The 112,658-nt window shown below is 28.8% G+C and overlaps 3 protein-coding genes across 8 annotated transcripts; 2 read left to right on the forward strand and 1 right to left on the reverse strand.

Moving 5' to 3' along the window:
* The first annotated feature begins 3,109 nt into the window (after positions 1–3,109).
* Positions 3,110–25,321, forward strand: LOC129958081 (BRISC and BRCA1-A complex member 2-like). Of its 2 annotated transcripts, none has more exons than XM_056070262.1 (3): positions 3,110–3,246; positions 21,391–22,543; positions 25,108–25,321. In XM_056070262.1, coding segments are annotated over exons 1-3 (1,251 nt in total). In that variant the 5' UTR covers positions 3,110–3,150; the 3' UTR covers positions 25,110–25,321. The 2 variants fall into 2 exon arrangements, with proteins under 2 accessions (XP_055926237.1, XP_055926238.1); XM_056070263.1 differs by lacking the exon at positions 3,110–3,246 and adding an exon at positions 20,344–20,507.
* Positions 25,322–34,158: 8,837 nt separating this feature from the next.
* LOC129958082 (BRISC and BRCA1-A complex member 2-like) lies at positions 34,159–39,905 on the forward strand. Of its 4 annotated transcripts, none has more exons than XM_056070266.1 (3): positions 34,159–34,362; positions 35,891–37,043; positions 39,630–39,905. In XM_056070266.1, coding segments are annotated over exons 2-3 (1,140 nt in total). In that variant the 5' UTR covers positions 34,159–34,362; positions 35,891–35,905; the 3' UTR covers positions 39,632–39,905. The 4 variants fall into 4 exon arrangements, with proteins under 4 accessions (XP_055926241.1, XP_055926242.1, XP_055926239.1 ...); XM_056070267.1 differs by lacking the exon at positions 34,159–34,362 and adding an exon at positions 34,797–34,929; XM_056070264.1 differs by lacking the exon at positions 34,159–34,362 and adding an exon at positions 34,814–35,015.
* Positions 39,906–47,658: 7,753 nt separating this feature from the next.
* Positions 47,659–96,301, reverse strand: LOC129958078 (kinesin light chain-like). Of its 2 annotated transcripts, XM_056070258.1 has the most exons (13): positions 96,156–96,225; positions 86,965–87,049; positions 77,166–77,261; positions 76,808–77,045; positions 68,773–69,006; positions 68,557–68,638; positions 66,830–67,046; positions 64,074–64,161; positions 60,160–60,261; positions 52,575–52,748; positions 52,192–52,291; positions 50,424–50,505; positions 47,659–47,884 (listed from the first exon to the last, which is right to left on the reverse strand). In XM_056070258.1, the coding sequence occupies exons 3-13, from the start codon at positions 77,222–77,224 to the stop codon at positions 47,767–47,769; spliced, it is 1,494 nt and encodes a 497-aa protein (XP_055926233.1). In that variant the 5' UTR covers positions 77,225–77,261; positions 86,965–87,049; positions 96,156–96,225; the 3' UTR covers positions 47,659–47,766. The 2 variants fall into 2 exon arrangements, with proteins under 2 accessions (XP_055926233.1, XP_055926231.1); XM_056070256.1 differs by lacking the exon at positions 86,965–87,049 and having other exon boundaries at positions 96,156–96,301.
* Between the last annotated feature and the right edge of the window lie 16,357 nt (positions 96,302–112,658).

Below are 112,658 nucleotides of genomic sequence, written 5' to 3' on the forward strand. Positions count from 1 at the left end.
TCAATAATTAAAAGAAATATTTTTAAACAAGTAAAATTTTTTAACATTACCAAAATTGAAATAAACAGTGATGCTTCACACTATAATTTCACAGTGACTTCACCTTAAAATATATAAATGCAAAATAAATCATTTTAAATTTATCAGAATTTCAACATATCTGCAATATACAATAACATCAGCAATTTTACTTTAAAAAAAATAAAACCACCCTAAATTTCTAAATGTAAAACTTTAAACCAATACATTTAAAAAATTACCACATCAAAAAAAAAAAAAAATCAGAACAAATATATTCAAAAAGCTTAAATTAGCAACAATATTATTAAAACCTACTTTTAATCACATTTTTCTAATAAAACATAATGTGTTTGCCCATTTGTAGCAATGTCTGTTTTGTAATAGCATATTTATTTATTAAAATTTAAAAGCCTTATTTGGTAATGTGAAGTACACCTTTGGATATCTGGAAATGGACAAAAAATTGCACTATCTATTTGTAAATATTTAAATATTTTTCTCACATTTAAATATATTGTATATGCTTTAATAATCTTGCATTTGAAATGAAATTAGCAAGAAAAATGTCAAAATGTTGTTTAAAAGAAACTGATGATACACAAATAATGCAAATTATCATAATTGAATAAGATTTATAATTTGATTGTTGGATCTTATTTTTATGCCTTGTTTGAGCCCAAGTTAAATTTAAAATAGATCTAATAAAAAAGCAGAATCATTTGAGGCTAACTTTTTCAGAGGTGGAGATAATTATTTCTTTTGAAATGTGTGCAACAAGAATAATAGGCTACACAGAAAAACTTAACCTCGAAAGAATTTGATAATATTTTTATACTCCATTTACACTATTGCTAGTCCACTAGAAGATTAATAAAGGTTTCACAAAAATTTGAGATTATCAAAATTAGAACCCCCCCCCCCCCGTCCCATCAGATGGATCCAGCCTGCACTCATTCCCTGTGGAGCCGGCCATGATCTCTTATGTAATGGACTCTAACACCACTCCTGTTAACAACATACAGAGGGTTAAATATACACTCATCAGCAATGACAAGTTCCATGTAGGCATTGGAGATGGCCATCTCATGCCTTGAGATCTAGTGGGGCCTCAAAATTTATTTAACATACATTAAAGTGCTAAGACATAGAAAATTTTCTACACTGCCGCTTATTCAAAGAAATTTTCTCACTTTCCATTTTCTTTAAATAAAAAAATTTAAATGAATTTACAAAGGCAAAATAAATAAATAAATAATAAGGAGAAAAACATGTAGGAAAAAAAATTCAGATCAATAATTTCAAAAACAATAATATTTATAGAGTTCCTCAGGTAAGAAAATGATTAAAATAAAAAGATATTATAATGTCAATTAAATTTTTCAAGCTAAAAATGTAAAAAGAACCCCTATATCAGTCTCTTGTTTAGCGAATGAAAAGGATAAATTTTGAGGGCAGAATCATTTATATCACATATTAATTTTCATAATTTGTAGTGTGGCCATCTATAAAATACAGTTATCTTACAGCACAGCATCATCTCACTGTTACTCTAATGATAAATTCAAATGGAACTTTTGAAAATTGAAAGTAAACATATATTTGAAAAATCTGTCTTACTTTAAACATTTTGTTTTATTCAAGTTTTACTTTCACCCAGTCTCTAAGATACAAAATAATAATAAAATTTAAATAACCTAATTATTTTTTCTAAAATCATAAGTAGATTAAAATTTAATATTCAAAAACTAAAACACCCTTTATATAGGTTATAACAACCTGAATATCCTTTTAGAATATCTTAATACACATATTCTAAATTTCAATCGTCTCCCAATAGTCTAACAAAAGACAATATAAAATAATAAAGTACAAGTTTAAATTTATAAGACAAAAAACGTATTTGAAAAAAATACTTGAAATCAGGATCTTAAGAAGGCAAAAAGAATATTATCTCCTTGAAACTGTGAAATAAATACCATAATAGGTTGACTATATACACAATCTGTTTGGATGCATTTTAAAGAAATCCTATTGCAGATTAGTAATATTTTTTAACAGAATCTGAAAGACATAATATCAATTTAATATAAATATTGATGGATAAATATAGTTTCTTTTAAGCATATATAACAAAAGAACCAAACATTAAATTTTATAGAAACAATCTTTTGGGATACAAAATAAAATCATAATAAATATTGCCTATATTTTATTTACCTTTAGCTTTTTCTACTGAGAGGACACAGGATGGTGATACAGACATGATACTTTTGTTTTACTGCTAAAATATGAATCTTTATAATGGGTATAATAAATTGCTGGAAATACGCTACAACAGTGTTTGAAAGAGTCTTTGCATTAGAAAAATTTGGTCCCTTTTTGAGTTTTTTGTAGACGTACAATAGAATTGTTTTTCATAGGTACTCTGCATGATGTGTAAGAATATTATTTTCTTCACTATTTCCTCCTCTTCTTTATCGATCTAACTGCGTTACGTAAAAACAAAAAATTAAATTAAAATCACGCGAAATACTTATATTTTACTGCTTGCTTTTAAGATGCCGGTTGCTTTTAATATGGGTGATTTAAAAGTTATCAATTCATAATGTACTAAGTTGTTATCCCTTCTTATCAATTTTCGCTATCTGCAATCAACAACTGAATCATACTATAAAATAAATGCAAGCAACTGTCTTTTAACTAGCAAACATTATTGAAAAGGTGTGTTTTGACGGAGGGGTGAGCCGAGTTGAGCTCTCAATGTCCTTCATCTAATTTTTTTCTTTTGCTAATTTAAGTACCACAATCTGAAATGATGCAATTTTCTCTTATTCTAATTGCCAATATAAAGAATGTACTAATATTTTTCCTCTTATTTAATATTCTAAGTTTTCAAATGATTTTTTTTTTTTTTAAGCTGAAGTGATCCTTAGAAAGCACTTCCTCTTTCTCTTAACCTCAATGTATTACGGCTCTCTCATTGGTCAACCGCAATTTACCATATTGTGAACCGATTCAAAGTGAACGGAGAGCCGAACCAGAGTATATAAGTGAGTAGCAAGAAAACAGCTGATCCAGTTGTCAATTATTCACTGTCTTCTTAGCGTGGTATTGTAAACGAGCGCGAAAATGACAGAGACTGAGGAAACAAGCGAGAAATCTACTGTAAGAATGGATTGTGAAACGGAACAGGATTGGATTATGTCAATGAATCTCTTAAAATGGGTATATAATATTTTAACTATAAATATAATTGGTAATCTTATGTAATAGTACCACATGGCGAAACCGAAAGTGCTAGGCATTCGCTTGAAACCATTCATATTTCTAATTGCGCAAAACTATGTTAATTAACTCTTAATTGTTAAAGATTTTTGGAATAAATTATTTTTGTAAACGTAAAATTGCCGTAAATTTATATTTGAGCAAAAAAATTAAATAATGAAAGAATGTGTGTTTGCACTTTTAAAAAAATGAATAATTCGTTTAATTGTTTGAGTTAAAAAGGTTTGCTTCATACATTTGATGCTGTATTTGTTGGATTGTTACCACATCTAAATACTTTACAGCTGTGAATATATTTGTAGCTGACTCTTATCAATTCTGAATATTCTCATAGATGACAGCATGCTTAGTAAAATTTAACATTGTTTGGAATATACCAATTGATATGTAAATTAAAACTGAGTTTTTCTGAGATAAAATATTTATGAACTCAATAAGATTTATTTTTTAGTTATATTGAAATATAAATTTTGATCTATTATCTTATTATTGTGATGCCAAAGCTTATTATTTCAATTCAGAAGGTATTAGGTTTGAGACATTGTTATAGCAAATATTTTTCATGCAGGTAGATCTGATGATCTTTAAATTTGTTTTTATGGGTCGGATGTCATACCATGGATAAAGAAGTAGGACAATGGGATGTTGGCAAGATATTATCCTCATGTTCCGACTCTTGAAACAGTTATAATATCTGACCTCCATAACTTTTGTGTAGCTTTGAATTAATAATCCCATCATAATACCTGTTTCCATGTTACTCAGTATTTATTTCTTATTAATGTAATCAGAAATTACTTATATATATCTTTTATGAGTTACTTCAATTCTTACTAGATAAACAATAGTTTAATGGCACGTAATTAATAGTGATTGAAATTTTATTTCATAATTCGATTAATGAAATTTTTATGAGTTAAAATGTCATATTCTATCAAAAAAAAAATTGAATCAATTTAAACTATAAAGATGAATTTTAAAAAATCATAATTTCTGATGTGCAAGCAATTCTGCTTCGTATCTCATAATATTACATAATTTGAAATGGATTTATTTTTGAACAGACTGCTTCTTACTTTAATTATTAGCACATATTATCATAGTGTTATATGTATGAAAGGGATATCAGGATAAAGTTTTGCAAATTATTCTGTAAAATTAATTGTTATATCACAGTCAAATGACAAAGACAATATAAATGATTGAGCATATGTGTGCATATTACCACAATCTGAGCTGTGACCTGTTGTTTTTTTTCCTCCTGCAAGTTATTAATTGAAGACTGTAGGTAGCAAATGCAAACCCTTCCCAGTTGTTAAAAATGTGGTAACTACCCAAGTTTTCAACTTGTAAAATTATTGAAGCAGATTACTTTTACAACAACTCGCGATAGGTGTTGTCAACATGTGTTGCGCATCGTGATACACCTATGTGAAAAACACATAGGTTTATGTTGCTAATGGCACAAGTACTGTAGTTTGTAATATAGAGAATATTGCAAATTGGCAGTCCCATTTCTACTCTTTGATCGATTCTAAAATTAAAATGCCACAGTGCACTTAATGTATAAGCATAGATTCCATGGTGATTATCTTTCTCTATACTTGATAGATGGCTGAATATATAAATACTTTCTGGAAATCTATTTTAATTACTTGTAAGGTATTTAACTATAAATTAATTTACTTGATTTTTATTTTTACATACATTTTTTTTATAGATATGATTTTTCTTAATTTCATATATCTCCTTTAGTTTTTGAGGTGTTGTCATTCTTAACAGCTAAGTTTTTTAATATAAAGCTTTAAATCTAAATTAATTCTTGACATGCAAATGCTTGTTTTGCCTTATATTTCATGGCATTGCATAGTTTGAAATAGATTTATTTTCAAACAGGTTTTCTTACTTTACTGTTGCTGTTAATCATCATATTATTATATATACTTAGTTGAAATATATCTGATCTGTTTATTTTTAAATCAATTTTTTTGAGAGATTTGCTGGAGTTTTCTTTCTTTTTTTTATTAATAGTTGCAGATATTTATAAAAGAGAATGGTTTTTTTTTAATATTTTATTTTTACAAGGGTATGCAGATGTATCAATATTTCTGTGAATTATACATCATGAAAAATGCTATTCAAATATATATATAATGTTAGATGAAAGAAGAGCTGTACTTCATTTACAAAGCCAAAAATTAAACAAAATAAGCCTATGTGTTATGACTTTAGTTGAAACTGAAAGAAATTAGTAAATATAATTGAGCAGTTAAACACCTGTCAGTTAATGTTTGCTAATTTCTAAATTATGACAATTTTTCTGTTATTAATTTAAACTGTACCTTTTTTTTTTTTTTTTTGCATAAATTTTACTTCATAAAATGTCATTTTTTAAAAAAATAGTTTATTATTAATTATTCACAACCATAATAAAAATGGTAGAATTTTTCTTTCCTTTTTTATGAACTCCATTTTATCTTAGTAGAAAACATTGTATTAGCAGGAAATGGGGCATTCCATAGTTGGGGCATTTGTCTTGAGCTTTCAGATAATTTTCTTTCAGCTTGTTGGATTCAATATTGGAGAAAATATAAAGTCATTAAAATAATATTAGTTATATGACTGAATCAATCATTTATCATATGATTTAATTAAAGAATTCAACTTTACTATTATAAATCAAGATAACTGGTATTTGCATACACAGTTTTAGATTTTATACAGATTCCCAGGGACTTAGTGAGGGGAAATGCAGGGGTGACACCGCTTCCCCTAGATTTATTTTCAAGTCAGCAACATTTGAAGGGATATTCAAACATTATATTTTATTCTGCATATTGATGACATATGGATAAATACGATTACAGTTTTTAAAAAAACAGTCAGTAAAATACTCAAGTACTTCCTTCTAAAAAGTACTTCAAGTTCTTTTTTTTTTTTATGAAATATGTGTTCCAAATATTTTGAAATATTTTAATCTAAAGAACAAGATGTTACTTCTGTAATTATTAGTACATAAATGTCATTTCTATAGTCTTTAAACTATACAATTTTTCAATTTGTATAAGCTTCAATTGATGCGTCAAAATAAGAAATATTGGATAAATTTTCGATTACTAAACTTCAGTTAGATAATAATACAAATAATTGGGTTGCACAGATTCAATGCAAGTTACGAATAATATGAAATGTTAATCCTGAAATTGGGACGGATGATCGCACAGTGTTCTTGAAACCTATCTTGGACTGGGAAATGATTACTTATTTTTTATTGTCATGTCATTAAAAAAAATTTTCAACACTATCTCCCTCAGACTGTAAAAATTACTCATGTATTTTTCAGTTTCTTAAATTATTCCAAGCATTTAATTTACAGTGACATTTAGCTTAGAACGTTTTTTAAATCAAATTTATTATGTCAAAATATTGCCTATGGTTTGAATATATTTTGGTTTTTTAATGTATGAATTAAAACTTGTATTTACATCTGAAATGTTTTTATTATTTAAATATATCCACTCTCTGAGTCCTTAATGATCTTAACATAATAATTTAAAAAGTGCTAAATTCACTCAAAAGTTCGAAGAAAACTTTGCACACTGTTACCGAGAACAAATCTTCAGCAATTTAAAATGCAATTTCTGCCAAATTCCAATCTTTTTTTTTTTTTTCCTCTACACCTTCAATTTTTTGACTTCCTGGGCATGATAATTAATTTAAAATTGTTAGAAAACTGCAAATTTAATATTATGACAACATACTAAATTTCACACATTCAGATTCACAGATAAAAGGCAGAAGAAGAATCTTTATTTCTTTACATAATGAAATTCAATATTATTTAACAAGTTTTATATTAGTCGGGTGAAGTTTCATGTTACTACGTATTGGATTTCAAAGCAAATCAATTTCTTTTCAGAGATATTTTTGCCTTAATTCTATCTATAACAAAGAATTTCTAATTTGAACATTAACAATCTATAATACTGAAGCATCAGAAATATTTAAGCTTCATAAGAACTATTAATAGAGAAAGTTATATATTCTGAAAAATCAGGATGCAAATCATGCAGAAAAGAAGCCACAAAACTGATGAATGTTCCAATTTTATTGCAAAAAGTATTCAAAATATGTAAATCTAAATACTAATATAAAAAAAAACTAACATTGATGCAGGAGTTATGATTTCAACATAAAATTCTCTGAAGAATTTATGGAATTCATGATTAGTCGTATTCCTTACCAACAAGATTACTGAGGCGCCAAAAGAATGTGTGTCTATAATATTACTTTATTGTCGCTCAAAGTGGACTGACTATCAAATTCAAAATCAGATTCGGCAGAGGCAGTTGCTTCAGAATCATCCGAGTCATCAAATATAGCGAAACTAACCTTGTCAATAGTTTGCTCAACTAAATTGTCAATCACCCAATATTTCTTTTCAATATTGTCACAGAAACATTTGTTATCCCTGTATTTTTTAATGTCTCTTAAATACATGTACCTCTACTGTATGATATCGGGTCTTTCCATTACAATCTTCCTCTTATCTACGGATCACTTCCAACTAAATCCAATTTTCTGTAGAACACATCTTAGGAGGAAAACACTTTCCAGGGAAAATTGATCTTTTCCATAACAGCTGGCAGAAGAGTGCGTGGAGAATTATTTAATTTCCAACATAAAATTTGCTGATAATTTGTCTTGTAACACACAAGTCAAAATCATCTAAATTGGTAGAAGAATAAATTAATTTTCCAATATGTCTTTGTTTTGAAGGTGAATGTACATTACCAGTATTCTTCACTTCCCACTTAATACGATTAACATTTTGCTTCAAAACACCAGTCGTTGCCGCAGCTTTTTTGACCGGTTGAGAAAGTGGTATACTTAACTGGTTTTCAGAACATTCATTTTCAAAATATCTCAAAACTTTTATCACTATTTTATTTTCTTTGGAGAGGATACAATTCAAAGGCATTATGGCACTGATATTTAGATGGATGTAAATCTAAAAAGTCAGAAAAGCAACAATAAATGTAAGCCACTCACAAAATTGTAAACAATTAATGACGCTTCACGAAGAAAAGTTCTTTCGCCATCACATGATTGTAGCAACCCTGGTTCGTCTTCTTTTCAACCGGTTTTGAAGTGGACTCATCTGAAAACAAATGCCAACAACTGTGAGATGAACTATATTTATTTTTCATAATGTATTATTGTATACATATTTACTTGTTCTGGTTTTAAAGAATAATTTTTTAACAGTATGTATCAGCATTAATTTCTTGGGATGGTATTTTGCACATTTAATTGAGATATTTAATTTTAAGAAAGTTATTGTGTCAATAGTTGAAAAATTAGAAACCAGTTGTGGAGTATTTTTACTTGAATAACACCTTCTGATAATCTTATCATATTTAATTTATTTGATTTATTAAAAAAATTACTAATGATATTTAAATATAAAATTCATGCCGATTTATATAACTTAACAATTAAGAAATATGGAATTATTTGGAAAATATTAAATTTAACTCTTTAATTAATTTGATAAACTCAGAATTACACAAGAGCAATGTCTAACGTAAATCAACAAAGGGAACATTCAAACTATAGATGGTAATAATTTTTTTTGCTCAAATCGCAACAGTATTTTTTATATGTTAATTTTATACTAAACAGCTAAAAAGGTATACTTTTTCAAAGTTTATGTGATTACACTTAAATGCTCTTTAGAGGCATCTCTACTGAATCAGCTTCTTACAGAACTAAATACACAAAGAGGAAAAAAAGGAAATATTTGCACATTTGCATCTTTAATTCTTTTGCTCAGTATTTTGAAATATGAAAATTTTAATATATCATATTATAGAAATAACAAATTATAATAAAATTTAATTTTTTTTAGTGGGATTGCTGACAGGCTTATAAGTCGTGAACACCACATTTCATTTTATCACATTCATGTGAAACATAGTTTATGAATTTTGGAAAGTAAAAACAAATACATAAGCCTGTATTTATTTTAATGCTTAGAAATAAACTTGCAATGTGAAGATATTTTTATTGCTAATAATATTTTCTCATTAATCAAACATTTCGTCTTTTTTAATGTGCTATATATGATTTTCTCTTCATGAAATCTCCCTTAAAAAATTAAATACGCTTATTTCAATAAAAATGGCATGCAGCCAATGCACACTAATATATATGACTGATCGACAAGCTATCGTATCTATCAATTTCTCTTTCTTCCTTCAAAATTAAGAAAATTTTCCTTTAAATGAGAGACAAATTTGCAAAACTTTTGATCTATTTTATTAATATTAAATCCTTGGATATCTTGAAGTCATTAGAATTTTATTTCTGAATCTATAAATAAATGAAGAATTAATGATTGTGTTTTCCCTTTATGTAGGTCATGTAAACTTTGTTATAAATAATAATATACACTTTACTTTATAGTGAATTTTTTAATTACTGTTTATCAATTAAAAAATCTTTTAAGGAATAAAATGCATTTGTAGAAAATAGAAGTAATATTGATTAGGCAAAAATACATAAGTTTGAATATTTTTTTTATACATTTTTCCCTTTGTTAAGAAAGCCATGATGTGTAAAAAATTAAATTTCTTTTCTAATAAAGATTAAGAAATATACTGATAAATAAATTTTCTTCATCATATTATAAACCAGTTTCTTGATGATATGTAAAATATATATAAACTGATTTATATTTTCTACAAATATTTATGTTTTCTGCTATATATTAAAAAGTATTCAGGCTTAGATAAATTCTTATGCTTTATACAGAGAGTGTTTAAAAAGATCTGGAAGAAAATTTATCAGTGGAAATATTATATCATTTGTATTATATAAGTTTTTCTTAGTTCAAATTTTTGTTTTGTTCTGTCAGCTTTAAATTTGCAAAGTTCCATTATACATGAAATTGTTGAAAACTCTAAATTTCAGTGTTCAGATTTTTAAATAATTCATTATTGAAAAGTTTCATATGTAATAAATGGCAAATTCATAGAATTTATGGTGCAAGATTAGTTTTCAAAATCTTTCTTTAAACTACAAATAACTAACATTATTGAAAATTGACCATGCAGTAAGCATCCCCTTCCTGTAATTTTTTAAAATGGAGGATTCCATTCTGTTTTCATAAATGAAAAATCGTTCCTGATTCTGAGGAACTGGAATCCTAGTTGGGCTTAAAGAATTAAGTATATCTGTAACTTGCCTTCTAACAGATCAAAAGTAAATAATTATTTAAGGCCCTTAAATCACTCAATAATATTACTGCTACACTACAGGATTTATGAAAATAAAACTTTTCTCATTTAAAAAAGACATGCTAGATGTTAATTCTTCTGTTTATTTTTTATCATTTGTATTTTAATAAAAATTGCTTCAATATTGAACTTTTTAAAATTATTAAAAATGTTACTTTTAAATTTTGATTTTCTTCTAAATATAAATTTGAACCATTTTATTAGTGATTAATTATTCATATGGTAGTTGTGATAAAGTATTGTAAAAGTTAGCATAACTTTTTTATTAAATGAAATAGACCATTCAGAGTTTACATATTTACAGACTCTTCTTCTATGTTACGATGGGCAATCATTGGATTTTTCATACAGCAAGATATACCAAATATCAACAAGGCTATTTAACATCAACAGAAGATTACTAAATGTTTAAGGAGAGGACACCATAAAAAGCAGAAATATAGTCTTCAGGGATGAAAACTTGATGTCACTGACGATATAGTAGTTGCTGCAAAGAAGTGGGTACACCAGTGTGCATCTGAAATTTTTTCAAAGATGTTCAGGAATTACATCTGAATTTAAAAAAGCATTGCTTATGATGGAGATTATTGAAAAGTAGTATTTTTCCTTTGTCTTGAAAGAGAGTTGTTCTGCAAATATATGGAGTTTCACTTGTAAATGTTAGTTATTAGAAAAGTTATGCTAAGTTTTGCATTACTTTCAGCACAGTTCTACATTTGTAGATGTAACAGACACGGTTGTGTTAAATCTTAAGTTTTAAGGAATGAATAACCTATTTTTTCCAATATTGATACTCGTAAAGCATTTTAAATTCAATAAATACAATTTTTGAACTATATTATACATAAATATATCATATTTTAAATATTAATATTAGATGTATTTTTAAAAGTGAAAAGGCCTTTTGAATTTAACTGAATCTTTTTAATAATATTATACGTAAATGTAACATTTTATTTTAAATATAGAGATTAAGTTATCTTTTATTCTTTTATAAAATAGATCTATACCTCATTAATGATAGTTAAAGATTTATTATTTGATTTTATGTACAATTTGCCTGTTTATTTGTGCCTTAAAAATGCATGATAAAACTGCTAGCATATCTCTAGCATAGCAGGATGTATTAACAAATGCAATTTAATTTATAAATCTGCTAATCTAAAATAGAAAAAAAAGCACTTCTTTTTAACTCAATTATTTAAATTTCAGTTTTAAAATATATCAGCAGATCAGTATAAGTATTAGTATGATAAAGAAAGTCCACCTTACTCATCACTATTTCAGAATATAAATATTTTCAACTGTTGTAATCAAAATAAAAATTTAAATTTTTTTTTAATAAGAGTATTTAATTATATACTATTTTTTGAATTGTAAACTTGGATTTTTCATTATTTCAATAATTATGGTTCAAACTTATGAGGTCCTACCCAATATATCTGTTATGTTATTTCAAAATGAAACATTAATATAACTAAGCTGAATGAAATAGTTGTTTGTTTATATGATAGAAAACATATGTATTCAAAATCATGTATTTCTACATAATAATATAATTAAAGGATAATGAATAGGCTTATTGGAAAATTCATTACACTCAAGAATTTCACAGTGTAATAGAACTTGGATCTTTTGAACGTTTACTTCAAATTCATCAGAATTTCAAGTTTTTTTTTATCTTGTCCCTTGAATTTCCTACTAGCATAATGTAAACTTTTTCGATAATTCGAATTTATTTTGATTAACTCAAATTTCGGTGTTGGTTTTATTTTAAATGACTATATATTGAAACAAAAGGCAATTTAAAAAATTTCATTTTTAAAAATGTTTGTTAAATGTGAATTGTACTATTTGTTTTGAAGTTTCATTACAAAATTGTTGTTTTCAGAATACTGTACATTATTTATTTATCACTGTTATCTCCTTATTTATCAATATTACAATTTTTAAAAATTATTACATTATGATTGCAATTATCAATCATTAAATTTACTTATTTATTAAAACTTTTCAATATTACAGATAAATATTTACTGATATTTTTAGATTAAAAATTTTCGTCTGCACGAATTTTTGGACCTATTTTTTTTTTTTTTTTTTTTTTTTTTTATTCGGATAAATCCCATACCCGGTAGTTTCGAATGTATTGCGTTCCATGGTATTTCTTAAAATCACGTGAATACATTTCAACTTTTAAATGATTTAAGACATTTTGTATGATTCTTCATTTATTTAATATGACACAATAATTAATCTTTTCCACTTTATTTCAAGAACTTACCTTCACTACTTTGTTCATTAAGCATGGCTTTCAGATGTTTCTCAATTCCATACTTTCTGTAATGAATTGAAACAGTGGGCTGATGAAAAATCTCAGCGATATATTTGTTTCAAACGCCGTTTACGTTGGGATTTATTTGGTGATAGATCAATAGTCACGTGGTCTACCATACTTCCGAAGTCGAACGTGCACTCGCGATCTCATTCATGTCAGAAGAATTTTGTGTCGATTCCACCGTTGAAACTTAATGATGAAAATTAATGTAAAGTGAAAAAAAAAGAAATGATTTAAAAATATATAGAACATTTTTAAGTATATCGTTGAGATTTAATTCTTTAGAGGAAACAGTTATGTTTATGGTGACTTTTCTGAGTGGGTTGATCTTAGAAATAATAAATTAGAAACTAGATGTGCAGCAACAAATGAAATGTCTCTGTAGTGAATGTATCTATAAGAGTGTTATTGTTTGTTTATAAACGACTTTGAGAATAGGTACATCACCTACCATTGAAGCAATCGAAGGTCAATGTATATATAAAGTGAATTACCATTTGTTTTCTAGAATTTTGAGGCTAAGCGAGACCCTTGAGGCACATATGGCCAACAGTATTGTTGCAATATCTTCACCACATAATAAGCAATCGAAAAATCAAACTACATCGTACATAAAGTTGCAGTATTTTGAGCTAATGGAGTGCGAGTGAAATCACAGAGGGTAAAGAATTACCGTTAGCCGCAAAAATATTTTGATATTTCATTTAAAAAAAAATGCTTGTAATATAGAAGGAAGAAATGAAAACAAACTTGCTTTTGAGCTAAATGAAGTGCGCACTTTGCTCAAAAGTAAATTTTCTTCAGGACTGTGTCATTCTCAAGGGACACACCTTTGAAAAATGGCGCATTTGATATTCTCCCCATCTTTTTTGAAGGTTAATAATATTTTAAGCAGAGATACTACGAAAGTGAAAGTTTTTTATTACAAAAGTATTGTTTTTTTTGTAATAAAAATTTAAATAAGAGAAACGAATAACATGTAATGATACGAAATAATCACCGATATTTATAATATGATTTTATTGGACCTTTTTGAAGTTATGTTTTTTAAAAACATATTTAAAAGAATTCAAAGTAAAAATTTTAACTTTTAAAAAGCAGATTTTTTTTTCAGTAATCTAGTTACTGTTAACATTACCATATTTCATTTAAGTTTATTGAATCCTGTATATTATATGTATGTCAAATCAAAACTTAAAAGATGATTTAATAATCTGGTAAGCCTTTTATCTTTGCATAAATGAATTGATGAGAGTAACTTCGTTTTTAAAATGAAAATATACGTTTAAAAGTCCATATTTCTTTAACTTTTTTGAGAAATTTTTATTCGATATATTACATTTTTAATGTGACAAAAATAATACAAGTGTTAATTTTTAATAAAATACAACTTTAAAATGTAGCTCAATGAAAAAGGAGTTTAAGAAACGTATCATGATTTTTGTCAGTTATTAACGCCATTAGCTTATTTTTAAAAATAGCATATACTATTGATTGGTTGTTGGATTAACTTTCAATTTTGAAGCTATACGAGGACTTTTATTTTGTTTTATTGTTGTTACTTATGGCACTTTAGAAGCCCGTTGACGAACTGTCAGCGATTTAAGTCGAGTGTGCAGTGGCTTCTGAGGGCTAAGCCCCTGAGAACCCGAGGGCTGAAGTCTGACTTCTAGCTCATATGAAAATGACACACACATTCGCTTGCACAACCCTTTTTTACGGGGGGGGGGGCTCTTTCACACACCTCACAGATAAAACACAGGGTAGAGAACAACCATGGCCGATACAGGACTCGAACCCGGGAGGCCCAGATTACGGGGAAGGCGTGTTACCCCTTGGCCAGGACGACGGCACTTTTATTTTGTGATGGTTCTCATAACTTTTAAGCTTAATTAGATGACAAGGACGAAATCTGAAGTGATTATCCATTGTACAACAAATAGGAACAATGTGAGATTGTTTGACGTACAACGCAGATTTAAAATGCTTTAGGTTTTCTACTTTTGCTTGTTATCATCAATGGAGTATCAATCCGGGATCAAAGAGCGTGTGAAAGCTCCGGGTGCCAGTCTTAGAGGCTCATTTTGGATAAAATATTAGTGCGTTTATTAATATGATGTGAATTATTGTAATAAATATTAAATATTCATTATAATATTTCTTTTTAATATGAAATAACGGGAAAGTATACTAGCACCAATACCAAAAATTATATCTAGGAGGCATTTATTGTTTCTAAACTTCTGATGAAACCGGGGGGGGGGGTAAAAATCATATGACCTGGGTGCTAGTTACCTTCGTAGTAACAATAAGCCTAGAATAACCTTTTGCTAATAATGAGCCAACTGTAATATTTATAGTTCATTTCTTCATATTCTTAATTTCTTTTAAAAAATGAAAATTTAACCTACTTAGAGCTGTCGTGATCGAATATGCTTAACCTTATGTAACCTTTGGCAAGGCAAATCCGATATTGAGGCAAGCATATTTTCTCTAATTTGCTTCAAAATAACTTATTATTAATTTCATATTAAATTCAATTAATTATTAATTAGCTCTGTAGAATTCTTCAATCTCTTAATTTCCTTCTTTATTCAGATACTGGCCCTAATTTTTCTCTCAATGTTAAAAAAAATTTGCTATGATATGTATAAAAAAATGTTCTCTATTTCTTCTTCTGGCCACCAAAAGATTGTCAATATTTGAATCTATTCTTTTAGACACTTCAGATTTATTTGTATTGACATATAATTCCATAAAAAAATTATATTTCATTCTAGTTCACTTGATAAATATTCGGGATAGCATTAGCTTGTCACCTGCCTAAGAGAATTTTTAAATAATAATTGCAACAACGAGCAGAAATTCAGACAATATTTTAAGTCTGAGACGAATAAGTTCGTGTGCACGAACAAAAATTTACTTCTGTTCGAACAAGAATAATACAGAATGTGGAAAAGATATGATGGTATTGTTTTTTAAGAAGATCGGAGAAAATATTTTGTAAATTTATCGACGAACTTATTCTTTTATATAATGCTTAGTAAGTTTGTGAAAAATGAACTATTTAAATATTAAAGTCCCCATGTGATGTACAAGTGTATATTTAGATTAAAAACCAATGTATTTTAATCAAAAATGATTAGATCTTTAATTTAAACTCCCCTATCTTCAATTTTAGGCACATGTTCGTATCGTTAAGTACTCCCCTCTCCCCTCCTCCTCACAGCTGTTGCAAGTTAATAAGCCCCAAAATATGAGGAAGGGTTGGTTGCCTCTATTGCATGCTTTGTTTTTTCTTATATGTTATATATAAATATTTTATGTATATTTGTTTTAATAATCTTTTTTTAAGACTCCTTTATTGAAAGTTTATTCAAAATAATATAGAATATAGGAAAATGCTTGCAGAAATAATTGTATAATAGTTGCAGTTTTACGGTTTTTGTCGTAAAGAATTATTGAAAAAAAAAATGGAAGAAAGAAAAAAGATTGCATTCTCCGATTGCATAATTATAATATTAAATACTAATTTATTTGATAATTTTAGTATATACTTGGAAAAGCTAATATAGTTTAGCTAAACAGCTATTATATCATATATATTCTTATCGTCAGTTGCGGACGATAATATTTTATTAGTGAAATAATTGCAGCTTAATGAAATATTTATTTTACTATTAAATACGTCTAATTTACGTTTACAGAATTTACTTACTCCAATGATTTATAATGAATCCACATAATTTGGCGATAGTAAAGTAACTTTTCTTAGAATGTCAGCGTGCATATTGAAGAAGTATGTGAATAATAGTTGTCTACGTTTTATTAAATTTACTTTAACCATTAATCAGATTTTAGTCAAAGAATTATCATAATGAAATAAGCATGATAATTAAAAAAAAACTTGCAACTTCATTGCCGAGAAAGTAGCAGCTAGATAAATGAAATGACGATTCCTTTCCGAACTATTCAATGAATTCAGTATAACGGAAAACAACCTTATCGCCCTATTCATGTATAATGCAAATGTTTTAATTTTCCTTTTAATTCCGCCGGCAAGTAAACTGAACAGTGGAAGAAAATAAAAATATTTTTCATAAATCTTGCTGATTATAACCGAAAGACAAATGAAAGGCTCCAAAAGTGCGGCATTTTATCCACTTGTCAAAATGTCGGTTATTCTGCCCAAAATAGTGCAAATTATAAGCTAAATGAATTGCATTTGAATCGGATATTTGTTAATAGACTGGCGTAGCTTCATACATATCTATCGCATAGATTTCTTAATCGACTGACCAAAAATTATCAGCAAAATGCGATGTCTTATTAACTTGTCATCCTGTTGACTATTCTGCCAAATGTAGTAATTCTACCGGCTTAAACAGTTACTTAGGTATTAACTTTAAGCTAATTTTTATATTATTATATTCATTAACGCCCAGCTTTTCAAACCGTTCTGAAGCAAAGAATTTTATCTACGAAACTCCAAATTTGTCGCCGGGGGGGGCAACGCCGCCACTGATAAATATACTGAAAGTTTAATTGGTGTTCGTTTCAGCGGGAAACTTCAAGGGGCATCGTTTATCAAGAGAAATATATTTCATGGATTCAGCATTTTATTTTTATGGGAAAGGCTAATTTATTTGTATTTACTTTATAAAAATAATTCAGTAATCTGGTGTCACAATATTCCTATGATAAAAAAAGAAATGAGAATCTCGCATCAATTAAGCTTCAATTCTTTATTCGAAATAATTAAGAAATTCTTTTTTAAAACTGAAAAATTTAACTGAAACTGATGTATAAAATAAATCCAATGATGGAAAGCTTGATAAACCGATTCATTATTTTAACATTATTAGTATAGATTTTAACTCGCATAGAATGAATTTTTAAATTATGAATTGTTAAAGCCTTCATGGCTTTTAAATGTATATCTGGCTCGATGGCTGGATAAGATATGAGTAGAACTCCAATTGTAACTATCTCTTCATAATGAGTTTGGGATCATTTCATAAAAATTGTGAATATTAAAATGATCCACTCTTATCGAAATAAAATGTGTAAAATCGCTCACTTTAGAGAGGAGTCCAGCTAATATCCTATAATCTAAAATAGCACTTTGCATCTGGCTTTAGTACGATTTATCAATACAAGTTAGAAAAACCATTAAGCAAATTTTTATTCCAATTATTTGATTAAGCTCTTTATCGCACAATAGGTAATAAAGCACTTGAATAAAATTTGCTCTTCAATTTTCATCTTTTTATATTCATTTTGATAAAAATAAAAACACTTTTACTATATAGTAATAAAGGAAGTCACATTGAAGATATGCTACCACTTGATCAACAAAAATTAAATCTTGATGAAAGATTGTAATTTAAATTGATAAATACAGATTATTTTTAGGTAAGTGTTAAATTATGTGATAGGTAGTAGCAAAACAAATCAATAATGAACTATAGACAAAATTTCTATGCAATCTATATTTCTTTTATTCGCCTAAAAAAATTAATTTAGCAAAAATTAAAAACATATATTACACAAAATGTGAAAAATGGATTTATACATGCTTTAAAAGAGTTGACCCCCAAAAAATGTTTGAAATTATATCAAAGAGTTTAAACCTCATAGCTAATATCATTTTGTATAGAATTTACATCTACTGTCTTAAATATTAAAAGAATATTATCCAAATAGCTATTTCGTATTCAAAGACAATTAGAAATGGGAAGGGGTTACGCAGATTTTAAAAGAACACCATGAAGAAAGGAATTATTAAATATCAAGTTTCTCAACGAAGGTTTTTTGTATTTGTAATATAATCAATGAATTTGGATATTCTAAGCAATTAATGTCAAAATACTTCGTTGCACATGTAAATTTACTTATTTAAAAACATTGCAATGGCATAATCTTTCTCAGCTATTTAGTTTTCATTAAAATATTTAGGTGTGCTCTCCCAGAATTTCTAATTCTCGTCTTATGTCCCCTTTTTGTTTTCTCGCTACTGCATGAGGGAAGACCGAGAATTATAGGCATAGTTAATAAAATCGCAGCCAATCATAAGCGCAAATCGACAGCAGAACAGTTAACGTGTGTGATTCGTTTCATTTCAGTTTTGAAAAATGTGGCTTTCTAAGAATTCTGTTGAAATCTCATGCAACAGTCGATGCAGAGGGATTCCTTATAAAAGAATTTTAAATATCGTAATTTATTGAACTGTGTCGTAACTAGATCATTATGGTTTAATTGTTCTGATCTAATTTTATCCCACATATTTTCCAGCATTCAGGTCTAGGGTTACGGGAAGTTTATTTCTCCTGTAAGAACAAAGATATTGTGCAATATTTTTATGGTGTTGTTCGATGTTCTCAGTGCTATAGAATATTGTGGCAGTGTTGTGCAGCATCCTGGGCTATTACTATCCTATTAATAGATTGCTGGTTATTTCATTATTTAAAAAAAAAAGGAAAATAAACTAATTTTAACAGCTTTTAGAGAATCTCCGCCACAGAAATTTTTAACCTAACGTTTAACTTGATTTCAAGAGCTTTTTCTTTAAAAACTAACAAAAACTCTCCTGACTGGTAACATTCTCGAATGATATTCTTGAGAAAAGTAACTACAACTCGTTAATTTTTTTAAAAATGCTTTTTGCGTTCCAGATGACCGCGGTATATGACAGTTTTAATTTAGACAAGATCTTGCTTAGGTAGTGTATTTCTGGAGGTAGAATTTTTAGATTCGGCTTTTCATTTTTTGTTTGTGATACTTTTCTACATATCAAAGCAATTTTATCATAATCTCAAAAGTTCTATTTGGTGAAAATTTTCTTTCAGTCGGATTTCGCTGCTAACCGCCTTTCATCCCATCATTCTAAATCTGGGCTGCAGATATTAGGTAGTTATTTTTACTTGCTTATGGGACAGGATAAATTAGACTAGAAGTGTGTTTCCTATTAGTTCCAAATACCCAAAAACATTGTTACAATATCTTCGCAATACTGTTCAGCATTTAGAATATCTAAGAACATTGTGTAGATATCGAAAAATATTTTGTGCTAATTGGATTGCTAATGTAGGGTATAATGAAATAGATTTTATTCCATTCCAAAGCTTTTCCTAACACGTTTTTGATGGAAATATTTTAAATATAGGACTCTTGCAGTGGCAAACCAATTCACTGCTCCGGTAGTACAAAAGATCACAAAAGTACGGAAGAAATTGAGGCGGCGGTACATGAAATTTCCGAGGCTTTATGTTCGGTTCTTACGTTCAACGTAGACCGTGTCTTTCATCTTCTCTCGGAACACAAATAAAGACTTAGCCAATAAGCAAACGAATTCCTCTTCGATATATTGTGACATATAACTGTTGTGCGTCCCTTGGCGAAGCGTTTGTATCGAGATTTAAGCTGTATGAAAACAAGCTTTCGGATTTAAATTGCCTGTGTGTCCCCTGGCGAAGCGTTTGTATTATAAATTAAGTTGTACGAAAATAAATCAATTTCAAATGCCAAAAACAAGAGTAACTAATCGCCACCTTATTTATGGGGTATTTTTTTCCCTTGATAACTTATAAGAATTATGATATTCATACGTGTAAGATTACTTTGAAATTTGACTAATCTAATAAATCAAGCCCCATTCTTTTCATTTAGTACTAATGCGACCCGCAATTTCTTATGCGAATTGGTTTGCAGTATCACAGTTGATGCATTTTGTAACAGTGCATGAAAGGCAATTTTGTGCTTTATTGAGCTTATAATTTAAAAAAATAAATATTTGACATCTTAATGATTTATTAATTTGTGAAACTGATTGTGTGAGATGGATTAATATGTATTTCAAAAATAATCCTCAGTTTTGTGGATATATTTACGAATTTCGAATCCCCTAAACAATAAATAATGAATTAAATCAATTTGTTAGATAAATTAATGAACCATTCCAATTCATAACATCTTTTTTGTTGTTGTTGTTGTTAATTGTTGCATCGTATAATGGAACTTAAATTTATCTTGTACCACCATTATTGTGTCTACATATGGGCAGGGTCGATACTGAAGAATAAAATCTCAAAAATTTTAACTAAATATTAAAACTTGTTTGTAGATATTATAGTAATATTTTCAATAGAGCCCATGGATTGGAAGTTATTTAATTATGTAAAAATAAGAAGCTTAGAAATGCTAAATAATAAAGATTCTTGATGGCACATAGATTGTGTATTTGGATAGGAATTTTTTTTATTTTTGGTCATTGGTTTTTATATCTTAAAATTAATTTCTGCTGTTAATAAGCTTTTAAAGAAATAGTTTCTTTGTAAGTTTATATCTAGTTTAACATTATTTTTAAACTAAACATTTATTTAAAAATTTTACATAAATCACAATATTCCTAATCAAGACCTTTTTTTTTTTTGTTAAATTTTGCAGGTAGATGAATGTAACATGACTGAAGGGGAAACGAAAGAAATAGTGTTGACTACTGTTTTTGCCCCTCATATTCAAAAACATGCTCAAGTGCTTTTAACAGAGCCTAACATTGGATTATGTCGTAGACAAGTCGAAATATTTAATCCCAAGCCATCTTTTCCATCTTATGATGAAGAAGAATCTAATTGTGATAAATTCCAACTAGTGATTCCTTATGCTGGTGTGAAACTTGAATGTATGGTAATATTTCAGTCTTCAGCGCCTGACTGTCCACCTGATTTTGTATTCTCAGATGAGAGATTTTTTGCACCTCTTAATCAGGTGGAATCTTTGTGTTCGTGGGATGTGCGTAAACCAGATGCACTGTTAAAAGTCTTGAAAGAGATAATGCAATTTTATAAAAAGAAGCAAATTCAAATCTTAGACAGTTATGAGCAATTAAGTTTTGAATATTTGTGTTTATTTCAGCTTCAGAATTTTAATGAAGATGATATTGAGATCTTAGTTCCAGATGAAGAAGGAAGTCCAGTTATATTTCTCATTAAGTTGCATGTTGATTATTGCCAATTATTTCCTGATTACTATCGAGATGAATCTGATACTAGAGACTACCCTCTATTATTGGTGTTTTTTCCAAATCGTGATAGCAATAGAAGCTATCTAAGAGTGTATTTGTCAAAAAAAACCCAATCTATCGTGACCATTGATGAAAATTTCCAGTTGCCAGATGATGTTACTGATAATTATCTTACTAGATATATTATTGCTCTTGAGAACGAGCTTAAAACAAAAATCCAATTAGCAGCTTCTCGTTATGAAAGAAGAAGAATGTACTTTGTAAAATTTCTTACTCACTTTGATAAATGTATTATTAAATATGATAGTACATTGTATACTACCATGACATTATTATTAGAAGAAGGTGATTTTTATTTTATCCTTGAAATCACTTTGCCTGATGATTTTCCTATAGGAACACCAGCACTTCTGTTCCGTTCAGTTTATCACTATTACAAAAAGGATCCTTTTACAGCATCTGTTGATAATTATCCTTACTGTCCCACCTGGCCATTGCAGAAAGTCTTAGAAGAAACCATTAAGTTTATTACTGAATATGTTCCTCTTTTTCGACAAGACAGTGCAGCTTTTGCTTGTAAGTATGGTAATTAATTATTTATGCTTGTATATAGGTTCCTGATGCAGGGTAATGCCTGAAATAAACTATAAGCTAAGAAATTAAGTATGCAGTTCATTTCTGTATCCAGTCATAAGTAGGTGATAATGATTGGAAGAAACCAATGATATAGCAAAGAGAAATGGTAACCAAGACCTAGAATCCTCCCCACTCCCTTATTTGCATTTGGTTTTGAAAGCTGAAAGAGTTGTTGCAATATATTGCTTTAGGACATCCCTCCCTGTATATAGGAGGTGTTGATTACTGTGGTAAACTAACTGCTGTTTTTTTTATTAAAATGATCTGAAGAAAAAGAATTAAAATGTGTGATTTGAAAAGTATTGTTATCAAATGCATGGTTGCTAAAACCCTTTTAAACTTTCTTGGTTTTGAATGAAAGTATAATTCCCTTTGCCATATAATGCTAAGCTCGGTAAAGTGAAAATTATAAGTTGGTCCATTCTGCTTCTCAGTACCCTATATAAATGTATGTTGAATTTAAAGAGAATATAATCTAAGAAATTAAGTATGCTGTATATTTTATTTCCATTTATAAAAGCTACTGACTGAGAGAAGCCAGTGGTGTAATATTGGTAAATTTTTCTTGGGTAATTAAATTGTTTATCCTTTTAAAAGGGATTTTAAAATATGAAATAAATGGTCCGATATTTTGCTTTGCCACTTTTTCATCCATGATACATCACTTGAAAAACTTGAAATTTCAGTTAAACTCTAGGAAAATGTAGACTTTATTCTTTGAATTAGAACATATCTGTTATTTGCTATTATTGAAGAGCCAGCATTTAAGACAAATTTCCTTTGTTTATAGTAAAACACAACAGCTTTCCAGTTAGAGTACTTTTAGTATCCTGGTATGTCTTAATAAATTCCTCAACAGTATGAATATATATAACATCTGTAAGGTAAAAGATGTTCTCCATGCAAAGATAATGCTTTAAGCTTAGATTTACGTTGATGTTACGGTGATAAGTGGAAAAAAAGTGATTGTGATGTATCTCTTTTAAAAAAAGCACAACAAAAAAATTACAACAAACTTTAAAACCTGATTTCTTTTAATTTATGTTGAACATTTAAAAAAATTAATTATAAATTTTCTTCCTGGCACAAAAATGTAGATTTCACTTTTTTAGTCTGTGTAATATGTATTTGTGAAAATATTATTATTATTATTATTTTTCCTTTAGAAACATAATTATAATTTTTTTCTTCAGAAATTGCTGAGTAATAAAATAACAAACAAGTTTAATTAGATCATCATTTTATATAAAAAGTAAAAGGTATGAAAAATGCATGGCTGAAATGTGAATGAAGCTATCAGCTCCAAGTAATTGAATAAATTTTTATTTTAATACTGTGCAACAAAATGTTGTTTCTAGATATTGATATTGTTGTACAAGATTTTTAAAACATAGTGAAAATGAACAAACAAAGAATAGCATGCTTGATAATAGCAAGTATATAAATGTTTTAGTCAGCACGCTTCTTTTATATCTCAAATAATATCTTCCTACATGAATATAATTTTATAAAGAAAAATCTATAATAGCCCCAATATGAGCTGAAATCCAAAGGCAGCAGTCCATTTTAGTTATTCACACATTTTGATTTATATGTTGGTATTATCTTGTTACAATCAATATGTGCTAGTAATGGTAAAATTTCTCTTAATTTTTAAATTTATTTTCAATATAATAATTATTTTATGTATAAATATAATTATTTTATGGAATAAATATTTCATGTATAAATGACGCGGAACCTGCTAAAGATAAATATAGTAAATGTAATATTTACCAAAATATATTTGAGATACTTAAAATTCACAGTTTCAAAATCTTTTTATATTCAAAAATGATCTACAGTATAAAATCATAGTAAAAAAATTAGCATAATAAAAATTATTATAAAATTGACCCATATAATGAATTTATTTTATATTTATTGATTTTGGAACTAATTTAATTTTGGAATTACTTAATGTGATTAAAAAGTTTTATCCATAAGTCATTATATGCGAGATAATACAGTTGTAAGGATAAGACTTAAAAAGTTCTTTTTTCATTGAAAACTTTTTTATTAATCATCTAACAAAAAAATTCTGTTTTACTTGCATGAAGGCAGACAAAGACAGACTTTTAAAATTTTGATCAATTTTAAAAGTGTGTCTGATAGGCTTATGATTTCCCAGAATTTATTAAAATATTATTTACAACTCTGATTTAGAGAAACAAATGAATTTATTTTGAAAGAAAGGATTAAACCAGCAATTCATAATTGACGCAGGAGTGTAAAATCCTTCTACTGTGTTAGCTAGAAAAATAATTTCAGAAAAACATAAAAATAATAATGAGGAGATATTTTGTCTTGCAAAATTTAATGGGCTCTACAGTTATATAATTTTTTTAAAAATATGTAATATTTTCTTTCTTTGAAATATATTTTGGAATTTTATTAAATGGTATGTTTAATTTAATTACATGTGGTGACCAATAATAATTAAATTTATGACTTTTTTTTTTTAGGAAAGCTGAAGATTACCTCTTATGGAATGCTGGGCATTCGACATAGTGCACAAAATTGGCATTTTTTTTTTTAATCCCAACAATTTTATTTGTTACTGTATTGTTTAATCATCCTACATATTTTGTTCCATGTCTCAAGTCATTATTCCTTTTAATTTTTTACTTCAAAAGAACAAGTTCAATCTTATTTTATCTCAATATATTATTCACTTATGGTCATGCAGTTGCATCATTATGCATGTTATATTCCATGTTTCAAACCATTATTCATGTAATTTTTTATATCACTAATAAACTTTTATCTGTTTATATAATAAAAACATTTTTTTACTGTTTTTTTAATTTACTATTTACAGATTATTTCGATGTTAAAGGAATACAGTTTTTCAGTCATGAATTATCTTTGGCGAGGGAAGTCACTTTTGTTTTATTTAATTTCAGCCATCTCTTTGCAACCTTAATTCAAGGGTTTTTCAAACTTTTAACATTTTATACGATATAAATAAGAATTAAAAATATGTGTATTGTAAAAGTATCATTCTTTATAAAAGTATTTTTCATTTAAAAAGCAATTTTTCATCCATCAAACAATTAAATGGAATGTTTAAAATCAAATACTCTATTTAAGATGCATTGATTTTTGAACTAAATGAATAATACATTTTAAACATAGACTATTTTATTGACGAAGCTTTTACACTCTAATAAAGTGCTGATATAATATATATTGTGGTATATAGTGGGTAATAAAACTAAATAGCAAATATTAAGATTTATTTTTCATGAGGATTAATGCAATGAATAAATCTATTCTATTGCAACTATTTCCAATATGTTGGTTTTATCTTCATTTATTTTACATTAAATCAAAAATGTATTAGCTTAACTTGAATGGCTCAAGCTGGCTAAGTGCCTGGGATCTATCGTCAGGAAGTGTAAATCTCAGGAATCGTCTAGTTGCATGTGAGAAAAAATTGTTAACTGTTATTTCCCTAATTGTTAAAAATTAAAATGCTTCAATCAAATATGGCAGAATACGCTGTCTTTTTTTACAACTTGGATAACAAATCAAGTTAAATAATCCAAAGCAAAATAATTTTTTTACTAGATATTTATTTTCCATTCAAATCAAATTTTTTAAGGGAAAACTCATTCAGGCACTCTTCAAAGGTTTATGTTTTACTAAGGAAGAGAATATCTTTGAAAATCCTCGGATCTTTTTTAGAAAAAGAAAGAGAATATATCAATTAACTCCACTGGCTATCTAAGGTTTTCGCATTGAAGTTCATGACAAATGAAATTAGGAATAATTTTATAATGAGTAACTAAACTCCAAAAAATAAAAAATAAAAAAAGAGAGAGAGAGAGAAAGAAGGCAATAAAAATTGCCATCTCTAGGAATGTAAATTTTATTGAGTCATTTTTATTATGCAGAATTCTACATTTTAATCGCCATTGGAGAAGATATATATTTATAGAAAGTGTAAGAATATTATGGAACCTGTTCTTCACTGTGGTGTCCCTTTCATTATTTGAACATACACCCTTCTGATCTAGAGCCAGATCAGAAGATTGCTGCCATATTTCGCTCTGCTGTTGTATCAGGACTCGAACCCGTTACGTCCAGATTACGGGGAAGGCGTGTTACCCATTGGCCAGGACGACGGCACTTTTATTTTGTGATGGTTCTCATAACTTTTAAGCTTAATTAGATAACAAGGACGAAATCTGAAGTGATTATCCATTCTACAACAAATAGGAACAATGTGAGATTGTTTGACGTTCAACGCAGATTTAAAATTCTTTAGGTTTTCTACTTTTGCTTGTTATCATCAATGGAGTATCGATCCGGGATCAAAGAGCGTGTGAAAGCTCCTGGTGCCAGTCTTAGAGGCTCATTTTGGATAAAATATTAGGTCTATTATTAGTATGATGTGAATTATTGTAATAAATGTTAAATATTCCTTATAATATTTCTTTTTAATATGAAATATTATGAAATAACGGGAAAGTATACTAGCACCAATACTAAAAATTATATCTAGGAGGCATTTATTGTTTCTAAACTTCTGATGATAGCGGGGGGGTGGGGGTAAAAATCATATGACCTGGGTGCTAGTTACCTTCGTAGTAACAATATGCCTAGAATAACCTTTTGCTAATAATGAGCCAACTGTAATATTTATAGTTCATTTCTTCATATTCTTAATTTCTTTTAAAAAATGAAAATTTAACCTACTTATAGCTGTCGTGATCGAATATGCTTAACCTTATGTAAAAGGAAAAAATTCCGAGATATATTTTTCTGATAAACAGAATGATTAGTGAAATTAAGAAGAAATTAAAACAGGCTTTGAATTAGTTCAAATAAGGAGTGAGAATATATTACTTTTTTCTCATCTGAACCATTATCGCTTATTAAAAAAAGGGAATCTTCTGGCTAAAAATATTATTTAATATGAATTGACTAATGAATTGAATTATGTGTCTCTGAAGTGTTTCATGCAATTCGATTTTTCCAGATGTATTTTAGCCCACATAAAGTCTTTCCAAAATTTCCGAACCTTTTAAATAAGTAAATAGTTAAAAATAATAAAGCCATAATATTTTAATCCGTTATTATTCTTATCTTAAGTAGAAAAAGGAAAATCCGCTTTACAGACTTAAATATGAAAGCATATTTCATTTGTATTAAAAGCTATTTAATCTCAGATTTTGTTAAATTTAAAATAATTTATTCATTTATTAATAAAATTTTGTAGCAGTTAAAGGTTATTTCCTTACTATCAAAACATTTCCAAAATGAAAATAATTCTTCAAATACTTTCTGATTGCAAATTTAAATTTTTGGAAATTTGAAAAATATTATAAGAAATTTTCGATGTATAAAAAAATGTCTAATAATTTTCATTCTTGTTGTTTAAAATGAAAGGAGCATCTCTTATCTAGAGTGGCTTAAGCACATTAGGTGTCTCTGGCACAGAAGTTCTTGGGAGCCCTTTGAAAGCATCACAAGTACGAACTTGTAAATTTCGACGTGTCAGTTATGATGTTTCAAAATATGTTAATTTCACGTACTTTTATTCACGGCAATTATATTTTATTAAAAATAATTGTGTTTTTTTAATTGCTCTTTTGTTTAATTTTAACTGTATAATTAATTATATTTATCATTACTTGTTAACACAGCAGCTTTGCTGTATAAACTGACGGTCGTGATGGATTTGTGTCGACAGTTAGAAATTAGCATAGCATTCTTTTGATTGTCATTATTTCCCAAATTTTCATTTAATTATTCATTTATTTTCTTTTTTCTGCTCCTGTCTGACATTTAGCTATAAATTTCAGATGTGGCGGCAGAGGTTTACCGACAGGGGGTGGGGATGGGCAAGGCAAATCCGATATTGAGGCAAGCATATTTTCTCTAATTTGCTTCAAAATAACTTATCAATTTCATATTAAATCCAATTAATTATTAATTAGCTCTGTAGAATTCTTCACTCTCTTAATTTCCTTTTTTATTCAGATACTGGCCCTAATTTTTCTCTCAATGTTAAAAAAAATTGCTATGATATGTATAAAAAAAAATGTTCTCTATTTCTTCTTCTGGCCACCAAAAGATTGTCAATATTTGAATCTATTCTTTTAGACTCTTCAGATTTATTTGTATTGACATATAATTCCATAAAAAAATTATATTTCATTCTAGTTCGCTTGATAAATATTCGGAATAGCATTAGCTTGTCACCTGCCTAAGAGAATTTTTAAATAATAATTGCAACAACGAGCAGAAATTCAGACAATATTTTGAGTCTGAGACAAATAAGTTCGTGTGCACGAACAAAAATTTACTGCTGTTCGAACAAGAATAATACAGAATGTGGAAAAGATATGATGGTATTGTTTTTTAAGAAGGTCGGAGAAAATATTTTGTAAATTTATCGACGAATTTATTCTTTTATATAATGCTTAGTAAGGTTGTGAAAAATGAACTATTTAAATATTAAATTCCCCATGTGATGTACAAGTGTATATTTAGATTAAAAACCAATGTATTTTAATCAAAAAGGATTAGATCTTTAATTTAAACTCCCCTATCTTCAATTTTAGGCACATGTTCGTATCTTTAAGTACTCCCCTCCCCCCTTCTCCTCAGAGTTGTTGCAAGTTAATATTCCCCAAAATATGAGGAGGGGTTGCCTCAATTGTATGCTTTGTTTTTTCTTATACGTTATATATAAATATTTTATGAATATTTATTTTAATAATCTTTTCTTGAGACTCCTTTATTGAAAGTTTATTCAAAATAATATAGAATATAGAAAAATGCTTGCAGAAATAATTGTATAATAGTTGCAGTTTTACGGTTTTTGTCATAAAGAATTATTGAAGGAAAAATGAAAGAAAAAAATAAGACTGGATTCTCCGATTGCATAATTAAAATATTGAATACTAATTTATTTGATAATTTTAGTATATACTTGGAAAAGCTAATATAGTTTAGCTAAAAAGCTATTATATCATATATATTCTTATCGTCAGTTGCGTACGATAATATTTTATTAGTGAAATAATTGCAGCTTAATGAATTAGATTGCAAAAAATATTTATTTTACTATTAAATAAATCTAATTTACGTTTACAGAATTTACCTACCCCAATGATTTATAATGAATTCACATAATTTGGCGATAGTAAAGCAACTCTTCTTAGAATGTTAGTGTGCATATTGCAGAAGTATGTGAATAATAGTTGTCTACGTTTTATTAAATTTACTTTAACCATTAATCAAATTTTAGTCAAAGAATTATCATAATAAAATAAGCATGATAATTAAAAAAAACTTGCAACTTCATTGCCGATAAAGTAGCAGCTAGATAAATGAAATGACTATTCTTTTCCGAACTATTCAATGAATTCAGTATAACAGAAAACAACCTTATCGCCCTATTCATGTATAATGCAAATGTTTTAATTTTCCTTTTAATTCCGCCGGCAAGTGAACTGAACAGTGGAAGAAAATAAAAATATTTTTCATAAATTCTGATGATTATAACCTAAAGACAAACGAAAGGCTCCAAAAGTGCGGCATTTTATCCACTTGTCAAAATGTCGGTTATTCTGCTCAAAATAGTGCAAATTATAAGCTAAATGAATTGCATTTGAATCAGATATTTGTAAATATACTGGCGTAGCTTCATACACATCTATCGCATAGATTTCTTAATCGACTGACCAAAAATTATCAGCAAAATGCGGTGTCTTATTGACCTGTCATCCTGTTGACTATTTTGCCAAATGTAATAATTCTACCGGCTTAAACAGTTACTTAGATATTAACTTTAAACTAATTTTTAAATTATTATATTCATTAACGCCCAGCTCTTCAAACCGTTCTGAAGCAAAGAATTTTATCTACGAAACTCCAAATTTGTCGCCGGGGGGGGGGCAACGCCGCCACTGATAAATGTACTGAAAGTTTAATTGGTGTTCGTTTGAGCGGGAAACTTCAAGGTGCATCGTTTATCAAAAGAAATATATTTCATGGATTCAGCATTTTATTTGTATGGGAAATGCTAAATTATTTGTATTAACTTTATAAAAATAATTCAGTAATCTAGTGTCACAATATTCCTACGATAAAAAAAGAAATGAGAATCACGCATCAATTAAGCTTCAATTCTTTATTCCAAATAATTAAGAAATTCTTTTTTAAAACTGAAAATTTTGACTTGAATTAAAGTTAAGACAAACGAAATTATTATGCTTCAATTTATTTAATAAAATGATGAAAAGGGTGTTTTTCGATCATCTAATTCTAATAGGGCTCAAAAATTGCGTCTTTGCATTCTAATCAAAGGGAAAATTTTGAAAAGAAATTATATCTTGAATCTTCAAAAGGATCTGCAATTTGGATAAATTAACAAAAACACACCAAAATTTATTTTTACCCGAAAATTGTGCAGACAATTTTTGGTTTCTAGATGCATTTAAATACTTCATTTGCCTAATTGCTGAAAATTTATGTTTAAAAATTACACTTTACATGCTGATTTTGTTCTAAAGGCCTAAAAATTTCCAATTCAGCTTAAAAAATGAGATTTTACCATTAAAAAATATATTCAATATTTTATTAAATGGCAGGCTTGGGAAAGATAGAACTGACTTATAATAATAAAGAGAACATTGATTATTACAGGAAAGTAATGCTAAATTTCAACAAAAAATAAGGTTTAATTTAATTATATTAACGTCCCGTTTTAAAGCAACGCTAGGGCTATTTTTGGACGGACCTCGTAATTTTGAACAGCAGTCAGATGACGAGTACGACACCTGAACTAGCAGCCCCTTCTCCAAATTTTCACATCACACCAGCGGGAAGACGTTTGGCCCCTACATGTACCAGACCCGTTTATACGGCGGTTCTTCGGTAGGATCGGGTCTCGAATCCGAAACGCTCCGGTTTCGAAGCCAAGACCTTATCACCGTGGCCCTCGAAGAATAAGGAGAAAGAATAACATAGAGGTTAATTCAACGCAGTTACAGAGATTCATTTACTTGCTTCATTTCAACGAGCTACCATTTAGACATTCATGCGATTTTTCAGACAATGAAATTGGAGTCGCATTCTTGGAAATTTGGCAAAAAATTGGCTAGTTGTGAGAAAGTACTCGTTATGAATTTCAAAGAAATTTAATTTTGTAAAACTAATGTAAAAAGACTGAATGACTTTCATTACCTTACAAATATTGCTGAAATAATCTAATTTGGCAGTAAGAAGCCTGGAACTTTTATTCACTTCCAGTTGCTCGTATAAGTGAATCGAGTATTCCGATTGATCATTTCCAAAACAAACCTTAAAAACGAATTCAAGATGCTTGTAAATTAAATTAAGTCGATATTAAAAGTTATCAGTCTCTGAAATAAGATTAATTATGTTTCGGGAGTTGCTCAAGTAACCAGACATTAACTAAATAACATTAAGAAAATAATTAGTTATGTGATTTGAGCGAAACACCTTCTTTTGTCACCGGGAGAACGCATCTAAGATCTGAGATAATTGAGAGTGCTAAAGCCAAGAACTCAAAATCTGAAAGCGTTTCTCAAAAAGTCGTAATGCTGTGATCTACCTGAAACTGATGTGTAAAATAAATCCAATGATGGAAAGCTTGATAAACCGATTCATTATTTTAACATTATTAGTTTAGATTTTAACTCGCATAGAATGAATTTTTAAATTATGAATTGTTAAAGCCTTCATGGCTTTTAAATGTATATCTGGCTCGATGGCTGGATAGGATATGGGTAGAACTCCAATTGTAACTATCTCTTCATAATGAGTTTGGGATCATTTCATAAAAATTGTGAATATTAAAATGATCCACTCTTATCGAAATAAAATGTGTAAAATCGCTCACTTTAGCGAGGAGTCCAGCTAATATCCTATAATCTAAAATAGCACTTTGCATCTGGCTTTAGTACGATTTATCAATACAAGTTAGAAAAACCATTAAGCAAATTTTAATTCCAATTATTTGATTAAGCTCTTTATCGCACAATGGGTAATAAAGCACTTGAATAAAATTTGCTCTTCAATTTTCATCTTTTTATATTCCTTTTGATAAAAATAGAAAAACTATTACTATATAGTAATAAAGGAAGGCACATTGAAGATATACTACCACTTGATCAACAAAAATTAAATCTGAATGAAAGATTATTGTAATTTAAATTGATAAATACAGATTATTTGTAGGTAAGTGTTAAATTATGTGATAGGTAGTAGCAAAACAAATCAATAATGAGCTATAGCTAACATTTCTATGCAATCTATATTTCTTTTATTCGCCTAAAAAAATTAATTGAATTTAGCAAAAATTAAAAACATATATGACACAAAATGTGAAAAATGGATTTATACATGCTTTAAAAGAGTTGACCACCAAAAAATATTTGAAATTATATCAAAGAGTTTAAACCTCATAGTTAATATCATTTTGTATAGAATTTACATCTACTGTCTTAAATATTAAAAGAATATTATCCAAATAGCTATTTCGTATTCAAAGACAATTAGAAATGGAAAGGAGTTACGCTGATTTTAAAAGAACAACATGAAGAACGGAATTATTAAATATCAAGTTTCTCAACGAAGGTTTTTTTGTATTTGTAATATAATCAATGAATTTGGATAATTCTAAGCAATTAATGTCAAAATACTTCGTTGCACATGTAAATTTACTTATTTAAAAACATTGCAATGGCATAATCTTTCTCAGCTATTTAGTTTTCATTAAAATAGTTAGGTGTGCTCTCCCAAAATTTCTAATTCTCGTCTTAGGTCCCCTTTTTGTTTTCTCGCTACTGCATGAGGGAAGACCGAGAATTATTGGCATAGTTAATAAAATCGCAGCCAATCATAAGCGCAAATCGACAGCAGAGCAGTAAACGTGTGTGATTCGTTTCATTTCAGTTTTGAAAAATGTGGATTTCTAAGAATTCTGTTGAAATCTCATGCAACAGTCGATGCAGAGGGATTCCTTATAAAAGAATTTTAAATATCGTAATTTATTGAACTGTGTCGTAACTAGATCATTATGGTTTAAATGTTCTGATCTAATTTTATCCAACATATTTTCCAGCATTCAGGTCTAGGGTTACGGGAAGTTTATTTCTCCTGTAAGAACAAAGATATTGTGCAATATTTTTATGGTGTTGTTCGATGTTCTCAGTGCTATAGAATATTGTGGCAGTGTTGTGCAGCATCCTGGGCTATTACTATCCTATTAATAGATTGCTGGTTATTTCATTATTTAAAAAAAAGGAAAATAAACTAATTTTAACAGCTTTTAGAGAATCTCCGCCACAGAAATTTTTAACCTAACGTTTAACTTGATTTCAAGAGCTTTTTCTTTAAAAACTAACAAAAACCCTCCTGACTGGTAACATTCTCGAATGATATTCTTGAGAAAAGTAACTACAACTCGTTAATTTTTTTAAAAATGCTTTTTGCGTTCCAGATGACCTCGGTATATGACAGTTTTAATTTAGACAAGATCTTGCTTAGGTAGTGTATTTCTGGAGGAAGAATTTTTAGATTCGGCTTTTCATTTTTTGTTTGTGATGCTTTTCTACATATCAAAGCAATTTTATCATAATCTTAAAAGTTCTATTTGGTGAAAATTTTCTTTCAGTCGGATTTTGCTGCTAACCGCCTTTCATCCCATCATTCTAAATCTGGGCTGCAGATATTAGGTAGTTATTTTTACTTGCTTATGATACAGGATAAATTAGACTAGAAATGTGTTTTCTATTAGCTCCAAATACCCAAAAACATTGTTACAATATCTTCGCAATACTGTTCAGCATTTAGAATATCTAAGAACATTGTGTAGATATCGAAAAATATTTTGTGCTAATTGGATTGCTAATGTAGGGTATAATGAAATAGATTTTATTCCATTCCAAAGCTTTTCCTAACACGTTTTTGATGGAAATATTTTGAATATAGGACTATTGCAGTGACAAACCAATTCACTGCTCCGGGAGTACAAAAGATCACAAATGTACAGAAGAAATTGAGGCGGCGGTACTTGAAATTTCCGAGGCTTTATGTTCGGTTCTTACGTTCAACGTAGATCGTGTCTTTCACCTTCTCTCGTAACACAAATAAGGACTTAGCCAATAAGCAAACGAATTTCTCTTCGATATATTGCGACATATAACTGTTGTGCGTCCCTTGGCGAAGCGTTTGTATCGAGATTTAAGCTGTATGAAAACAAGCTTTCGGATTTAAATTGCCTGTGTGTCCCCTGGCGAAGCGTTTGTATTATAAATTAAGTTGTACGAAAATAAATCAATTTCAAATGCCAAAAACAAGAGTAACTAATCGCCACCTTATTTATGGGGTATTTTTTTCCCTTGATAACTTATAAGAATTATGATATTCATACGTGTAAGATTACTTTGAAATTTGACTAATCTAATAAATCAAGCCCCATTCTTTTCATTTAGTACTAATGCGACCCGCAATTTCTTATGCGAATTGGTTTGCAGTATCACAGTTGATGCATTTTGTAACAGTGCATGAAAGGCAATTTTGTGCTTTATTGAGCTTATAATTTAAAAAAATAAATATTTGACATCTTAATGATTTATTAATTCGTGAAACAGATTGTGTGAGATGGATTAATATGTATTTCAAAAATAATCCTCTGTTTTGTAGATATATTTACGAATTTCGAATCCCCTAAACAATAAATAATGAATTAAATCAATTTATTAGATAAAATAATAAACCATTCCAATTCATAATATCTTTTTGTTGTTGTTGTTGTTGTTGCATCGTATAATGGAACTTAAATTTATCTTGTACCACCATTATTGTGTCTACATATGGGCAGGGTCGATACTTAAGAATAAAATCTCAAAAATTTTAACTAAATATTAAAACTTGATTGTAGATATTTTAGTAATATTTTGAATAGAGCCCATGGATTGGAAGTTATTTAATTATGTAAAAATAAGAAGCTTAGAAATGCTAAATAATAAAGATTCTTGATGGCATATAGATTGTGTATTTGGATAGGAATTTTTTTTTATTTTTGGTCATTGGTTTTTATGTCTTAAATTAATTCCTGCTGTCAATAAGCTTTTAAAGAAATAGTTTTTTTGTAAGTTTATATCTAGTTTAACATTATTTTTAAACTAAACATTTATTTAAAAATTTTACATAAATCACAATATTCCTAATTAAGACTTTTTTTTTTGTTAAATTTTGCAGGTAGATGAATGTAACATGACTGAAGGGGAAACGAAAAAAATAGTGTTGACTACTGTTTTTGCCCCTCATGTTAAAAAACATGCTCAAGTGCTTTTAACAGAGCCTAACATTGGATTATGTCGTAGACAAGTGGAAATATTTAATCCCAAGCCATCTTTTCCATCTTATGATGAAGAAGAATCTAATTGTGATAAATTCCAACTAGTGATTCCTTATGCTGGTGTGAAACTTGAATGTATGGTAATATTTCAGTCTTCAGCGCCTGACTGTCCACCTGATTTTGTATTCTCAGATCATAGATTTTTTGCACCTCTTAATCAGGTGGAATCTTTGTGTTCGTGGGATGTGCGTAAACCAGATGCACTGTTAAAAGTCTTGAAAGAGATAATGCAATTTTATAAAAAAAAGCAAATTCAAATCTTAGACCGTTATGAGCAATTAAGTTTTGAATATTTGTGTTTATTTCAGCTTCAGAATTTTAATGAAGATGATATTGAGATCTTAGTTCCAAATGAACAAGAAAGTCCAGTTATATTTCTTATTAAATTGCATGTTGATTATTGCCAATTATTTCCTGATTACTATCGAGATGAATCTGATACTAGAGACTACCCTCTATTATTGGTGTTTTTTCCAAATCGTGATAGCAATAGAAGCTATCAAAGAGTGTATTTGTCAAAAAAAACCCAATCTATCGTGACCATTGATGAAAATTTCCAGTTGCCAGATGATGTTACTGATAATTATCTTACTAGATATATTATTGCTCTTGAGAACGAGCTTAAAACAAAAATCCAATTAGCAGCTTCTCGTTATGAAAGAAGAAGAATGTACTTTGTAAAATTTCTTACTCACTTTGATAAATGTATTATTGAATATGATAGTACATTGTATACTACCATGGCATTATTATTAGAAGAAGGTGATTTTTATTTCATCCTTGAAATCACTTTGCCTGATGATTTTCCTATAGGAACACCAGCACTTCTGTTCCGTTCAGTTTATCACTATTACAAAAAGGATCCTTTTACAGCATCTGTTGATAATTATCCTTACTGTCCCACCTGGCCATTGCAGAAAGTCTTAGAAGAAACCATTAAGTTTATTACTGAATATGTTCCTCTTTTTCGACAAGACAGTGCAGCTTTTGCTTGTAAGTATGGTAATTAATTATTTATGCTTGTATATAGGTTCCTGATGCAGGGTAATGCCTGAAATAAACTATAAGCTAAGAAATTAAGTATGCAGTTCATTTCTGTATCCAGTCATAAGTAGGTGATAATGATTGGAAGAAACCAATGATATAGCAAAGAGAAATGGTAACCAAGACCTAGAATCCTCCCCACTCCCTTATTTGCATTTGGTTTTGAAAGCTGAAAGAGTTTCTGCAATATATTGCTTTAGGACATCCCTCCCTGTATATAGGAGGTGTTGATTACTGTGGTAAACTAACTCCTGTTTTTTTTATTAAAATGATCTGAAGAAAAAGAATTAAAATGTGTGATTTGAAAAGTATTGTTATCAAATGCATGGTTGCTAAAACCCTTTTAAACTTTCTTGGTTTTGAATGAAAGTATAATTCCCTTTACCATATAATGCTAAGCTCGGTAAAGTGAAAATTATAAGTTGGTCCATTCTGCTTCTCAGTACCCTATATAAATATATGTTGAATTTAAAGAGAATATAAACTAAGAAATTAAGTATGCTGTATATTTTATTTCCATTTATAAAAGCTACTGACTGAGAGAAGCCAGTGGTGTAATATTGGTAAATTTTTCTTGGGTAATTAAATTGTTGATCCTTTTAAAAGGGATTTTAAAATATGAAATAAATGGTCCGATATTTTGCTTTGCCACTTTCTCATCCATGATACATGACTTGAAAAACTTGGAATTTCAGTTAAACTCTAGGAAAATGTAGACTTTATTCTTTGAATTAGAACATATCTGTTATTTGCTATTATTGAAGAGCCAGCATTTAAGACATATTTCCTTTGTTTATAGTAAAACACAACAGCTTTCCAGTTAGAGTAGTTTTAGTAACCTGGTATGTCTTAATAAATTCCTCAACAGTATGAATATATATAACATCTGTAAGGTAAAAGATGTTCTCCATGCAAAGATAATGCTTTAAGCTTAGATTTACGTTGATGTTGCTGTGGTGATAAATGGAAAAAAAGTGATTGTGATGTATCTCTTTTAAAAAAAGCACAACAAAAAAATTACAGCAAACTTTAAAACCTGATTTCTTTTAATTTATGTTGAACATTTAAAAAAATTAATTATAAATTTTCTTCCTGGCACAAAAATGTAGATTTCACTTTTTTAGTCTGTGTAATATGTATTTGTGAAATGATTATTATTATTATTATTTTTCCTTTAGAAACATAATTATAATTTTTTTCTTCAGAAATTACTGAGTAATAAAATAACAAACAAGTTTAATTAGATCATCATTTTATATAAAAAGTAAAAGGTATGAAAAATGCATGGCTGAAATGTGAATGAAGCTATCAGCTCCAAGTAATTGAATAAATTTTTATTTTAATACTGTGCAACAAAATGTTGTTTCTAGATATTGATATTGTTGTACAAGATTTTTAAAACATAGTAAAAATGAACAAACAAAGAACAGCATGCTTGATAATAGCAAGTAAATAAATGTTTTGGTCAGCATGCTTCTTTTATATCTCAAATAATATCTTCCTACATGAATATAATTTTATAAAGAAAAATCTATACTAGCCCCATTATGAGCTGAAATCCAAAGGCAGCAGTCCATTTTAGTTATTCACACATTTTGATTTATATGTTGGTATTATCTTGTTACAATCAATATGTGCTAGTAATGGTAAAATTTCTCTTAATTTTTAAATTTATTTTCAATATAATAATTATTTTATGTATAAATATAATTATTTCATGGAATAAATATTTCATGTATAAATTACGCGGAACCTGCTAAAGATAAATATAGTAAATGTAATATTTACCAAAATATATTTGAGATACTTAAAATTCACAGTTTCAAAATCTTTTTATATTCTAAAATGATCTAAAATATAAAATCATAGTAAAAAAATTAGCATAATAAAAATTATTATAAAATTGACCCATATAATGAATTTATTTTATATTTATTGATTTTGGGACTAATTTAATTTTCGAATTACTTAATGTGATTAAAAAGTTTTATACATAAGTCTTTATATGCGAGATAATACAGTTGTAAGGATAAGACTTAAAAGTTCTTTTTTCATTGAAAACTTTTTTATTAATCATCTAACAAAAAAATTCTGTTTTACTTGCATGAAGGCAGACAAAGACAGACTTTTAAAATTTTGATCAATTTTAAAAGTGTGTCTGATAGGCTTATGATTTCCCAGAATTTATTAAAATATTATTTACAACTCTGATTTAGAGAAACAAATGAATTTATTTTGAAAGAAAGGATTAAACCAGCAATTCATAATTGACTCAGGAGTGTAAAATCCTGCTAGTGTGTTAGCTAGAAAAATAATTTCACAAACACATAAAAATAATAATGAGGAGAGATTTTGTCTTGCAAAATTTAGTGGGCTCTACAGTTATATAATTTTTTTTAAATATGTAACATTTTCTTTCTTTGAAATATGTTTTGGAATTTTATTAAATGGTATGTTTAATTTAATTACATGTGGTGACCAATAATAATTAAATTTATGATTTTTTTTTTTTTTTTTTTTTTTTTTTTTTAATAGGAAAACTGAAGATTACCTCTTATGGAATGCTGGGCATTCAACATAGTGCACAAAATTGCCATTTTTTTTTTTATCTCAACAATTTTAGTTGTTACTGTATTGTTTAATCATCCTACATATTTTGTTCCATGTCTCAAGTCATTATTCCTTTTAATTTTTTACTTCAAAAGAACAAGTTCAATCTTATTTTATCTCAATATATTATTCACTTATGGTCATGCAGTTGCATCATTATGCATGTTATATTCCATGTTTCAAACCATTATTCATGTAATTTTTTATATCACTAATAAACTTTTATCTGTTTATATAATAAAAACATTTTTTTACTGTTTTTTTAATTTACTATATACAGATTATTTGGATGTTAAAGGAATACAGTTTTTCAGTCATGAATTATCTTTGACGAGGGAAGTCACTTTTGTATTATTTAATTTCAGCCATCTCTTTGCAACCTTAATTCAAGGGATTTTCAAACTTTTAACATTTTATACCATATAAATAAGAATTAAAAATATGTGTATTGTAAAAGTATCACTCTTTATAAAAGTATTTTTCATTTAAAAAGCAATTTTTCATCCATTAAACAATTAAATGGAATGTTTAAAGTCAATTACTCTATTTAAGATGCATTGATTTTTGAACTAAATGAATAATACATTTTAAACATAGAATTTTCTATTGACGAAGCTTTTACACTCTAATAAAGTGCTGATATAATATATATTGTGGTATATAGTGGGTAATAAAACTAAATAGCAAATATTAAGATTTATTTTTCATAAGGATTAATGCAATGAATAAATCTATTCTATTGCAACTATTTCCAATATGTTGGTTTTATCTTCATTTATTTTACATTAAATCAAAAATGTATTAGCTTAACTTGAATGGCTCAAGCTGGCTAAGTGCCTGGGATCTATCGTCAGGAAGTGTAAAACTCAGGAATTGTCTAGTTGCATGTGAGAAAAATTTGTTAACTGTTATTTCCCTAATTGTTAAAAATTAAAATGCTTCAATCAAATATTTCAGAATACGCTGTCTTTTTTTTCAACTTGGATAACAAATCAAGTTAAATAATCCAAAACAAAATAATTTTTTTACTAGATATTTATTTTCCATTCAAATCAAAATTTTTAAGGGAAAACTCATTCAGGCACTTTTCAAAGGTTTATGTTTTACTAAGGAAGAGAATATCTTTGAAAATCCTCAGATCTTTTTTAGAAAAAGAAAGAGAATATATCAATTAACTCCACTGGCTATCTAAGGTTTTCGCATTGAAGTTCATGACAAATGAAATTAGGGATAGTGTTATAATGAGTAACTAAACTCCAAAAAGAGAGAGAGAGAAGGCAATAAAAATTGCCATCACTAGGAATGTAAATTTTATTGAGTCATTTTTATTATGGAGAATTCTACATTTTAGTCGCCATTGGAGAAGATATATATTTATAGAAAGTGTAAGAATATTATGGAACCTGTTCTTCACAGTGGTGTCCCTTTCATAATTTGAACATGCACCCTTCTGATCTAGTGCCAGATTAGAAGATTACTGCCATATTTCGTTTAGCTGTCGTATTTTAAAATGCAGTAGAAAATACTTCTGTTTGTTTTGTAAAGTGTAAATAAAGTCTGTTCCAAGTTATCAATATTTAGAATTTCTGTAGATAAAATTAATGCATATGAATTCTGTCAATATTATAGATATTTATAAAGTGTTTTCATTAAATTAAACGATATCAATGGATTATGTAGGATGAGACAGGTGGTGCTTCTTCCCAGGGGGCCATTATCAGGAGATGCAAAATTAAGGAATCAGTTAGTTGCATTTAAGTACTTTTTTTTTCTCTTATTTTCCAAATTCAATTTTTTTTTTTTTTTTTAAAGTAAACGAGAATGTGCTGAATATAGTCATTTTTTTTCTAGCTGTTAACAGATTTCTAAAACAAAGATCTGATGATTAAAATTCCACCTTCTTTTCAAAAGGGAGTAATTGATAACGAATGTCGTCAGATCTTTTTAGAAAATAGACGATAGTAAATCGATGAATTCTTGGTTTCTAGCGATGCATATAGAAATAAAACACGCTTCTTATGAAGCTCGTGACAAAGTAGAAATAAATTATTTTTTATAATTTCAAAGAGCACGGAACAAATATTTGTAATACATAAAAAAAAGTTAATTTCATACTATTGATATTTAGAGTCCTAATGTTTCTATTTCCTTTAATTATCTTTTCATTATTATTCATTTAGTGTTTTTTTTTCAGTGGATCAAGTATGTCGTATGCATTTTATCTTGTGTGTGAGATCAAAGAAATGCGTATATTTGTTTTACATTTTTTATTTAATGAATGAAAATTATCTCGCGAAATTTATTCGAATTTCTTATTTGACTCCTTTTTTTAGGTGATTAAATATATAAAGTATCAAATTATCTGTGCATTTTATAAAATTTCGTTAACAATTTTTGAAATGATTTTATAAGCAGTAGTGGACTGGCAAGTGAGACAAAACTTGCAGTAGTGGACTGGCAAGGGAGACAAAACTTCCCATACTGCCTTACACATAAGGCAGTATGGGAAGCGAGGATGTGTGAAAGAGGGAGGGCGCGCGCTAAACAGGAAAGAACATGCTCTAACAGCGATTTTCTAGAATTTCCTTAACCTTTAAAAATTAAATAGGGGAAAAAAAAATTGCTGCAAACACGCAACCTCCTTTAAGATGTTCGATAATAACCCAATGACTTCTTAGATTTTTGTGACTGTCTGTGAGACAAAAGAGATGCTACTCCTTTTTGTTGAAAGTGAATAGTCTTTGCGAGATGTGACTAAATAACATGCTTTTTTTTAAAAAAAATCTTTTTTTACAATTGCTTTTTGTAATCATAAAACTGATGGGCAAACTTAGCCTTTCTAAAATAAAAGCAACTCTACTGCGCTAAAATCCTTTCAAGAGTACAGAAGAATGGCGCATTTGATGACGAAAGCTACATTTGGAAATGCACGCTTTTTATAAGATTTATGTATTTGAGGGCATATATTTGATCATGTTAACAGTGTTGTCGGGGAGGTGAAAGGGCTTTAATCTTACTGAATTGATTTTTGGATATTATTTTGGGACAGTTGTAGGAAGATGTGATATTCCTGTTTTTAGTGAGCAGAGTTTAATACACGCATTTATTTTTATTTTATTGAAGAGGTGAGGTGAAACTTTTGTTTCTCTGTGTTTCCTTTGCTTTTATTTTTTAAATATTATTTTTTTAAACTATTATTTGAACAAATTTTTTTTAGTTCAAATATTAGGCAGGATTATTGAAAGTTGGGGAAATACATAGCTCAATACCTAAAATGATATAAGGCTTCAAAAATAGTGCATGTTACATGTCTATCAAAATTTGAAGTTTAAAAATAATTTGCTGAGGAAATCATTAAAAGGAATCATTAAGGAAGCAATATAAGATATATAATTTAAAAAAATTTGGCAAATCATTAATTCCGACCGATTAAAGGGTCGTCAAAGATAGTAACAAAATCACCAGAGAAGATTATCTTGATGTAAGGGAAAACGCAAATTGAAAGTTTGGCTTAAAACTAAATCTATCAAAATAACATTGTTAAACTATCAAAAAAAAAAAGTAAATTCATTTGAAGAAGCAAAGAAAAAAAATTAGTGAAACAATGAAAATTAAATACATTTTATAATGACTAAAGAAAGTTTCTATCGCAAGAATTTAAAAAAAAAAAAAAAAGATTTTGCACTCATAATTTTAAAAGAAGTGCGACATTAGAATTACTTATTTGATGGAACAAATAAATTGAGTTGATTTTCATTACGGTATTGCAAAGCATTGTTAAAAATTATGCATTAAATATTTTTTCTAATTATTTAGAATCAAGCATAAAAAGCATGACAACTAAATTGATTCCATTTGAAATGAAAATTTAATGGATCCTAGCTGAAATAACTTAAAAAGTTGCCGTGTTTCTACAGTCGTGAACAAAAACAATTGGACACTTCCGTAACTTTGTTCACCTTGTCAAAACTAGTGTCAATAGAAATGGCTCAAGGGGACAAATTTGTTTAGACAGGCACATTGATTAACTGGGATAATTAACATAGTTGATTAATTAGCGTCCCATTACAACCTTTTTTTTTTTTTTTTTTTATCTTTTTGCCCAATCGATTATTTGTCATGAAGTCAGCCGCCATAAAAAAATTTGTTAGCTTGTGATGACAATTTTGAGAAAGAGGGTATAAAGTTTTGAAAAATGGCGACTGTAATGTTAATTGAATATAAAATCTTTTGGCGTTATCTCGGAAACTATAATATATTTTTCAATTTTTTTGGAGGGGTGAGGTCCCTTCAAAAAACATAATTTTACTACAAAAATAAGTGAAATAAATTTATAAATAAAAAAAATTAATAATTTTTTACAAATTTTTAAATACGACTGTTATAAAAAAGTAAATTGTATCATACCAAACTTTTTTTTTTTTTTTATGAAAGCAAATATGGGATACTAAAACATGATAATCCTAAAATTTAAGTGCATATCTGTAATAGGTTTTGAAATATTTACAAAAAACTGCAAAATTCCCACTGTCGATAGGGCTACTTGTTAGGGCTGTATATTATTTCTGATTGTTTCTATCGATATACTTTCTGTGATACATGAATTTTAACTACTGATATAAAATCGCCATTGGATAATTTCTATATAAAATGACTTTTATATAAAGTGAAATTTCTTTTCTTATCAAAAGTAAATTTAATTAGTGAATATAAAAGTTGCAGAATGTTAACAAGAATTTCTTTTTAGAAGAAAAAGTACTAATGTTGCTGGATTGCGATTTTTAATGAATCATTTGCATTTTTTTAAAACTTTCTAAGATTTAATGATCAATGACTAGCTGGATAAGTATTGCGTATTATGAATTTGTATAAAATTTAAGCATCAGTCCTATATTTTAAATATTTTCGATTTCGTTTGGCATAATGATTGCAAATAAGGGCGATAAAAACTGTCTTATTTATAAATGACAGTCAAAGATAGTTATAAATTTCTGTTTTCCAAATTGAAAAACATTATTTAGAGAGGAATTAAAAAATTTTTTATTTGATGTTTAATAAAGATATTCTATTGCCTGGAATTGCTACTTTATCTGCGCTTCAAATATGATTTTATATCTTTCCTGAAATATGTGTCTTAACTCAAAGAAATTAAGTAATAAGAAATTGAATTTAAATAAAATGAAAGTCAACCAAAAATATTGAAGTAAATAAAAAATCATCTTTACTTTTTCCGTCGCAACAATAAAAAACCCGCGCATTGGACTGAACCACATTTGTAAATAACTTGATTTTAGAAATTTGGAATACAGATACCAGAAATTGTGTCCATCAAAGCGAATATTGAATAACCGATTTTATGATAATTTTCCTCTCTTGTGACAAGAATGTAAACTTCTTTTTTTTTTCTAAGTATATTTATTTTTGTATTCCTCCTGATGCTAATTCATCCATCTATTCTTATTGAATCTCTCGTTTTATATTGCTAAAAAAGAGCCCTCTATTTTTTCCTGTTAATTTGATTATATGCGATTAGCAATGTCAACACCAATGACATTCTCATTAAAACTAGTCAATAAATCAATTGTTCTCATCGCATAACCTTATCGAAGATAATTGAAACAAAATTTTAAAAGAAAGAAAGTGATATATAGTATTAACACAAAAGTATATTTTTAATAATCCGATGATATATTTGTAGTGCATATTTAATACAATCCTACTAATCGTGTCCTCACATTTTTTTTTTTTTTTTTTTTCCCCTATGGTTTGTGGTTTCTGTAATAGGATTCGAATGGAAAGATGTAGTATTGCAAAGTTCACATGAAAATTAATTATCCTTTTTTTTTATTTCTTTCTAACTGTATTATCCCTCATGGATGTATACATGTTATTTCTGTATTGCAGATGAATACTCTTCTTGAAAATATTTTAAATTGTTGTTCATATTTTAGTTACTTCACAGTAATAAAAACACGTCTTTTGGACATTAACTGATTGAATCGAAAATTCGACACATGACTACAATTTTAGTGTATTCCAATATCGGTATTTTTTCTTAGTCTTAAATATTAGACTGATGTATACAGAAAAAAAAAAAGGGGATGAGCTTCCGTTGTTTAACATTGAGGGATGGTGTTATTTTGTTTTTGACGTTGTGGCGACTATCTTTTATCCTTGCAATGTTTAAAGAGATCGGCACTTTTTAGATAAAAATAAAAATAATAATAAAAAAAAACACCATTTCCTGCACTTTCCTGATTTTTAAGAAAAATTTTAAAATCCTTAGCATTTTCTCTGTTTTACAGATGATTTTTGTTAAGATTTTTTTCCCAAGTTATATTCATGCCTATTTCTAACAATTTACAAACTAGCTACAAGGACAGGATTAGAGTTCGTTTCTTGTATATTTAAACTTTTGATGTCTTACAGATCTGAAATGAACATCTCAGAGCTCTAGTAGTATGAATCCATTTTTCGTGAAATGATTGCGATAGGCAAGTAGAAATATTCAGCGGATAACTGTTTAGAAATAAAAAGTGCTAATGTCTAATTGTTTTTAAAATCTATTCTAATTTTTTAAAAGTACTGCAATAAATATTGCGTAACCAGCAGGCATGGTCTTCCCAAAACTTTCTCGCATACTCTCTAATAAAGGTGTATCCCAGAGAACACCTTGCATAGTATTCGGGTACGATAGTTACGAAATATTAACCTTGATGTCAATTTAGCATTTTTACTGAATCTATCGTGTCATCCTTGGCGAATTATTTGGCGATTAATCACCGGCATGCGGTCAATAGTATCGGAAAATCGTATTTGTATTTCAGACGCGTTTTCCCCAATAAAGATTTGTCACAAAATCACATATCAAATTTGATATATTTAAATCATTGCGATTTTGAATTAACGCGTTTACATATTTCCAAAATTACTGACCAACAGACAGTCGATCCTTTGTTGGATTTGGCAAAAAATTTGATAAGTATTTAGACTATAGATGTTAATGATGTGTATCGAATTTTTATGTAGTTATCTTGCTGCATTATTCGAACAACCGGCCCGACAGACTTCCTCTGTGTGGATTTTACTCAAAATTTGATATAAATCTTCAAATTTTGTATAATGACCGTATACCAAATTTCACCCGTCTGGATCAAATCCTTTCTGAGTTATCTTTGTTACAGACAGATAGACAGACGGACATTTTCCAAAAATGTGTTTTTCGAACTCAGAGAGGTCTAAAACGTGGAGATTTGTTAAAATCTGGGATTCGATTTTTTTGACGATTACTGTACTTTCTCTGTACTACATATATGAGAAAATAAAAAGAAACTGAGTAAGTGTATATGTAGTAAACAGAGTAAGATAATAAAAAGAAACAGAGTAAGTGTGTATGTAAATGAAACATGACTTGACTTGATACCTTTTATTATTATTATACATAGTAAACTTTTTTTGTCGGCACATTTTAAAAACAAAAGAATGGGAAAACTATTTAATTAAACAAATGAATAGTTTTTCCAAGTAATTTAGAAAATAAAATTTCATTTTTTTTAAAAATTTATCATTCAGCAATAATTTAGAAAGTATTTTTCAGACACCGCAAAATAAAATTGTGCATTGATTTTAATTTTTAAAATGAAAAGACTAATGACACAGAGATCAATTTCAAAGAAATGTATCTGAAATAATAAATCTTACAAAACATATTTTCCAATAACCCGTAAACTAAAATTATAGGCTAGTAATATAAAAATTTGATTTCTTTTTCTGAGATCCATTTAAATGGTATTTAAAGTATTCATAGAAAAGTCTTTAATATACTTTTTTTTAATGATGAAAGAAGTGGTAAACAGTTTTTGCATTAAGAAAGTGACAAAGTTTCTACACGATTATCTTTCGCCTTTAGTAACACAACTATTAAAAAAACAAACAAATTTAAAACAGATTCAGATTACAGAAATAAATATGTATTTTATTAAAATTTACATTCTTTATGAAGCTATCTTTGAAAGACGTTCGCAATGTTGTTGCGCTATTAAAAACCAATGCGAATCCCTGATTAAGATGAATTTAGTCCTTGATCCAGTTTGCCGTTAGAAACTTTTTTCTGTTCTTCTAACTCACCATTTTTCTCATACACATTTTGTAGATTTTTCAGAACTTCTTTGGCTGTAAAGCTACGAAAATACAATAAAATTAATTAGAGTCTAGCAGAATATTTATTACGCTTTATATAATAAAAGTTTGGTTTGAAACTGAACAATAACAGGAAATTATACTAGGTGCAACGCATTATTTTTACCTAGTCTTTATTTTCGCAGTCATCGGAAACAAACATGTACTTCCTGTTGTAAAATCCTTTCAAATGAGGCATGCTTTCAAGTTATAGTACTTTTAAAAGTTTAAGGGGAAGGAAGGGGGGAAAACCCATCAGCGTAAAGTGGTCTTTCCGAAATTTTCTCGCATACTATCAAATAAAAATGTTATACCCTTTCCCACCCCCGATAAAATTGTGGTTCTTGGACAAGGGCATGTATGGCATGAGTGCTCAGAATTTTATTTTCTATGTTCCGTCAATGAGAGTTTTGTGCTTCGTAATTTAGTAAAGAAAATTGGCAAGTACTTGTATATTATCAAACATATGCCGTTGGTATTGAAATAGCCTATTAATGTGTGATCTTTGGCGATTTGTTTTTTGACAATTATTCGCTGAGATGCGATAAAAGCACAAGTGCCAGAAAAGAGAATATATATTTTGGATGTATTTTTACCAACCGTTCGATACCAAAATTTTGCACAGAACTACAATTGTAGTTACAAGATCGCATAACAAATTTCATTTGTTTAAGTCATTTCATTTGTTTTTGAGTTAACACGTTTAAATGCATGCAAAGTACAGACCGACAGATGGTCAACTCCTTGACGGATTTGGTTCAAAATTTGATCGATTCTTTTGATGCTAACTCTGCGCTCCATATTTTTTTCTTTTAACTCTTCGCTTGGTACTTATCATGTTACTTCGTATTCGGACAGACAGATTTCCTCTAAATGAATTTCGTTCAAAATTTGATAGAAATTTGTAAATATGGCGTAAAGACCATAAACCAAATTTCATCTGTCTCCTTCAAAGCGTTTTTCAGTTATCGCGTTCATTGACGGACAGACATACTTCCAAAAATGTATTATTTACAGTCATGGAGACATGAAACGTGGAGATTTGTCAAAAGCTCGAATTCGTATTTTTGACAATTACAATACTTTCTCTCTGTATTTTTGGGTACGAGACAGTAAAAAGTATGAAATCTAAATTTTTATGCGACTTTCCATTCTCTATAGCTATATTAAATACAATAGTATACTTTTCCTAGTGAATATAACACAAATAGTTTGTTTTCTGTAGGACAAAATTTGACAGAAGTATTTCATCTTAAAATTTGAGCTGACTCAGTTTTAGAGAATTTCCATGTAAGACAGAATTTTATATACTGAATGCGTCAAATTAAGTAAAATCGATAGTCTGAAAATGAAAAATGCTTAAAAAGGCAATGAAATATAAATGACAGCGAAGTTATAGCAGGCATTAAAATCGGAATTACAAAACTCAGAATACTATAACAGCCATACGTTTGTAATTGTACCTACCGTAGTTCCACATAAACTGGGTCAACTCAAATTTTAAGATGAAATATCTCTGCAAATTTTTATTACATATGTCAAATTTTTGTTTACTATTCATTCAGATACGTGCAATATTTCACAAAGTATCACTAAGGTTTCTTTGAGGGTATAAAAAGTTAGATTTCGTAATTTTTATAAAACTGCTTTTTTTTTTTTTACTTTCAAAAATGACATAAAATAAATATATATCTAATTTGAAAGGCTTTTGTAACAGGAAGTACACGTTTACAAATGGCGATTGTGAAAATAAAGGTTGAGTAACGATAAGATGTTGTAGCATATATATAAATATAAATCGACAATTATAAAAGAATTTTTTTATGATCATAAATTCATGCTAAAGATTAGATACGAATGTACTTGGTTTGAATGAATCAAAAATATCTCGATGAATTTATTAAAAATCGTTGGTATTCTAATGATTCGTCAATTGTTAAAATTTTTTTCATTGTTTACGTTACAGTTAGACCTTCATGATGCGGTTCTGATTTAACTGAGGATTTTAGTAACTTTATTTAAATAATATCCGATTTGAAACATACCAAAAAAAGGGATTAAAATTTACTTTTATGGAAAAGTACCTCGTTGCTCTGACCACAAGGAATATCAGAATCAAAGAATATGGAATTAATCTCAACCAAAAGGATATAAATGTTGCTCTGATAAATAGAAGTGGGTAGCAACCTGGTTTCAATGTTGCTCTGATAAGTAGGAATTGGGAGCAACCTGGTTTCTAAGTCATCATTGCCATGAAATTATTTTTTACATTACAGTCTTCAAAAGGTTAAAACAGCACATTAACTAACTTTATCATTTAAGACATTCAACAAATCTTATTTCAGAATAAAACAATTATTCATGTCTTTTTTTCTCGTTATCTTGATTTTGAAGTTGTATTAAATATAATGTATGTAATTTCAATTAAAACTTTTACTATCCGGATAATTATATTATTTGGATTGTTCTACTTTAATTTAGAAATTAAAAAAAAATACAAAAAAAAAACTTATTCCTCAGATTCAAGCATATTTGGTTTACCTAGAAGGCTCTTTCTTTTGATGAACATAATTTTCTTGTTTCAATTCCTTTTTTTCAGTCTCTTCAAGAACAGGAACTTCATCTGAAAGTGTTAAATTACAAAAATAATTCCACAAATATTATTTTTATTTCAAAAATTGTTTATTATATAGAATATATAAATTTTTAATGTCTCGAAAGCATACATCTGAGTTACAGCTCTATTTCGTTGACCAGAGTCGAATTACCAAATACGCAAAGTTTAGACAAGTGTTTACGGCCTCAAGTAAAGGGGAAGGGAGTTTTTGCGATATTATCAAGATAATTTTATTTTATAATTGCACTTGTTTCACAAAGGCTGTCTACGCTGGTTTATTCAGATTAAAATCAATTCATTTCCTTTTAAATTTCGGTACATTTTTCTTCGGATTTTTCAAAGCTTGGAAATTTTTCAGTACTTTCAAAGCATTTAATAGACTTTCTAAATGCTTACAACTTAGGTTTTTTGTGGTTGGCTGGTTTATAAGTCACTAACGTTGACAAACGCTATATTACAGTGTTTAGATTCTATTTAAAATCTTTGCGATTTGTTTCTATTAATTCTTTCCAAAATGATCCGCAGTTATATATATATGTAATGATATCTTTTGATCTAATTTAAATCCTAATTAATTTCCCAATTTTTATCTTTATTTAGCCCATATTAACATCATTCTAAAATGTTCTCTTATTACCTGATTCTATTTTCACTTTTTATTTAATTACTTTTAACACGCGCTCTAGAAAAATGATGCCTTAAGCATTTTCTCACGCTCCGAGCGAAAGGATAAAAATCGTTAATGCTTACAACATTCTTTTAAAGATACATAAAATTCTCTTTTCTAAGTCTGTAAGCGTCAAAGAAATTATCAATCCCTAGTCAATTCAGTTGAAAATTTACCATAGATCTAAATGTTAGATGCTAAATATGTCTTCCAAATTTTATTTATCTAGTTCTTTACGTTTTGTGGTTATCGTGTTTATTTCCACTCAGCCGGACAGATAGACTTCCTCTAAATGTATTTCGTTCACAATATGATAGAAATCAACAAATATGATGTAAAATCCATGTATCAAATTTCATCCTCCTAACTTAAAGTGTTTTTGAGTTATCACGTTCACACACAAACATAATTCCAAATACGTATTTTTCGAACTCGGGGAGATATGAAACTAGGAGATTCGTTAAAATCTTGAGTTATCACTTTCACACACAGACATAATTCCAAATGCGTATTTTTCGAACTCGGGGAGATATGAAACTAGGAGATTCGTTAAAATCTTGAGTTATCACGTTCACACACAGACATAATTCCAAATGCGTATTTTTCGAACTCGGGGAGATATGAAAATAGGAGATTCGTTAAAATCTTGAGTTCGATTTTTTTGGCTATTACAATACTTTCTCTTCGGATAATTCGTATACGAGAAAGTAAAAAAAGAAACAAGAAAGTAATTTTTTTTAAAAAAAAACTTTTTAAATTGATTTAAAACATTGCAAGAATTTAATCGGTTGCTCATTTCTCAGCATTTCTGTCGATGCTGTAAAGATATTAGAAATCAACGGCCAATATATGACGAATGTAATCGCTTAACTATTACTGTAGATCTATCCCGATAATAATATAAAAGTTAGTTTTGACTAACGATTGCTTTCACAAGTTTCGTATACGCACACGAATAAAAGAAAAAAAAATCAATACTATATACAGCCCTTTTAGCACGAAGTATAATACAGAAAATTTCTTACTTTCAGGCTTGGCAGGTTGCTCTTGGGGCATATATGATAAAATTTCTTTGTACAGTTTCTCAGCTTCTTTGTAGTTTTCCGTTTCTACATATAGGGATGCCTGATAATAAAATAAATTATTCTTTTACTAACACTTCAATCTTTGAACTTAATAGTACTCTTTTTTAGTACTTCTTCGATAGCTTAATAATTTAGTTAAACATCAAAGCAATATAAATTTAAATAATTATTCAGAATAAAAACTGAATCATATTAATATAGATTAATTTTAAAATGTCAGTTCTTCTTTTATTTAGATATCGTAATAGCCAAGATTGAACTGTTATGGTTTTTTATAGTGTTATGAGAAAATATTAATGATAATAATAGTAAAATGAACTTACTAGATTGTTCTTCGTTTTCACCGTGTAAGAATTTTCAGCACCAAGAGTAGTAGATAAGATATCTACTGCTTCTTTGTAGCAATCGACTGCTTCTTTATATTTTTTCGTATGACAACAAATCGCTGCCAGATTACACAATTGCTTTCCAACATCCACATGGTCCTTGCCTAGGACCTAAAAATGAAACGAAAATACCAACATTTAAAAAGGTTTCGTTATATTCCGATTGTTTCAAAAATGAAAGCATTTAGAATAGAGATATATGCAATCCTTAAATATTTTATCTCACTTAAACTTTAAGGAGTGTTTAATAAATAATGGATTAAAAATTTATTGTAATTCAAAATCTTTAGAATAATTTATAAGAAATCTTCCCCAGTGTACAATAGTTTGCTCGTAAATCTACTGGAAGTTCTCTGAGAATAGTTTCTAAACTTATTCTTTCTCATAAACGTTTAACTGGAACTATCCTAAAGATTTTTTTAAAAACTTTTTATCAGACTCTGTGAAATCACAAGGATAGAGGTCTGAACTGTAGGGAAGTAAATGAAAGCATCTCACATGCCCCATATGCCCCATCATGGAGAAGAACGATGGCAGTTTTCCAGATCATTTTGACTTACTTGATTGCCAGTCACCGTGAGATTAACTTTGCTCCTCATCATTATTCCTTTTTTATTGTCAAATTCTGAGCCCATTCTATTACCCGTTGCTCAAGGCTCACTGGAAACATAATGACTAATTTGTATAGTCCACTAAATTTTACTGCCTCTCTTCTTACGTCAGTCAACTACACATGACGACCCTTTCCTATTATCTGAGTTTCTTTTTCAGATCATTAATTGATTCTCCATCACTTCGACAGCAATTTTTGATGCATCACTGTTTTGTGTAATAAATCTCATGCTCCCCACCTTTGGTCTGTTTTAAAACCCTTTAAATTTATTAATCCATTTTAAGAAAGTATTTCTTTCTATTTGAGCATTTTGTCAAATATGCCACTCTTTTCTGTTTTTTAAAATTATAGGTAAGATCACAGAGAGAGAAGAAAAAGTAACTTTCCCGGATAAATTGAGACTATTTGATTCAAAAGTATAGTCAAAAAGTACAATCAGGGGGAAAATATTGTGTCTTGAAATAAATAATTAAATAAGACGAACTAATATATATTACATCTTGAAAGTGTATAAAAATGTAACTAATCATATAATTAACCATCTCTAGCAATGGATTTTGTAAAAGAATATCTTAATGCGTTTCAGAGTTCACACAAATATTTATAAACACAATAGTACGTTTCTTCCGTAGTAACTCACTACTAACTATCACAGTCCCCCCCCCCCGCCGAGATTCACATTAAGAAGATTTTTTTGTCGATATGGAGCCAGTAAAAGAGAGATAAGATATCATAATTATCTCAATTGCATTTCTCACTATTAGAAAAGATGATATTTATTTATTTATAATTTGATATTGCATTTTTTTCTTTGCGAATTCCTGCTTTTTTTTTTTTTTTTTGCATGAATGCTAAATGAATTTTTACTTCGTTCTATTTTAAATTCAGATTTGTTGACAACATACAATAGACATTTGGAATTAAACAAGAAAATAGCGATTCTTTCAAAATTTGTCCCTGCCTATATTTTGGGGATGAATTACAAATCTCTTCTGTCAAGCATTCAGGAGAATTATTTTTCTGTGTCTCATCATTTTGAACATGCCTTGCAGTTGTTCAAGAAATTATTCGCACATTTATTGAAACTATTACATTTTTCTTTTATATTATGAACAGCCAGTCTCTGCTTATTATAAATAAGTAGAGTTTTGCCTAATGCTTGGATAATTATTTCTCTTTTTCACGTTTCAAAATTATAAAACTCGTACAGCTGCGAAGCAACGACATCGATTCTACCAATATATTACGATAAAAAAAACCATAGCTTTACATAAAAGTTATATATTTTAAAAATCGAAAAATAAATTGAAAAAATAACGAAATGTAATATTCTTTTCGAATTAAATCTTAATTTGTTTCAGAAATAAAGTTTATAAATAATAAAAATATATATAATTTGCGCAATACTTCTGCATACGAAATTGATTAATGAGTGGAAGAAAACATATGCATTGCATTCTTTTTTTTATTTCTACATTTACCTATGTTTAGCCCAGCCTTATATTTTGTCTAAAGATGGAGTATAGTATCGTATGGCATCGTATTGTCACCATTATTGGATATTTCTTGAAGCAAGATATGTTTCTGGTAATAGTAGTATTATTAATTAGTTAAAATGTTGCTGAGGCATTGTATTCTTCTCTCAACTTTTTCATATACTTCCAAAGTTTCGTTAAATTTGTCAATTAGTGAAGAAATCGAGCATGAATTGTGGAACTGTACAATATGTAATAAACTCACTGGGTCCAGAATTTGTAAGGAGCACATGTTTAAATTGATTTATCTAATAGCATTTTTGAGTTACAGCTTTCACATAGATAATAACAAACTGACCGAGAAAAAGTCAACCATTAAACAGATTTAGTTCAAAACTTAGCACCAGAATTGCAGCTTTGATGAACTTCGTGGACGGACAGACACACTTCCATTAGATGTATTTAGTCAAAATTTGATACATATCTACAAATTTGGTGTAAAGAATGCATTGAAAATTTCATTCATTGAGCTCATTCCGATTTTAAATTATCATGTTCCTGCCGCACAACCTACAAACATATATATATATATATATATGTAACATATTTTGGTTTAAGTAGAATGCAGGTTTGAAGACATAGACGAGACGTTGTATTTTTAATTCCGTTTTATTCGCTCTCGGGAGGCAAACATGATTATTTACAAAAAGGCACAACGCAGCACAAAAACAGAAGGCAAAAAGGGCCGAACAAATAATCGCTCGCCTTGTATAGCATAGGATTTCCGGCCACGCGCCGAGGCAATGACCTTTGACACCTGTTCAAGGGTATCGAAGTATCACTCTCATTTGAAACGTAGGTCTTGATGGCGCATTATTTTTACAAAGGGATTAATTAAACCGAAAGTGGAATTGGATCACGAAATAAGAGAATATTTTAGAATGAAGTTACTATGGGCTAAATTAAGATAAAATCTTGGAAATTAATTAAATTGAAATTAGAATTAAAATATATATATATTCGAATTTAGGATAATCTAAAGTGAGGAGATTCATCAAAATTTCAAGGTCGAATTTTCCGACGATTACAAAATTTTCTTTTTGAATATTTCTCGTAAAAAGATTCGTCTGTTTTTTGCTCAAATGTATTTCTGTTTCAACCTAAAATTCGGTTCACATAATGTTGATATCGAACAAAGTATATGAAAACTTTGAGAATAATGGAGAGGTTCGATAATGATGACGGACCTTTTTTGTATTTTAAAGACTTTATTGTTTCTCCGCTTTCGGGAGTTGGATTGAGCCTTGCCTTTCGGCGTTGCTGCTTCGTCGATGATGTTACAAAGACTGATCGTTTTTTACATATACCGCTAGAGGGCGTTACAAGTGAGAGGCGGGGCAACATGCTTACGTAACATACTCCCGCCTTGAAATTGCACAATTTCAATATTCAGACACTATATGAAATTCACACATAACAATAAATTCGACAGAATTATTACAAAAAATGAATAAATGTAAAAACAAATTTAAAAAATACTGAAATAATTCTTAAATATAAATTTACACAAAATAGTACTGAAATAATTCTTATATATACACATTTATACAAATGAGTTAAAGTCTCTATATATTATTTACAATCATATACACATATAAATCCAATTAATTTTTTGGAAGTAAACATATTTGACTAATACCTCTTTTAATAATACCATTCAAAACTCTTATTACAACAACTCTGACTAAACCATCTGAACCTTTTATTGATTCTTGAATTCTACCCAGTCTCCATTTATATGGAAGCAAATCTGGATCTTTGATTACAACCATATCATTAAGAGTTGCCTTATTCTTAGTTAACTGCCATTTGTTTCTAAGATGTAAATTATTCAAATAATTATGTTTCTAATTTTTCCAAACTTGTTGTACTGATTTAGTTAATTTTGCCATTTTGACAAATAATTAATTTACTCTGAAAATTCAGAAGGTTGCACCTTGCTTACCATGAAGTTGGATGCTGCTTCAATTTCCATTATTATTATCTTACCTTTTTTACATTTTAGAAGAACACTTCAAATGATTAATAAATCTGAAAAGATAACTTACAATTTTAGTATAGTTGTTACTTAAATTTAAAATATTACAAATAAAATTATTAGAAATATTAGTTAGTAAATTCAATTCACAAAAAGTTTTAACTTCCTTCATAAAGTCATTATTGATTGCACACACTCGCGATTTGCTGCACAAAGGACTTGTTTTCACTTCACTGGATTTATTTATTGAGCACTCATGGATGACTGCAGCGTAGGCCTTATTTGAGGCATCACAGAAGCAATGTAGATCTATGGTGGGTGGGTGGAAACCCATTTGTGAAGTTGCATGCCTCCTTTACTTAAAAGTTCTATTAACTGCTGTTGTAAAGCTTTGGTTTCTGGTAAGTTAATTGAACCAGTTAAAATGTCAACATAAACATCAGTAAGAAGTGCTGCAGATGCTTGAGGAAATTCACTTTTTTCTTTCTCAGCTAATGCCTTGAGTGTTCTGGAGGCTAAAAATGGAGCACATTTTGTTCCATATGTCACAGTCCGTAGTCTGTATGTTTCCACAGGAGCAAATCTATTAGGTTTACACAGAATTTTTTGCAGGTCTCTATCTGTTTCTGCGACCAAAATTTGGCGATACATTTTCTTTATATCTGTACTAAATGCAAACTGATATGTTCGGAATCTTGGAATGATGCAAAATAGTTCCTGTTGAACTGTTCCGCCGTTCAATAAAATGGAATTAAGTGAAACTCCATTGTTAGAATTTGCAGATGCATCAAAAACGACACACAAGGGCGTTGATGTGCTTTCTGGGCGAAACACGGCATGATGAGGAATATAATATTCACTATTGGCAATGTCAGGAGAATCTAAAATTCTTTCCATATGATTTAACTGGAAATATTCATCCATAAAAGCCTTGTATTGCATTGCCATTGTTTTATTTTTATTTAATCTTTTCCAAAGTAAATTTAAACGTCTTTCCGCCATTTCTTTTGAATCGCCTAGAGTAGAACGTTTTTCTTCAATTATTGGTAATTTAACATTTCTTCCGGTACTATCTTTCTTATCAGTGGAAAGAAAATGTTCCTCACAGTAAGTTTGTTCATATGTTTTTGATTCGACTGAATCATCTGTATTATCATCAGGAAAAGATTCTAAGTTAAAGAAATTTTTAACAGAATTCTCCAGATTATCATTTTCAAAAATTAATCCAGAAAAGAAATGAGAATTTCTGCTGTTGATTGTTCCCGTTACTAAATATCCGAACACACTGTTTTGTAACAAGAGTGAATTATCATATGATCTAAATTTTTCTGCCTTCAATAAATCAAAGAACAACTCGCATCCGAGTAATGCATTAATTTCACTAGGAATATGAAAAGTCTCATCCGCAAGTTTTATCTCACTTGGGAAGTTAACTTTTGAGATATCAATTTCTTTAGAAGGAGTTAAATGCGTTATTTTAGGCATAATTAAAAATGATGCAGTTCTGGAAAAATCATTGTCTTCATTAAAAATGGTAGTGGTTAATTTATTTTTAACGAAGAATTCTCCTCCGTTAATACCAGAGATGGATGCATTAACCTTTTCCCGCTTCAAATCTAAAGAATTGGCCAAATCTGCAGTTATTATGTTTACCGAACTCCCTGAATCCAACAGGGCCTTTATTTTTATTTTTTGACCAAATGCGTCTTCAATAAATAACTGCGCGGTGCATAGAAGGTTTGAAGATAGTTTCGAGTTACTTGCAAGCGCTGACTCAGCCTCAGGGGTCAGTTTTTGGGGGAACCTCGACGAGCCAGACGGTTCATTGTTTACATAAAGTTGCTCCCCCGCGTCTGGGGGCGTTACCTCTGCAAGGCGCGTACTTTTAGGATCCAGATGTATCAAAGAATTATGGCTTGATTTTTGACAGCTTCGGCAGCGGAATGTGGATTTGCAGGGTGGTTTATGCAATTTCAAACAGTTCTTACAAATGTTATATTTTTCTAAAGGCTCGATTCTTTTAGAAACACTCAATTTTAAAAATTCAGAGCATCTTTGTAAAGGATGTTCCAATTTACATAAAATACATGGCTTTGCATTACTTAGTTTATTCGCATTAAGAAGAAAGTTGTTTGGCTTATTTATTGCGCCTTGAAATTCCTTGTGGAATTTGTTACTTGTGGGGTATTTCCCTAATTGATCGAGTACCATCGCTCTTGATTCTAAAAATTGCAAGAGCTCCTTCAATGAAGGTATTTGTTTTGATTGTATGGACATTTCATATGCCTTTCTACTCTCTTTGTCAAGTCTTTCTAATATTATATTTACTAATATAGCATTTGTTAAGTCATTACAATCTAAATTCAAACTTTTTAAACCTCTCAGACTTTTATTTATTGTGTCTGTGATATTTCGTAAGCCTTTTGCAGACTCAAAATTTAATTTTTCTAGTTTTAGCATATTTCGAATGTGAATATCAACAACTGCTCGCTTATTTTCAAAGCATTCTTCGAGAGCTGCAAACAGTGACTCAAATGTATCGTCACTTGTTTCTATAAATTTAGCTTCACCACGGAGGGCAGCTTTTAAATAAAATAACTTTTGATCATTCGTTAATTCGGTATTATCGTTTATTAGACACATAAATTGATTTTTGAAATTACTGAATTCTTCCATTTTTCCGTAAAACAGCGGTAAGGGAATTTCTGGAAGTTTCGTTTTTAATTCAATATGATTGATATAGGCTTTCAAATTTGAATTTTGATCATTTATATTATGGATTACATTTTCGTTAACATTATAATTAGAGAGTAAGCATTTCAAACTTACCTCTAATTCGTTTCTTTCTTCTTCGATATCCAATATTTCTCGATCGCACTTCTGGCTAAGTGTTTCATCTTCGTCGATTTCTAAATAATCCTTGAATAAAATTTCTAATTCTTGTTTTATTTCTTCCACAATTGCCAGCTTTTGTCGACAGCTTAATATGAATTTATTTTCTTCTTCAACCGTTGAACTACTTTCAACAAACTTTTTAACACTTGTTAGTTTCGCCTTTATCCTTCCACGGATTCTATTTAACTCTTTGGCTTTTTGAGTTTTATTTTTCTCCATAGTTTCGCTAATTCGTCTCCGGATCGCTAGGACCAGAATGGAGAGGTTCGATAATGATGACGGACCTTTTTTGTATTTTAAAGACTTTATTGTTTCTCCGCTTTCGGGAGTTGGATTGAGCCTTGCCTTTCGGCGTTGCTGCTTCGTCGATGATGTTACAAAGACTGATCGTTTTTTACATATACCGCTAGAGGGCGTTACAAGTGAGAGGCGGGGCAACATGCTTACGTAACAAATAAGATATAAACTTATGGCAAAAATAATGTTTTATGAGAAACTTACTCTCTTTCTGAATTCCACTGCTTTTCTACAGAATTTTTCAGCTTCCTCAACTTTTCTTGTTTTCCCATATAAGGCACTCAGAGTATTGAGGGTGGAGGCAATCTATACACAAGAACAAAAACAATGAATGTGAAGTACTAAAAAAATTGTCATTGGCACTAGTTTCACGCAAATAAAATTAATTATAGTATTACAGGTAATTGCCGGTTAGCATGCGGCGGATTAAATGCAAAGTGGGATTATCTAGAAAACCATCATAAAAAAAAATCTTGTATTTTTAAATTAATGGTTAAATTGTTGCGGAAAATGATTAAATCGTGTATTCAATCTTGAAGACTTTAAAAGGCATAGATAAATGTGAAAAGGTTGTTTAGAAAGCAGTGTGTGATTGCAGTGGTGGAATTTCGGCTAAGTAGAGCAAGACAACTGCCTACCTACGGCCGCGTGTCTGAGCGGACTGTAGGTAGGTTGATTAAAAAGATATTAATAGATTACTTACCAAATAAATAAATTTAAACAAGAATTCTATTAATTATAAAGTATTAGGATAATATTAACACTTTTGTAAGTGTAATTGGACAAGTTTGTTATCAGCTTTTTTGCGTTCATTTCGTTAGTATCGCAATTATAAATACAGAGTATCTGCTTAAATAATGTTGTGTTCAAACGAAGATGCCGCGCAGTCGTGAGTTATCATAAATAAATAAAAACATATACATTTTTACAAAGTTTCTAAAATAAAAAGAATCATTTAAATAAGCATTAACATGTAGTTCTAGTTAGAACTATGTTCAAATGGAAAACTAAGTCGACCAGAATATTTTTTTTAAAAAATGCGATGCTTGCCTAAAGCTACAAAATTTCTGTATCTGCCACTGCGTGATTGGTAAAGCAAAAACAATAATTTAGCCGGTCAAGAAATAAAGAATGACTATGACGAGATAAATGAATGAAAGAAAGAATGACAAAATAAAGAATGCAATAAGTAAAATGTAATGCATTCCAAGGCAGTGGCGAACTGGCCTGGTTGCCAGTCTTACCCGACGGCAAGAAGACCTCTAGCGCATATGTATATCTGCATAAAATGGCGCTCAGGCAAATACCAAGACAGCATTCCATTCTAATTTTTTAAACTACAATTCTCACCTCCCCACCAAAAAAAAAAAGAGGATTATGTCGATGTGGGAGTTAAAGTTAAGCCTAAATAATTTATATATTTATATATATATGATCTAATACCACTAACTAGTCAATATGTCTTAATTATTCAAACAGATAAATTAAACTATTTATAAAAAATAATACAGCAATTATTAAAAATGTATAGTTAAGATGTGTAAAAGTATTTGAATTTATATTTTAGTATTTTAAAACAAAATGACGGATAAATAAAAATATGTATGTGGACGGACAAATGTTATATGTAATTATTTCAGGGCCCCTTCCCAGGAAAAACATTAGTGCCATTGGTCCTCAGCAAGCTTATTCCGAGCCTGACGAGATCAATTGAATGCACATTAATTATATATTTTTATAATTTATCAAAATATTCATACATATAATTATTCGAATTTCGTATTTAAATCTTTAAGAGGTTTAAACTATTAATATATCAAACATTTCCTGAGCAAATTCTAATAAAATTTCATAAAAAACTTTTCGAAATGATTTAAAATTTTTTGAACAACATTTTTATTCTATTCATTACGATGTCTTTCATATGAAATAGCCGTTTGTATTTACTGGCATTTATACAGTTATATCTATTAATAGTAAAAGAGGAAATATGTATCTTGTGTTTCGACTCGTTGGCGCATTACAGGCTTAATTGTTAGCAAACTTGACACAGATATACTTCGGAAGATGGGGATGTCACCTCATAGTGATTTTTTGGCACTTGAGTTAATTTTAATCAATCAAAAGTGAAGCGAAATTTCGATGGGTTTAGTGATAACTTCTGAAAATATTAACTGACACAAAGATAGTTACAAACCGCATCCCCTTAAAATTAAAAAACAAAAACAAAAAAATTACACCAATTTAAAATTAAAACTCTCATCTTTTCAGTGATATATTTTGTTGTGCTATTTTCTCTCCAATTCAACAAATTTTTAAAAAAACATTTCTGGTTATGATATGTAGCAGTTGTTTCATTTGCTGAAATTTTAATTAAAGATCTTTGATTTTGAATAATTAATCAAGAAACTTCTCTAATGTTACGTAATCTCATTAAATTCCAGAATAAATATAAATGTCATAAAAATTCAAAATATTTTCATTTATTAAAGTTTGGTACCGAATTATTAGTTTAATTTTTTTAAATGCAGTGAATTAATTTACCGCCGTCATTTAATATCAAAATAAGAAATAATAATTTTGAATTAAAAAAAATATTTAAGTTCAGTTAATTTCTTATAAAAGTAAAGGTTTTAATCAATATTCTATTCGTATTTTTTTCCCCAATGATTAATGCATCGACTACTCAGTTATTTTTTGAAAGAAGTAATTAGATGAAAAAAAGTTTTTTAATATTTAAAGTATATTTCCTTTAAAAACAACGTACCTCAAAACTCGGTTGAAAGATTCGTTTCCAAGAACAAGAAATATCAAGATTTCTTTTTTGGTTATTCTGATCCGAATATACAACGAAATAAATTCATCCCAGCCTCCAAACGATGCAAAAATATCCATTAATAACTCGTTACTCTATCCACACCTCATCCATCATATAAAAGTTTTTTTATTTCTTCCTTCTAATTTTTATATTTGGCTCTTTTATTATTAATAAAATTTATTCCCGGTTCTTTTCATTCACTTTAGCTCATAGCAATTCTAAACAGTCCAGATTTCACTTTTATTTATATAATTACGTTTTAAAAGCATATGTAACAGAAAATTCTTTATTAGAATCTTTTCACTCCATCGCTTGTTTTTAAAAATTTTATCTGCTTTTTTTTTGGAAACTGAAAGATAGCTGTACAGATGCGATTAAGTCCCGCTGTCTCCTGGCAACCACTATTTTTAGATCCAATCCGCCACTGCTCCCAGGGCTGTGCAAAATTAATCAGCCCCTGCAGAAGAAAATGACATCATATCGGCGCGAGCGTTCTGCGCATCATTCGGCGAAAGCTATTGAAAAGACAAAATAAGCCAGTTGCTTTCTTATTTCATCCGTTCTATATTAACTAAGAATTAATTTTTTAAATAACCATCCCTACTTTTATAATTTCGTTTATAAAATAACTTATCCGTCATTATTATTACTGATTTCCATTCTTTATGGATAATTGGTGTACTGTAAATTAAAATAGGATTCCTGTAATTATATTACAAAATAATAATTACTTAAAAATAAATGTTCGTATTTTTAGAATAATTTTTGAGTGAAAATTGTGTAACAAGGCAAAAACTAGCTTCAATTCTCCAATAGACTAATTTCTTTCGGAGTAAATTTTCAGCGAACATTTTTAATTGCTGAAATTGATTGAACTTATTTATACTAAACCAAAAATAAAAGTTACAGCAATTAAATTTTTGGGGACTCAAAAAGTTATTTAACCTTTATTTTTCACCATCTATCTACCAAAAAATTAAATTGCAACGCTTTAATGCAGGGAGAGAAAAAAAGAAGAAAAAAAAAGGAGTAGGCGGGGAAGACGCAGCCTACGTTAAGAGAAGTATATTGAAACCCACCAGCCCTCTGAAATCGTGGGGTGCACGATAAACGAAGAACAATTAACTCTCGACTCATTAACTGAAGTATTGGCAGATGAAAATGGCTAGGAATAGTGTATTTGCTTTGTTTACTTTCTGCAATAAACTTAATTTTATTATTCTTTTTTAATAATAAAAACATCAATTCATTTTTCATGCACTTGAAAGTACTATAGGTGTCAAAAAGACTTATTACTCACACTTATATCGTTTTGGTCCAATGTTTTCCTTTTAATGTCTAAAACTTCCAGCTGTATTTTTGCAGCGTCTTTATATCTTCTCATACCTCTGAAATAAATAAATAAATAAAAAGGGAATATTGTTATTTATTTTGATATAAATTGAGTTTTTTTAAATCATTTTTTTTCCAAACGTAAATAATAATAAAGATGAAAGTACTTGGAAACCAATTTTGATGACTCTGAATTAGCTGCAGATTAATCATACCTACCAGCAATTATTTACAAAATTATCAGCTTTGTCTTTTCTTATGTATGCCAATTTGTGCATATACAGGCCATAAATATTATAATAACGAGTACCTAAAAACCAAACTTCGCTCAACATTTTTTTTTTAAATCGTAAATAAAATCCTATTGTATGGCTCATTTAAAGTGAAATCAAACTGAACTGCAAACGCGGGATCGAACATGAGGAAAATGTGTGGGAATCCGAAGTCGTAACCATTACTCCATCCCTGATACGCTTAAGCCCGTCATGTACGGCCGCATGCCAATATTTGGTAATAATTTTTTTACATAAAGTTGCGGGGTTTTTCTGGGGAAGATGCCTATATAGATAAACTTAAAAAGCAAAACTTTATCTAAATATAAAATTTGATCCAAATCGTTAGAGCCGTTTCCAAGATACCCGAAATAAATTTTATATATATATATATATATTTTGATTGATTTTGATTGAAGTAGAATGCAGGTTCGAAACAGTGAAGAGACTTGGTATTTTTAATAATCTTTTTGTTCTATTCCGAGTGGCAGGCATGATTATATACAAGAAAACGCAGCGCGGAAAACACAGAAGTAAGAAAAGGGGAAAAAGGGACGAACAGATGATGACTTGCCTTATATAACATAGGATTTCCGGCCACGCGCCGAGGGAATGACCTTTGACACCTGTTCAAGGGTATCGAAGTATCACTCTCATTTGAAACGTAGTTCTTGATGGCGCATTATTTTTACAAAGGGATTAATTAAACTGAAAGTGGAATTGGATCACGGAATAAGAGAATATTTTAGAATGAAGTTACTATGGGCTAAATTAAGATAAAATCTTGGAAATTAATTAAATTGAAATTAGAATTAAAATATCATTACATATATATATATATATATATATATATATATATATATATATATATATATATATATATATATATATATAAGAATTGCTCGTTTAAAGTTTTAAGATAAGTACTGTTGACAAACAGTTAAAAGTAATCATGTCAAAAGAAAAAAAAAAAAAAAAAAAAAACTAGTTTGTGCGTTCTTGTTTTAAAATGTCACCTCCTCGGTAATTGGAAAAATAAAGCTATCAGTATATCGTCAGTAAATAATATGTGCTGCAGATATATTAATGTGTTAATTTTTTTACTATTACATAATGGCATTTTAAAGGGACAAGAATATATTAATTCATTTTTCGTTTGGCTTGGACATTTTCAGCTGTATGGCGACGATACTTATTAATCACATCTGAACTCGAAAACTGAGCATGAATATAAATAAATAAAATTATAAAAATCTAAGAAAGCCAACTGAAATGGAGAAAAAAGAAACAAAGTATTGTTCTCCGAACGATGATTATATATAAGAAGTGGGTGGGTGGGAAGATATTAAGAAGTTTACATTTCTGAAGAATATTACTTACTGCATATATCAAGATGATAGCTTTTCTGTTGAGAGCGTAGCAAGCCTATTAAGTTACAGATTAGTTCTCGACCAATAATTCTGAATTGCTTTTCTTAACTTTATTTTATTTCCTTATTTTACTTTAACGCTGATTTGTAGAAAGCAATTTCTGCTTCATACACACTATTTAAAATTTTACTTATTTAATTTTATTATGAATGAATGAAGACTTATGTAAATCATTAATTTTAAAGAAAATAAAAATAAAACCCTCAGAAAATACTTTCAGAATTAACTATATAATTTAAATTGATGAGAATAACATTGAATTATGACAATTTTCTTTTGATATTACTAGATTGAATACTCAACTGGTATTACTCATTTAATTCAGATGAAAAAGGGAAAAAGCTGACTTCTAGCACAGAATAAAAGAAAAAGAGTTAAAAAAAAAGAAAAAAAGGACACATCTTTTTATTTCTTCTAATTTTTTATGTATATCTTCCAGTTTGGTTTAGTTATATTAAAGTCTCGTTTTAAGGAAACACTAGGGCTATTTTGGGACGGACCTCCTATTTTGAGTCGCGGTCAGATGGCGAGGGCGACACCTGAACTGGTGCCCCCTTTCACAAGCTTTCACGTCACACCAGCGGGAGGACGTTTGACTCCAACGGGTTTGGCGTGCGCCAGGCCCGCTTGCACTGCGGTTCTTCTGTGGAATGTGGTCTCGAATCTGAAACCCTTACCACCGGGCCTCCGCGACCCTCTTATATCTTCCAGTATTCGAGGAATATGTTTTACAATACTACTCGGTTCAGGAATCCATCATTGCTCAAGCTACATATAATTTTTTTATACAGTCTGAAGCTTTTTATATTGTTTTTATAGAACATATGAGTAATATTGCAGTTTATAGACATTTAATATTTTTGCTTTTGTAAATGCAAAAATAATACGCTCCTTATACCGGAGCAATTAATTAAGAAGTATTTTGTGTATAACATCAAAATAAGGAATGACAAAGAAAAAAAGCTGTGAACCGTCAATTAAAAAAGGAAAAGGTTGCTTTTCATGAAATGTAATTTTGTTACCTGTAGACTATAGTTATAATGTCCATCATCGCAACTACATCAGGATGATGTGGACCGTATTTTTCCTGTAAATCTTGTAATGTTGTTTTGCACAAGGGAGCAGCAATTTCATACGATCCTTTTGCGATGTAGCCCATTACAAGGTTATAAAAGATTTTAAGCCTCGGATTTAAAGAGCAGTCAATTTCTATCAAGCATGGTAAGTTCGGGAAAGAAGCTATAACAGAAAATCGTGTATAACGAAGAATTAGTAACATTTTCATCATTTCTTTACAAGAATCTTGCATAATGATTAATTAGTAACATTTACGTCATTTCTTTACAGAAAATCATGTATAAGGAAGAGTTAGTTAAATTTTCGTCATTTCTTCGGTACCTATGCAATATTAAATATTTTTTGTTTGCTATCATTTTGGATTTCTTTAGAGCACAAATAATTTGCAAATAAGATTATTGAATAAATTTTCTTCATATTCTGTTCACAAACATAATGAATCATAAGGGAGGTTTTAATGAATATTTTTCGACAGTTAATTAAAAAAGTTATGTTTTATTAATAAAAACTATGTTTCCATACATTTAGTGTTGTAATTCCTACTGTTTGAAGATATTATATATATTTTATATAAAAGAAATATGAGAGAAAAATAAGACGTATATGCAATTTGACAATATAAAAATGATAATGTATGATTATGTGAAAAATTATGTTAATTTTGCTCTCAAAATTTCGACAACATGGAAATAAAAACAATAATTCAAATAAATAAATATGCCATTCGATCTGAATTCCGTTAAAATACAAAAGTAAAGGCTCTGTGTTTTCTGGAAGCAAAATTTGTAAATATGAGAGTAAACTCTTCTGGCACAGTGCGGTGATTAAACCATTAACTGCGTATTTTTCTCCGTTATCTAATTAAATGGCACCTTTTAGAAGGTATTGCCTTATTCCTTCAATTAAAAGTTCATAGAACCTTTGAATGCTTATGTATGATTAAGTACATAACTATTCCACTAACTAAGCCACTTTTGTATTGAATTATAATATCTGTGAAGGATTATAATGAATATTATTGAATTATAATGTCTGTGAAGGATTATAATGAATATTATTGAATTATAATGTCTTGCTATTTAGAAAAACGATTCTTTGATGCACGGGAGTCGATCAGGTACCACAGACAAAGGGTTAATTAGTATATTTAAAATAAATGTTTAAATTGCCCTACTATTTACGATTAGGTATTAATTTGTGCAATTAAATATTACATAATGATTAACAAAAAATTATTTAGCATGCAGGGGGATTCAAAATTCTAGAGTTACTTTGATAGTCAATAATTCGCAAACAAATGAGGGTAGAAAGATGGCCGCTAGCACAAGAGGAATGATCTTTTTTGTCACTAAGTCCGAATTTATTAGTTTTATTATTTAAAATTTATAAGCCACCAAATTGCTCTAATTTTTGGTTGAACAACACTAGTGGATTCAACGTCTACATGAGATCACATGATGATGTCATTGAACAATTTCTATAGCAACATGAATGCTATTAGGGACGGAATTCATAATTGTTTGGATAATGATAACTGAAAGTGAAATTACCTTTAAACTGACAAGCCCTATCAGTCATCTTCTGATGAATCTGAAATCCCGCCACCAGGCCATTGCAAACTTCTTACATTTTCAGAAACAGCATTTTATTGACCATTTACATTTACACTTACCTTCTGTTTCATCCGTTTCCTTTTCATCTATAAAACTGAGGTCAAGTGATTCTCCTTCGTCTGATGTTTCTTCTGTACACGGCTGAATCAAAAAATCGACATCTCATCAAAATGACATCACTATAGGAAATTAAAAAACGAAATAAGAAGAAAAAGACTTCTTTTTAACTGAATTAAAATATTATATATTTTTTGAACCAAAAGAATTTGACTCACTTCCTCACACAAAAGAGAATTCATGAAAGCCAAATGATCTCTCTCTACTTCCAAGGTGACTGACTGTTCTTCAGTTTCAATTAATCTTCGTTGAGTAATGGAGAGGTCACGCCGCAAGGTATTGTTTTCCAGTTTTAATGCTTTGATTCTTTCTTTAAGGTTTCCAATTTCTTCTTCGCTTTCTCGAACTTCATTCTCAATATTCTCGACAATATTGTTGAGGGTTAAAAAAATCTGCGTAGTGAAAGAAAATAATTCTCACATGATTAGAGTACCTAAATGGAAGAGTCAGTAAGATTCTCAAGAGAGTGTAAAAATATATTACGCTAGTGTTCATCATTTATGCTCGCTTTTCGGCATTGATATTTACTGTATTAAAAGCACATACTGCCTATGTCAGCCTACTAAAGTGAATATTTTATTAAAAGTGGGGACCCCTTGGGGATCTCGGACATGGGACGAGAAAATAAAAGCACATACTGCCTGTGTCAGCCTACTAAAGTGAATATCTTATTAAAAGTGAGGATTCCTTGGGGATCCTCACTTTTCACGAGAAAATGCAGAATAAGTAAACCAGTTCTCGCTTCCCCAGTGGCTTTAATAATGTGTGGGGGTCGATGCCAATGACAATTGAAAATTTCCCTTTCGTCAGTGGTGAACGTATGGACTATACACAATGAGAGCCATTTTGAGTTCATCTCAGTGCCTGATTTATTGTCTTGACAGCCTTATCTTTCAGTGACTAGGCAGAACTGATGTAACTCTTCTACGGTTATTAAAATAAGATTGCGTAATGTGCACTGCATAGAGCAACAAAATACCTAAATCTGCCTCTATGTTTAGCATAATTTTGTAATGCTAGGATCTAAAGCTTTAGTCACTGTCGTCAAAATATCAGAACGAGAAAGTCAAGAGTGAACGAATCACAGATAAATGATGCAGTATATGCTTCTGTACATCACAGTATTTTGTAAAGAGATCTCTCAAAGTAAGCATTACCGATTGGCGCAGTATACCCAAATATGGCTCTTGCGCCAATAAACCAAATCAAACCAAACCTCAAATTGAGCAAATAGTGGTTCAAAACAAGCTGACAGAAGAGAAGGTTTTAACTACAATCCAAGGGTCAAACGGCATGGGGAAAAAATCAACGGAGGATGGCGCAACGGGAAACTGTTCTTTAAAAATATTGTAAGTGCTTAAGCTTGAAAATATATTTAGAACCGAGCAGTGCTGGATATGTAAAAAACAATATATATATATATATATGAACTATATATGTAAGGATATATGAACTAAAATCATAACAAAAAAAATGTAGGAACAGACTAAATTTGATATTCCAGCAGTACTATTGTTTTCTTATTTTGTAATTTCGATTATTCTAATTTCAGATTTCGGTTATTCGCAAGTGATAATTTTAGAAATTGTTATTTGACTGATTTTTATGGCATCTTAGAACTCAAATTATTAAGTATTCAGTTATGCCAATTTTGATTCGAAATTGATGCAGTAACTAAACGAGTGGAAATGGTATCCACCGAAACTTTCCAGCATATTTATTAATAAAGGTGTTATCCCTGCGCCCAGCATAAAAATGTTAACCTTGGACAAGGACGAGGGCTCAGTTTTTAATTTTCAAAGTCCCACATATGACAATTGTGTGCTTCGCAGTAAAGAAAATGATGCATGCATATTAACTACATGCCGTTGGCTAGCAGCATTTATGGAAGACTGATCTTTGACGAGAATCTAACTTGCGATCTTTAGTGACTAGTCGCTGGCATGCGGTAAATGCACAAGATCAGAAAATCAAATGTGCATTTTGGACTCCTTTTTTTTTGCCAAAAGAATGAAACCAAAATTTGACATTGAACTATGGTTATAGTCACAAGATGTACCGAATTTTGAAAGTAATTGTGTTTATGATTTATTCTGCTTACAAAAATGGAAATGTGCAGGCAGTTTGATAGTCAACCGTTTGACAGATTTTGTTCAAATTTTTTTAAAAATCTATATTTTAGATGTGAAACATATATACCAAATTTTATCTACCTAGCTCTTCGAATTTTGTAGTTATCAAGTGCACTTGTAATCGCACAGACAAATAAACTTTCGTCCAAAATTTGATAGAAATCTACAAATTCTGTGTAAAATCCATATACTAAATATCATCCACCTAGCTCACAGTGTTTTTGAGTTATCGTGTTCACAGACAGACAGACAAAATTCCAAAAATGTCTTTTTCGGACTTACAGAAGTCTGAAATGATCTGATTCTTCAAAATCTCGAGTTCGAATTTTTTAACAATTTCAATATTTTCTCTCTTATATTTCGCTTACAAGAAAGTAAGAATGCATTTAATTCCATGCAATTTTCAAATCATGATTTTAAAATGTAAAGGAACTTTGAAATTCCACCTTTATTACTCTAAAGTTGGATAATTCTGAAAAGAATACGGAATGCAAATATTTAAGTCTAAAATATGACCAGTTATAATGCCATTCATAAAAAATGCCATAGATTTCCGTTTTTCTTTATATGCATTTATAGTATATGAAACATATTATTACATAGTTCTGGTGGATTCATTAATTTGTGTCCTCTAAGAAAAAATTAAATTCGTATAGATGATGACTATTAATCTTTAAAAATAGTAAGAATTGACCCATGATAAATATCAAACGTAATTAATTGTTTTTTTAATTTCAAGCAAATAAAAAGAAAAGACAGGAAAATATTTATTCAATTTAAAAACATGAAATATTTAAAAATTGTAATTATTAATTTTAATATGTTTGTAGTCGTCTTTTTAATTTTATTAAACCTTTATTTGCATAGCACCGTATTCTCGGTGGATTATTCTCTAGCAGCGCCACAAGCAATAAATTTAATTTAATTTGTAAATAATAATAATAATAATAATAAACCCACAAGAGAAGTGTTAACGCAGTTCTGTAGGTATTGTTTTTATTTTAGTTCAAACAATCATTTTCTTTTTCTGTTGAATACTCAAGGAAAAGTCATTGTTTTGCACATTCAATTAACAACATTTTTTTTCGGTTTTTCATTAATTTATCACAATATTGAAGGGATGTGAAAGTAGTTTTGGTAAATAAAACAATCAATCTTAGTAGACAGATAGCGAGGGTAACTGTCAAAGTGCTTGAATTACTGTCGAAAATTTTTTTATAAATTATAAATCAAATCATTATTTGTTATTTAAATATTAACCACTGTTTTCATTATTGATAATAATTATAAATATATATAGGAAGAAAAAAAAAGACGGAAGAAGTTGATTAACGTAAATTGCAAATGGCCCGCCATATCAAATTAGATTCTAATTTCTAACTATATTTGCCTCTCTTGCAGAAAAAAACCGTTAAAAGTTCCCTCATCAGTTTCGTTCGGCTGACCTTCGACCTCAGACAGGCGAATACATTTATTGAGACAGGGGAAAGGTATATCGCTCACGTAATAAATTGCAAGTATTTCTCTAATCACGTGACTGAGCACACGTGGCGAATTTTCGGTTTTTATTGAATTTAGTTGTTTTTGTTTTCTTCTCACCAAAAGAATGTTCTGTTGTTGAGTGATTAATATTAGTATTCTTCATATACATTCATTTTCTGGGAAAATAAATAAATTTATATTTCATAAAGTTTTTACCGCCAAAATCGTATCGAATGGGCGCATATGGAGGTAAGTTTTTGCTATTACGCTATCGAAATCTCATATTGGACCATTATGATTTTCAATTTTTTAAAAATTATCGAGCTTCATTTTGAAGATTTTGCCTATTTAGACAGAAATCATTTCGAATTATCTGACAAAATTTTAAATTTCAACGAGCGGTACTGTTGTTGCTAATTTTCTTTACTTCATTTAATTTATTGATATCAGCACTTCAGATGATCATCTAAAGCATACAATGGATAATAAGAAATATTGATTGCTGAATTTAAAAACTAAATGCATTTAACTAAACTCAAAACACTAAGGTCACAGATCTATTTAATTGGCCGTATACACATTGCTGTTGTCTTTCCTTTCTCTCATTTGAATTAGAAATGTTCATAGTGATGAGGTGGCAAAATTTAAAAAAATATATAGTAGTAATGCTCCTTCTGACACTAAAAAGCCAAGTAAAACCGCACTGACACGCACTTTGGGAAGAAATATTTAATTCTCGTTATAGATTTTAGAGTAAAATTAAAAATGTAACAGAAGCTTGTTGCAATTCTTAATCGAAAAATCAGTAAATTTAATAAAGTACAGTTTTTAGAAATAAACGTTTATTAGAATACTAAACAATATACTTTTTTATTTTAATTGTTTTTATTTCTTAGTTTCAAGACTAAGAAATAAAAATAATTAAAATAAAGCGATCCATTGTTTTTCAAATTTATTATAAAGTAAAACTTGTCTTAATGAATACAGATTTAATTAAATTAATTGACTAACTGATAAGTAAGTTGTGAAAGTATTAAAGTAGTGTGTTGTCATCGAGAATACGCAAGTATGCATACTTTCAAACCTCTAAGGTGATAACTGAAAAAAAAAAAAAAAATGAAAAATCAATTACAAAATGTAGTCTTTACAAATCTGAAACGAGGCAAGCTTAATAAAAGCATTTATAAGTATTCAAACAGAATATTAACAAATAATCTCCATTTAAATAATACAGCTATCCACTTGCTGTATAAATTTCAGAAATGATTTTTGTATTTGCTAGATTGTTCTTTTGTAAATTTTTTTTTATTTAGTTTGACTTTTTTCATGTTTGTAGATTTGGAATTCTATAATCGATTTTTTTTTTTAATTCTCTTCCTAATACTGTTTCTAAATTTTTGTACATATGTGGATTCTCGATAACAGTATATTATTTTACTATTTTACTTGCCAAATGTTCAATTTATCAAATTTTTAAATTAAATTTTGATCTTAGACTAATGGCACTATCTGATTGTAAACAAAAAATGCTTATTCTAAGGTTCCTTAATATGTATAATAATTAATTATCAATTTAAAATAAAAATAATAATAAAATTTATATATATATATATTGGTTTAAGTAGAATGCAGGTTTGAAGACATAGACGAGACGTTGTATTTTTAATTCCGTTTTATTCTCTCTCGGGAGGCAAACATGATTATTTACAAAAAGGTACAAAGCAGCACAAAAACAGAAGGCAAAAAGGACCGAACAAATAAATGATCGCTCGCCTTATATAGCATAGGATTTCCGGCCACGCGCCGAGGGAATGACCTTTGACACCTGTTCAAGGGTACCAAAGTATCACTCTCATTTGAAACGTAGTTCTTGATGTCGCATTATTTTTTACAAAGGAATTAATTAAACTGAAAGTGGAATTGGATCACGAAATAAGAGAATATTTTAGAATGAAGTTAGGAAGGGCTAAATTAAGGTAAAGTTTTGGAAATTAATTTGAATTAAATTAAGAGTTTAAAATATCATTACATATATATATATATATAATATATATATATATATATATATATATATATATATATATATTAAAAATCTGTTTTTTAAATTCATTAATAATAGTGTGTTTTTAATAATTATTTTTATTTTTCGAAATGAAAATGAAACCTGCACAATATGAAAGAAATCTGTAACATCGTAACTGGTGTTTATTTGAATAAAATAATCATGTCGTCTCTATTTTATAATTGTGAAAACCTCGGACAAGAAACCTTTTTAATTTTATAGTGTAGGCGAATTCTGCTCCCTACTCCCTCACGCATAAACTGATAAGTTAAAAAAAGCTATAAAAAAACGATGTTAAGAACTACGATTTCAGTTTTACTTTTAGATTGTAATTTCTTTTTATGAAGCTATAAATTTATGAAGATTAATAGTATTACGTAACACATTCTGGATAACACGTAGTTGTACTAATGTTTTTTTTTTTTTTTTTTTTTTTTTTTGTAAAATTGGAAATTTTTTTATATAATTTGAGAACTTTGAAAACTGTTATTTAAATATCTTTTAATACATTTTAAAAATATTATCCATACAATGACTCATTTCATTTTTAATCACAAGCGCAAATACAAATAAATATATATTTAGTATTTTTCTGGTTTAAATGTACTTATGCTTTTGCATAGACGCAAAGATTAAAAGTGTATACAATACCAACCGATTTTTAAAATGTAACAAAATTTTGAAACTAATCGTAATATTTGCGATGAATAAATTCTGAAAAGATGATTAAAAAAAAAAAACTATTCTATTCGGGGTTTAAAACAAGCCCGATTCAAAGCGTTTTATAAAAACGTCAGATTTTAGCTTGTCTTCTTATAATAAATATTAAGTGTTAACACGCAACTAAAATTTTATTTAACATTAATGTTATTTGTTGATACATATATATATCTTTGAAAATTGTATTAAATGAAGCTTTAAATGATAAAGATTGAGCAAATAATATTAAAAAAAAAAAAGAAAAAAGAAAGAAAGAAAGAAAGCGAAGGGGAAAAAATAGGGAAACGATGCAATGTTTCCGACTTAATTGGAAAATGATCTTGCATCTAAACTTGAAATTTTCTATCAGCAGAAAAGATCGGTGATAATAATTGCCTCTTTTTGTTATATCTATCATTAGCCCAAGCAGTTCACGGAGGCTGGTTTCGTTTTACATTGAAATCATTATACTCAGTGAACGACTCAAGTTGACAATATGATAAAAGCTATGTGGTGTGTTATTACGTCCAGTTAAGTAGCCCTGAATATGATCCCTATATACTTAAAAGATAATGATATTGTGTAATCTTGTTCACATTGCTAAAGGCGAAATTGCCTACTCTTGACAACCTCTTTTTATATGTATCAATAAATCCTGGAGTGAAAACCAAGATGAACGTCATATTCTTAAAAATTTTTTTTCTTTCTGTTTTTTTGTGTGTGGTGGAGTTTTGGCCAGCTCAATAGAGGCAACTTTATAATTTAATGCAGTTCAATTTTTTACTTGTGACTTCTACTTAATAGATATATTTAGATAGAATATTATTGATTTGATATCCATTTTTTCCTCGTGCTTTCTATATAATAGATATATTTAGATAGAATATTATTGAATCTGTATCCTGAGTAATTAAACAGCAATTCCATCGAAATTTTTCCTTTTAATTTCAAGGAATTTAGTTTGTTAGTTTTGCTGAACAGCCTTAGGAGGTGACGAAAAAAAATATGCATTACTTCATTTAACAGCGAATGTTATTGTCCTCGTCTAAATAACAGCTGTGCGACTGGACTTCGATCGATAAACGATTGAGCAAGGAAGCTCATTCATCTTGCTAAAAACACATGCTAAAAACACACGGTGAAAAACACATGGAGATGACTCATTTGGGACTTTTAAAGGTGAAAGGCAAGTGGATTGGGAGGCATCACTTTATAAAAATATCACACTCTTTCTGACATGGCATGCTTATTGACATTTTTGTTTCGCGAAATATGAAGGTCAGGCAAAGTGTCGATGACTGGATATAGAATATCCTTCTTTTCAGTGCTGCTGTTCCGATCGAAAGGTTGACGGATTAATTTACAGCGAATGATTTGCATGTTAATTATTGAACCAATACCAAAAAATTACATTATATACGTTGCCATATTGACACTCATTGTTATTTGTAAAAAAGGAAAGAAAACCACTAATGTAAAGGCTCTCATTAAAAGGTTTGTTTAATAAAGCAATAAATAAGAGAAATAGTAAGGTTCCCTCCCCTACCTCTTCTTTTCTGAGAGGAAATTTTTGTAGTTCAATTACATTAAAATATTATTATTGTTTGTACCTACCTTCTTTTAAAGTGCTGGTTCAATTAATAATTAGGTTAGAAATAATTTTATTCTCTTAATTGCAAGTTAGTTACATTTATTCATTTCGTGGTTTTATTTTACCTTTATTAATAAAAATCTAGATATTGTAAAGAGACACTACAGATACTTTGAAAATTCATAAGTTTTTGTTTGTTTGTTTAAAAAGAATCATTGCGCACTTACTTTAGAATCTTCCAGACCTCGCTCTATAACGATGAGATTTTTCTTCAAAAAGTCAACTTTTTGTTGAATGAGAGAATTTTTGTCATCTCCACATTCACTCAAAGTTGGCAGCTGCTCCAAAAGTTGATCAAGGATTCTTTTATATTCTTCATGAAGATTTTCTAAATATTTCATGGCATTTTTAGTTTCTTCAACAATCTTGTTTCGATCAAGTGTAGGTCTAGGAATTTCAGTTTTCCTGCATATTTGAAATGAAATTTGGAACTTCAATGAATACATTTTTTGACAATAACATATTTTTTGTTGTAGTGCATATATACTTTAAATGATCATTTATTTTTGCATTTGGAATACTCACCAATTCGGATGCTTTTTTTCTCGCCATTTCAGGAGCCTCATTTTTGCTCCAGAAAACATAATAGTGACGATCCCTCACCTTATCTCTAGGAACAATCTGCAAAATTTAAGAATACATTGCCTAAGTATTCGGAAATCATTCAAAAATCTTGAATCTAGTAGCAGTAGAAAGAATAAATTTTGTTCGCATTGTCAACCAACCGTAATTGCATTACGATGCTTAAAAGCCAGTAGCCAACCATGGATAGAAGGTGAAGTCATTTTCCCGGAAGACAAAAGTTACGCGAGAAAATGATGATTTATGCAATGGAAGTTATTCAAAGAAATGACTCACTGAAATTTATCTTAATCTCATTATTATCACAAGGATAATTTTATTAATCGAAACTTTTAAGATGTTTCGGCGAATTAAGAATCAGTTTTAAAAAAAGGATGCCAAAAGCTTCAATTAAAATCTGCTATCAGGTTTAACGCCCTATAAAGGAGCAAATATGATTTTTAATTTTTCTTATTATCTGTTATGCTTATTTATAAATATATTACACAATAGTTATAATAGTTATTTATAAAGACAGTTTAAGTAAGGTCTTAAATAAAAGAAGTAAATAAAGGAAAAAAAAATCAGTGCACCTATGACTCAACAATAAAATGACAAATATGTTCGCCTAAGTTTTAGCTCTGAATATAAAATCTTCATTAACTGTATTGCGTATAATATTGTTGGCTAAATTTACCAGTTTTTATGTTGGAACTGAACTGTAGTATTTTATTATCTCTAAAAAAAGGAAAGCCATTTGCTTGCGACATATATGCAAATGATAAATAAATATGTGTAATAATAATAAAAAGATCCTCAGATGTAGTTTCTTTCTGAACATTTTTACAGATATTTTTTTTATTATTTTTAAGTGTCTGTGTCATTTTTGTTCTCTTTAAGGCTTTCGAGTGCAGATTCACCAGCTGCTTAACGAGGTAACTCATTTGATTATAGATATTACTATTATTATCCAGATAAAAATACGCAGGGCACTTATTTTAGCTTTCTACTTGGTTTTATTTCTTTCATTGATGTGAATTACTCAAATCCTGTTCAAACTCCAAAACTGAATTCGTTAATTGAATCCGTGAGCCTGACTCATTCTTCAACTCGATAAAGTTGAGTCATTCCCTCATTCATGACAGCTGTTGTCTGGATCTAAGTAACATATCGTGCTGAGTTTTTCCATTTTTAATTATTTTACGGAAAAAGATGTTTTGAAACAAATATGAGCGATAAAAACTACCTCGTTTAGAAAAGTATTTCGCTGTATTGGTTCGAAATTGTATTCCTGGTGTTAGAGTTTTAGAAATTTCCTTTGCATGTATTATTACAGATCATTCTAAATGTAAATATTTTTATTTTACAACATCAATGCAATTTTTACTATGAAAAATGGATAAAGCAGAAACAGAACTTGTATTCCAATCAATAAATATTTTTTTTGTAATGAAACATAAAATGAGAAAAAGAAAATCTGTGTAGCATCTCAGACTATTTTTATTTTGTTATTTACAGGGCTATCTAAAATCATGGGAAAAATTTTGAATGGTGAGTCAGTCTTGCAGAAATTACTTATTGTGCGATTAAACATGGAGTTGGAAACGTAAAGAAGGAGTAGCTACAGGTCGCTTCGTCAGTGAATACGCGACTATGTTCGGTATTAATTTTTATATTTTAAGTGATTTTGCTTATATTTCTGAATTCTTACATGAAATACATTGAATAAACACCTATGAGACAAAAATATATTAGTTATAAGCTAAAAATGTTTTGAAAAGAGTAGAAATATGTTTTCTTGTGGAGAGGGGGGGGGAGAAGATAAAAAGAGATACAAAACAAAAACCTTCTAGTTTAGAAATTTGTCAAATGATTCCTTCAAGATTTGGCTGACAACTCAAGAAATGTTTTACCTAATTTCTGAACTAAGAGACAAGGTGCATTTATGTCTCATCTTTAAATATTGAGGTACATATGATAAACAGTATTCAATTTTCAATTTTTTCACATTTTGAAGCATTAGAGCGACTGTAAATTTTTTTTAAAGGTGCAGATTGCTTGTTTTGTAGTTCAGGTACTACTGAACATATTGAGGAATTATAATGCCAAAATTAAACAAAGTATATATAATGGCTTTTAATTTGTGAGGTTTTTCGTAATAAGAATTTACCAAAATTTAGAATTCCAGAAAATAGCTTTTAATGATGCAAACTAGCATTAAAACGAAAGCTAAGCGAATATAAAAACTGAATATAATTTCCTTAAGAATGAACGTAGAAACAAGATTCAAACAGTTTTATTGAGAAAACTGTTTAGAAATTAAAAATATCATAAAAAAGTGATATTTTCGCCGACAATTTTTTCAAACCTTAATTAAAAGAAAAGACACCAGATAAAATGTGCAACATGGTTTTAATGGAAAATAAATCTACAATAGCACATTAATCCATAAATAAAGCATTACATGCTATACGCAGTATGGCAGGTACAATAATGACAGATAAGATATATCAGCAACAAACCGGATATTTAAATTAAGTGTTCAAAGGACTTGATGTCTGAAGTGATTCACATTTCTCGTGTTGTTATTCTTAGAAATGGGTTTTTATGCTATAGTAAATTTATATTCCTCTAAAAATTTTGCTTGTGTATTTTTATTTGTAATTTATTGGGTGTATCCTTTTCTTTTACTTAATTCGAAGACAAGGAGTAACTAACTTAATTCACTGACCCCCTTCTGTATGTCTAACTTACCCTTAAAATTTGTCCCATGATTTTAGAATCACAATGTATAATTATTTCTGTTTGAACTAATAGGAATGGATGAAACCATCCGAAAACCATTAATAAAGGATGAATCTTAAGAATTTTATTTTGATGAGGGCAACACCTGAGTTAGAATCTAACTAAATAAACTTCCAATTGGAGGGGATATAATCGGATTGTAGAGCTTCAAATAATGCATCTACCAGATTTGAAACTTCTCAAAAAAAGCAATTATTTTATGTTTGGTTTATTCAGTTAGAAACAATACGATTTGATTGTTTTATGAAAAATCCAGTCAATTGCTATAACTGGATTGCGATAGAAAGGAAAAAGCAGAGTCTTAGAGTACATACAATATTTCCGAGTTTTAGTGCAGAAGGTGCTTCCAAATTAGAATGACAACAAAAGAAAAAAAATGAAGGGGAAATGATTAATAAATGTAAATATTTGGATAGGACAAACAGTAGATATAAATTAATCAAAAGTAACAACGAAATAAATAAATATGATTTTTTTCGAGAAGAGCCTTCCGTGCATAAATATTTTTGCATAAGCTCGTTGTCTGAAGTGATACACACTTAGCATGTTGTTATTCTTAGAAATGGGTTATAATGCTATAGCAGAGATGCAAGCACAGATGTCACCTTCTAAGCATGAACATTTCACTCCGTAAGGAGAAAGAAAATGATTCACTTGCTGCAATCGGAGTCGAGTTTCTCATGAGATCTTAAATGATTAACAAATACTTCAGAATAAGTCTTAAACCTTTTCTTCTTGAGGTTCATTTAAGAATATAAAAATAAAAAATCCAAACTGGTGACATGATTTTAAAATATTGAATTAAGATTTGCTGGATAAGTCTTTTAAATTCAATTTATTCTTATTGACTAGTTATAAACATTCAATTTTTTGGATATTTTATAATTTTGTTGTAGCAGAAACATCATTTAGACAAAAATGACGTCGCTAGTGGGGAAAAAAAAATTAAGAACCTGCAATAATCCTTGGACATATTTAAAGACAAAAAAAAAAAAAAATTCACCCAAGGCAATATAATATTTTTTGTAAGAATAAAGAAAAGTCAGTAAAATCAAAAATAAGAAAAATGTAATATTCCAAAACAACTATACTTGATCGGACATAAACTCTTTCTTACTTCTATTAACTGCATTCCTAACATCCGGAAACCATTAACTCATTCCTCTACCAGTCCCAAAATAGCTCTTTATATGATTGGAATGCAATGCAAACATATACTTGATATAAAAACAGATTTTTTTGATTGATAACAGAGAAAGAAAAACGTTTTGTTTTCTTATTTTCGTTTTCATATATCTATCTTGAATCTCACTTTATCATTTCGCTCGAATTCTGCATTAGTACTTCTTCAAATCATTATGCCGGAAGAATTATTTCGATATTTTTCTGAAAGTCAAAGCTCCCTGTCCATCAGCTTATCAGGCTGGAAGCATGAAATATTCAGCATTTTTATCAACAAAAATTCACAATCGATTCTCTAGAATGGCAAGTTCTACACTGAATTGCTTATAGAAACGAGTATTTGGATTTTCACGGTCCACGCATGGCTGAACACAATTCAGACAACTTGATGATCCGTAGAGCTCACAGTTCGTCTTTAGCACTCGTTGAATTAAATAGTTCTCAGATGACGAAAAAGACAGAATGGCGAAATAAATAAAAGTCAGAAATTTATTGTTGAAAGAAAGATATCGTTGAAATAAGGAAAAATATTCCAACTGATTTACTTTTGCATCCGATGAACAAAGACATTTTTGTTTATCTTGATGAATCATTTATCATGTCAAATAAAAAAAAATCTTGTGTTTGTATTCCTATTTTTGTCATATCCTCTTTTGTCAGATTTTTATATTTGTCCCGATTTTCCATATGCTTTTGTGGCATTTTATTGAAGGTTATAGAAAGCAAAACTATTGAAGACAAATGTTAGAAAAAGAAAATGAAAAATCAGTAGAAATGTTATAAATCAATAATGTATCTGTTTCACATTATCCTTTTTATCCAAAATAATTTCTTCCACGTGTATTCAGTGCAATATAGAGAAAGAATTCAAACATTTATACTGGCAATGAGCCGTTCATATTTTTTCTATGATATTGACAATCTTTCGCAAAATTTTTGTTTCTATCTGTCATTAGTACTGGTGACGTGAACAGGTAGCTGTATTTTTGGGATGGTTTATTGCACAGGTAGGACATAAATTTATTTGGCAAATGGAATGTTATGGTCAAACATGAGAGTGCACATGATGCAATGAAACACATAAAATTTATCTTTTCCACACATACTCCATTTAGCTGCCCTGCTTTACTTACAAAAAAAAAAATGCTTCATCAGTAAATCAATTCTTGTCAAATGTTTGAAATTTTTTTCGCATAAATGAAACCAAATACAAGGCAAATAATGTTTCTTTTCTGGACATTTTTCTGGTATTCTCGACAGTCACTTACATAGTGGAATGAGTATCATAAAATCACAGATAGCGTTTCGCAGCACAACGTCTTCATCGAGATGACCGAAACAAAGACTAAAAAGATATCAACATCTCACTTGGTGTAGATTTGGAATACCTAGGACCTTCTTTTTAGCAAACGTAAGAATTAATATACTATATTACAATTCTGCCTTTTGACTAATAACTTGCAATTAATATTTCGCAAAAAAAAAAAAAAAAAAAAAATGCAATTGCCTAACTGTTTATGTCCGCTGTGTACATAACTTGTATTGAGATATATCAGGAGGTTAAGATGACATAATAGCTGTTACGACCATGGAATCAGAGCATGGTGTTAATCTAACTTAATGCATGGTTTCTTAAATTGTGGATTGCTGTCCTTAGTCAGGGTAACGTAAAAAGATAGTGGATTCGCAAAAATACTTTTAGAACTTTTTTCAACATAAGTCAGTCACTAGAAGAAAATAATTTTGCCTCACATATTTTTATTAAAATTTTCTGGCAATTTTTATTTAATCGCTGTTTTATATTTTACATAATTTATGGACTCAGTAACAATTCTCTACATAAAATGACATCGCAAGATTTTTATCTCCTTTTGAAAAAGGTCGCATTCGGAAAAAGCTTAAGAAGCTCGGACTTGAAAGAGCTCTGAAAACAGAGAAAGAGATACTCTCTGTTTTCAGATAAGGAAACATTCCACGATTTTGCATATGTTCCTTTGGCTTTGATTTCATCTAAATAGGTGCGTGATGAAAGATGTTGGAATATATATAGAAGCAATGTATAGAAACATCACACAAATTTGGAATTAAAACAAAATGTTAAAGAGAAACATTTGAATTCAGGAAAAAAAAAAAAAAAAAAAAAAAAAAAAAACAATTCAGAAAATAATAGTTGAAAGAAAACACGTCAAACAAAGAACTCCAGAAAAGCGTTTATCTTACTCACTGCGTATCACCTCATGGTGGAGCATAATCATCCAAAAGTCATAAGTTAATGAAATGAACATTGCATTTGTATGTGAGCCTGCTGCATATTATATTTGCCGTAATGAGTAACCTTCATCAATTTAGAGTAGCGAGGAAGATTTGGAAATTAAGGTGGTGATACAGATATTGTAGTTTCATCGTTTAAGGCAGTCTCAAACAACCCTTGTGTGTCCTCAAAACGTGATATCAAACAGACGTCTACCTATGAAAAAATTATTACCTCTGGCTATAATCCGTTGACGACTGTATGTATAATTCGAAGTTTTATTATTTAAAAAAAAAAAAGCACTTTTTTGTATCTTTTTTTAATATAACTTCCAATTTAACGGAAATGGGACATGAATTAATTTTTTTGTTATATGAATAAACTTTGAGATAATTTTTCCGTAATCTCTTAGTTGAGCATAGAATCAGATCCGGTTCTGACCATCGTTTAAACTGGACATGTACGGTCGCCCACAATAAAATACAAGTTCGGTAAAGGCCTCTTCTTTTTCCTATCAAATGTCGGCAACTTTCTTCAAAGAAGGGTGAAAAAACGGGGGGCTCGTAATATTGAATTGCTGCAGTTCAAATAAGCAGAACATCAATCAATAGTTTTGGTTCTGAACAGTGTTTGTTTTTACTATCTTTTTACTGAAAAAAAAAGTAAAAACATAACGTATCCACTCGCATATTTTTTTTCTCTTGTGAACATGACAGATTCGTTCTATCTTATAAATGTCTGTCACATTAAGGATGAAAAGAACTAAACTTTTGCAATCTTTTGTATTTGCGAAAACATGAGACGACGTCATTTTCATAGAAAATTAAGTCTTTAAATCAGATTCGCTTTATATTCTGAATTTTACCGATGAAGTGATATTAAACTTGTCGCCGATTTGCTAAATGTGTAAGTCAAGTTTCCTACAATATACGAAGAAATTTTCTTTAACTTTTTGACATTAAAGAAATTGTGAAAAGTTTTAACTACACTAGTTTAGAAAATGCGTGAAAATACCATATGATGAGGGCGTGACTGAAATTAAATGGCACAATAGCTGTTTTGTCCTTCGAATCGGGATTTTCCGACAGTAATAACTTTTAACTATTACCTGAAATTTCGTTCTGCCATATTGACCAGTGTAAATTCAACACTGCGTGATAATTTCCTTTTAACCAAATTTTTATTTTTTTTAATATGGAATTGAAAAGAAATTAATTTTAAAAAATTTATTTTAACCAACAAAAATTCACCACGATTTAACAATTAATTATTCAAATGCTTAATAAGATAACATATCACATCAATTTTTAATGTATTGTTCTGAATAAGTACAGAATTATTTTAAATAAAATTGTAGCAAGTTACTATGATCAACTAAAAAGAACATCTAACTTAATAAATATTTTTCTTTTTAAAAATAATTAGTTTCTTGTAGCTGACTACCTTATTTTACATTAATATTTAACTGAAAATTTTAAAGCTCTTATTACTCAGAATGCTGAATTATGATTGTGCGTAACCTTGTGTTCTTCATCTGAAAAATGTAGAAACAAAACCAGTATCTGCCCTCGTTTCACCAAATGTTTAACTGGTTCAACTACTTTTGATTGTGTAAATCATTACAGGCAGCATAAAAAAACCGTACAAATGTACACGCATTCATATTTACAGGTGAATGCGAACTTACAGATGAATCATAGAAAGAATTCACTGGATTATTATTTTTAACGTTGTGGAACACAATGATTCATGTTTGCGTCACGAACATTTTTGCTGTCTTTGATTGATTTGGAACAGTTTAAATTTAAAATTATTGACGTGATATATTTTTGATTTAGAAAAGGGAACTTTCTTTTAGTGGAGGCATTTTAGCTAAATGATTAATTTTTTATTGAATTATTTTAATAGAGCAATGATGCTCAAATTTTTTTTCAACTATTTTTCCCTGCATTTCTTACACGTATATAAATTTATTATTTATATGACTTTTACTGAAAACTCATGCATTTTTAAATGTAAATGTAATGAAATAGAGTTTTTGTATTACGCACATCGTATTATTTCGATTTTTATTATATATTTCGGTTGAAATATTAAACATCTATTACAAGTATTAAATATACATTAGAGAGATTAGATATAAATATGCTAAGAACGAAGTTAAGAAGCTTTTCTAAGCAGTGGAAACCTAGCCTGTGGAATAAAAAGATATTTTATTTATTTAAAATTAAAATTCTGTTTTCCCCAATAGTATAATGACTTTAAATTATCAGAATGATAGTATAGTTAACGACATAGAATAACCCATAAAGTTTGACTGTATTGAATTCTCTTTTTGAGTCAACGCGGTGGATGTTACCGATTCGGGACAAGTCTCGTCATTTTGAACCATGGTCAGATGACGAAGACGACATCCGGATCTAAGTTTCCATGTCACACCAGCGGGAGGGTGTTTGTCCTTGGATATCTGATTTATCGTTCACCAGACTCCTACACATGGAGGGTCTTTGGAGAAACCGGGTTTCAAATTTGGAATCCTGTACATTTCTATACAAATTTATTTTCTGAGGAAAAATACACGCTACAGATGCGTTAAATAATAATATAGGAATTATCTTTAAATTAAGTAGCAAATATAAGAAAGCAAGTAGAAAGGTACAGTTAAAAACACAAGTAAGTTTAGTTCAGTTATTTTATTGTTATCAATAGTCGACCTAGGAGGAGCCTTGCAATAATTTAGCACCTGTGGTTTCATATTCTCAAAATCCGCCCCTTCTCATAACGCCACTGAGAATGGACAGTCTGGAATAACTACAGTTTAGCTACAATCAACCGAAGGACATCTTTAATATTATATAATAAGGATAACTTTAATATTATTTTCAAACCTAATGGTTGCATAAAATTTTCTTAAAATGTCAAGATGATTTACAAAAGTTACTTCAGTTCAAAGAAATCGCAAACGTATAAATCATACTAGGGAAAACATACAGAATACGTCATTCACAAAAACAATAAAAATGAAGAAGCAATAGTAATTTAATGAAAATATAATGGAAACAACGGAACAGCATGTTAAATTTACCAATTTTTCTTTACCAATTATTCTGCTCTAACCTCATGTGTTTATGGCGATAGTTTTTAACTTTTTGATCATTTGAATTTTAAGTAACATTTTAGAAAATTTTTGATTTTTTAAAAAAATTTATTAATAAATTTCCTTTATAAAGTATAGCAATTCTTTCTTTTTATTGCTATTTTTTTTTTTTTTTTTTTTTTTTGCTCAACTGAAATAAAACTCTGTAAAAATAAATGAATTTACCGAGGGAAAATAGGAAAATGACCGAATTACTTTCACCGCCATATTGCCTGCAAGATAAAGATGTCCTGCGAGATTTTAAATTAAAAAATGAAAATAAAAAAAATAAAAAAACCTTTTAAAAATTTGAAAAGCGCAGATAGCATTAATAACCAAGAATTTTTTATTCGTTCAACAATTGAAATAAGAGTGGCCGTGTTACTTACTCTCAGGTACCTTCCCAGTTCTATGATGTTATTTTACACTGCCGGAATAATCTACTTTTATATGCATTTCTGCTTTTCATCTGGGCTGGAAAAAATTTGATGGGGCTTAGATGGCAAGATGATCCGAATGAATAATTTTAATTAATGAATTTAGATGCAATGAGTTAATTAATAATATGTATAGAGAAGAAAAAAGTAAGTAATTTTATATATATTTCGGTACTCGGTCTTTTTCAAAATATGATGGTTGGGAAAAAAAATTTGTAAAAATTTTTTGCGTAATTTTCAAGATATTAATAGAGCTTTATTTAAGGTATCTAAAAGTTTCAGACTAGTTTTGAATTGCATAAAAACAATTTTTTTTAACCATCTGTTTCTTCCCGTTCTATAATACATATAACAATAATACCGTATTGTTATAGTCACTGGCTTTTTTTTTATGCTTATGAGGAATGAATGATATAATTTTGATTCTAATCTTATCATAGTGCATCAGAACAATATTATTGATGCTACCTATATAATCTATATAAATGATCCTGACACTTTTCTATTGATGAAGAATAATGGTTGCTAAATCTAAAATATGAACTTGATACGAGTTCCGGAAAGAAAGCATTATCTTAATTAGAACTTTTGCGAAGAAAAAACAAACCACAACGATACTATATTATAACTAATGAATGAAAATTCTGAGATTATATTAACTCTGAACTAGAAATTTTAATTAGAAATCAATGGAATTACTTCAACAAAAGCGAACAATTTTTGTATTTGTTGTTTTTGTATTGTACTTGTTGAAATTTGTATTATGTTAAATATGGCTCTGTCAACAAGAATGAAAGCTTACATGTAAGCATACGAATAAAAGTCGTAATCATGCTTCATCAACGTTGCAACATTCGTTTTTTCAATTAAAAAAAATGAAACAACATCATCTAAAGCCAACATCTGAACTGAGTTTCACGTTTCATTAAATAAGATTCTATCTAAAAAGAGATACCAGAAAGAAAATCCACGCTAAATGGAAAAAGAATTATGATCAAGTTTTATAAATGATACTGACTCTTCTTCTGTGGAAAGAAATGGAATTCAGGTGTAGTAAGTTGTTCGTCGTTCAATTGAGGTGAATGTGACGTGAGTCATGACTGAAGGTGGATTAACCAGACCGGATAGTATATTAACTTCGAAAGCATGGAATTCATTCTACCGTAGAGTTGCCTGAGGTTTGTTTTCGTTCTTTTGTAACATTTAGAACGAAAACTACTGAAACTAAACAAATGTGCGTTGTTTAATGTTTTTTTTTTATTATAATGATGCATAGCTAATCTATTTTTAAAAATATTTGAAAACAAATAAAATCCGCAACTTTATCTTCATGTGTTTAAACTCATCGAGGCCTAGAGTTCAAACTTTAAATTCTAAAAGGGAATGATAAGCCTACTAAAGCAACGTAAAGACTAACTTGAGAAGTCGAAACTAAATTAATGACTAGAAAATGTTATTTTGCTCTTTTGAGATAAATGTGTTTTTCATATCTTTAAGCTATTTCCATTATTGTTTGCTTCTGGTATTTGAAAGATATTTCCTTCTAGTCTTTTCATTATCATATTACAGTATGATTAGATTAGAAGTTTCCTTTTACAAAGAACTTATTTTTAAAACAACAACAACAACAACCATGGAGAAATAGTAATGCAAAATCTAAATATATATAAACAAATGACGCTAATAGAGAGACAAACAAATAAATGAATGACTAAAAGAAACAGCTGGTAAAATTGCCAGATGCCCATTTTTTGCTTTAGTATTTTTTCATAGCATTTTCTTATTTGAATTAATTAAACTGACGTTTGAGTTTTTATGGTAGTTATCAATAACTTTTGCACTCTTACACTACTTACAATTCGAATTAAATATACATTCCGAACCATGGTTAATTTATGCTTATATCAGCAATATTTCGGTTATCTTCTCGTCATTTATTCTTGGAACATTTTTACGTCATTCGTTTCTTCATATTTTAAAGTGAATACGGGAATTTATTATTCTTATGATCACGAGTTTTTGTCTACAATGTTCTGCTTTAAGTTCAACAATATTTAAAAATTTTAAACAAATTTCTCACATTTTATACAAATGAAATTTTGCTTTATTTTTTTTAAAACTGTGTGCTTTTTTTTTATTCACAAGTCAACAAAGCTTTCATTTTTTTTTTTTTTTGCAATAATACAATTTTAAGTTTATACTCCATGTATACAGATAATGTAATGCTGTTTTAAAATTACTTGAACTTTATTACCATACTAGTCGATACGCCAAACCTCATTCCGGAATAATTAATTTTATGTCTAATATTTTTTATGTAAAAACTGCTTTTGTATAAAATAATGCAATACACGAAATGTTTTTATCGTCTGAAACGTTTTTCAATTGAAGTGAGAATATCGACTGAACTAGACGATTTTTAAAAATCCCCGATCACTAATTTTCTCTTTAATAGTAAACCAAATCAATAGTTAATCTTGACATAAATTATTAATCACCTACTTTTAAACTTTTCTTTATTGTTCTTCCAGAATTCTACTAATATGTCCTGGTAGAATATTCTTTATCTTGTTTGTATTCTTGTTCTTCAACGGCAAAATATTATAACAAATAGTGCACAAATTGTTTTTAAAGTCAATAAAAATATTGTCATATATATTTTTAAAAATAAAACAGAAATATAAAAAAAAATGAGTATTTCAAAGTCTCACCGTTGTTTAGCTATGGGGTATCTACAAATTTCTTTATTTCATAATCGTTTGCACCTAATCAATTATTTATTAAACTTTAAGAAATTAATAAAAACTTAAGGAAAAATAGCACGGAAATGAAAGTTCTAAATTTTAAGACAACATAAATATATTTCTTGTGAGATAATTTGCTCCGAAGTTACTGCGGAAAAATAGCAAAATTTCAGTTAATTTTCTATTGAATATTTAAATAACTTTTGCTCTTTGAAAAGTTGACAATATTCTTTCACTTGTCTTAAGTAATAAGTCTGAAAAGATTTTTTTATAATTCTGCCTCATTGTTTAAGAGGAAATGTGGAATATATACACATACATATTTATATAGGCACAATGACTACATTTATATTAAAGTAATAAGTATTATTATTTTTTCCCATCATACATTCTATTTAGATATCATTTCAAAAGAGCAATAATAATAATAATAATTAATTAAATAAAATTTTCTGCAATTTTAAATATCTAACAAATTTGTTAAAAACTCCTTGACAGGACATTGTTACATTAACTTTAGTTATTTGCATCACATCAATTCCTTAACATCTTCCATAGTTTCATTAAGAAACCACTTTGAATTAGAAATCAGATAAAAAAAAATCTCAAGAAAAAGATATAAATTCTGAAATAAAAAGAATTAGTTACAAATGAAAAAAGGAAAATAGCCGGTTTCAACTTTATTTACTATCCCGATTTAAACTCAGTTGTAACTGCCAAGCACTCTTTAATTTTAATTTGATAATTACAGCCTTCAAAAATGCAAATACTTTAGTAGTGAACACATATGCTTGGTTATTTTAAATAATATATGAAATATTAATAAAGGATTATCTGCCCTTTTTATGCTCTAAAGAATTTTCTTTGAAATTCTGAAAGATTCAGATTATCATATTATTTACATTTAAATTATCAGTTCCAGTAAATAATGGATTTACAAATTGAAATGCAACGGTAATTCAGAAAAACAAATCTGTGATTCAATTCTTTTCAACCCGTCAGGTGAATCGTTGCTTTGAATTATTGCAACAGATTCTGCATAATTTGCGTTAAAAAAAGAACTATTTTTAATACTAACCTCTGACTCCAACCGTAGGATGTAGCGAAAGAGTTAATGTTTTCTTAATATTATTTCCCAGAAAGAAAACTGGTTCCGCGTGGAACTGTAATATGCTTTTATTTCTTCTCTGTGATCTCTTGCAATTTCACTTGTGTTAGGTTACATAATGAGTTTTAAGCAACGGAAACACAAATAAACCATTCAGCTTTGAAATTTACACAAAAGAACTATTGCAAAACAAACAAGCAAAACACGCCAGGATATGCGGAAATGAGCGATGTTTTAAAAATTAATATCCTTTATTCTTCCGCTTGACGTAAATTAGAAATTGGCACATAAAAATTCATTTTCTTATTTCTTCCATATGGCGTAATATAGATACTGTAATTGTTTAATTTTCTTCTCTGATCACGGTCTAGTACTGATTCTGCATCACTTATCTGTATCATTGAGATTTAGATTCTTCTACGGAATTAATGTATCTGTCCTCTAATTACTTTATATATATAGATATTTTTTCCCCTCTGTCCTAGCATATTCTCTTGCGGCTGATGGCTAGATTTATCGTTAATACGGCAAAATCCAATTAAATTTGTCCTTTGGTGGTTTAAAAGTACGGCAAACATTAACTTCAATTGATTGAAAAAGAAAAGGAAACAGTTTAAAATTTTTCTGTCAGAAGCTCCATTATAAAAGGAATTTTAAGATTTCATACATCCTTTAAACGATGGACTAAAATTTTAAGCATAAAAAAAGAATGTCCTTTATGCTTTATGCTGAAGGATTTTAGTCTAAAATAAAATAACTTACGGAATAAAGGAGATATGCGGAATCATCAAAATCAAACCTTCCAGAAATTTGTATAATTCTGTTTTGTTTACCTACTATTTATTGACTGAAATTCAAATGGCGAATGCCAACTTTTTTTTTAAATATAAATATTACATTCGTAAAATTAGTCAATAAAATTTTTATAGATTTTTTTAAGCGAACACAATTGATTCGAATTTATTTTAAATTTTGCGAATTAGAAACGACTGTAAGCTTTGCAATCGCAAGCTACCAATCCAAGATGATGTATTTGGATACAATAAATAAATGTTTCTGAAGCATATTAGAAATCATTTAATAAATGCTTCCAATAAATTTGAATTGCTATCAGTAGTGTCTCCAAAACATTGCAGTTAAATTGATTGCAAATATCCTGCCCAATTCAAAAACTATCATGAGAATTATTTGAATATTTTACTATCTAATGCATTGCTTCAGGATAGCGTGAAAATACTGATTTTGTTATTCATCTGTGTTTCATTCGTCATCTTGTGATTGTATTTCCTCGTGCTGCCAAGTTTAAGTTTTACCTAATTTAGAGATAATTAAAAGATTTAATTTTTTTTGTTTATTGATTTTGCATATTACTTAACAGATTAGAATTAAGCAACAATAATTTTAATTGAGCTAAGTAGACCGGGCATCGAATTCAAATTATGGAATTTTACACTAATTTATGAATAAGATATAGAAAATACTGGTCCAATTTTCATTTTAGAATATTAAAAACTAAATTTGACCTGCTGCATAAAAAAATGTAAGCAGAAAAAAAAAATTACTTGAATGCACGTTAAAATGGCAGTTAAATAAAAGAAAAGATAATAGTTGTGCATTTAATAAGGAAAAAGGATAAACCAGTTCTTTGATGAAAATTTGCAAATAAGGAATATGGTAGATTGAAACATCCGCATTTGAAACATTTAACTTTTTCTCTGCTCGTGGGTGGGCTGATATTCATACTTCCTTCTCAAAGGATATCCACTCAACGAACTCTTTATAACATGGGTCAAAACGATCCACAACCAGGAAAGAACGTTTTCGCTTTAAAAAAAATTGCGATAGTACAAATTGTGTATTTTACACGGATTAGAAACTTTAATATATATATATAATGTTTATTAGGTTAAAGTTTCTTTTTAAATTTAGATAAAAACCTTTTTTTTTGTGACGGATTTGGAAATTTCGAAGCTTGGTCGTATGATGAGAATCAGAAACGAGCCAACACATTACTCTTCTCCCTTTCACGCCATCATAAGGACTTATACTCACGAAAACATATTGAGTTATGTATGAAGGTCACAGCTGACGGATTATTGGTGGAGCTTAGTTTCTAATCCATGATCTGTTTGATCTCGGATCAGTTTGACGCCAGTCTATTATGATCCCATTTCTTGAGGGAATGAAAAGCGTAGATTGTTGAGATATAATATTGATGGTAATCATAATCAATAAAATTAGCATTTTCCTATTATTAAATTAAAAAGCAACACTTAAAGCACTAAAAATTCTTTTTGTAGAATTAGTTAGCAGCAACTGTAACGATTAATAGCTCTTCACATTACTTACTATTTTTTTCCTGTGATGAAAACTTATGAAATGCATTTTATAGATAGGATATTTTGAAATTTCTTCTGTACATGCTCATAAATGAAATGGTGTGACGGAGTATATTAGATGACTGGGAATAATTATACCTTAGGAAGAACTAAGTTTAATTAACCCTTTCTAGGGCCGTGGGAAGTATGCTTCCCACCAAATTTATCAATCTTTGTATGAATTTATGTAGGTTGGCATAAGTTCTGACAAATTTTTTTAGAAAGACAGAAACTTAGATGCTTTAATTCATTATTTCACACAGAATGATGTGTCTTGATTTGTTACTTAATTATTAATTAACCAAATTAATTAATTAATCAAATTAAATGTATCTAATAAGCTAAATGAATCCCTTTTCTTATTCTAATTTCAAGCCTAAAAATATTTTAACATAATATGACTAGAAAAAAATGGCCCTTTAAAGGGTTAAATAAGGATTGCAACAACGAGCAGGAATTCCGATGTGTTTCGAACTATAGTACGGTACTCTTAAAGTCTCAATCTCTTAAAGTCGAAAATATAAATATAATCTATAGCTCTTTTGTAATATTGGGGAATATTTATTTCGATTTTGAAATATTTAGTACCTGTATGAAACAGTTCCATTGGATTATTCTCAATTTCGGTATTTTGCAATCTCCTACCATCCAGGTTTTGAAAGCGTCTAAAAATATATCTTTTTGACAAGAATTCTCATTTTTCAATCATCCCTTCAAAAAAAGAATGGCATTGCGTGTTTTATGTGTCCTAAACCATTGCATTAAAGAATTTAGAATGACATCATCAGAGGTCAGACGAATATTCTTTCGATTTCGAAAGTTTATTTGTCTTGCATTTCTTCATCGCGTTTCTAATTTTATTTATAAAATTGTTTTTTATTTCTATTTCTTATGACTTATATTTTTGTTTCCCTCAACAATTTATTATGGAATACATAAAATATTTTTCTTGAATAAAAAAACCATGCACTGAATCATCCCTTTACTTAAATTATCAAAAAATAACTCTATTAAATAAATGAGATACATTAATATCATGTTTAATCCAATAATTATATTTTGAAAAATTTCAACAGAATGTTAAATAAGAGCTTGAAATTTTTTTTTCAATCCCAAAAAATTTTCCTTCAGAATTTTACAACTTAAATAAATATTTATCTAGAAAACCGGGCATGCAAATTATTTATTATTTTACAGTAAATGAAAAACAAGTGTTTTCACATAGTTGTTTGATAAATTTATATTAAATTAAATTACAATGAAAGCTTCCTCAACTATCTTTTGTTATCAACATTGAAGAAGCGTGCAAAACTTTATGTTACGCGATTCCACGGTCCCATTTAGGATTGGTAACCATTGTTAAAAAAAACCCTTATATGAGGAAAATAATACTTTCTTTTTTTTTCTCCTAAAGATTGGAATCGTTAGTTTTAGAGTTTATTTTTCCAGAATTAAAAGAATGAAGGATTCAGCAAAGAGGAAATAGTGTTGTGAACACTAACTTATTCTATTATTTGGGAGGCTTGCATTGTGGCCACATGTGCGAATTTTTACGGTAGACTTGAGGGGGACCGTCACCAAACTTCATACGCCAGTGTATCAACTTCTGCACATCTTGCCTCAGATCTTTCGCCAAAATATTGCATGTTAAAGATGTTTAAAGCGACTTTTTCAATGTAATACAAAATGCTGAATGAGAAAAATTGTAAGTTTAGGCTGAAAATCATGCATAACAGAAATTAAATATGCAGCATGCTTAAACAATTTAAATGAATATGCTTATAAGTCGCAAAAGTGTAGAGACTTTTTCCAGAATTTTGAAATTTTAAGATTATTGCAAAAAAAAAAAAAAAAAAAAAATTGTCAGTTCTAGACTTTGTCCTCTCGTTCAAAATATTTTTATATTAACTTTGATTAATATAAAATCAATTGTTAATTTTACTCTTAATAAACGATATATTTAGATTTTATTGGGTAAAATATATATAAATAACAATTTCTAACTGGCTGAAACATATTATTTTGTGTCAACTTTTCTTTTATTTTATGATTACTGTATTTTAAAATTAAGTATTTAATTGAAAAAATGTAATTACTATTGGTTATTATTATATATGCAGTATTCATTTTATAAACTGGGATTAGTGTATTTCTGAAATTTCATGCTTAAATAAAACTGTGAGAAATTTTTTTCAAAAATTATTTTTAATTAAATTAAAATAGTTTATACAATCACATATATACAATTTATTATGCCAAATTTTTATCTAAAAGCAATTGCAGAAAGATTTTTAATGTATCTTACATATTGTATTTAAAATTGGTATTCTTGAATATATTTATAGATAAATGAATTGCTGGAAAAAAAATACAGGCAATTTTTATGCTAACTCCAAATTCCACCACTTGTAGGACTTTGCATTGGAAGTTTTTTTTTTAATATGCTAGTTTTACGCTAAAAAAATCACTTCTTATAGACACAGTTTGTGATAATTTTTGAAACTAAACTTTCCTTTATCAGGAAAGGAAAGAATGGAAATTGCTATAGGGGAAAAAATTTTGTTGATTATTTTTTTGAATTGTATTATTACTACATTTTTTAAAATTTTCGATCTAAGTGCTAAAGTGAATGAGAGAAAAAAAAATCCAAACAGCTAGATATACATAAAATGGTTGTTGCCTTAGTAATAAGATTCTCTGGACACCAATCTGCTGATCACAGACAAAATCTGCAATTTCGTATAATTTCCAAATACTTAAAACATCCCCATGGAAAAAAGCAAAAATGCCATAAAAATTTACAAAATATCCATTACTAAAATATGATATTTTAACTTAATATTTTTAAAAATAATTTTATCAGTAAAATGGTACTACATTTAATGAACCGAAAATATTTAGATTTGAACTTACCGCTTGCATGTGAACATCCTGTATCCTCTTTTAAAACCATCTGTCTCTTCAGAAGCACAAAAAATTATGAGTGAGTGAAGAAAACTTGAGTTACGTTTGGTTCACTGCGTTTCGACGGTCAACAGGTGGCTCTGCCTGTAGTCTCTTAAGCAGTTCTTCACTTCACTGATTTAACCTTTTTTTCGAATATTTGTGGGTCAAATGCGGAAACTAAACTGGTTGTTGTTTTTTCTTTGTTATCATTATTCAGCAGAGTTCTTTCTTTCGCCTTCTGAATTTGATAGGCGTGGTAATCGTCCATTTATGAGTACAGCGAGTTTTGTATTACTGAGACCTGGTTTAAATTTTTTCCTCGATACAAGATTTCGTTCCAAAATAAGCTTCAGAATCTGAAATTTAAATTAAATGAGAATTTATTCATTCTCTCTGTTATTTTATAAAAAAAAAAAAAAAAAAGGGAGAGCACTGTGATATATTTGATTGAAAGAAAATTTGCCTTTTACTTTGATTATAAAAAGAAAAGCAATATAGTATTTATTTAAAGGTGAGAAAATTGTTACTTCAAAAGATTTTTCTAGAAAATTTAACTCTAAACATCAAATCTAAAATTATTTTGTTCAGAATATCATCCATTTTTTTTTAATTGCAGAATTGCTGACCACAGTAGTCCGATGGTAGCCTTCGAAAACATGAGGCAATACGAGATCAGATTGCATCAAAGATCCATTTTGTCGACGTATGGATCAGGATGATCTGAAATCTGGTGGAATCGGTCAAACGTCCTAATGTTAATGTGTTATGAAAGTTTGGAGAGCGATATGCCAACACAAGTGTCATCCTTGTCATCTGACCAAGGCTTAAAACTATAAGGTCGGGTTCTAAAGAGCCTTCGTGTAACCATCAGAATTGGATGTTAATTTAATTTAATTCAAAATATTATTATAGGAGTAAGGAATTTGATATAGAAATAGGACTCATTCATTGTTCGTTCATTCGTTCATTTTTTTAAAGGGGGATACAAAAAGCGGCATTTCGTGGGTAATGATTATGCTCACACCTCTATATGATTATTTGAATGTATCATGTATGTGATTTAGTTGGGAGCTGAACTAACTTTCAGTTATTGTTCTCTATATTAATTTGTTTCTACTTTAAAAATAAGAGATAAATATGTATTCACGCCGTTTTTGACTCGCCGAATATTATTTTTAATTATCAAAATCTTACTATGTTAAATGATTTCTATTTCAGACTGCAAATTAAGGTATTATTGTCTCGGATGCAATGTAATATAATGAATGTTCTGAGCGAAGCTATAATTACTTAAAAAGAAAAAGCGATATGCCAACTCAAGTGTCGTCCTTGTCATCTGACCACGGCTTAAAACTATAAGATAGGGTCCTAAAGAGCCTTCGTGTAACTTCATAATGGGATGTTAATCTAATTCAACTCAAAATATTATAATAGGAGTAAGGAATTTGATATAGAATTAGGACTCATTCATTGTTCGTTCATTTTTTTAAAGGGGGGATTCCAAAAGCGGCATTTCGTGTATAATGATTATGCTCACACCTTTATATGATTATTTGAATGTATCATGTCTGTGATTTAGTTGGGAGCTGAACTATCTCTATATTTACTTTTTTTCTACCTTAAGAAGAAGATATAAACATGCATTCACGCCGTTTTTGACTCGCCGAATATTATTTTTAACTATCAAAATCTTACTATGTTAAGTGATTTCTGTTTCAGACTGTAAATTAAGGTATTATTATCTCGGATGCAATGCAATATAATCAATGTTCTGAGCGAAGCTATAATAAAAAGAAAAAAGGAATAAATAAAAAGATGACTCGGGCGTAATCCTTGTCACTTGATTCTTGTTTAAGCTGTTAAGATCCGTCGAGAAGAAAAAAATATGTATCTTCAAAATAGAACGTCATTATAAGGGAACTACTATGCCATATTCAATCCATTTTTCATTCAGCGATATGTACAGAATCATATCAGCTTTTGTTTACGAATTTTCTTTGCTTGAATAATTTCTGACTATTTTACGATATTATTAATTGAATTCCTCCTCTCGATTTTATTATTACTTTTTTGCATTTAAAAGGTATATTAATATCTCATCTTTTATTATTATTATTAATAATAAGTCAATCCTTGTGCACCACAAAGTACAGCACAAGGCTTACAGAAGTAAGTAGAAACAACTACATACATAGATAAAAATATGTACATATAAAAACATTGATAAAAACAACAGGAAAAAATAAAAAACAAAACTAATTAAAAATTGAAGTAATATCTCATCTTTAAAAATTGTTTTAAATGCTTAATAATTTCTTTTGTATTATTAAGCAAAATCCTTTTATTTTATTCAAGTTTTTACTCGAAATCATCATTAAAGTTTGTTATCCAAGATATCTGAGAGAAAATTGTTTCTTTTTCAGCTTTTATATTTGTGTCAGAAGTTTAATTTTATTCTCGTGTTTTCTCTTTTCATTTTCAAACATTTTTGAATCTCCCCCCCCCCCCAATAGAAAATGTTTGCCACTTTTTCGAAGTTCAAAAATGAATAAGAATCATCTATTAAATGACAGCTATGATAAAGTTTACGTAAATGTATTTAACAATTTCTTAATAAATTTTTCAAGCGAATAAGATTTCCTGGATCAATTTTACTTTATAATGCTAAAAGTTGAGATATAAGAGCTTTCACTTTTCAAAATTTTTTTTTTCCCATGCTTCTTATAGAATAGCTATTAACAATTTGAGAAACCATGGATATGTATCATAAGTCTGAATAAATTTAAAATAATCTTTTTAAATAATTTAAGCATATTTTGAGATTTTGTAATAATATACTACCTTGAAAATTTTTTTCTGAAAATTACACAATTCTTTCTTAGTTTAGTTATAACCTGAAATATATATAATAAATTGTTCAATTATTCTATGATCAGCAAACGATTTCACTGACAAATATTATCTGTGCTATAAGTAAATGACACTGTTTTTTCACATGAGCTATGATACTTGTCTAGTAAATGAAAATAATAATAATAATAATTTGCAAGTTAAATTTCTCGCTTGAATGGCTTTAAATATTTTGTTTAATGATGAGGTGTATTACATGTCAACATTTAATAATCATTATCCATATGTTTGTTTTCTTACTAAACGCTTGAAATTGTAAAGAGAATGTGTTCATATATGACTTATGTTTTGTTTTCTTGTTTCTGTCTTAAAAGCAATTTTCATTTTCGAACAACAACAGCAACAACAACAACAACAAAAAAGGACCAGGAAAGTAATTTAAAATCGCACAATAGAGTACAAATTAGAAAAGTTTTCTCTTTTAAAATTTTGTTTATGCTTTGATCTCATTAAATTCTGAAAAATATTCGTCGAGCTGATATTCAAAAAAAGAAATTACTGTGCTAAAACTTGGTCAATCAGTCAATCAACACAAATTCGAATTTTAAAAAATAGCATATTTTCTTCCTAAACGTCTTACATTAATAATTTTTATTTAATTTTTAACACACTTTGAAATTGTGTCATCACGTATATCACTTTTACCTTTTATTTTCTCGAAAAGTGCATTCAACTGTATTAATAAAAAGATTTCATATTTTTATGTAAAAAGACGATTTAAAATGTTGTTATCTTTCAGGAAATTTACATTGTCCATTCGCGTATTCAATACGATCAGCAATAATATTTCCATAAAACGCTTTGTTGTTTATTTTCCTTTTTCGATTACAAAACAATTCACAGTATTAGATTATTCACCTAGGCTGTAAATAAATGAAGCATAAATTAATATAAAGCTGTAAAATATATTACTTTTATAAAATTATTATTTATTTAAAATTATTGCTTTTATAAATTTATTATGATTATTGTTGAAATTGAAAAACAACAATGTTTGAAATTTTATTTCTAAAAAATAAGATCATCTGCTGACATTAGCTTAAAAAAAAAAAAAAAAGTCATTTTTCATTGTGATGCGCAAATAATAGCAAACAATATTACAAATGTCCTGTTTGTTTCATATATTAAATGTTTATCGTCTGTAAAAGCGTCTTTTGTATTTGTTTCCATGTGGTGGAACATAGCATTTACCAGAGCATGGAATGCCAATACATTCTTTTCCATAGCAGGAATACAAATGCTGCATCAGTAGAATTTTTCTCTGTATATGGATTAGTTTAAATTTTTATTCCTCCCATAAAACTAATCTGCTTTTATCTAATTATCTTACAGATAGTTTTACTCGCTTGACTGATTGGAAAGGATCTTACTCTTATCTTCCAATGGCTTGAAAATGCAAATTATTTTGCATTTTTGCTCCTAGAATCCTTGTTTAAGGATATCGCGAGATTTCATTCTTCCGTAACTTAAAAATTACTCATTTGTTTTTGTCGGCAGTCTTCTCATAAGATAATTTTCATATGCCCTTAAGATTTGTACCTTTCACATTTATAAGTGAAATAAAGGCCTTCAAAGAAAAAGTGCTTTATTTCATTTAGATAGATGCTGATAAATGGTAGGAATTTTATTTTATAATATTGATATTGATTCTTTCCTCACTATGAATTTTTATATAAGCTATCAGTATGATATTGCCGCTTTTTCAGATATTTGCTGCTTCTTAGCCACAAACTAGAATAGTGAATATATGACTAATGCTGTATCTAATCAGTACAATAAGCTACGAATGATCGGTTTCAATCTCTACAAACGATAATTTTGTTTTAAGTATAAAGTTTTGTGAGACGGTTTGGATTACAATATTTAAAACTGAAATCTATTGCAATGCATTGAATCCTTCTAAAAATATTAGAATAATATTCAAAACTTTTAAATAATGGGTTATGGTATGTTATGTGGTTGAATAAGTTGTATTTGACAATGATTTTAGATTGTTATTCCTTATATCATAAAGTGCTGCATCTCAAATCAACTCGCTTTCTGATGGTTATCATTAAATATTCTAAACCCTTTTTTAACGTCACCGTCTATGATTCCTAAAAACTGTTTGTACCATTACTATCCTTGAACATTAGAAAGTCAAGTACTCATTCTTTCTTTCATTGAATGAAATGTATTGAACCCAATCCATCGATTCTTCTTATTCTCTATTCCTCTAAGTTCTCATAATTCAACTTGAAACGTGTGATGAAATCAGACGCAGGGGAGTGGGAAACATAAGCATTTGTCAGTAGTATTGTAACTTCTAAGATTATTCACATCTCGTGGGAATAAACAATTATTCTCTAATAAATATGATTTTGATTTTTACATTAGTGAATTGTATCGAACAGAATCATTCGCACATGCAAAACAATAGAATAGCCTAACGATAATAAATAGACACAATAGCTTTCATGACCGTAGAATTTTCTTCATGGCTTCATTAGGTGTCAACACCTTCAGTTTGCGAAATCGTGGTTTTTATTGTAAATTTAAACTGCGAAGATCTTAAAAGATAAAGACTGAAATCTTTTATACCAATTTCAGAATATTTTTAAATTTTGCATGAATGTACCTTAGAACTTTTTTCTAAAAATAGAATATTTATTTATTTAAACAAGACAAATAAGTATAGCTATTGTATTGTGAGCGAACTCACTTTAATTGAGGAAATTTCATCCTACAGTGAATTAATGCCACCGTTCTCTACTACAAGGTAAAATGTAATCCTACAAATAAAAATATTTTGGAACTGAATTTCTTCTGATATTCTTTTTTAAAAATTTAATGAAATATTTTCACACTTATGTATATCAGTTCCAAAAGCGAAAATAAAATAAATAAATAAATAAAAAACTTTGTTCTGTCATAGCAAAAAGGAAAAAAAAAATCTAAAAGATAATTTAATTTTATGAACAAAATAAATATTATTAGGCAGAATTAAGTATTGATTGGTTTTACTGAATATTAGCTAACCTGCCATTGCTCACTCAGGATTAATATAATTTTATGTCTAATATTTTTAATGAAACACGACATTTGTATAAAATATTATAATACACACAATTTGTGTATCGTCTGAAACGCTTTTTAATTAAAATGAGAATATCATTTGTATCAGACGATTTTTAAAAAATTGTTAATAGGTAATTTTGTCCATATCAAAAAATTAAAATAATATTTTTTTTCCTGATATAAATTCTTGATCTTATATTTTAGTCTTTTCTTTTAGTGTTCTAGAATTTTGCTAATGTGTTTAGGTAATAATTCTTCATTTGTATTCTTGTTCTTTTTCAGCAACAACAAGAAAAAAAGCCAGTATTACAAATAATGTACAAATTGTCTTTTAAAACCAATAAAATACGTTACAAAAAATATTTTAAAAATAAAAAGTAATATCTAAAAATAAAGGCAGTTTAGTTCTTTCTAAAGTCTCACCTTTATCTAGCAACGGGTATTTACGAATTTCATTATTTCAAAATCGTCTGCATCTAGTCAATTATTTATTAAATTTATAAAAATATATATTAAAGAAAGGACAACTGCATGGAAAGGAAATTAATGTCGCTGAAATGATAAAAAATTTTGAATTTTAAGATGTTATAAAAATATTTTTTGTGGGATAATTTGTTCTGAAGTTATTACGCATAATCGGGAAATTTATGTTAACTTCTAATTAATTGAGTAGTTAATTAACTTTTATACTTGAAAAACTGACCATTCTTTCCTCTTGTTTTAAATAATATGTACGAAAAGTTTGATTGAATTAGGCCCAGTAATTTAGCAACAAATGTGAAACTTGCATAATTTAATACATACATAGTCACAATTTCTTTGATTTATATTAAGGTTTAAATATAGTGTCCCGCAAGGATAAATAGCTTCTACAGTTTAAAATTATTTTAAAAGATGAATTAAACATATTATGACTCTTGGAGTATCATATCCCCTTCATCTCTTCTTTTAACTATGTCCAATGTAAATGCATTTGAAATATGTGTGGCTAATATTTATTTTCAATTTTCTTTTAATAAATTATCTTCTATTTTCAACTTAAAATAATTACAGCAAGCAAATAAAACAAAAAAGAACACAAGGAAAAGCAAATCATAAAGAAGTATTTTCTCTTTCGCATATATATATATATATATATATATATATATATATATGTGTGTGTGTGTGTGTGTGTGTGTGTGTGTGTGTAATGATATTTTAAACTTTTAATTTAATCCAAATTAATTTCCAAAACTTTACCTTAATTTAGCCCTTCCTAACTTCATTCTAAAATATTCTCTTATTTCGTGATCCAATTCCACTTTCGGTTTAATTAATCCCTTCATAAAAATAATACGCCATCAGTACTACGTATCAAATGAAAGTGATACTTTTGCCCTTGTCTAAGGTCACTCCAGCGGCACGTGGCCGGAAATCCTATGCTATATAAGGCGAGCGATCATTTGTTCGGCCCTTTTTTGCCTTCTGTTTTTGTGCTGCGTTGTGCCTTTTTGTAAATAATCCTGTTTGCCTCCCGAGAGAGAATAAAACGGAATTAAAAATACAACATCTCGTCTATGTCTTCGAACCTGCATTCTAAACCAAAATATGCTACATATATATATATATGTATATATATATTTGTGATTTATTGATATTAAATCCTGAAAGTTTCCACCGACTTTTCGCAAAGTAAAAATTACTGCGCTGAAAAAATATTGGAAAGCCAATAAAAACTCCTACTTTCGGAAAACGAGGTGGATATCCTCTTATGTGATCTTAAATTAACTGCTCTATTTCATTTTGTTTGTTTAAAAATAAACTTTTAAGCTATTCCTTCATGTATAACAATTTTACTATAGATTAGGCTTGAAAAGGTCTTTTTCACTCTATTTCGCAATTTTCTAAAACTCCTATACTGAGAAAATTACGTAAAGAATCTAATGTAGGGCCTCTTAAGTTGTGAGAACTTAAAAAATTTCTTCTTGAACAGTTTTAACAATATTAAAAAAATACGTAAAATTCATCTTGATTTAATAAATTTATCGCTGTAATATTGTTTAATTATATTTGTTTATGCTTATCATTAACTTATGCTTCAATTTTTAACCGTGTTCCAGCTTCGGGCTCGTTTCAAGAATTTTGTTTTTTTATTCGCAAAACAATTCCTATCGAAACAGGAGCCCGATTTAGAAAAATTTTTTAAGTGGATCTAAAATTAAATCTGTTTAATCTTTGTTAACCCTTTAAAGGGCCAATTTTTTCTAGTCATATTATGTTCAAATATTTTTGTGACTTGAAATTAGAATAAGAAAAGGGATTCATTTAGCTTATTAGATAAATTTAAATTGATTAATTAATTAATTAGGTTAATTAATAATTAAGTAACAAATCAAGATACATCATTTTGTGTAAGATAAAGAACTGAAGCCTCTAAGTTTCTGTCTTTCTAAAAAAATTAATAACTGATGCCAACCTACATAAATTCATCAGGGGTGTTTGTGCTCCGGGGAAACCCCGGAATTCCGGGGATTTTGAACTTCGATACCCGGAAATCCCGGGGATCGTCGTTCAAAAGGAAGTAGGAATAATAATGAATTATTTATTTTGATCTGGGTAATTTTGTTTGCTTTGAAAGCAGAAAACGCAAGGTCAGTTTGTGTGGTGAAAATTTTTCCTTTCTTTCTCCAAAGGCAGTGATAATGCGTGAAAAGGGGGAAAAAACTTCTTTTTTGTTCTTTCCTTATTGCGAGTTATGACTCATTCCCCCGGTTCTCGGACATTCTCTTCTGGATTCTTTTCGGCAAGTAGGCGCGGCAAAAAAAAAAAAAAAAAGGAGAGACTTCGTTCGACCAGATGTGCGATCACGTGACTCTGGGTTCAAAGGTCTTATCTCTCCTGGCGTGGCGCCAATAAGTTGAGAAGGGGGATTTTTCGCCGTATTAGCTATTTGTCATTGATCGTTTCGCAATTTTTTTTTCTCCGCTGTGTCAAATTTTCGTTTCATTTATTGATGCACGTGTAAATTTTTCCTTTCGCTCATTGAAATATTTTTTTTATTTATGTACGCAAGAGAATTTCACTATGAAATTCTCTTGCGTACTAAACTCGTTGGAAATGTCCGGCACTAAACTCGTTGGAAATGTCCAGGACTACTGCATGTTATAAGATGAAATATGGGCTCGCAAAAACTATTAAGGAAAATATCATTAAAACTTTAAAGGAGACTCCATTTTCACTAAATTTGGATGAAAGTACTAGCAATGCTCAAGAAAGTATACTGGCAATATTGGTGCAGTTTTATGACAACAATCAAAATGAAGTTGTAGTTCATCATTTTGCATCTCTAAAGATGGAATCTTGCAATTCAGAAGCTGTTTTTAAAGCAGTTGTTAATACCAATGAAGATAATAATATTCCATGGGCAAACTTAATTAGTGTATTAATGGACTCATGTAACAACATGCGTGGTAAAAAAAAAATTGATATCACCAAAGAAATGCTCTACACATCTGATGAAAGTGGAAATCAAGTCAAGTGTACAATTGATAAATATTGATCTAAAGTTTTTAATTTAAAAGATGATTTCACAAATGATTATAAGTATCCTACATTGGCTAAATTGGTCAAAGCCTGCCTTAGCTGTTTCCATAGCCCATTAGTGGAAAGTGCATTCAACTTAATGGATACACTTGTCTCTGACTATAGAACCTCTCTTAAGATTGATTCCCTAGATGCAGTGCAGACTATTAAATATGATTTAATGGCTTCTAAAGAAACCTCATGTGAAAAATATGGCTCAAAAAATCCAATGACTGATCCAATTCACAAAGATCTCTTACTGAATATGAACAGAAGTTGGAAAACATATCAAGAGGACTTAAAAACATGTATTTCAGATGAGTCACCTATAAAAGTCTCTGAAAAACCTTCTACATTAGCAGAAAAGCAAACTGCTTCTACCTCTGCATGTGCTGTTCTCGAGGAAATTTCTTCAACTGTAAATGAGGAAAATAAAAGTCAACCTTCCTGCAATTATGAAGTTCACCACAAAAGAAAGACAAGCCCACAATAAAATAAAAAAAAAGCAGCAGAAATTTGATAATTCTTTTTAAAGAATTAATTCAGGTAATTTAAAATATTTACATAAAATGTAGTAGTTTATATGTTTGAAAATTTATGGTTATTAATTTTGCAAAAAAAGCAATTCATTGAACTTTTATAATTAGGTCATTCAATACTTCATAATTGTAATTTTTCATTTCTCCTCCCCCCCCCTTCTCGAAACTCCAAAATGTCGGTAGTAAGTCCGTAAAAGTTTCAGGGGATTTTTTGGGGTCCCACAAACACCCCTGATTCATACAAAGATTGATCAATTTGGTGGGAAGCATACTTTCCACGGCCCTAGAAAGGGTTAATTAACAGTCTTTGAAACTAATAACGAATTTTTCTCTATGCGAACTAGGCAGCTGCCTAGGGCTGAGCTCGGCTCTTGTGGATCGATTAAAAAGCTACATTTTCCGAGTTGCCAAACAAATAAATTTGTTAAAAAAACAAATTCTATGAATATGAAAATACTAGGATAATATTAACTCTTTATAATGTATAACTGATCGAATTCCTTTATGTTTCATTACGATGATTTAAATATTAGAATATTTATAAACACCAAACATCTGCTTCAATAACATTGTGTGCAACTGTGGATAGAGGGCAATTTGAGGTCATGATAGATAAATAAGAACAAATACATTTTCACAGATTTATCTCATAATGTGCAATGCATAGGACCACAAAATACCTAAATTCTACTACTGCTTTGAACAGAAAAAAAAAAAAATCAATACGATACAATTAAGAGATTTGCAGAGAGCTGTAGTATTCAAACATTAAAATTTTAATAAGATTTCAAACGCAATTACAAAAAAAGGCACGCATAATTTTTTTCATAATGTTATTAATAAGGTCATAAAATTACGGTATGCACAATTTTACTTTAATATCAACTCTAATTTAAGATATATTGAAGAAACTATATTTCAGGGGATAAATATACTTGTAAATAAATTCGTAGTATTACATTACATCTTGGACACGTGTATTTTTTCTCCCTTCTTTGAATTTTAAAACTTGTAGCAAGAAATTCTAAATTACATTTTCCTTTAGTGTTTTGAAATTCCAGAAGCTGGCGATATAATAATTTGGGAGTGTTTAAAACTTAAAGATATAAGTAGATAAATGTTTTTCCTTAAAATAAGCTATTCGGCATAATTGATTCAACTACACTAAAAAAAAAAATTATTTATTGCTTTTTTTGTGATTAACGAATTGAGGAAAAAAATTGGAATCAATTGATATATTATTTATTTAAAATGGTTTACAATTATTACGACCTAAGAAAATAGTACCAATGTATTAGAAAGTGACATGCACGATCCATTTATATTTTTCTTATAACTTTATATTTTCTTTTAAACTTGAAGTGAAAAAAAAAACATTGAGAAATGTAACATTTTTAAATATATTTGTTAAATATTTTGCCTGTCTATACAAGGGCATATTATTTTGGTAAAGTCAAGAGTTCATAATCGCAACCTGGATGATAGTTTTCATTAGAGAATGAAGGTGTAATACTAGCGAATATAAACGTTACTAGTAGAATATAAACATCAAATTCTTCATATTTTCAACGATTAAGAATGTAAAAGGTCTCTTATAGATGCTTATAACTACTATGAAGCTTAATTTATTCTAGTGTGATAAGACTACAATAAAAAAAGTCAAAAAATTGATTGAAGATAATATGGGTCTAAAAATTCATGCAACCAGAGAGCAAACGATAATTTTTAAACTAAAAATGCCAGTAAAGATTTATTTTTAATGTATAGGTGTTTTAATAAATAAAGTGAATAAAAATTTTTGAGAAATAAAAATATATATAATTTAAAAAAAAAGAAAGAAATTTTAATAAACTGTATAGAACACTTTGAAAGCAACAATTTTTACAATAAAATTTCCAAAGAGCTGTATAATTCACATCCATTATGTTCAAATTTTAAAAAAATACAAAAAATCTTTTTCGTACGAAAAAGATGCTTTCATTTTGTCTTTTTCGTTTTATGTCACGTTTATGTCTTTTTTCGTATTCTTTGAATTTAATCAGAACATTTCTTCTGATTAAATAGACAATACACTAGTGAAGTCCATAAAAATTATTCGCTTGCAACTTACTAAAGGTACAAAATATAGACGTATTTAAATAAAGTAGCCAATTCAGAATAACAAACAATTTTTAATTTTGATCTGGCAATAATCAAAATAAAATTCGAAATATAGACGATATTTTAATATATTATGAAATGAATATTATTAATATGAAATTCAAAGTGCCAGAAGAAAATTTAAAGAACTCACAAATTCAAATTAAAAACTTTAGAATTAATCAATTATCACTGTTGCAAAATTTGCGCAATCATTCTTTATTATTATTATTGCTTTGTTTATTTGTTTGTTATCTGTTTAATCTAGGAATATTTTATCAATACTTATATTTTTGTGTAAATATATATATATACACACACAGTGAAAAGCGATAGCGTCAGTGATTTATTTTGGTCTTGATGCCTATTTATATCTTCAAACTTTAAATTAAACAAAAAAAATATTCTTAATAAATATATCATTTTTGATTTTCTTTATTTAAGTTTAGAAAAATGCAAATTATTCAATTAAATCAGCAGGAATGATCGCTCGAAACTTTATGCTGTCTAATAAAGATGCCATTCCTATAAAACTTGGCATCTTTGGCAAGGCGGTGAACTCCCTGATAGCTCAGACATTTATTTTCAGAGACTCGCACATGAGAGTTTTGTGCTTCTTAGCTTAGTAAATAAAGGTAAATATAAATTATGGATGTTCTTTTTTTCCGATCGATTGAAACCATTATTTGACACAGAAGTACAATTTTAATATCAAGATCATGTACCAAATTTTAGTTAGCTATCTCGTTGTGTTTTTAAGTTATGGCATTTACATATACGCGAAAGAAAAGCCCTACAGACGGTCAGTTGCTTGATGGATTCAAAATTTGAATTTTTGATTACAAATTTGATTACACATTATTTGCTAAATTTGTATACCAAGTTTTATTTATAAAGCTTTCTTCGTTTTGTAGTTATCTCGTTAACGTAGTCAGATAGTCAGGAGAGTCAGATAGACAAACTTCCTCTGTGGTTATTATATAGTTATAACTATAGGCAATAGTTATAATTACAAGATTACATACTGCATTTCATTGATTATTTCCGAATACAAGTTACTGCGATTATGAGTTATTGCCTTTACGAAGGCACAGACCGACAGACGGTCAACCCTTTGACAGATTCGATACAAAATTTGATAATAATCTACAATTTTGAGGCTAAACGTGTGTACCACATTTTATCCACCTATCTCTGTACGTTTCGCAGTTATCGCACTTGAACAGTCAGCCAGACAGACTTCCTTCGCATATATTTCGTTCAAAATTTGGTTAAAATCTACAAACTTTGTTTAAAAACCACACACCAAATTTTATCCATCTAACTCAAAGCGTTTTTCAAACTGTACTACATTGTGTAAAGTGTAACAAACTGTACTGCATTGAGATGAACTGTAGTATAGATGTGTCAAAATATCGATGTAGAATTTTTGGAATATTATTATACTTCATTCATAGAAACAGATATTGAAAGATATCAGTATACTAAAATATTATATTTCTTATTTTTAATTGGGAAAAGTTGTCTATAGTTTTTCCAAAATGTCATTTAAATAAGAAAGGCAGTTACAAAATAGTTCTTGGCACGTTTTAATGCAAAAAATGATCTGTCTCTACTTGCAATAGAAATTGTCATGAATTTCCGCCAGATTTCAATTTGGAAATGACTTTACAAAAAGGAATTAAAAGAATTTTTGGTTAAAGGTTACATTTTCATTTGTAACATACTGTATTTAGAGTTTTCCATGAATTTAGGAAAAAAAAAAAAAAAAAAACTATATTATATTCAAGTGACAAATTATTAAAAAATGAAGTATCTTGCTTCAGCAAAAAAGACACTTTTGAAGAAAAACTGAATCTCTATGCCGGCAAATTTGATTTTAGAGAAAAAGAAAAATCACACTACAGCATTGAAAATTGATGCAAATAATTCTTTTCGAAATTTATTCATTATATTGAATTAAAAAAAAAGGCACTGCTAACAATTTCCTTTTAATGTTTTAGCTTTAAAAATGTTGTTGATTAAATAATATCGTTTTTTTTTTATTCATACTTTTTGCTTCTTAGAAGCCTTCTGAATATTTGAAATTATTTATTGATCTAATCTTTTTGCTCCGCATTTCAGTTAGTGCTAATTTCCCTTAACACTTATTCGGGTTTTTTTTATCCATTCATTTCGCTTCTTTCAATTTTTATAGAAAAGAGAGAGAGAGAGAGTGAGAGAGAGAGAACTCTGTGGACTGCAATGTAGAAAATTTGTTGTCTTCCTAGCATGGCGATTTACGTCGAATACGTGATTTTGAGGCCCCTCTAAGTCTAGAGGCACGAAGCGACCGTCTCCTTATGCCTGTGCGAAAAGCCGCCACTGCGCATGCCTCCTTCCCCCGCATAGAAGTATGAATCTCGAGCAAGACGGTGAATGCCAAAAATGATGAGGTTTTAATTTTCCGAGATGCACACATGTGTGATTCATAATACAGTGAAGAAAACAGTGTTTATATATTAACCGCATGTCATTGGTGAAAAATAGTTATGAAAGATCGTTCTTTGACATGAATCTTATATGTGATCTTTAGCGTTTAATCTCTGTCATGAGGTTAAAGCACATGTATCAGAAAATCGAACTTGTATTTTGAACTCTTTTTTTTCCGACAGAATAAAACCAAAATAATTTGCCATAGAAGTGCAATTGCAATCACAACAAATTACATTTATTGAAGTCATTGCGTTTTCAAGTTAAGGCAGTTACATGCTTAAGGCATTTACAGACCGACAGACGGTGAACCTTTTGCCAGATTTGGTTCAAAATTTGATAAGTATCTACACTTTAGATGTTAAAACCGTGAAATAAATTTCATTTAACTAATAAGTTGTTACATTTTAGAGTTATTACATTTACATGCATACAAAAGTACAGGCCGACAGATAGTCAACTCCCTAATGGAGCTGGGGTTCCAAATTTGATTCGGATCTATAGTTTCGTGGCTAAACCTCTTGACCAAATTTTATCTATCTAGTTTTTTACGTCCGTGATCCCTTGGAATAAGATAGTGGTCCAAAAAAAAACTTTCCTTTAAATTCATTCTGTTGATAGAATTCTACGAATTTGATGTAAAGACCACATACCAAATTTCATTCATCTAGCTCAAAGCACTGACTTATCTTGTTCAGAAACAGACAGACATAATTCCAAAAATGTATTTTTTGTACTCAGTGAGCTGTTAAGTGAGGAGATTCGTCATAGTCTCGAGTTCGAATTTTTTAACGATTACAATACTTTTTCTTTGGATATTTCATATACGAGAAAATAAAAATATATTCCAAACAGATTAAGGGTCTTCTGATGTCGTGAAATTGCTTTTGCAGCTAAATAAAATTTTGGTACAAGAAATGACCGAATTTCATCCGAATATTTTTTTTAATAAGGTCTAGAATTCTATAAAGTAAAATAAAATTAGGAATACTCAAATCAAAATTTAGTCACTAAAATGGATCGAAATAAATAGTTATGAGCTTACAGAAAAAAGTATAATAACCAAATACAAAATTTATAAGTATACTGAAAGAAAATATGGACAAATACTCCAACTCGTCCACAGAAGGAAAATATAAAGAATCAGCATAAATTTAAAATAATAAAAATTGCAGACATCTGCTCATTGACCTCTGATACAATTCAACATAAAATAATGCAAATAAAATGTGAAATTTACTATCCCATAACTGATTTTTATTCATTCTTATCTGCTAAAAATGAATAAAAATCTTTCTTTATTCATTCTTTTGTACAAATAAATCAGCCTCTTTAAACATGAAAGAAAACCTCTCTGAGTTGCTTAGCTCCAAAGCAGAAATTTGTTAAATGGGATTAAAGAATCTGATAATGATGCAGAACAAAATGGCAGACTTATTTCAAAACTCCGCCTAGCATAACAGACGGCGGTGGACAATTATATATTCTAATTTTATTGCACTTATTTAAATCTTAAAATAATTTTCTGAACACGGATAATTATCATTTTTTTAAAATATTGATTCAAATTTAACCCATTCCATACTTCAAATTTTATTATTGTTAAGATTAATAGAAGATTCGAAAGTAAAATAAAAAGGTTTAATTTTTTTTTTTTTTTTTTTTTTTTTTATCTTTGCAATATTTTCTAAGTCTGTCACCAATAGCAACTAACTTGAATGCTTCTAAGTCTGTCACCCATAGCAACTATCTTAGTTCACCACTCATAGCACCATTTTAATATGAACATAAT

This window comes from Argiope bruennichi, chromosome X1 (assembly GCF_947563725.1).
Source record: "Argiope bruennichi chromosome X1, qqArgBrue1.1, whole genome shotgun sequence".
In the NCBI taxonomy this organism is placed as follows: Eukaryota; Metazoa; Arthropoda; class Arachnida; order Araneae; family Araneidae; genus Argiope; species Argiope bruennichi.

What these genes read in the sequence shown, in the direction of transcription:
- LOC129958081 (XM_056070262.1), top strand. Translation starts at nt 3,151, where the DNA reads ATGACAGAGACTGAGGAAACAAGCGAGAAATCTACTGTAAGAATGGAT. An exon ending in CAATGAATCTCTTAAAATGG is followed by an intron (nt 3,247 to 21,390) that starts GTATATAATATT and finishes TAAATTTTGCAG; the next exon opens with GTAGATGAATGTAACATGAC.
- LOC129958082 (XM_056070264.1), top strand. Translation starts at nt 34,974, where the DNA reads ATGCCAAAAACAAGAGTAACTAATCGCCACCTTATTTATGGG. An exon ending in ATCGCCACCTTATTTATGGG is followed by an intron (nt 35,016 to 35,890) that starts GTATTTTTTTCC and finishes TAAATTTTGCAG; the next exon opens with GTAGATGAATGTAACATGAC.
- LOC129958078 (XM_056070256.1), bottom strand. Translation starts at nt 77,224, where the DNA reads ATGTTTTCTGGAGCAAAAATGAGGCTCCTGAAATGGCGAGAAAAAAAG. An exon ending in CAGTGGAATTCAGAAAGAGA is followed by an intron (nt 52,749 to 60,159) that starts GTAAGTTTCTCA and finishes TTTCATTTTTAG; the next exon opens with GTCCTAGGCAAGGACCATGT. An exon ending in GCAACCTGCCAAGCCTGAAA is followed by an intron (nt 50,506 to 52,191) that starts GTAAGAAATTTT and finishes TAACACTTTCAG; the next exon opens with ATGAAGTTCCTGTTCTTGAA.